The 130071-nt window shown below is 40.9% G+C and overlaps 4 protein-coding genes across 4 annotated transcripts; 1 reads left to right on the top strand and 3 right to left on the bottom strand.

Moving 5' to 3' along the window:
• The first annotated feature begins 9689 nt into the window (after positions 1-9689).
• Positions 9690-11848, top strand: LOC118892623 (60S acidic ribosomal protein P1-like). Its single transcript, XM_036847361.1, has 2 exons — positions 9690-9725; positions 11546-11848. The coding sequence occupies exons 1-2, from the start codon at positions 9690-9692 to the stop codon at positions 11846-11848; spliced, it is 339 nt and encodes a 112-aa protein (XP_036703256.1).
• Positions 11849-23646: 11798 nt separating this feature from the next.
• On the bottom strand, positions 23647-106050 carry LOC118893406 (zinc finger protein 709-like). The gene is made up of 6 exons (XM_036848926.1): positions 105922-106050; positions 69192-69316; positions 39729-39861; positions 26797-26923; positions 26537-26597; positions 23647-26155 (listed from the first exon to the last, which is right to left on the bottom strand). The coding sequence occupies exons 3-6, from the start codon at positions 39729-39731 to the stop codon at positions 24745-24747; spliced, it is 1602 nt and encodes a 533-aa protein (XP_036704821.1). The 5' UTR covers positions 39732-39861; positions 69192-69316; positions 105922-106050; the 3' UTR covers positions 23647-24744.
• LOC118892622 (zinc finger protein 627-like) lies at positions 66796-80131 on the bottom strand. Its single transcript, XM_036847360.1, is given in 8 exon segments — positions 66796-66938; positions 67298-67834; positions 67995-68140; positions 68142-68433; positions 68933-68986; positions 69192-69238; positions 69240-69316; positions 79958-80131. Coding segments are annotated over 8 exon segments (1470 nt in total).
• On the bottom strand, positions 95142-106101 carry LOC118893402 (zinc finger protein 709-like). Its single transcript, XM_036848919.1, has 4 exons — positions 105922-106101; positions 99293-99419; positions 99028-99088; positions 95142-98617 (listed from the first exon to the last, which is right to left on the bottom strand). The coding sequence occupies exons 1-4, from the start codon at positions 105922-105924 to the stop codon at positions 96631-96633; spliced, it is 2178 nt and encodes a 725-aa protein (XP_036704814.1). The 5' UTR covers positions 105925-106101; the 3' UTR covers positions 95142-96630.
• Between the last annotated feature and the right edge of the window lie 23970 nt (positions 106102-130071).

Here is a 130071-nt window from a genome sequence, read left to right as displayed (position 1 = left end):
GGTCTTTGATCCATTTTGGTAAATTACTGTATGTGGTGTGATGTAAACGTCCACTTCATTCTTTTGCATGTGGCTATCCACTCGTCCCAGTGCCAACTTTTAAGAATATTCTTTTCCCATTCTTGGCATTGTGTTTGAAAACCAGTTGACCACAGACAGATGGGTTTATTTATGAAATCTCATTCTATTCCAATGATTTATATGTCCATCCCTGTGTCATTACCACACTACCTTCATTACCATTGTTCAGCAGAAAGTTTTGGAATAAGGAAATGTGAGTCCTCCTACTTGATTTTTGCTTTCACTGTTTTATTCTGGATACCTTGCAATTCTATCTGAATTTTTGAAACAGTTTAACAATTTCTATAAAGAAGTCAGTTGGGATTCTGACAGAGATTGCACTGAATCTGTGGATCATTTGGAGGAGTATTGCCATCTCAAAATATTGTCTTCCAATGTACGTACATGGGAGGTTATACCATGTAATTAGATCTTTAATTTTGCTCAACAATGTTTTGTGGATTTCGGAGTTTTTGCTTGGTATCTCTTTTGTTAAATTTAGTCCTAACTATTTTATTCATTTTTATTGCGGTACAGTTGATTTACAATGTTGTGTTAGTTTCAGGTGTACAGCAAAGTGAATCAGTTATACATATACATATATCCACTCTTTTTTTAGATTATTTTCCCATATAGGCCATCACAGAGTATTGAGAAGAGTTTCCTGTGCTATACAGTAGACTCTTATTAGCCATCTATTTTATACATAGTAGCATTTAAATGTCATCCCAATCTCCCAATTTATCCCTCTCCCCTATTTTATTCATTTTTATGCTCTTGTGAATGGATTTTTAAAATTTCATTTTCAGATTTTTTGTTGCAAGTGATTAGAAATAGAACGTATTTTTATATATTGATCTTGTACCCTACAACCTTGCCAAACTCGATTATCATTTCTAATAGTTTTTTTAAAAAAGTGGATTCCTTAGAGTTTTCTATTTACAGGATACATCATCTACATGTAGAGACAGGATTACTTTCTCTTATCCAACTTGGATTCATTTTATTTCCTTTTCATTCATTTATTCATTGCACAATTGTCCTGGCTAAAACCCCCAGGGTATTGTCAAATAGAAATGATAAGAGCAGATATCATTGTTTCCTTCCTGATATTCAGGGGAAAGCATCCAGTTTTTCACCAATTAAATATAATATCAGCTGTGATTTTTTTCATCGATGCTCATTTTCATGTGAAGGAAATTTCTATCAATACCTGGTTTGCTGAGGGTTTTTATCACGAGAGGGTGCTGGAGGTTGTCAACTACAGCTGACCCTTGAACAATGCAGGGGTTAGAGGTGCTGTCCTCAGGCAGTCAAAAATCTACATATAACTATTGGCTCCCCCAAAACTTTATTAATAGACTACTGTTGACCAGATAACATAAACAGCTGATTAGCACATATTTTGTATGTAATATGTACTGTATACTGTATTATTACAAGAAAGTAAGCAAGAGAAAAGAAAATATTATTAAGAAAATCATAAGGAAAATACATTTACAGTACTGTACTGTATTTATCAATACCATAAGTTTATGTCTTCTGTTTACAAGATGAATTGTCTATCAGTACCTCCATCAATATTGTCTTATATGATACAAAACGCTGTGATGTTATATGTATTACTAACACGACATCAAAAATGAAAAGATAGGGCTTCCCTGGTGGCGCAGTGGTTGAGAATCTGCCTGCCAATGCAGGGGACACGGGTTCGAGCCCTAGTCTGGGAAGATCCCACATGCCGTAGAACAGCTAGGCCCGTGAGCCACGATTACTGAGCCTGTGCGTCTGGAGCCTGTGCTCCGCAATAAGAGAGGCCGCGATAGTGAGAGGCCTGTGCACCGCGATGAAGAGTGGCCCCCGCTTGCCACAACTAGAGAAAGCCCTTGCACAGAAACGAAGACCCAACACAGCCATAAATAAATAAATAAATAAATTTTAAAAAAATTAAAAAAAAATGAAAAGATAATGTGAAAAAGAAATTCATAATTGTAAGTATAATGATTCATACACTGATAATGAAGAAATGGCAATATGATTGCTTTATGGTAGCCTAGTGTAATGGATACAGTTGCTTCATGGTAGCCTAGCCTATAACTAATGAATGAATCATTATAAAATTTTTATCATGTATTATGGTCATATTCATAATACAGTATTGAAAACATTGTTCCATTTTTTTAAAAAACCACTTACCTGTGATCATAGGCTGATATGCAGTTTCTCCAATTGTGAGAGAGAAGCATACTGTATGGTAATGTAATTCTTTGAAAGCAAAGTTATAAAACAGTAATAAAATTTACACATCATTAATTTTATATTAAATATCACTCACTTTATACCTAGGTAAGGATAGGCTTTCCACTTCCATACAAGTCTTGCAGATGATAATGATTAAGAGATGATGACAATAATGACACAAAAACATCTCATACAGTTCTTGCCACACAGTTGTTAGATTTTCACATGAAGACATTCACACACATATACAATAAAGTTGATTAACTGTACAGTATGATGAATATTTACTATTCATTAAGTGGAAGTGAATCATCATAAAGGGTCTTCATCCTTGTCTTCACATTGAGTAGACTGAAGAGGAGGAAGAATAGGAGGGGGTGGTCTAGCTCTCTGAAGGATGGCAAAGGTGGAAGAGGTGGAGGAGGTGGAAGGGAAGGCAGGAGAGGTGTAATTTTATGGAAATACATTGTAATTTCTGTCTGACTCTTTTACTTATTCATTTCTCTAAAAATGTTTCATTCATTTCTAAAAAAATGTTTCTATAGTACCAATTCTTCTTCCACCATTTGTTTTAGTTTCAGTGCCTGTATCATAGAAGGGTCCATGTCAAAAAGAAGTCAAAAGCAGCCTTTTCTTTTTGTTTTTTGGCTGCGTTGGGTCTTTGTTGCTGCGCGTGGGCTTTTCTCTGGTTGTGGCGAGCAGGGCCTACTCTTCGTTGCCATGCGTGGGCTTCTCAATGCAGTGGCTTCTCTTGTTTCGGAGCATGGGCTCTAGGCACGCAGGCTTCAGTAGTTGTGGCGTGCAGGCTTAGCTGCTCCACAGCATGTGGGATCCTCCCAGACCAGGGATTGAATCTGTGCCCCCTGCATTGGCAGGAGGATTCTTAACCACTGCACCACCAGGGAAGTCCAAAAGTAGTCTTGAATAACTGACTCTTTGATTGTCTAATGTCAGTTTGTTTCTGGCACTGCTTCTACATCTTCATCGTCTGGCAATGATTTGGAAGCACTCATCTCCATCAAGTTATCTGTCAATTCCTCTGGTGTGGTGTCTACTAGATCTCGAATTTCTCCAAAATCCATATCTTGAAACCCTTCACCCCACCAACGAATTTTTTTTGCCATACCCACAATCTCTTTCATGATTTCCTTGATTTGCTCTGTCATAAATCTTGTGGGGTCATGCACAACATCTGGACACAGTTTTCTCCAGCAGCAATTTATTGTTTGGGCTTTCACGGCTTTTTCTATAACAATGATGGCATCTTTGATGGTGCAATACTTCCAGGCTTTCATGATGTTCTCTCTTTTGGGGTTCTCTTCCATAGCATTGACAATCCTTTCCATAGAGTGGTGTGTATAATGAGACTTAAAGGTCCTTATGGGGACTTCCCTGGTGGTCCAGTGGTTAAGACTCCATGCTCCCAATGCAGGGGGCCTGGGTTTGATCCCTGGTCAGGGAACTAGATCCCACATGCCACAGCTAAAGATCCTGCAGGCCATAACTAAAAGACCCTGCATGCCGCTACAAAGATCCTGTATGCTGGAACTAAGACCTGGTTCAGACAAATAAATAAATAAATAAATATATATTTTTTAAAAAAAGGTCCTTATGACTGCCTGATCTAGAGGCTGAATTAGAGACCTTGTGTTTGGGGGCTAATAGACCACTTTGATGCCTTCAGTGTTGAACTCATGGGGTTCTGGGTCATCAGGGGCATTGTCCAATATCAAAAGAACTTTAAAAGGCAGTCTCGGGACTTCCCTGGTGGCACAGTGGTTAAGAATCTGCCTGCCAATGTGGGGGACACGGGTTCGAGCCTTGGTCTGGGAAGATCTCACATGCTGCGGAGCAACTACGCTCGTGCACCACAACTACTGAGCCTGAGTGCCACAACTACTGAAGCCCACGTGCCTAGAGCCCGTGCTCCGCAACAAGAGAAGCTACTGCAGTGAGAAGCCCACACATGGCAACGAAGAGTAGCCCCTGCTCGCCACGACCAGAGAAAAGCCCACGCGCAGCAACAAAGACCCAACGCAGCCAAAAAATAAAATAAACTACAATAATAAAATAAATTAAAAAAAAGTATTTCAGAAAAAGTGCAAGATTTCCATACCTGCTGGCATAGCGGCAGCAATGGCTTAAGGAATACCCTTCTCTTTTTTTTTTTTACTATGGTCCTTATGCTGGACTCATTTATCTTGAAGTGGCAAGCAACTGCAGCTACAGACCTAAATTACAATATATATCAAGCAATTCAACTTTTTCTTGTAATGTCATGATATAATAGGGAAGAACAAATCTGACTCCATATTGGATCTGTTTCTTTTACTTTTATTTTGCTATTCTATTGTTTTTGCTACAAGTTAATCACTAAAGGGATGTTGCCTACAAGCTTAAAGTATACATAATGGCCCATCTCTGGGAACCCTGCCTCCCATGTAATGAGCATTAAGCTAAAATACCTTTGTTTAGCTCACAGAAAACATCCTGGTGAGGCTTACCTGTGAATGGATGCAGGAAGGACGAAATTAACACATTCCCTTCAGAGTCTGACTGGAACCAGGAAACGTCTGAATTTATCCCCTTCCCTTTTCGTGTAAAAGCAGCCCGAATTCTAACTCAGGGAAGATGGTTCTTTGGGACACTAGTCCACCATCTTCTTGGTCTGCTGGCTTCCCAAATAAAGTAGCTATTCCTTGCCCCAACAACTAATCTCTTGATTTGTTGGCCTGTCGTTTAGCAAGCAGTATGAGCTTGGACTTGGTAACAGTGACTTTTCTCTGCTTATTGGGAGCACTTCCAGCATCACTAGTGGCACTTTCCATGGGTCCCATGGTGTTATTCAAGGTTTACAGTATTGCACTGAACACGATGAAAAATACTCAAGAACCACAAAAGAACACTTTTTACTGCCATATGCAATTCACTGGAGAGACAAACTGCACATGTGGAGATGATTAGCATCATATGAGGTTTTTTTTATTTTTGGCTGCACCATGCGGCTTGTGAGATCTCAGTTCCCTGACCAGGGATTGAACCCAGACCACGTGTTCAATTCGTTGCAGTGAAAGCAACGAATCCTAACCACTAGACCACCAGGGAACTAGCATCACATGACATTTTATGGATACTCACACCACTTGAGCTCACCAAAATAGCATCAGGAAGTGGCTACAAAATTATTAAAATAGTAGAGTATATACTACAGTTAATTTTATGTAGTTTTGATTTAATATGGCATGTTTCTGTTTGTTAACATTTCTCTCAATTGCAAATGGTGCTATGTATGGTCTGTGTGTGCATAAGTTTTTTTTTTCTGTATTACTAGTCTTTTTAAAAAATTTTATTGGAGTATGGTTGATTTACAATGTTATGTTAGTTTCAGGCGTACTGCATAAGTTTTGATAAGTTTTAACTTTTTATAATAGATGTGTGTATATTTTGTGGTAGTAAATGATAAAATAGACTAGTACCTACATTTAATACATTCGTGACATACCTAGCTTTTCCTTAATTTTTTCAGTATTTCCAGGCTACATGGTTCATCTGCAAGTTTTTTCAAATTGTTGCAAATCTCCAAAGTTTTTTCCAATATATTTTTTGGAAAAAATCTGCATATAAGTGGACCTGTGCAGTTCAAACTTATGTTGTTCAAGGGTCAACTGTACTTTCTATGAGTCTCCTGAGGTGATCATATTTTTGCTTATTACTGTATTAATACATTATATTGCCTAAGTTGATTTTGAGATATTAACTCAACCTAGCATCCCTGAAGTAAATCTGACTTAGTCACGCTGTATATTTGTGGTTAGATGATGCTGGATTAGGTTTTCTAGTATGGTTGATTTTTTTGGCATCCATTTTCACAAGGAAAATTGGTTTCTTCATTTTTTAGTAATACCTTTGTCTGGTTTTAGAGTAACAGTAATACTGGTCTGATAGAATGAGTTTGAAGTGTTGTGTTGATTCTATTTGTGGGGAGGGTTTCTGAAGAATTGTATTAAACCTATGAATGATTTGGAGAATTCTATGGTGAAGCCATTTGAGCCTGGGCTTTCCTTTTGAGTAGTTTTTGCTTAGTAATTCAACCACATCACTTGTATAGTCAGAAACTCTATTTTTTTCTTGAGTTATTTTCTGCTGGATGTATATTTCTAGGGATTTGTCTATTTCATCTAAATTATCTAATTTGTTGCCATACTGTTCATTGAATTCCTTTATAATCCTTTTTATTGCTGTAAGGTTGGTGGAATAGTCTTCCTTCTGTCCGATTTTCAGAATTTGAGTCTTCTTTTTCTTTCAGTCAGTTTAGCTAAAGATTTGTCAATTTTATTGATTTTTTTCAAACACCCCACTTTTGATTTCATTGATTTCTATATGCTGTTTCTATTCTCTATTTTCTGCTCTTTTTTATTTCCTTCATCTCATTGGGGGGGGTGTTGGTGCTCATCCTTCCAAGTGTGATAAGGTGGAAGGTGAGATTATTGGTTTGAGACCTTTCCTCACGTCTGTATGGATTTCTTCTTTGACACATTGGTTATTTAGGAGTATTTTTTTTTTCATATTTGTGAATTTCTCCAGTTTTTCCTAAGTTATTGATTTCTAATTTCATTCCATTGTTGTCACAGACCATAAAAGTATTTATTCTTAGTATTTTAAATTTAGTGAAGTTTATGTCCTAGCATTTGTTCTACCCTGGAGGTTTCATATGCACTTCTGAAGAATATATATTCTGTTGTTGTTGGGTGCAGTGTTCTGTAGACACGTAAGGTGTACTTAATTTATAGTGTTTTACAAGTCTTTTATTTCTGTGTTGATATTTTGCCTAGTTGTGTATATAATAGTCAAAGTGAGATACTGGAGTCTCCATTTACTGTTGTTTTTCCCTTCATTTCTCTTTTGCTTCATTTATTTTGGCACTCTGTTATTAAATGCACATATAAATGTTATAGCTTCCTGATGAATCGAACTTTTTCATGATACAGCCTTCTATATCTCTAGTAATATTTTTTCTTTTAAAGTCTTTTTCCCTCCTGGTATTAGGAGAGTCTCTCCAGCTTTCTGGTGGGTGTATTTACATATATATCTTTTCCTGATCCTTTTACTTTCAATCTTTTGGCATCTTTGAATTTAAAAGCATTTCCTATGGAGAGCATATAGTTGCCTCTTTTTTTGTGTGTGTCTTAAACATACGGTGATAATTTCTGACTCTTGATTGGATTATCTTACCCATTATATGAGTATTATAGATATAATTCCAATTACACCTGCATTTTACCTTTTTTTTCCCCAACAGTTCTCATGACTTTTTCAGTCCCAACTTTGCTTCTTCATTGATTTCTTTTCCATTAGGTTTAATATGTTGAATGTAGTATTTTACTTTTTAAAATAAATTTTTCCTAAACAAACAATAGGACAGGCTTCACATAGCCCCTGAGGCTTAGGTCACTGAGTGGGGTTGCAAGGTCTGGAGAGAAGAGGTGAGGAGGTAGGTGAGCCAAGCCTGGGGACCAAGTCTAGAGACAGCCTTGGAGTCAAAGGCACTGCTTTGGAAAAGGTCCTTTATGAACACAGGAAAATGGACAGACTTAGTGCTGTAAACAAGGAGGAAAGAGACTTAGGGCTTTGTGGCATTTTAGGGTCCAATGGGGTCTGTGCGGTCCTGCGGCTTTTCCCCCATGCTTTATTATTGTGGTAAAATACACATAACATAAAATTTACCATCTTAACCATTTTCAAGTGTATAGTTTATTGGCATTTACATTTGTACTGTTGTACGACTATCACTACCGATCTCCAGAACTCTTTTCATCTTCCAAGATTGAAATTCTATGTCCAGTAAAAACTACCCCCTCCATTCTGCTAGCTCCCCTGCAAAACACCATTCTACTCTCAATCTATATGCATTTGACTTCTCTAGGTACCTCATATAAGTGGTAGTATTTGTCTTCATATGAATGGCTTACTTCACTTAAAATAATGTCCTCAAGCTTTATCCATGTTGTAGCATATGTTGGAATTTCCTTATTTTTTAAGGTTGAATAATATCCCATTGTATGTATATACTACCTTTGATCATCCATTCATCAGTCTATGTACATTTGGGTTGCTTCCACCATTTGCCTAGTGTGAATAAATGATGCTAAGAAGATAGGTTTACAAGTATATCTTAGAGATTCTGCTTTCAACTGTTTTGGGTATATACCCAGAAGTGAAATTGCTAGATTATATGATGATTCTGTTTTTAATTTTTTGAGGAACTATGTATCTTTTTCCATACTGATTGTACCATTTTTATATTCCTACCAACAGTGCACAAGGGTTCTAATTTCTCCACATTCTTTCCAACACTTCTTATTTTCTGTTTTAGTGTTTTCTTATATTACTCATCTTAATGTGTGTGGATATACCTTTATTTTAATAGGAATCATTACTGTTGCCCTCACAAATGCTGGATGGTGTCTGTATCACACCTACTATTTATATTCATACCTGAGCAATTCCTGAAACAGTGTTAATTTAATTTGTATTAGACGGTGGAAACATAAATAATTCCTGATGACATCCTTAATCATGGAGGCCTCTACCCTCCAGAGAGGAAATACACAACACACCTCTGGTTCCCCTGTTATCTTATATTCATTGTGAACTTTCCTTCAAAGCTCTTATTTCTGATTGACTGATTGATTGGATGCTGTTTTTTTCTTTCCTTTATTATGCTTCCATGAAAGGGAGAGCAATAGGTACAAATAAGGCCATGTCTATAAAGCTAAAGACAAATTGAACTGGCTCCAAAAATTCATTTTAATGACATTGCAACAGAGTCAGGTGTTCAATGGGGCCATAACAGTCCATCCACATGTTTTCATAAGGTTTTTGCCCAGGGCTTGAAATGGGAGAAAGAAAATATCACTGGTTTTAACAATAAATCTCTTCCAAATGCAACTTCTTATTTTTAAAAATTAATTAATTAATTAGTTAGGTTGCATCAGGTCTTAGTTGCAGCAGGTGGGCTCCCTAGTTTTGGCTTGCCAGTTCCTTAGTTGTGGTATGCAAACTCTTAGTTGTGGCATGCATGTGGGATCTAGTTCTCTGACCAGGGATCAAACCCCGACCCCCTGCATTGGGAGCACGGAGTCTTAACCACTGCGCCACCAGTGAAGTCCCACAAATGCAACCTCTAATTCCTTCTTTTAAGTAGCAAAAGCTATTATCTCCTTTTACTTTCTACTCCTAACCAAAAATATCTAAACAAGTTGTAATTACTGATAACCCCAACTGTATCATGCAGATAGACAATGCAATGACAAAATCCCAGCATCCACAGAAGCTTCTGAGCAAACCAGGTTCTTCCTCACCCTTAAATATACACAGACCCTCACAAGATGTTGCCAAATGTCAAACGTTATATGGGAGTCAGAGTATGTTACTTTCAAATAGGAAAAGAGATGAGGCAAAATATTAAAAATGAATATTGTATGTGGGGATGCTGAATCTTTTAATATCTTACTTCTGATTTATAAACCAAATTTTATTGTTTGTTAACAGTATTTCTTTCCCCACAAACCTAAAAGCACCAGAATTGTATGAACTTGTTTCATGCTACTATATCCAGACCATAGAGTGCCTTGATTAATTTTGTGCTTAATTACATAAGTTTTGACTCTAGAGTGGCGGGTAGAAGAGGGATCGTCAAAAGTTGACATTAAGACTAGGTCCCTCAGCACTGGACAGCTACATGTAAAACAATGAGATTAGAACATTTCCTCACACCATATACAAAAATAAACACAAAATCGATTAAAGACCTACATTTAAGATCTGAAACCATGAAACTCCTAGAAGAGAACATAGGCAGAACACTCTCTGACATAAATTGTAGATATATATTTTTTTGGATTTGTCTCCCAAGGCAAAATAAAAACAAAAATAAACAAATGGGACCTAATTAAACTTAAAAGCTTTTGCACAGGAAAGGAAACCACCAACAAAACGAAAAGGCAACCTACTGAATGGAAGAAAATATTTGCAAATGATATGACCAACAAGAGGTTAATATTCCAAATATATTAACAGCTCACACAACTCAGTATCAAAAAAACCCAAGCAACCCAATCAAAAAATGGGCAGAGGAACTAAATAGACATTTCTCCAAAGAAGACATACAGGTGGCCAAAGGCACATGAAAAGATGCTCAACATCAGTAATTATTAGAGAATGCAAATCAAAACTAGAATGAGGTACCACCTCACACCAGTCAGAATGGTCATCATTAAAAAGTCTACAATAACAAATGATGGAGAGGGTGTGGAGAAAAGGGAACCCGCCTACACTGTTGGTGGAAATGTAAGTTGGTGCAGCCACTATGGAAAATAGTATGGAGGTTCCTTAAAAAAGTAAAAAGAGAGCTACCATATGATTCAGCAATCCCACTCCTGGGCATATATAAAGAGAAAACTCTAATTTGAAATGACACACATACTCCAATGTTCATAGAAGCACTATTTACAATAGCCATGACATGGAAATAACCTACATAACATATCCATCGACAGATGAACGGATAAAGAAGATGTGGTACATATATACAATGGAATACTACTCAGCCATAAAAAATGAAATAATGCCATTTGCAGCAACATGGGTGGACCTAGAGATTATCATACTAAGTGAAGAAAGTCAGAAAGAGAAATACAAATACCATATGATATCACTCATATGTGGAATCTAAAATATGACACAAATGGACTTACCTATGAAATAGAAACAGATTCACAGACATAGAGAATAGACTTGGGGTTGCCAAGGGGGATGGGGGTGTGGAGGAGGGATAGATTGGGTGTTTGGGATTTGCAGATGCAAACTATTATATATAGAATGGATAAACAACAAGGTTCTACTGTATAGCACAGGGAACTATATTCAATATCCTATGATAAACCATAATGGAAAAGAATATCAAAAAGAATATATATATGTATAACTGAATCACTTTTGACCTTTGGTGATTTCAGCAGAAATTAACACAACATTGTAAATCAACTATACTTCAATTAAAAAAACCCCCCAAAAACAAAAAAGCAAAACCCCCAAAGAAACAGTCCGCTTTCCTCAGCTACCGCTAAGGTGTCTCAGCCCTTCATAGGAAGCTAAGGTCCGCATTGGGGACCAGCGACTAGCATCAGGCCAGGCAGCACCACACCTAGCACTCACTTACACTGTGCCCTCCACTGCCTTGTAGCCTACCTGCACCTACTCCTGCACCTACTCGGCCCTCATCCTGCATGACAATGAGGTGACGATCACGGAGGATAAGATCAATGCCCTCATTAAAGCAGCCGATGTAAATGTTGAACCTTTCTGGCCAGGCTTGTTTGCACAGACTCTGACCCATGTCAACATGGTGAGCCTCATCTGCAATGTAGGGGCTAGTGGACCTGCCCCCTCCACCACTGCCGCCCCAGCTGAGGAGAAGAAAGTGGAAGCAAAGAAAGAAGAACGTGAGGAGCCTGATGATGACATGGGCTTTGGTCTTTTTGACTAAACCTCTTTTGTAACATGTTCAATAAAAAGCTGAACTCTTAGAAAACAACAAAAACAGCACAATCAAAAAATGGGCAGAAGACCTGAACAGACATTTTCCCAAAGACATACAGATGGCTAACAGGCACATGAAAAGATGCTCAGTATCCCTAGTTATTAGATAAATGCAAATCAAAACCAAAATGAGATATCACATCATACCTGTCAGAATGGCTATTGTCAGAAAGTCTACAAATAACAAATAGGATGTAAAGAAAAGGGAACCCTTGTACACCGGTGGTGGGAATGTAAATTGGTGCAGCCATCATGGAAAACAGTATGGAGGTTCCTCAAAAAATTAAAAACAGAGTTGCCATATGATCCAACAATTCCACTCCTGGGTATATATCCAGAAAAGATGAAAACACTAATTTGAAAAGATACATGCACCCCAATGTTACAGTAGCACTATTTAAAGTATGGAAGCAACCCAAGCGTCCATCAACAGACGTATGGATAAAAAAGATGTGATATATATATATATATATATATATATAATGGAATATTACTCAGCCATAAAAAGGATGAAATTCTGCCATTTGCAGCAATATGGATGGACCTAGAGAATATTATGCTTAGTGAAATAAGTCAGATAAAGACATATACTGTATGATATCACTTATGTGTGGAATCTAAAAAATAATACAAATGAATGTATATAGCAAAACAGAAACAGACTCACAAATGTGGAAAACAAACTAGTGGTTACCAGAGGGGGAGGAGAGGGGGGAGGGGCAACTTAGGGGTATGGAATTGAGAGATACAAACTACTATGTATAAAATAGATAAGCAAAAAGGATGTATTACATAGCAGAGGGAATTATAGACATTATCTTGTAATAAGTTTTAATGGAATATAATCTATAAAAATACTAAATTACAATGCTGTACACCTGAAACTAATGTAATATTGTAAATCAATTATACCTTAAAAAAAAAACCACTAGGTCCCTCAGCAAGAAAGGCCTGATTTGAATAGTGGCCAGTCTTTGTCCCTTGCTAGCATGTATGTCTGACATTTAATCTAAACGTGTACACCTCAGTTGACTAAATGTGTTAAAATAATCAAAGAGAACAGCTTAGCTGATCTAAGCAAATTTATTTCATACATCATGAAGCAGGAGGTCTCTAGTCTCAAGAGTCCAGAGAACTGCAAACCAAGGAACAGGGCTGCAAGCTTTTGTAGAGGAAGGCATCCAGGGAATAAGGAAAGAGTATGCGTGTTCAGTTCATTGGCGGGGGTTGCATATCTGACCTTATATGGAACAAAGTAATCACTATAGATTCTTGGCAGTTAGAGATTGGCTGGCTGGCTGTACTGCATTTCCAGTCAAGTAGCGCATTTACAGGAACAGGAAAGTTATCTCAATTTTGGTTTATGTTTTGATGTGGCAGCTCCAAACTGGGCCTAGAAATTTACTTCCACAAAACATAATGAAAGTACTATGGAGTTTGCTAAGGAGTGATTTTGTATATTATGACTAAGCTACTGTTTGGAAACACTTAAAAAGCGTCAACTACACAGTAAGAAACGTTTAAATGTTTAGATAATATGTGAGAAAGGAAAAACAGCACTGGACTGGCCCACTCAACAGTAAACCAAGTCTTACTCTGTCGAAGGGAAAAATGTCACAAACCTCCACCATCAGACAATGCTGTTGCGTGACCATGCTTGATAATACAAGATCAAGGAAACTTTATAATCATTTCTCTAAAATGGTGAAAGAGAACATAGTATCTCCAACAAAGATGACCAAATTCTCAACGATTATGATCACCAATCACAGAATTACATTTACCTTCTCACAGCATCCAATAGAGAGCAACGTCTTGCTTCATCAAACATCAAATCACTAACACTAGTCCAAATGCTATAAGGGTGCTCAAAGCACCCTCTTACCTGTACACATAGTCATTTATCGCTTGTGGTCATGCCTATTACTGCAAGTCAACACATAACTCTCTGTGACTACAAGTGTGTCTTGGTTTTCTTTGGCAAGAGGGTACTGACAGAAACATGTCTGTGATATTATGAGTGAATTAGAAGTTAGGTTAATCACACAAATTTAAACTGTATAAGAACCAAAATAAATTTTCCTGAGAATAAATTTCCCGAACTTGTATTACATGCTAGTATTGACTCAGAATGTATAATGATTAAATGAAGAAAATTAGAGTGGATCTTAAAATCCATAATTGAAGGGGGATATTTCAACATATGCTCCCAGTAAGTGAAAAATAAAGATAACATTTGTTAGTATATAGTAATTTGTAAACACAGCTAATAGAATATTTATAAGAAACATCCACATAAGGTTTTGACCAAAAAAATTGCATGTTGTTATTGGTTTTTTTACAGTATGAGAGGTAAGTTGAATTATTCTTATGATTTTGAATTTTGTCCCAGGCTTTTTAAAGCTTTTTTCTTGCTTTTTTTTTTATTTTTTTATTTACTTTTTTTTTTTTTTTTTTTTTTTTTTGGCCACACTGTGTGGCATGCGGGATCTTAGTTCCCCAACCAGGGGTCGAACCCATGCCCCCTGCAGTGTAAGTGCAGGGTCCTAACCACTGGACAGCCAGGGAAGTCCCTCAGGCTTTTATTTTTGCAGCTTATCTGCTTATAACGTTTGAAGCATATATACATTTTCTCTTCAAATGTAGATGTACATATAAAATGTCTATCTTTAATGCTCAAATCCAGCACTTACCCATCTTCTGGTTGAAATTCCAAGGTTCAGATAATGTCTGATCAGGGAACTTGAAATTTGAATATTGTTTATGGAAAATAAGATGCATATGGTTTATGGAAAAATGAAACCAAAATGCATATGGTTTATGGAAAAATGAAACCAAAACAATTTTAACAAAGTGAAACCAAAATGTTTATGGTTTATGGAAAAATGAAACCAAAACAATTTTAACAAAGAAGTGAAACAAGGGAGCACATGTTATTTAATTTCCACATGTTTCTCAATTTTCACAAGATTTGAGGTAAATAGGGCTTCAGTGTGACATTTCTTAAATAGGAATTTTAATGTTTGCCCTAGCTGTAGGTTGGGGGCTTTAATATCCTCCAGTGTCCTTGTGTTTTTCTCCCCTGCTGTGTTTGGGTATCTCTAGAAACTCATTAGTAAGTAGAGTCTGGGTCTTGCATCTGTTTTTTTAATCCACTGTTTTTCTACTGGAGCCTTGTTGATATGGTGGGAAGGTATGCGGGTGGGAAAAGGTTCTTTTATGTTAGGATTAAATCTGTAATGTTTTGGTGGGACAGAATCCCTGGACTATGAACTTCAGAACAGGTTCTTAGCATGTATTCCTCCTTTTCGTCGGAGAAGAAACCTGAAGGGCCAGGGAGTTGTCTGACTGCTCTTTCTCCAATCAGATTAGGCATTGGCAAATCAGTTTCCTCTGAGGAACCACCTAAGTTACAGAGAATGGAACGCTTTGTGAGTGTATCAAAATGCTTCCCTCCAATTCCTGCATGAGACAATTTTTGCCAATCTTCTCAGGAGAACCTATTTGGACTCCTGCAAGAAAAATTCACAAACTTTGTGTGGGGGGGAGTGGTCCCTTAACTTCCTCCTCTTAGAGCTCAAGCTAGTTCATATTGTGTCCAGCAAGTTATCTGTTACAGTTTATATGTTCCCAGAGGATGCTGGCTCCAGTGGCTTCTCTTCTCAGTAATGTAATTCTCTATAACCACCAATCACTTGTTTTTGGAGCACTGGTTTGCCATATAACCTCAAATATCTCATGGATATATGAAGAGGTGTTGATTTTCAGTTTCTTCAGCATTTTTTCTTGTTCTAAAGATGAGAATGTTGACTCCAAGGTCTTTTCAGAACAGAAACCATTCATTCACTTGTGTTGCTCTGTATTTTTCTCTTGTGAGATGATACCATTTTCACATAGACTGTACTGCAAGTGACCACGTGGATGGTTTCTTTTGTGACCAATGCATTCAAAAACATTATCACACTGGGATCTCTGTATTTGGATGTCTTATCCTCATCTTCTCAAAATTCCCTCTCCTGTCACCTCTGCATCAATAAAGACATTTTCCATGGGTTACCTTCTGTTTTACCATTGCCCTTTTGGCGGGCAGGATTAATACCCTACTGAAAATGTCACCACATGCATCAAGGTAATAGAAATATGTTTATTACTCAAAGGTACTTACTAAGGAGAGTAGGGCAAGGGTAAGTGGGTTGAGGTGGTTTGTGCAAAGGTTAATGGCTTGGCCCTTTAAGGTGTATAGGGGTAGAGGCTACAGGTCTTCACAGTTTGACCCTCGTACCCACTTACACAAAAATAAAAGGGGCATGGGTCACCTTTCCTAATTTGTTTAGCCCTTGTGGGCCAAGCAGGGTGAGCAGGTATCTGGAGCCATAAGAGTCAAACAACAAAAATGAGGTCAGGGTCTTTATTAAAGTTCACTCTTAGCTTTGTTGACTGAATGATGCCACATCTCATTTAAATGATTTTGAATCTGAATATTAATTAAAAGTACATTAATATGTACTTGTGTAAAGCACAAGTACGTATTACAATTAAGGTGACAAAGCTTCAAAAGAACATTTGAATCCAGTTGTCCCAGTGTACTGGAGAGATCCAGTAAAGTGTTTAAGTATGATTCCAGAACTACATTCAAATATTTTCATAATGCTTTTTAATTTGTCTCATTTGTTGTGTTATTAGTGACACCTTGCCAGTGTAGCCAACATACACACTGCAAGCAGCACTTTTAGGGCAACAGAATCCTCTGGCTAATAAACAGTCCAAAGCCAAGTGTTCATCAGCTACCATGACTGCCAGAGAGCTGTCCTTCATGGGAAACATCTCAAACATTACCTGTATGCTACATATATTTTGAATAAGTTTTGGACATTTCACGATTGGCATTAACAATGTATTTGATATCATGTGTGCATAGATCAGTACCAGTGACTCCAATGACATTGAGCATGTGAGTACAAATGGTAGGAAAACAGCACATTTGTGTTGGATGGGCCAGAGGAGTTTTAAAGGAGGGTGCCCAAAATGAAATATTGACCTGCAGGGTACACGATACAGGTGATGTTGGGAGTGGGATATAAATGTGGTGGCCAGGGAGAACTATTACAATAAAACAAAGACAGAAATGTCTAGTATAGAAAGGCCTCTACTTCTCTACTTATAAGGTGCCAGTAGATTTAATGATCAGAATGAAGTAGTTGGCTCCAAAGACTGGGGATTGAATGTAACTAAAGCCTAGCACAGTAGAAAGACCTATTTAGAAGAAAGTAAGATTTGTCTAGGTAAACCATTAGGCCATCTTCTGAGGGTTGTAGCTGGGGATCTTAAGAGAGGTACAAGGTCCACTGAATACTTTTTTCAAGAGCCCAGTGCTTTGTATTTTGAAAAATGAGTTGATACTATCAGTATTTTCTAGAGTGTCTTGGTGAGTCCTTACGTTTTGGCTTCAGCAGGTTATTTATAATAGAATGAATAATTTGTCTATGTACAGTTTCTTAAATGGTCCCATCATAGCAAGTAGTCCAGCAGAGGGGGTAAGGGGCCCTACAAAGTCTATTTGCTGTCAGGTGTAGGGAACACTTCCTCAGCCTGGACAGTAGATGCATCAAAATTATATTAGCAGTGGTGCCTTTTCTTTTCTTTTATTGAAGTAGAGTTGATTTACAATGCTGTGCCAGTCTGCTGTACAGCAAAGTGTCAGCAGTGGTGCCTTTTCCTACATCAGGTGCATTAGTCAGTCACTAAGTTAGCCGTGGCAAAGATGGGAAGTCCCTTGATTTTTAAAAAAAATTTATTTAATTTATTTATTTTTGGCTACGCTGGGTCTTCACTGCTGCACAAAGGCTTTCTCTAGTTGTGGTGCGTGGGCTTCTCCTTGTGGTGGCTTCTCTTATTGCAGAGCATGGGCTCTAGGGACGCGGGCTTCCGTAGTCGTCGCTCGCAGGCTCTAGGCGCGCAGGCTCAATAGTTGTGGTGCACGGGTTTAGTTGCTCCACGGCATGTGGGATCTTCCCCGACCAGGGATCAAACCCGCGTCCCCTGCACTGGCCGGCAGACTCCTAACCGCTGCGCCACCAGGGAAGTCCCGTCCCTTGAATCTTGCTTAAACTTTATGCTAGAGACCTCTAAATGGTTACTGATTACAGGAGTTCACAGGGCCAAGATTAATACCGTAAGATCTCAAATGTAGGTATGTGTCTCAGAAATACGAGTCAATTTGTCATCCTGAACAATGAAATGAGCCTCTGCAGATTGAGGCAGTATGTGTAGAGTAAGCAGTGACCTTGATTTGTACTTGGGTATTTGAGGTAATATAGTCCCAGAGTTCTTTTGCTCAAAAGGGTGACCTTGGATAAGTTGTTGCTATTGGATGGATGAGACAGCTAGATCATTGTCAATAGCCAAAGAATCTGTAATAATGTGCAGATGAGTTTGATTCTTGGCCAGGGAATTCTCTAGTGCTAGTGCAATGGCCTGGAGCTTGACTAATCCATCTGATGCTTGGGTCCAGTTTTTGATCAGAGGTGCCTGTTTGATCTAAAGACAGAACACAGCATCTCTGTAGTAGACTCCATCAGATTTGGTGGCAGCACAATGTCCATAAAAATATGAACTCCATGGTAACTCATGTGCTTCTGACTGATTCTCAAAGACACCAATATGTCTAGAAAGGTGACATCTTCCAGAATGGATTACATCAATTAGAGGACAGGGGAACACACATCCTCTTCGGGTGGGATTATGTTGGAGGTGCCAATTTTGGCTCTGTTTTGTAAGTACCAATTTATGTCCAGTGAAGAGGCTTCTGGTTAGAAAGCGTGAGGGGTCCTGCATTTATGACCCAAGGACAAGTGAACAGCTGACTTTGGAGGATCAACTCCGTTTACAGAAAGATTTGTCAGTTGCTAGCAGTGGCTTCTGTACTTGTGTGCAGCACTGGCTGAGAATAGTTTCTGGTACCAGAATGCCTTTGGCAATTTAAATCCACCATGGGTGATTTAAAGACTCTTAGATGCATAACAGGAGGCTGCAAAAGCCTCTATGGTAAAGGAATGTGGGGAGGGAGACATGAATGAACTGTTAAGTTTGAAAAATACTAGAGCCATTTATTTCCCAACTGAAAGCGTTTGTGAATAAGTAAGCAAGCAGATCTGATAAACATGCGATGCCTGTGGTCTCTGTGGCTGATGGAATGTGCCCATGACATGGGTTCTGCCAATTACTCCGTCACCCTCGCAACTCACAGCCCCAGGTATTGCCTCAGATAAATTTTCCAGAGTGGAATACGCATGGATTTCTAAAGATGTTTCCAAGTAAGCAGGCACAAGTAGGCTTGAGTTGAGAAACAATGATCTGGAAACGGTCTATGGATGGCCAAGGAAGGAAATCATGCTGGTTTACACGAATGAGGATGTCCCCAGGCAGATCCCACTTGGGACATACCTTTATGTTTCAGAACCACAGTATTTCCAAAGATCTGTCTGAGGAATCTGACTTACTCAAAGATAGATGCGGGAGCCCTCTCTCTTCACTCTTAGTTATGTGATGAGGTGATGAGAGGAGGACGGGTGCAGCCCTAGTGGGTGTTAAGACAGGGTTGTAAGAAAGGCCTGTTGTGGTCCATGTCCTTCTTCCCCAGCCCTTCAATTCTTCCTGGAAGGATCCCAGAATGGTGGGAAAAAAGGCTGAACACATAATCAAAGTTCAGGAGAGTTTAACCATCTCCTAGCATATGAAGGCATTTGTGTTATTCATTTCCTCCCTCCCTCCCTCCCTCCCTCCCATCTATCAATCTATTTTACATATTTATAAAACTTTATAAAAACTCACAGCTTTTACTTTTTAAAAATTGAGGTATAGTTGATTTGCAACGCTGTGCCAATCTCTGCTGTACAGCAAAGTGACCCAGTTATACGCATATAGACATTCTTTTCCATCATGGTTTATCACAGGATATTGAATATAGTTTCTTGTGCTATACATTAGGACCTTGTTGTTTATCCATTCTAAATGTAATAGTTTGCCATCTACCAACCCCAAACTCCCGGTCCATCCTCACAGCTATTACTTTTGTCTCCTACTCTTACACAACACATGCTGGAAGTCTAAGTATATGGAAATGAAACCTCTGAATAGCAAAATGGGCCAATGGATCACTGATGCACAAGACTTCCAACCACTCCTGCAATAAAAAGACATTAGAAAATTTCTCATTTCTCCTTTTATACTAAATTAGGATATTACCCGAAATAATACCCTCTCTCTACAGCTCACTTCAATTATTCCTTGGATGACTGCCTCTAAACATCCACAGCTTTTTTTCATGTTTCCACTGGGAAACCACAGCAGACTTGCACAGTTATCACCCTACTCATAGGATAAACTCAGGATGGGCTAGAACAGTGCAGATGAATGTGTTTCCCTAAACGGGAGGAACTCCACGATTTAATGGGGTAAACACTGTGTTGCTTAGTGTGTAAAGGAGCAAAATGAAAATGCCAAATACTGTAACATTTTAGAAAATGTAAAGGTAAATGAAAATTCCCTCAAATGACGTGGCCCAAATCAATAGGAAGTCCCAAGATCCAGGTAACAATGTCCAAACTCATGAGCACATATTCTATATACAAAATGTTTAACAGTTGCAAAAACGAAGATGAACCATGTCTGTATCTTTATCTTTATGGGGAATCTTTACTGTGAATCACAGGAATGCAGGATTTCTATACTGGTGAAATCTACTTAATTACACAGCCAAGCAGTTCCTGAAAGAGTGTTTAAGATGTATTATATGGCAGAAATTCAGTGATCAATAATGACATCATCATTCACTGAGGCACCTACCCTCAGAGAAAAGATATATACACACCGCACGTTCCCTATTTTCTCACATTATTGTTTTACATTCCATCAAAGCCCTTATTTCCATCTATAAACCAAGGCTTTACCATTTACCATATCTCTTTTCCCACAAAAATATAAGCACCAGGACTGCAAGAACCTGTTTGTCTCATACTGCTGTATCCAAATCCTACAGTGCCTTGATTATTTGTGCTAAATGGGGTATGCTAACTCTAAAGTGCATGGCAATGAGGGATGTTGAAACATTAGCATTAAGAGTATAGTCGACCCAGCAATCCCACTACTGGGCATATACCCTGAGAAAACCATAATTCAAAAAGAGTCATGTACCACAATGTTCATTGCAGCTCTATTTACAATAGCCAGGACATGGAAGCAACCTAAGTGTCCATCGACAGATGAATGGATAAAGAAGATGTGGCACATATATACAATGGAATATTACTCAGCCATAAAAGGAAAGGAAATTGAGTTATTTGTAGTGAGGTGGATGGACCTAGAGTCTGTCATACAGAGTGAAGTAAGTCAGAAAGAGAAAAACAAATACCGTATACTAACACATATATATGGAATCTAAGAAAAAAAAAAAAGGTCATGAAGAACCTAGGGGCAAGACGGGAATAAAGACTCAGACCTATTAGAGAATGGACTTCAGGATATGGGGAGGGGGAAGGGTAAGCTGGGACTAAGTGAGAGAGTGGCATGGACATATATACACTACCGAATGTAAAATAGATGGCTAGTGGAAAGCAGCCACATAGCACAGGGAGATAAGCTCGGTGCTTTGTGACCACCTAGAGGGGTGGGATAGGGAGGGTGGGAGGAAGGGAGACGCAAGAGGGAAGAGATATGGGGATATATGTATGGGTATAACTGATTCACTTTGTTATAAAGCAGAAACTAACACACCATTGTAAAGCAATTATACTCCAATAAAGATGTTAAAAAAAAAAAAAGAGTATAGTCTCTGAGAAAAAAAGGCTTGATTGCAACAGTGGTCCTGTCTTTCTCTCTTGCTAGGTATGTGTTCTCTCACAAATTACCTAAACTTAGAAACATCAGTTGAGTCATAAATGAGATATTAAAAAAGACTTGAACTTTATAGTAAGGGGTGTCTAATACACTGTAGGAAATACATCAGTGTTTGGATAACAAGTAGGAAAGGCAAAAGCTGTTCCAGAGGACAGGGAACTGGCCTGCGTTCTTTGCAAGGCCAACTCTTTTCCTGGTGAAGAGAAAAATGTCACACACCACCTTCATCAAAGGTATTCATTGACTATGACGGACCAAGACAAAAATTAGGGTATTTTGTAACCATATCTCTAAAAATGATAAAAGATAAAGTTCCAAATAATAAAAATGACCAGTATACCCCTCTTCTTTCTAATGTAACTGGGGCTTCTTATGAATTAAGTTTAGCTCCACTACACTGTTTTTGCCTTCTATAAAACAAGGATTATGATAACCAATGAAAGAATAAAGTTACCCTCCTCGCGGCATCCAATACAGAAAAACGTCTTGCTTTCTTGGGTAGCAGTCAAATCCTCTAACACAAGCCAAACTCCTATAAGAAGAAGTCCTTCTGAGCATCCTGTACTATTATACCTCACATCACTTAATGGTTTGTGCTCATTCTTATTAGAATTCATTACACCCCTCTCTTTGACTACAAGCTCAATCCTGTAGGTCACTGACAAGAGGGTGCTTAAAAAAATAAAACATGATTTAAGTATTTGGTACTAAGAATAAATGAGAAATTAATTTCATAATAAATATCATAACTACAAAAGAATAAAAAATAAAATTTGCCTGAGGAAAACATACCTGAACTTGTATGTACATAAAATTGACTTAAAATATAAATGATTAAGTGAAAGAAAATTGCAAAGTTTATCTGAAAATACATAATTATAAGGGGATATTTTAATATATCCTTTCAGGAAATGAAATACACAATATTTGTTAGCATTGGACAGCTTAGAAAACAGTTAATAATATATTTCTATGAAAGAACTATAGAAGCATTCCTGTAACAAAAAATATACATAATTTAATCGCATACAATCAAACAAAATTGAAAACACTGAGGTATTACATTGAGCTCCAAGAAACAAGAAAACCTCAGTCTCCTGACAGGAGAAAGGTGCTTATTCTCACATGGAAAGACCAAGTGAAGGTAGCCAGTGAACACTGCAGTAGAGAAAAAACTCCCATGTCATTCTTTTTGATTACACCACTGCAGATGTCATGGTAAATCAGGAAAACATACTCACTAGGACTGTTAACAGCACAAGGTGTTTCCTACACAAATCAGATCTTCCTTATATGGATATAATCTAGAGAAGAAGGGAATCAAAGAATACTCCCAAGCACGACAATCTGATTAGTTTCCTGGTGGACACAAGAGACCCTGGAGAAGCTGGATTTTTGATGTGGACCTTGGGAAGACATCAGTTGAAACCAGAGGTCTCAGAAAAATGGATATCATACAGTTATTTGTGGTTTTGAGGATACTCTTGACTGGAAGGGCAAAAAATATGGAAAATGGGCAGGAAGATGGTATACCTGAAGCTCCTGTGCATCTGTCTCTCTCTCTATATGGTGGCTGTGAAATCTGACTACTGCCTTCCTCACTTCTGCCTTCCAAATCTCATGCAAGTCAGACTGTTGGTGGATTCTAACAAGGAACCACAAAGGGGATGAGTTCTGGAAAATCTAGTTCCTAACATTACCTATAGGGGGGATAACTCCAGCTCTAGATTTTGTTGCCCTATCAGGCCTCTCTTCTTAATTCAAAGTCTATTCACCAAGTTATAGTCAGAAGGAAGGACATAAAGCAAAGACCCAAATATGAAAATAATAATTCACATGGAAACTATTCTTTTATAAGTGAGGCATACATAAGTATTTATTCAACTGTTTATTAGTATGGAAAATGGAAAAAGCCTGTTATACTCTTCACCCCCAAAAAGGAGCTTTGTCGGTAAGAAAGATAAATATATATACTGGACTAGGATATCCAAGAACTGCCACAAGGCCATTAGGAAAATCCAAATACCAAACTGTCATTTTTCAGTGGCCCCTTAACACAGAACAAATAAAACATTATAAAACAATGTTAACCTAATTTCATTATTAGAAATACACTTCAATTCACCTATAATCCAACAGGTTTCAAACAGGAAAGAGAAAATATTATTAACTGATTTAAAGAAAAAGCACTACCTATTAATCTTATGTACTGCTGTGGAAACATATGACTTATAAAATCATCTCACCTTGTATTCATTTCTGAGAGTAATTACTAGAAATCCACTGTCCAATGGTGCACTCTAAGAAAAGAGGCTTGATAAAGACAACATATTTACAACTTTAATAACAAATCTTTCCTATTCTCTGGAACGTTACACATAGATTAATTTCCATCAAGCTTTCTCATATTACTTACATTTATATTCTTTTTTACATGTAAAGATGTAGGCTCACTGAAATCTTTCCCAGGCTGTTTAACTCAAGAGTTTTTGTCCAGTGAGTCCTTTCATCCTTTCAGAATTGGGATGACTCAAGGCTTTCCAACATTCTTTACATTTATATGGTGTCTTTCCAGTGTGTGTTCTCACACATCTTCAAACGGTTTGTGACAAATGAAGGGTTTACCACATTCCCTCCACTCTGATCTTTTTCACATCTTCAAAAAAAAACTCTTGATAACATCTGAAGGCTTTTCCACATTCCTTACAGTCACAGGGTTTCTCTTCAGTATGAGTTCTTTTGCGCGTTTCTAATGAAGTGTAATCTCTGCAGGATTTACCACATTGCTTACAAGGTTTCTCTTCTATGGGAGTCCTTTCATGTGTTTTCAAACTTTGAAAATATCTGAAGGCTTTCCTGCCTTGTTTACACTGACAGGCTTTCTCTCCAGTGTGGCTTCTTTCATGTTTCCAAAGTGAAGTTGATCAACTAAAGGCTTTTCCATATTCCTTATTCATAGAATTTCTTCTCAGTATGAACTCTTTTGTGCTTTTGGAAGGAAGTGTAATATCTGAAAGCTCTACCACATTGTTCACATTCATAGGGTTTCTCTCCAGTGTGCAGTCTCATGTGTACTCTTAAGGTCTGGTGATGGGAGAGGGCTTTCCCACATTCCTTGCATTCATAGGGTTTCTCTCCAGTATGAGTTCTTCCGTGTGACTGTAAGGAATTGTAATAACTGAAGGCTTTACCACATTGTTCACATTCGAAGGGTTTCCCTCCAGTATGAATTTGTTTGTGTTTGTGAAAGGAAGGGTAATATCTGAAGGCTTTACCACATTGTTTACATTCATAGGGTTTCTCTCCAGTGTGCAGTCTCATGTGTATTTTTAAGGTTTGGTGATGGGAGAGGGCTTTCCCACATTCCTTGCATTCATAGGGTTTCTCTCCAGTATGAGTTCTTCTGTGTGATTGTAAGGAATTATAGTAACTGAAGGCTTTACCACATTGTTTACATTCATAGGGTTTCTCTCCAGTGTGAATCCTTTGATGTATTCGAAAAGAACTAGGAGAAATGAAGGCTCTCTCACATTCCTTACATTTATAAGGTCCATCTCCAGTGTGAGTGATCATGTGTGCTCGAAGGCTTGAGAGACCTCTGAAGGCTCTCCCACATTCCTTACATTCATAAGGCTTTTCCCCAGTATGAATTCTTTCATGTTTTCGAAAAGAACTGGGACAACTGAAGGCTTTACCACACTGCTTACATTCATAGGGTTTCTCTCCTGTATGAGTCCTTTCATGTGTTCGAAAAGTATGATAATATCTAAGGAATTTTCCACATTGTTTACACTGATAGGGTTTCTCTTCACTGTGAGTTGTTTCATGTGTTCGCAATGAAGAGGAACAATTAAAAGCTTTCCCACATTCCTTACAAGTATATGGAGCATCTCCAGTGTGTGTTACCATGTGTCTTCGAAACGCTGTGCTCCACATGAAAGCTTCCCCACATTCCTTACATTCATAGGGTTTTTCTCCTGTGTGAATCCTTTCATGTGTTTGAAAGGATGCGCGGGAATGGAACGCTTTTCCACATTCCTTACATTTATATTTTTTCTCTCGATTGTGATTTTTTTCATGTGCCTCCAAAAATTGGAGATAGCTAAAGGCTTTACCACATTCCTTACATTTATATGGCTTCTCTCCATGTTTCTGATACTCATATGGTTTACGTTCAGTGTGACAGCTCATGTGTCTCTTAAGGGATGAATGACGCGTAAAGACTTTTCCACATGTACTGCATTCACGTGGTTTCACTCCAGTAGTTTTCTTGTTCAGATTGAGATTTGGAATAAGGCTGAAGTTTTCTCCACACTGACTACCCTCTTTACTTTCACAGAGTCTCTCTACCACATGACTTCTGTAAAAAACAAGGAGTATATTATCAATGAGGTCTTTATTAACAATTTTATACTTAATAGTAGGATATTTGAAGTACATTTTTATCACTTATAGCAATAGTGTAGGTTTTATGCCTTGTCTGAATCGTTTCAAGTTGAATATAAGAAATGCTCTTGCAATCATCAAAACAGTGACATTCATATAGAGTTTATTTATAGTGTTGAACGATTTTGCAAACACTGAACATCTATGTCACATAAGAAAGTAATTTTGGTGAAAATTTTCTAAGAATAACTAAATTTGGAGCATGCATTATTTCTTTTATTTCCTTCTTTTAAAATTGCATAACATAACAGGATACTCACATGAGGCACTATTTTATATTATGAGTGTGACTTACCTTAGTTTTCTCCCCTGGTTTTTGTACTGATCTTCAATGTCATGATCTTCCCATTTTTCTCCTAAATTGCAGACCAAGAAAAATGATCCCACAATATTAGAAGTTATAGAAAAACTATCTAAGTCCACTGTTGGCTGTGACCATGCCTAGTTTATTTAGCAATATCCTGCATTTCCACATTCAACATCTTGGAACAATGTTAACGAGCAAGAAACATATGTTCTCTAATTGACAAAGTAAAGGTAAGTTGTCATCCTCACCTACTGAGGCCAGGTTCCTCAACGTTTCCCACATCACATCTCTGTAGAGTTTCTTCTGTGAAGGATCCAGTAAAGCCCATTCCTCCAGGGTGAAGTTCACAGCCACATCCTCAAAGGTCACTGAGTCCTAAAACATCCCAAATATGTGTATAGTAGGGTGTGTGAGACTAACAGCACTGGACATCTGTACACCATTTATACGAAGGTTATGTATGATCCTGTCATCTCCAAACATCTATGACTTGGTCATCAGAAACTTACTCTCTGTCCACACTTCCTCATAAGTTTAACAGCATCGTGAAAACATGCAAATTATTTACATAGTTTTATTGTGATCTCGTCACATCTTATTTCTCTCTAATTGCAGGGTCCAGAGCATGTTGGGAAATGACAGAAACACTACACACATGAAACAAATATCATTTTAAGATCATGGATTCCTTGTGAGGAAAACTCTTCCCTCGCCCTTCTTATTACCCACCATTTACAGCACACCATGAGCCAAAGGGTCAAATTTGCATAAGATTTTACTAAATAAAAACATAGTGAGAACTAAAAGCTTAGTTCTATCCCTATCACCAAACATGAGAATCCAGAACACCTGTAGAAATCCAGCTTTTAATAAGGTCCAGCTGGCTATTTCGTCCCTAAGTACTCCAGGCCTTTAGAAGTAGTGTGGTATGATGTAGCTGGTGGAATGAAAATATCCTTGTCAGGAAATATTGCTTTTAACTTGTGTAATACTTACCACAGGCTCAGTTTTCCCTTTCTCTCTCTGGTTTGATGGACTAGAAAGTTATTTGGAACTTAGAGTTCAGATACTAGGAAGAAGATGTCACAACTTAGACCACAAAGTCCCTATACTTGTGCGCCTTGGGGCTGCTTAGAGGCACACAAAGTGCGATAACATGCCAGAAGAGCTCTTTATGGCAGAACCAGAACACTGGGCCCTGTGCCTTGCTGACCTTGAGGAGCAGCTGCAGACTGCAAGTGTGTTCACTGAAAATCACAATGGATTCATGGCTAATTTGCCCATAAAATATATGAAGGATTCAGCAGTGCTTTCCTCCAAATGACTCTAAAATCTCCATTTTCAAACAGCAGGAAGAAGTGTTTCCCAACCAGTCATTCTAGAGGCTGTTCTCCCAATTTCTCTAATTCCCAAGCTCCTATCTGGTCTACAGAAGTATGATGGCTTGACCACTGCACATACGAATTCCTTAGTTGATGACACCACATACTGCCAATAGTGAATGAAAGGGTTTACTTCCATAATTGAGGTCTCTGGGGAAAGTAAGGCATACTTCTCCAGCTGTCATGAAATGGCTTGAGAGAGAAAGGAAAGGTGCCTGGACTTTTTTTTTTTTTTAATTGAGGTTAGGGGGTGGGTTTGGGTGAGGGTTCACATACAAGAACAGGATCTTATGAGGACTGACTGTTTTGCTACTGCCAAAGGAAGGAGCACCAAGGCACTCTTATCACTTTGTATAGATGTGGGTCAAAGAGAAATGAGGGGGGATGAGACTTTAAGGTTGTCAGCAGCCAGTCATCAGAAACTGGAGTCAGAGAATTCTGGTTTCTGGTTTTGGATGCCATCATTCCCAACCTCATAAAAAAAAGTGAAAACACCTGAAATTGACAACTCTTCTTAGTTCCATCAGAGCTCTGAAGTCACAGGAAACCACTGTTTTCAAAGTTGGGAAACAGAAAATAAAGATACAAGGCCTATACTGAAAACAATCTATTTCACCAGAAGCTAGTTCAAAGACAAAAGAGAGCAAACAATGAAGAACACAATATCCATGAACTGCAGGACAACGACAGAATGTTTAAAATACATACAATGGAAATACCTGAAGGAAAAGAAAGACAGAAAGAAACAGAAGAAATAAGCAAAATAATAATTACTGAGATTTTTCAAAAATTAATCATTGATGGCAAACCACAGATCCAGGAAGCTCAGAGAACACAAAATGAAAACGCTAAAAAATGTACACCCACGACACAGTGGTTAAGAATCCACCTGCCAGTGCAGGGGACACGGGTTCAAGCCCTGGTCCAGGAAGATCCCACATGCCACGGAGCAACTAAGCCCGTGCACCACAACTACTGAAGCCCGCGCGCCTACAGTCCATGCTCCGCAACTAGAGAAGCCACTGCAATGAGAAGGCCGCGCACTGCAGTGAAGAGTAGCTCCCACTTGCCACAGCTAAAGAAAGCCCGCACACAGCAACAAAGACCCAATGCAGCCAAAAAATAAATAAAATTAATTAAAAAAAAAAGCACACCCGAGTATATCATATTCAAACTGAAGAAAAAGAGCATATATTGAAAAAAGCTAGCAGAAGAAACACCTTAGTTATAGAGAAAAAAAGATTAAAATTTTTTTTTATTTTATTGAAGTATAGTTGCTTTACAGTGTTGTGGATTTTAAAAAATATATATATATTTATTTATTATTTACTTTATTTACTTACTTATTTAGACTGCACTGGGTTTTAGCTGCAGCATGCATGCAGGATCTAGTTCCCTGACAAGGGATGGAACCCGAGACCCCGGCATTGGGAGCTCAGAGTCTTAACCACTGGACTACCAGGGAAGTCCCTACAATGTTAATTTCTGCTGTACAGCAAAGTGAATCAGTTATACATATATATTCTTTTTCATATTCCTTTCCATTATGGTTTATTACAGGATATTGACTATAGTTCCGTGCTATACAGTAGGACCTTGTTGTTTATCCATTCTATATATGATAGTTTGCATCTGCTAATCCCAAACTCCCAATCCATCCGTCCCCCACTCCCTCTTGGCAACCATCAGTCTGTTCTCTATATCTGTGAGTCTGTTTCTGTTTCATAGATAAGTTCATTTGTGTCATATTTTGGATTCCACATATAAGTGATATCATATGGTATTTGTCTTTCTTGTTCTGACTTACTTCACTTAGTATGATAATCTTTAGGTCCATCCATGTTGCTGCACATGGCATTATTTTATTCTTTTTTATGACTGAGTAGTATTCCTTTTTTTTTTTTTTGGTGTGTGTGTGTGTGTGTGTATTTATATATATATGTATATATATACACCAATCTTCTTCATTCATCTATTGATGGACATTTAGATTGTTTCCATGTCTTGGCTGTTGTGAATAGTGCTGCTATGAACATAGGGGTGCATGTATCTTTTCTAATTATAGTTTTGTCTATATGTCCAGGACTGGGATTGCTGGCTCATATGGTAACTCTATTTTTAGTTTTTTAAGGAACCTACATACCGTGTTCCATAGTGGCTGCACCAACTTACATTCCCACCAACAGTGTAGGAGGGTTCCCTTTTCTCTACACCCTTTCTAGCATTTATTATTTGTAGACTCTTTAATGATGGCCATTCTGACCAGTGTCAGGTGGTACCTAATTGTAGTTTTGATTTGCATAGAGAAAAAAAGACTTGAATTAAATCAGACTTGTTTACAGAAACAACATAAGGAAGAAGAGAGTGGAGTGAAATACTGTACAGGCAGGAATACTTCATTTCATTGTGCTTCACTGTATTGTACTTTGCAGATTTTGTGTATTTTACATATTAAAAGTTTGTGGCAACCCTACGTTGCCAGATGATAGTTAACACTTTTTAGCAATAAGTTCTAAAATTGAGCTATTTTAGATTGTAGATTTTTTTTTAGACATAATGCTATTGCATACTTAATAGGCTACAATATAATATAAACATAACTTTTATATGCACTGGGAAACCAAAAAATAAGTGTGACTCATTTTATTGTGGTGGTCCTGAACAGAACCCCCAATCTCTGAGGCATGCCTGTATTTAAAGTTTTGAAAGAAAAAAAAACCACTCTCCTGGGACTTCCCTGGTGGCGCAGTGGTTAAGAATCCGCCTGCCAATGCAGGGGACACGGGTTCGAGCCCTGGTCTGGGAGGATCCCATATGCCATGGAGCGACTAAGCCCGTGCACCACAACTACTGAGCTTGTGCTCTAGAGCCCACGAGCCACAATTACTGGGCCCGTGTGCCACAACTACTGAAGCCCACGTGCCTAGAGCCCGTGCTCCACAACAAGAGAGGCCACTGCAATGAGAAGCCCGTGCACTGCAACGAGGAGCAGCCCCCACTTGCCGCAACTAGAGAAGCCCGCACACAGCAACGAAGACCCAACACAGCCAACAATAAATAAACAAAATAAATTTTAAAAAAAGAAAGACTAAAGTATGGTTCTTTAAAAAAAAACCCAAAAACTCTTAGTTTTCAAATCCCAAAGCTAGTCCTTTGAAAATATTAATTTAATAAAAATGATAAACATCTAATCAAGACAACTGAGAAAAGAAGAAAAACAGAAATTACTAAATCATAAATAAAAGGAGGAGGAAATAACCATGAAAAAGGATTTGATACCATCCAACATCCATTTATGATAACAAACTAGAAATTGAGGGGAAGGCTCTCTTCTTAAAAAAGAACAACTATACAACACCTGTAGGTAAGATCATACTGAGTGGTGAGAAACTGGATGCTTTACTGTTAAGAGGGGAATAGGGCAAGGAAGTTTCCTTTCACTGCTCCTATTAAACAATGTACTGGAAGCCCTAGCCAATGCAGTAAGTTAAGAAAAAGAAATAAAAGGTATACAGAATGGGAAACAACAAATAAAACTGTCTTTGTTCCTTATGACATGATTGTTTATGCAAAACATCTGATAGCATCCACAACAACAGAGATAACCCCTGGAATTAGTAACAGTGTATAGCAAGGTTGAAGGATACACAAGTCAATTGCTTTCCTATAGACCCACGCAAATACAGTCAATTGATCTTTGACAAAGGAGTAAAGGCAATTCAATGGAAAAAGTAAAGCCTTTTCAACGATGCTGTAAATAATGGATATTCACATAGAAACACACATGAGCATACACAAAATGAAAGTCGACACACACCTTACACCTTTCACAAAAATTAACTTAAAACAAATCATATATCTAAATGTCAAATGAAAAAGCAAAAACCTGCTAGAAGATAACATATGAGAAACTATAGGTGACCTTGGGTTCGGTCATAAATTTTTCAATAAGACACACACAAAAAAATCCACGAAAGAGAAAAAATGCTAAGTTTCACTTCATTAAAATGAAGAACTCCCGCTCTGGAAGAAGTGTTTAGAGAATGAAAAGGCAAGTCACACACCAGGAGAAAATCCTTTGTAAAACACTTATCTGATAAATAACTGATACCCAAAACATCTAAAGAACTCTTAAAGCTCAACAATAAGATTACAAATACTCCAAATAAAAATGGGCAAAAGATGTGAACAGACAACTCACCAAAGAAAGACAGATGGAAAATAAGGAATTTGAAAACATGCTCAACATACATCACTGGGGAATTACAAATAAAACAATGAGCTATCACTACATACTTATTAAATGCCAAAAATTTTGAAACACTCAGAACACCAACCATTGGTGAAGATGTGATGCTATAGATAATCCTTATTCATCGTTGGTGGGAATGAGATTTGATATGCCTGTATTGGAAGACAGGAATTTTCTGTCAAAACTAAATACACTCTTACTTCTCATACTAAGATCCAACAATCACACTTGTTGGTATTGACCTAAATGAGTTGACCTCACGATCTCACATTTTCACAAAAACCTACATATGAATGTTTGTAGGCACTTTATTCATACTTGGCAAGGGTTAAGAGTTAAGCAAGATATCTTTCAAGAGTCAAATGGATAAATCAGTGGTATATCCTTACAATGAAATACTGTTCAGTGATAAAAGGAAATGAGGCATCAAGCCATGGAAACACATGGAGGAACCTTAAAAGTATACTTGCTAAGTGAAAGAAGCCAATCTCACAAGGCTACACACTGTATGATTCCAAGTGAATGACACCCTGGAAAAGACAAAACTATGGGCCAGTAAAAAGATCTCAGGCTGTGAAGGATTTGAGGGTTGGAGGGAGGGATGAATGAATAGGTGGGGCATAAAAGATGTTTAGGGAAGTGAAACTACTGTATGTGATACAGAAATGAAGGACACAGGTCATTAAACATTTGCCAAACCCACAGATCTTATAACGCAGAGTCAATGCTAATGTAAACCGTGCAATTTACTGTATCAGTATTTGCTGAGCAATCTGAACAAATGTACCAGTTAAACAAGAAGTAAAAAATAGTGCAAACTGTGGATGCAGAGGGGTTATGTGGGAATTCTCTATACTTTCTGATCTATTTTCCTGTAAACTTAAAACTACCCTAAAACAACTGAAGTGTATTAGAAAAAAAAAGATGAAGACAAACGAATTACAATTCACCCCTGATTTGTTTTGACTGACTGATGACTGAAACAGGACACCTTTCATTCAACTGATTTGAACTTATTCAATAAGGCAGTATGGTGCTCCATGAGCCTGAGACCAGTAAGAGAGGTAAAACTTCCACTGAATGCCATGTTGAAGAGAACTGCACTGCATATTCTGAGAAGTGCCATGGTTACTATCAATAGTGTCTAGAACTCCAACACGGATGAGGATTGTCCTGGCAAGACAGTGTGTTCTGGACCTAGGGCATGTTAGACAAGATTTACCTTGATTTATATTTTTGGTATCTCTTGAGTTCAGAGGTTCCTAAAGTTCTTTTACCACAAAGGGGCAACTCTTGGACAATCGTCCAAAAGTCTGTGAATACAAGTAGATGAGGCCAATTTTGGTCAGTAGTAAGATGACTGCCTGATGTTTGGTTAGTGTGACCCTGGGGTTTGGTCATTCATCAGGGATATCACAATTAAGGGATGAAGAGCAGCAACTCTCCATGGAGCTCATCATGTAGGAATGCATATTGTCATCCTTAAAGTCTATGCACACCCAAAAGCTGTGCATTCCGTCAATCCCAGGGAAGCCTCCATCTGGGGAAGTGGTGACCTTTTCCAACACCAAAGCAACTTTCAAGGGACTAAATAGGGAAGAGGCCACCCTCCTGCAGGAGGCATAGGCCAGGACAGGTTTGACTCCATCATGTCACATGGAGGTGTTGGTAGGCATGCCGACCCAATGGGGTGCTATTTCCAAGGTCAAAGGCATAATGGGCAGCTCAGCAGAGGATCGCATGCTCAGCACTTGTGAGAGCCTCTATTTTCAAGAGAGCCCGGTACATGGTGATAACTGAAGTTCTAAGGCAGTTCCTTGCACCAGAAGCCTATAGACAACTTAAGGCCATCATGGGTAATTCCAGGAGGCATTAGCCTCTATACTGAGGGAGACTCCAAGGGAACTAACAGGAGTGCCTGTTGTATGGCCATTTAAACACAGTCCAGAACCTTCTGTAGTAGGGATGCCCTCAAGGTAGGGGCCAATTTCCAAGTAATAGTAAAAATGGGCTCAGGTAAAATTCATAAATAGGGAATATGTTGTCTCCCCAGCACCAAAAGAACCTAGTAGATCTTGTGGGTGCTGAGAGGGACTACAGATATTTCTTCACATTGTCAGGGAGGGAGCAGCTGTCTAATTACCAAAAAACATTCAGAAACTTAACCAAGGGCCTCACACATGTGTGGGGTCAATGGCCCATACACTTTTTGCAAGCTCCTTTTTTCAATAATTGTATGTTCTGAATGAATGAGAAATGAATGTCCTCAGAGGAGGATGTCGTTAGTGTGATGTCATACCTGTGCTCCTGGAACAAAGTGCATGCAGTTCAGATCTTCCTGCAGAGACTGTGGGATGGCCAAGCTGCTGAGGTTCCCTGAGGGTAACCAGGTAAAGGTGTATCATGTCCCTTCAGAGGTGAAGGCAACTGCAGCTGAGAGGGTGTTGAAATAGGCACTGAACAGAACAGGCTTATCAAATCTGTGAGAGCAGGATATTTACCAGCCGCTGATTGGATGGAGTAAGTAATTTCCATAATGTTGGAGACTAGGAATAGGGGCTAATTTGATGCAACCACAGCTCGGGTTGCTGTAATCCACTAGGAGGTATCATTCATCCTTTCCAGGTTTAAGGGCAGACCAAATAAGGCTATTAAAAGAAGAAAATTGGCGGTAATCACTTCTCCCTAAATACATTTCTTATAATGGTTTTCCATAATTCAAGGCCTTGTTTAATTTAAATCAGGCCATAGTAACTAATTTAACTGATAGCTAAGGTCTCTCTCTGGAGTCTCATTTTGTCTAGTCAATTTGGAAGTAGAAGACTTAATTTAATTTTACTTAATGAACCATGGGTTCAGAGCTTCCCTGCTCACTATGGGATATTTTGGGACAATGGGCGATACGACTATGAGAAATTTAGGCAAGACGAGAGCTCTGCTGCTGAAGGCAAACTATATCTATTTGTCCTTTATATTATAGTCAGTAATTCTTCCTAAGGTGATGAGGTAAATTGTTTAAATTTAGTGGGATCCCCAGGTATACCTGTAATTTGAAACCTAGTTTGATTAATTACATGAAGTTTTGTGAATTAGTGCAGTACAGGAGATGTTAATATTAATTCAAACCCATATTATAGAGGACCAAAAGCCAAGCAGGCCCCTTCCATCTTTTTGCTATGCAAATTTTTTTAGCATATTTTGGATTTACAATTGAGTGAAATTGTGTTCCTTTGTTTCAGTACCTTTCTTCTCTTGTTCCCTCCCTCCAGTCCTTCCCTGTTTTGTATTTTAGGTCACTGGATATACTCTGGGGGAGAGGGTGTCCTCTCTTCTCTTGTATTGATAATTTCTTTCCTCCAGACAGCCTCACCCCAGTGCCATCAGGGTCAGAGGCCTCCTTCATGATAACTGGTTACTTTATAGAAATTAAGCACCCTAGGCTTAAATTGTTTTAAATTAATCCCTTGGCTGTGCCGCAGTGAGGCTATGGGTTTTGTCCACCGTAACTCAGAGGGTCAGGAGCTTTGTTGCAGTAGAGGCAGGGGAAGCAGCAGCAGAGGTACTTAAGGGTCCTGGTGAGCCCTCTGGTATTAGGAGTGGACTCAGCCTGGCACCTACTGGCTACCTTTACCCTCTCTTCTCTTTCTCTCTGGAATAATTGTTCTTTTCGGAGTGACCATCCAAGGGGCTCACCTCATTCACAGGGTATAATCATCCGAGTACACCCTGAGGATCCCCCCCACCCCCGCCCCAAGGTCTGGGTGAACCCAGCCTCAGTCACACCTTCACTCCAAACACAAATAGGTTCTATCCATGCCATGGACTCAGGACCACTATAAGGAGGGCCCCATTCCCATGCTCCTGCTCCCAAAAGATAAGGAATTACCAAAACTGCCTGTGTATATAGAACCCAGGCTTGGTGGATCAGCAATGCCACACAGGGCAGCACAGCGCACAGGAGGAGACCCCAGCAAACAGCAGCTCACAGAGCAGGAGCCTCTAGGCTTTCTTATCAGCCTGTCCTGATAAGAAGCACTATGGGAAAAGGAAGGGGTGAGGCTTATCTTTCAGTAGTCAAACATCAAATATGTGGATCCTGACTACTCATTATAAGAACAAACCCAGGTAAGAGAAACTGCATTCGCACTGGCTTGTTTTTATATAAAGAAACATTAACAGGATGATCAAGAAGTAATCAAAAACTGGTAATTTGAGAGTGGGTCGAGTTAAGAGTACAGGAGCGGAGGAGGATATGTAGGTAGGGAGTCATTAAGTTTCTTATTTCAGGAATATTTTTTAACCCTCATGTGCATGATTTATTTAAAATCAGGAGAGAAATTGATATACGTCATATTTTCCCATGCTTAATCAGTATTTTAAATTAATTTTTGCTTTTTAAAATTAATTTTAACTTTTCTACATAGGAAACCACTCCAAGATTTAATCCTTTAAATGCTAACAGATATAAAACTGCACACCGTCAAAGATTTACAAATCCCCTTCTAACTAAAAGGACAAGAACATTATAGTTTGTCCCTCCACTACATTTCACACTGGGGATATTTTCAGGAATGAGTGGCATAATATAAAATATTAGGGGTTTGCAATTAAACCCTGAAATAGACTAGGAATTTAAAAGATGTATATAAGCTTTGAGGTGTTTTCTTCAACAGAAATATAAATTCAATTGTTTTTTTCCTCACATCCATTAAAATAAGAATTCATTTGCTTTAGGAATAGCATGGCCTTTTAAATGTCAAAGTTCCCTAGGGACAGGAGGGCATTATGCTAAGTGCAATAAGTCAGAGAAAAATAAATACTTAATAACTGTAAATGGAGTATAACCTTTAAAAATTGTATAATAAATAAATAATTTTTTTTTAATGGAAAAAGCACCTGAGCACTTAAATACACCCATCTCATGTTGAAGTTCTTTTGCCTAAATGGAACAAAATTCTAATTGGTTCCACAATTTTCTTGCTTTACTCACATCGTATCTCTCAATCAACTTACACAGTAAAAGCCCCAAAGCTAATGGAAACTAGAGTCAAAGAACTGCAATCTTCAGTTGAGAAAGAAATCCAAAGAAAGAAACACATATTTGAAATGACTGTGTGATTTTGAGGATTCCAGTATTTATGTGAAAAATTTAACAATTTTTGCAAAGTACTTGGAAATTGATATTGGCTTATTAAACCTCCTTAAGGTAGAATTTTAAAGCTTTTCACACATTGGAACTCTACCTGGTTTTGGACCAACCCCAGAACAAAACAGAGCCACCTCTTACACATACACATACACACACGACTGCAATAAACCTGGAGAACTTGCATGAGGGAACTCACCTTAAAAGGAGAAACTGTATAGTTTTTAAAATTGTATAAAATAAAATTGTTTGCTCTGCTATAAACCACCATTACAAATCACAGTGTTTTAATTTGGTACTCAAATACCATTTTTGGATTAAAAATTGTCATGGAAGTAATAAATGATTTCAACAACAACAACAAAAGAAACACAAATACTGGAATCAACACAGATAAGCAGCCTTCTAGCTACAGTTCAGAAGAAAAACCCACTTTCAGAAAGATGATCAAATTCCCAGACTTGGGGTCTAAGATATAACCCCTAGAGTGGTTTAGTCGCTGGAGAAGGAGGGTAGGGACAGCCGAGGAGCCACATGAATGAATTCTGGGAGCTCCACATGCCCTCCCGCGTCCTGTAAGCATGGAAGTCCTGCCTCCATTAGGTTCTAGTTTCACAAGTGAGGAAACTGTTAGCCTGATCCAATTTAAGGTTCTGACCCAAATTCATAAACCCTTTGTCCACAAGACAGAGGATGTGATCGTAATAGACTCTCTCAATGTGCACAAATTACACTGAGTGCACCTACACTGTGGATGCACAACTCAAACATGATGTCTAGAAATGTCTAGGCCTATGGAACCACAACTACAACCTCAGAAAGGGAATCAATTCCACCTCCTTGCAGGTGCACCCCCAGCTTTCCAGGGCTCTGTAGCTTCTCTCAGCATAAGTCTCCTTGTGTGATGGGTGTAAGCAGGTAGGACACCTGCAGGGGAGGCTCCCCAGGAAGAACAACTGGGCCTGAAAGTCCTTCTCTTTACAGGCTCAAGGAAGCGTGGATCACTGACTACAGGCCTCTGCTCTACACTGGAGGTGCTTTGGAACACAGCTGATGTTTTAACTGACACAAACCTGGTGTTTGAACAATCCAGCAAAATAATTTAAACCCATCGTTTATGTGGAAAGGAGATAAGAAAATTGTAAGCCACTGTTACTAGTTCAACCAGAAAACACAAAATATCTACTCCTTGCAGAAGAAAAGATGTCAGTTAACGATTATTTCCAAAGCAAGAAACTGGTTTGAAAATAATTAATCGCACTTGAACACTTGGTCTGCAAGTCTCAGCAGACACCACACAATCTGAGAATTTCATTTGAAATCACCCAAAAGTAAAGAACAGTCCTCAGAAACTTACTACACACGCTTGGGGGAAGAAAAAAAGCAAAACAAGAATTTGTAAATGGAATGTAATCCTGGAATATTTTATTTTTTTCTGAAATTCACCACTTTTGCCTCTTTGGAAATATTTTATACTACTGTCTTTGAAGCTGTATTGATTAAATAACATTTTATCTGATTGAAAAACGATGTTTAAATACATGAATAAATCTTTTAAAGGTGACAATCCCAGGGAGGGCCAAAGCTGACAGCACGTTATCACCCAGGGAAGTTTTAAAGAGGAACCTCCACCCATAGGATGTCTGTGCCCAGGAATAAGTCTGGGAGGAGAGGCACAAGGATTTTGAACAACCTAATTCCAGGAGGTTATTCTTTGGTTTCTTCTCATGGAAAACACCCACAGACAAAAGTAAACTGAAAAAAATGGGCCATCCAGGGCTCTGGGGGAAAATGATAAACAGTTAAAATACTGGGTCTGTTTGAAATGTACCACGGAGGACAAATAGTTGATAACGATGCTGTGAATCAGAGAAGGAAATGGCTTTGGGAATGTGGGGTGCATTGTGAAAATTTAGGGATTTATTACCAGCCCTAGAAAGAGCTAGGCTGAGGGGACAGGGTCGTGGACTTGAGACTCTGCTACCCAAATAATTGGAAAACTCAAAGAGAAAACGGGTGCCCCCTGGGAGAAAGTAAGGACTGGGGACCCCCCCAGACCACAGCTCCTCTCACGCACGAACCACGGAGACCGAGTCACGATGGTCCCCTGATGACCCTCCCGGTGGTCACCACACAATCTGGGGCGGACGTGGGGCTGCGGGGCCGGGGCCGAAGCCGCGGCTTGCAGTGACGGGACAGGACACCGGGGTCCCGGCTGCCGGCCCCGCCCCCACGCTGCCGGACGGAGGGGACCGAGGTCCGAGCGGCGCCACTCGCGTCCTCAAGACCCCGGAGTTGACAGCGGGGAGGCCCGGTACCATCACAGCTGGTTCGGGTCACTTCCAGCCAACGCCTCCTTCCCTCCCGCTCCAACTCCGCACCCTGGTAACCCACACTCACCATTTTTAGGTTTCCTGGGTCTCTCTGAATCCTTCCTATGACTCCCACGACCACCGCAGGTCACAGCGCGACAGACTCCGAGGCACTGCCACCACCGTCATTGAAGGATAGGAAACCGGATCGCTAGCCCGGCCTGAGGGAGTGAAAACGCCTGAGCTAGAGCGGTGCGTCGCCCCACCCACCTGCCCAAGCGGCGCCCCTGATTGGACAGTTTGCAAGGCCGCATCCCCCAATGCTTGAGTGACAGCTGGGCGGGAGGACGAGTGACTCTTGGAAACTAGCTTCCGCCCCGCCCCTGCCCCGACCCGTGCTGAGGGCAGCGGGTGGGGCGGAAACCTGACCCAGCCTGATTCCTTTGCGTTGAAACAGAACTTTTTCGCCCAGCTCTGTATGAACACATGAGCGCAGGGAATTTCTGACTGAGTTTCCCAATGGAGCAACTAAGCACAGAGCATGAGGGTAGCCCAGGCAGGTGTATGATCAGGCCACCCAAGATGGCTGTTCTCTTGCTCTCTGTACATCCCCTGCTCTACCAGGCCCTGCTTCACCTACACCCTATTCACATGACTGATCCTCCCTCTTAATCTTGGAGCCTAATCAGTAAATGCTTAGGTGCTTGCCCCCGGCTACTGATTGTTCTAATCTTCAGATCAGACTATCTCCACTTTCATAGTTTATCAAAGGGGTGATGAGGTTTCCTGGTAACTGAGGAGCCAATCTGAGGTCAGTTTCCTCCATAACTGGAAAACCCAACGAAGAGTGCTCCTTGTCCTGCCTGACATCTGCTGTCTACCGTGGGGTGTAGCTCCAGGAGCCTTCTGCGTCGGACATGTAAGATCCCCTATCCGTTAAACCATTGATTTCTCTACGGCTGATTCCGGGTTCTTTCTTTGGTCTTGAGACTGGGCAGTTAATGGGTTTGCAAACCTGCAGGGTGCAACCCAACACCTGGCCACACTGGAAAAGAGGGTCTTGTGTTCTCTAGGGGCCAAGTGTGTCGACTAAAAAAATATTCACCACCTAAAAGTTGAGAGTTATGTTTTATTCGGCAGACATACTGAGGACTTCAAGCCTGGGAGGCAGCATCTTAAACAACCCTGAGAAGATTGCTCTGAGGAGGCGAGGGGGTAGCTAGGATATATAGGAGTTTTGCAACAAAGGGCAGGTAGTAGGAACAAAAGATTACTGTTAATAAAAGAAAACTAGATATCTCAAGTTAAGGAATTTAGCACTTTTCTATATATGGGAAGATGCAAGAGTCTGGACTCACTGAAATCATTCCTTTGAATGTGTACCTCAGCTACAGTGTCCTATGTTTTCACATCCTGAGTTTCTTCAGGGCTCACCACTGTTGGGAGTGGCTGCAGTCTGATGGCTGCTAGATGGCAGGTATTCTTTGTTTCCTTCCTGAGTTCCCTCAGGGCTCCCCGGCTCACTGCAGTTGCTGATAAATGTAACATCCTTTGTTTACTGACATGGCAGGCAGGCAGTATTTTATTTCCCAAGGGTTTGGTGTAAGGCTGGGAGGCCACTCATGGAACTGTGACCCTTTTTCAGAAACACAGAAACTGAAATGTGACCTCACCATCTGTAATAAAGAATCTGGCTTCATCGTAATCTTCAGTTTTAAGTTATTTTTTTTATTTTTTTAAAATTTGGCTGTGCTGTGTGGCTTGCGGGATCTTAGTTCCCTGACCAGGGATTGAACCTGCACCCTCGGCAGTGAAAGTACGGAGTCCTAACCACTGGACCGCCAGGGAATTCCATCCATTTTAATCTTTGATCCTTGACAGCGCTGAGCCTTCTTCCATCCATCCGTGGTCCAACCCCACTCATTTGGTACTTAAGAGAAGGAATCCCAAGCACTTGGCTCTGGTGGGAAGTTTGAACCCTACAGTCCTAGTTGGGCTCAAGGACTCTCTAGAGTCTAAGCACAGGGTGTGAGATGTATTCATTAAATTCTCAGGTAAGGAAATTTATTTTAGATTAGTTTTTGCCTTTGTCCCTAGAGAACTTGAAATGTAAGCGACTATAATATCCCTAAGACAACTGATTCCTATTTTCACTAATATAAGAAAACAATAAATCGTTATGTAAATTTGAGATGCACCTGGAACCTCTTCCCCCGCCCCCAGATTTGTTGAGGTATAATTGATTAATAAAATTGTCTATATTTAAAGATTACAATGTGGTGATTTTCTGATCTACATATACTATACTGTACATTTGTTAAGACGGTGGATTAAGAATTCTCACCACACATACACACAAACAATGTGAGGTGATGGATGTGTTAACCTGGAAACTCCAAGATGCTGAAGAGACTGGATTGCAAAACTCTTGCATTGCAAAGTGCTTAATGCATTTATTTACTTATTTCAACAGCTTTATTATGATATAATGTACATACTATACACTGCACCACTTTAAAGTGTATAATTCAGTGGGTTTTGGTATATTTACAGATAAATGTAATCATCACCACAATTTTTGAACATTTTGGTCACATCAAAAAGAAAACTGTCTCCCCTTTATCTGTCACCCCCCAATCGTCCCGTCTTCCTCCTCCAAACCCCAGCCTTAGGCAACGCCTAATTTATGTTCTGTCTCTATAAATTTCCCTTTTCAGGGTTTTCATATGAAAAGAATCCTAGTATCTATGGTTTTTGTGACTGACTTCATTGATGTAGCATAATTTTTAAAAAAGGGACAACTGTGTTGTAGCAGCTATCAATTGTTCATTCATTTTTATGGCTGAAATATATTCCATTGGATGGATAAAACATGTTTTGTTTATATATTCGTCTGTTCATGGATATTTGGTATGTTTTCACCTTCTGGCTACTATGAATAACATTGCTATAAATTTCATGTACAAGTTTTTGTTCCAACATGTATTTTTCTTGGGCATATACCTAGGAGAGGAACTAATGGATCATATGGTAACGCTAGGTTTAATTTTTGAGGAACTCCAAGACTGCTTTAGAGAGTGGCTACACCAGTTTATATTCGCACCACGTTTATGAGGGTCAAATTTCCCCCCATACCCCTGACATTTGTTATCTCACTTTTTGATTCCAGCCATCCTAGTGGTTTGGTTTTTTTTTAAAATAAATTTATTTATTTTTGGCTGTGTTGGGTCTTCGTTGCTGCGCGTGGGCTTTCTCTAGTTGCGGCGAGTGGGGGCTACTCTTCGTTGCGGTGCGCGGGCTTCTCACTGCAGTGGCGTCTCTTGTTGTGGAGCACGGGCTCTAGGCGTGCGGGCTGCAGTAGCTGTGGTACTTGGGCTCAGTAGTTGTGGTTCGTCGGCTCTAGAGCGCAGGGTCAGTAATTGTGGTGCACGGGCTTAGTTGCTCCGTGGCATGTGGGATCTTCCTGGACCAGGGCTCAAACCCGTGTCCCCTGCATTGGCAGGCGGATTCTTCACCACTGTGCCACCAGGGAAGCCCCAGTGCCAAGTTTTTTTGATCCATTCACTGTTTATGGACATTTGGGTTACTTCCACCTTTTGGCTATTGTGAATAATGCTAATAGACACACGAGTGGACATATATCTGTTTGAGTTCCTGCTTTTAATTCTTTTGAGTACTTACCCAGAAGTAGAGTTGCTAGATCAAACAGTAACTCAGTTCCAAATTTTTGATGAACTGCCATGTTGCTTTTCATCCTGGCGACACAATTTAATAGTCTCAGCAATAGCACACAAGGATTCCTAAGGGTGTTTTCACTTTCTGGATGGTGTCCTTTTTTTTTTTTTTTGGCCGAGTGTCATGCGGATCTTAGTTCCCCAACCAGGGATCAAACCTGTGCTCCCTGCAGTGGAAGATCGGAGTCCTAACCACTGGATGACCAGGGAATTCCTCGATGGTGTCCTTTGAAGCACAAAAGTCATTAATTTGATGAAGTCCAATTTACCTATTTTTCCTATTCCTACCTATTATTTCCTATTTCCTACCTATTACTGCTCTTGGTGTCATATCTAACAGTATTTTGCCAAATCCAAGGCCAGAAAGTTTTCCCTATGTTTTATCTAAGTATTTTATTTATCTATTTATTAACATCTTTATTGGTATTATATTGTTTATATGTTTTTTATTATTATATATGGTTAGGTCTTTGATCTTTTTTGGTAAATTATTGATTATGGTATGATGTAACGGTACAACCTCTTTCTTTGCATATGGCTATCTACTTGGCCCAGCACCGATTTATGAAAAGAATATTCTTTCCCCATTTTTGGTACCTTTGTCAAAGATCAGTTGACCACAGATATAGGGGCTTATTTCTCAGTTCTCAATCTGTTCCATAAATCTGTATGGTCTAGCCTTGTGTCAGTTTCACACTATCTTGATTACTTTTGCTTAGTATAATGCTTTTGTAACAGGGAAGAGCCAAATCTGACTACACCTTGGATCTATTTTTTTTACTTCAACCTTTGTTTTCCGCTGCTTTTGTTCACTAAAAGGATACTGTCTATACATAATGGCCTGCCTCGGGGAACCCTGCCCCTCTGCCTGAATGTTGAACCAAAGTGCCTTTGTTCAGGGAAACATCCGGAACCTGTCCACCTGTGGATGGCTACAAGGAAGAAGAAATTAACACATCCCCTCCAGGTGATATTTGCAAAACTTATGGCCTTTTTACTTTACTTCCTCATCTCCTCCCCCTCTCTGTGTTATAAAAGAAACTGGCATCCAAACCCCAATAAAATGGTTATATTGAGACTTCGGTCTGCCATCTTCTCCATTGGCCGGCTTTCCAAATAGAGTCGTGTTCCTTGTCTCAACACCTTGTCTCCGATTCATTGGCCTGTCGTGCCGCGAGAAGAGCGAGAGCTTGGGCTCGGTAACACTTTGATGTCAGGAAATGTTAATACTACTACTTTGTTTTTTTGGCCGCACTGAGCAGCTTGTGGGATCTTATTTCCCTGACGAGGGATTGAACCCAGGCCTTTGGCAATGGAATCTCGGAGTCCTAACCATCGGACCACCAGGGAATTTCCTGTTTATCTTTCTCAAGATTGGTCTGGCTATTCTAGTTCCCTTGAAATTCCACATAAATTTATGAAACAGCTTGCCAATATCTATAAAGATTACAGCTGGGATTATGATAGGTATTGTGTTGAATCTCTAGATCATTTTGTGGAGTAGCAGCAACTCAACAATGTGAAGTCTTCTGAACCATGAAATTGGGAGTTTTCCCATTTATTTATACATTTCTTAATTTCTTTCACCATGTTTTGTAGTTTTCAGAGGATTTGTTTTGTACTTTGAGTTTAGTTTGTTGTTCTTTTTCTAGTTCTCTGAGGTGTTAGGTTGTTAATTTGATGTCTTTCTTTCTTAATATAGATGTTTATCACTATAAACTTCCCTTTTACTATTACTTATACTGCATATGAGTGTCCTGTTTGGGTATCCCTAGAAAGCCTATCTTAAGTAGCCTGTGTCTAGCAACTCTCTGTTTCAATTCACTCTTTTTACACTGGAGCCCTGTTGATATGGTGGGAAGGTGTTTGGGTGGGAAAATGTTCTTTTATGTTATGATTAAACTTGTAATGTTTTGGTGGGACAAAATCCCTTGACTATAAACTTCAGAACAGTTTCTCGGCAAAAGATTTATTCCTCATCTTTTGTAGAGAGGAAATTTGAAGGGTGTGGGAGTTGTCCTCTTTCCCCAATAAGATAAGGTTTTAGCAAATAAGTTTTCTTTAAGGAATGGCCTGAGTTACAGAGAACAGAATGCTTTGTGTGTTTATCATTTTCTGCATGAAGAATGAGGTCATTTTTTCCAGTCTTCAAGGTGAGAACCTGCTTCGGATCCTGCAGGAAAAATTGATGAGTTTGTGGGGTTCCTTAAGACTCAACTCACTAAAGCTTTTAACTCTCAAGCGAGTCCAATCTGGGTCTCCAGTAAATTCATTGTTAACAGTTTCTGTGCTCCTAGAGTTTGTGGACTCCAGTTGTTTCTCCTCCAGGTAAGTGGTTATTCTCTGTATTCACCTGTCTCTCATTTTTGGGAGCATTGGTATGCCATGTAATCTCAAATCTCTCTTAAATCTAAGAACAGGTATTGCTTTTCAGGTTCATCAGGTACTTTCTTGTTGTGAAGACAAGAATGATCACTCTGAGTTTTTATGTATTGGAACAGAAATCATCCATTCACTTGTGTTGCTCACTTGTGAGACTACAGCATTTTTACTTATTCATTCTACTGCTAGAGCCCATGAAGGAAGTTTCAAAGGTTTTCTTTTGTGACCAATGCATCTAAAAACATTATCATACGCGGATATCTGTATTTGGATTTCTTTTCCTCGTCTTCTAAAAATCCCCTACCCTGAATGTGTGTTTATAACCCCAAAGACATGTTCCATTGTAACCACTTTCTGTTTTATCCCTGCCCTTTGGAGGCAGGATCAACCCCCTACCTAAAATGAATCAGATGTTAAGACTGCTGTCGCCACATGCATAAGCAAATTAAAAAAAAATTATTACACAAAGGTACTTTCTAAGGAATGTAGGGTAAGTGGTTTGAGGTGGCTTGAGCAAAGGAGAATGGGTTGGCCCTTTAATGTGTACAGGGGTAGAAGCTGTAGGTTTTCAAGTTTGGACCATGCTACCTGCTGACACAAAAAAGACAGGGGCATATGTCAACCTTCCTAACTTGTTTACCCATTGTGGGCCAGGCAGGGTGAGCAGTTGTCTCAAGCAGATTGAGTCAGATATGAAAAATGAAGTCAGTGTCTTTCCTAATGTTTACTGACTGAATGATGACACATCTCTGTAAAAAATTAACAAATAGAAACCACAATTAAAATAGAGTTGAGAGACCAGAAGGGAGAGTTCTCACATTCTAAGACATAGCCAAGCCCAACAGGAAAAAAAGAAGACTCCTCTTGGTTCCTGGCAAGGACTCATTCAATGAAAAGCCATGGACTCTTTGTTTCCTACAGGCCTCCCATCTTCCTTTCCCTCTCTCTGAAAGTGTTCTTTCCTTGCTGTGTGGGGACTTGCCTATGGCTTGCCATAGTTCCAGACCCTGAATTGTGGTTCTCTGCTGATCCCAAATAGACCCATCTTTGCTGGAGAAATATGTAGCACAAGCAACATAATTCAGATGACAATGCCTGAAGAAAATATTTGAATTCAGTTATCCCAGGGTGTTGGAGAGAGCCAGGTAAGTGTCAGTATACTTCCAGAATTCTGTTCAAATATTTTAGTAATGTAATTACTTATTTTATTTTTTGCCCTTTAAAAATTTTTTTTTATTTTACATTAGAGTACAGTTGGTTTACAATGCTGTGTTAGTTTCAGGTGTCAGCAAAGTGATTCATTTATACATATACATATATCCATTCTTTTTCAGATTATTTTCCCATATAAGCTATTACAGAATACTGAGTAGAGTTCCCTGTGCTATACAGTAGGTCCTTGTTGATTATTTTATATATAGTAGTGTGTATTTGTTAATCCCAAACCCCTAATTTATCCCTTCCCCCCACGTTTCCACTTTAGTAACCATAAATTTGTTTTCAAAGTCTGTGAGTCTGTTTCTGTTTTATAAATAAGTTCATTTGTATCACTTTTTTTAGATTTCACATATAAACAATATCACATGATGTTTGTTTTTGTCTGCTTTACTTCACTTAGTATGATAATCTCTAGGTCAATCCATGTTGCTGCAAATAGCATTATTTCATTCTTTTTTACAGCTGATTAATTTCCCATTGTATATATATATCACATCTTCTTCTTCCATTCCTCTGTTGATGGACATCTAGGTTGCTTCCATGTCTTGGCTATTGTAGATAGTGTTGCAATGAACACTGGGGTGCATGTATCGTTTTGAAGTATGGTTTTCTCCAGATATATGCCCAGGAGTGGGATTGCTGGATCATATGGTACTTCTATTTTCAGTTTTTTAAGGAACCTCCATACTGTTCTCCATAGTGGTTGTACTAATTTACATTCCCACCAACAGTGTAGGATGGTTCCCTTTTCTCCACACCCTCTCCAGCATTTATTGTTTGTAGACTTTTTGATGATGGCCATTCTGACTGGCATGAGGTGATACCTCACTGTAGTTTTGATTTGCATTTCTCTAATAATTAGTGATGGTAAGGATCTCTTCATGTGCTTCTTGGCCATCTGTATGTCTTCTTTGGATTTAGAGCTTCTGCCCATTTTTTGGTTGAGTTTTTTTTTTCTTTTTTTGATATAGAGCTGCATGAGCTGTTTGTGTATTTTGGAGATTAACCTCTTGTCGGTTGCTTCGTTTTGCAATTACTTATCTTAATTTGTTGTCTCATTTGTTGTGTTCCTGGGGCACCTTGCTAGTGGAGCCTACCCACATGCAGCCAGCAACGCTTTTAGGGGAACAGAACTCTCTCTGATGGCTAATAGTCAAAAGCCAAGTGGTCATCAGCTACCATGACTGCCAAGGAGTTTTCCTTCAAGGAAAACATCTGAAGTATTAGCTGTCTGCCACCTATAATTAGAGTGTTTTGGACATTTCACGATTGGCATTAATGGTGTGTTTGTTGAATGACATCATGTGTGACCAGGTCAGTGCCAGTGACTTTCACTACAGTGAGCACCTGAGTGCAAATGGTAGGAAAACAGCACATTCGTGTTGGATGAGCTGGAGGGATTTTGAAGGAGGGTGCCCAAAATGAAATACTGACATGCAGGGTACACAGATTACAGGTGATGTTAGGAGGAAGAGCAAGGAGTGGGATAAAACAGTGGTGGCCAGGGTGCACCATGATAATCAACATGAGTGACCAGTCCGACAGAAATGTCTGGTATAGAAAGGCCTCTACTTATAAGGTGCCAGTAAGCCTGATGATCAGACCAAGTTATTGGCCCCAAAGACTGGGGGAATGAATCTAAGTAATGCCTCAAGCAGCAGGAAGACCTAACTCTAAGAAAGCAAGGTTTAAGTGGGTATTAAGATAACATATGAGGGTTGTATACTAGGGTTGTAAGAGAGGTACAAGGTCTACCGAATGTCTTTTTCAAGAACCCAGGGTTTTGTTTTTCATAATTCAGTTGATAATATAAATAATATATAGAGTGTCTTGGTGAGTCATTTCATTTCGGTTTCAGTAGGTTCACGTATGATAGAATGAGTAATTACTCTATACAAGTATCTATCATAGTCAGAGCATAGCAAGTAGTCAGTAGAGGGGGTGAGGGGCCCTAGAAAGCCTGTTTGACTTTCTGACTTCCCTGGTGGCGCAGTGGTTAAGAATCCGCCTGCCAATGCAGGGGACATAGTTTCGAGCCTTGGTCCGGGAAGATCCCACAAGCTGCGGAGCAACTAAGCCCATGCACCACAACTACTGAGCCTGCCCTCTGGAGCCCGTGAGCCACAACTACTGAGCCCATGCGCCACAACTACTGAAGCCTTAATGCCTAGAGCCCGTGTTCCGCAACGAGAAGCCACCGCAATGAGAAGCCCATGCACCGCAACGAAGAGTAGCCCCCGCTCGTGGCAACTAGAGAAAGCCCATGTGCAGCAATGAAGACCCAACACAGCCAAAAGTAAATAAATAAAATAAATTTATAAAAACAAAACAAAACAAAACAAAAAAACAATGGATTTCCATTTCCTTAAAAAAAAAGAAAGTCTGTTTGCCATCAGCTGTAGGGACCCTTTCCTTGGTCAGGAAAGTATGTTCCTTGATTATATTATCAGTGTTGTGTTTGTTCACATCAGGTGCATCATTGGTTGGTCACTAAGTTAGCCATGGCAGAAGAGGGAAGTCCTTTGAATTTTGCTTAACTTTAGAAGTCTCTACATGGTTATGGATTACAGGGGCTCACAGGGCCAAGGTTAATACCATCAGATCTCAGGTGAAATGATATGAGCCTCTGCAGACTGAGGTTTAATACGTGCAGTATAAGCAGTGGCATTGATTTGTACTTGGGTATTGTGAGGCAAATTATTCTCAGAGTTCTTAATGCCAAAGGGGGCGACCTTGTTTTTATTGGTGAGACCAGACAGGTAGATCATGGGCAATGGCCAAATGATCTCTAACACTGTGCAGGTGAGTTAGATCGATTCTTGGGCAGCAACTTATCTATTGCTAGCATGGTTGCCTGGATTTTGACCAGTCTAATGCCTGGGTCCAGTCTTAATCATGGATGGCCCGTTTGATCTAGGGACAGAATGCAGCATCTCCGCAATGGAACCCATCAGAATTGGTTATGGCACATTGTCCATAAAAAATACCAACTTCCTGGTCATTCATCTGCTCCCAAGTGACTCCCAAAGTGGATAATGTGCCTAGAAAGTTGGCCTCTTCCAGAATGGATTGCATCAGACAATACAGGAACACATTTTCTTGTCTAGGTGGGATATGCCAGAGGTGCCATTTTTGACTATTCTGTAAGCACCAATGTATATTTAATGAGGAGACCTTTGGTTGGAAAGTCAGAAGGGTCCTGCATTCATGACCAGCCCCAAGACCACTGCAGCCCCGCAGCCTTCTGTGGCAGGACCCAGCCCACTCACTAGCAGGCTGGCACCAGCCCCAGGACTCCCTGGGCCCTGGCCTGCCCACCAGAAGGCCAACACCAGCTTTGAGCCACTTGGGGCCCCTCAGCCAGCTGCCACGGGATCCAGTTCCACCCACCGGCAGGCTGACACAAGCTTTGGAACACCCTGAGCCCTGCAGCCAGCTGTGTGAGGAACGAGCACTGCCCATCAGCAGGCTAACACCAGCTCCAGGACCCTCAGAGCTCTGCAGCCAGAATTCCCAGGATAGGGCTCTACCCACCAGTGAGCCAGCACTAGCCCCAGAAACCCTTGGGCCTTGGCCCTACCCACCAATAGGCTGACACCAGCTCTGGGACCCCTGGACCCTTCAGCCAGAGACTCCAGGATGAGCTCTGCCTGCCAGTGGTCCAGCACCAGCCCTAGGACCTGATTTCACCCCCCCAGTGGATGGGCACCAGCCCCAGGATCTCCTGGGCACTAACCCTGCCCACCAGTGGGTAGACACTAGCACAGAACTACCATAGCCCTACAACATGCTGTAGCAGGGCCCAGCCCACCCACCAGCAGGCCAGCACCAGCTCTGAGACACCTCAGGTCCCTCAGCCACCCGCCCAGGGATTTGGTCCCACCACAAGCTGGCTGACACAAGCTTTGGGAAACCCCAGACACTGCAGCCAGCTGTGCCACCAACTGGTCCTGCCTACCAGTGGGCCAACACCAGCTCTACGATCCCCAGGGCCCTGCAACCAGAGATCCTGGGACCCGGCTCTACCCACCAGTGAGCCAGCACTAGCCACAGGACACCCATAACTATATCTACTTGCTTTAGACTGTCATATAAAGTCAAACATATTCTAAAAGATCTATTAATACATGTTTTTACTGCCCTCCTCCACATTTTGTGATTTTGATGTCCTATTTTACATCTTCATGTTTACCCTTTTGCTGTTAATTGTAGTTATAATTGCTTTTACAAAAATTTTTGGATTGTTTTTTAATCTATGTACGGGCTTATTAAATGATCTTCAATCCCTTTGTATATTTGCCTTTCCTATTGTGATTTTCCCTTTCGTATAGATTCATGCTACTTTTCTATTTAGAAAAGACCTTTCAATATTTCTTTTAGGTTAGGTCTAGTGTTCCTGTATTCTTTTAGTTTTTGCTTGTCTAAGAAATTCTTTATTTCTCCTTCTATTCTAAATGGTAATCTTGCTGGGTAGAGTATCCTACGTTACAGGTTTTTCCTTTACAGGATTTTGAATATATCATGCCACTCCTTCCTGGACTGCAAAGTGTCTGCAGAGAAATCAACTGATAGCCTTATGCAGGGTCCCTTGTAACTGACTCTTTGTTTTTCTCTTGCTGCCTTTAGAATCCTCTATCTTTAACTTTTGCCATTTTAATTATGATATGTCTTGGTATGGGTCTGTTTGGGTTCATCTTGTTTAGGACCCTCTGCGCTTCCTATACCTGGACATCTATTTCCTTCTTTAGGTTTGGGAAGTTTGCAGCCATAATTTCTTCAAATACATTTTTCAATCCCCTTCTCTTTCTTCTGGAACCCCTATTATGCACAGGTTGGCATGCTTTATATTATCCCATAGATCTCATATGTTGCTTTCATTTTTTAAAATTTGTCTTTCTGTCTGCTGTTATGATTGGGTGATTTCCATTATTCTATCTTCCAGATCACTTATTCGTTCTACTGTGTTATTTAGTCTGCTATTCATTGCTTCTAGATTGGTTTTTATCTCAGCAATTGAGTTGTCTAATTTTGACTGTTTCCTCTTTACAGTTTCTAGTTCCTTGCTACAGTTATCTGCCTTTCTATAAATAATCTTTCTTAATTCCTTTAGCATTTTTATTACCTCCTTTCTGAACTTGGGGTCTAGTAGACTAGTTAGATCTGTTTCATTATTTGTTCTTTTAGGGGATTTCTCTTGTTCTTTTTTTTTATAAATTTATTTTATTTATTTATTTTTGGCTGTGTTGGGTCTTTGTTGCTGTGTGTGGGCTTTCTCTAGTTGTGGCGAGCGGGGGCTACTCTTCGTTGCAGTGCGTGGGCTTCTCACTGCGGTGGCTTCTCTTGTTGCGGAGCACGGGCTCTAGTCACGCGGGCTTCAGTAGTTATGGCACGCAGGCTCTAGAGCGCAGGCTCAGTAGTTGTGGCACACGGGCTTATTTGCTCCGCGGCATGTGGGATCTTCCCGGACAAGGGCTCGAACCCGTGTCCCCTGCATTGGCAGGCAGATTCTCAAACACTGCGCCAGCAGGGAAGCCCTCTCTTGTTCTTTTAATTGGGAGTAGTTCCTCTGCTTTTTCATTTTACTTACCTTTCTCTGCTTCTATGAATTTAGGAGAAACAGTTACCTACTGTGGTCTCAAAGGACTGTTTTTTTTTTTTTAATTAATTAATTTTATTTATTTATTTTTGGCTGCATTGGGTCTTCGTTGCTGTGCAAGGGCTTTCTCTAGTTGTGGCGAGCGGGGGTTACTCTTGGCTGTGGTGCGCGGGCTGCTCATTGCGGTGGCTTCTCTTATTGCGGAGCACGGGCTCTAGGGCGCGCGGGCTCAGTAGTTGTGGTGCACGGGCCCAGCTGCTCCGCGGCATGTGGGATTCTCCCAGACCAGGGCTCGAACCCGTGTCCCCTGCATTGGCAGGCAGATTCCTAACCACTGTGCCACCAGGGAAGCCCTCAAACGACTGTTTTTATGTGGGAGAGTCCCTGTGTAGATTGTGTGAGTCCAATATTTTTGGTTTGAGGGCTGTTTTTGGTACAGATGCCAGCCACATCTTTCCTCAGAGTGTGCTGGCCGTTATCCCCTTGTTAGGGGGTGTGACAGGTGTTGTGGCGACCAGCACCTGCACTGGATGTTGGGTTGGGCCTCCTCTTTGCTAACTGCTGTCAAAGCCCTGTTGGGGGCAGGGTCTGCTTAGCAGTTGCTGGAGTAGAAGCCCTAAGGGTTGGGTTCAGTAAGGCTCTGTTGCCCTTAAATGTGTGCTCCGTTCCCGAGGAGATGAGCACTAAAGCAAGTGAGGCCCGTGTGGTCACAGTGAACCTGTGCATCACCCATGAACGCCTCTGCAGTTCTGCCCAGAAGCAGCCCAAGGTCACATCCCTTTCTCCATTGTCTGTCCCAGACCTAGTGCTAGGCTGGTGCTGGGGACCAGGGTGTTGTGGCTTCAGGAAGTGGTTGTGCTGCCACCTGGGACCTGGGCTGCTTCTGTGGTAGGGCTCTCCCAGGACCTGTCTGCCCCAGATGCAGCTCCAAGCTGTGGTGTAAGGTGGGTGGAACCAGAGCGCTCCCTCCTGGAGACATGTGATTCTGTGACACTGCCACCCACCGCCTGGTGTGCGGCCAACAAAGTCCTCTACTGCTGGACTCACCCCTGCCTTTTTCTTTTTCTTTTTTTTGGCTGTCCCTCTCGGCTTGTGGGATCTTAGTTCCCCGACCAGGGATCACACCCAGGGGCCCCAGTCTTACCCACTGGACCGCCAACAAATTCCCAGACCTGCCACGTGCATGCCTTGGGCAGCTGATAATGGGCTCCTATGCCAGCCCCACCCCTGCCACGTGCATGCTGACAACGGGCTCCAGACCACACCCCTGGCCCTCCAGGCTGTTCCCCGAGCAGCAGCTAGGCGGAGTCCTCTCCCAGGGCCCATCCCCCAGCCATCGTTTTGGGCTGGGAAGTGCAGCCCTCAGCGCCAACCTCTCCAGTCTGATTGCTGGCAAGCCAGCATGCACACACCTTGTGAGCAGAGTCCAGGGTCATCCAGCCCCTCTCTCTGTGCCAGTGCACCTCCCAGCAGGCAATGGGGTTTCACACGGTGAGGCCCTGCCTGTGCGGACCCTCCCTCCTTCACAGATTCCCTCCTAGGGGAGCCAGTCCTATCCTGATGCCTGTTTTTTTTTTTTTGTACATGCCACGTGACATGCCGGATCTTAGTTCCCCAATGAGGGATAGAACCTGTGCCCCCTGCAATGGAAGCCAGGAGTCTTAACCACTGGAATGCCAGGAAAGTCCCTATGTGGGGATCTTTTTACAGGTTTAGTTGTATGAGATCTTCTGGGGAATTCCCTGGCAGTCCAGTGGTTAGGACTCGGCGCTTTCACTGCAGGAGCCGGGTTCAATCCCTGGTCAGGGAACTAAGATCCTGCAAGCCACACGGTGTGGCCAAAAAAAAAAAAAAAAAAAGAGCTCTTCTGCCAATTTCCATTTGGTGTTTTGTGAGAACTGTTCCTTACGTAGATGTATTTTTAATGTGTTTGTGGGGGGAGGTGAGCTCCACATCCCGCTACTCCATCATCTTGATCCACCTTCCAACCTATGTTTATTGTTTTTGCAGTTTATCTGTTTACAGTGTTTGAAGCATAAAGAAACCTATTCTCTCTTCAATTACTCAGCCATAAAAAGGAACAAAATTGGGTCATTTGTAGAGATGTGGATGGACGTAGAGTCTGTCATACAGAGTGAAGTAAGCCAGAAAGAGAAAAACAAATATCTCATATTAACGCATATATGTGGAATCTAGAAAAATGGTACAGATGAACCTATTTGAGGGCAGGAACAGAGACGTAGACGTAGAGAACAGACATGTGGACACGGTGGGGAAGGGGAGGGTGGGATGAATTGGGAGATTAGGATGGACATATATACACTACCATGAATAAAATAGATAGCTAGTGGGAACAAGCTATAAAGCACAGGAAGCTCAGCTCCATGCCCCGTGATGACCTAAATGGGTGGGATGGGGGTGGGGAGGGAGGTCCAAGAAGGAGGGGATATGGGTATCCATATAGCTGATTCACTTCATTGTACAGCAGAAGTTAACACAACATTGTAAAACAATTATACTCCAATTAAAAAAAAAACACCTGGGGGCTTCCCTGGTGGCGCAGTGGTTGAGAATCTGCCTGCCAATGCAGGGGACACGGGTTCGTGCCCTGGTCTGGGAAGATCCCACATGCCACGGAGCAACTGGGCCCGTGAGCCGCAACTACTGAGCCTGCGCGTCTGGAGCCTGTGCTCCGCAACGGGAGAGGCCGCGATAGTGAGAGGCCCGCGCACTGCGATGAAGAGTGGCTCCCGCTTGCCACAACTAGAGAAAGCCCTCGCACAGAAACGAAGACCTAACACAGCCATAAATAAATAAAAATAAAAATTAAAAAAAAATTATTAAAAAAACCCCCCAAAAAACCACACCTATTTTATGTTCTCTTCAAATGTGCATGTACATGGAAAGATATCTATCTCTCCTGCTTTCAAATCCAACATTTACCTGTTTTCTGCTTGGAATTCCCGTTGGCTAATACCTGACCAGGGACCATGAGACTATGGAAAATATTCAAAATGCTTGCTTATGGAAAAATTAAACCAAAACAATTTTAGCCAAGAAGTGAAACCAGGAAGCACATATGTTATATAAATTCCAGGGCTTCCCTGGTCGTGCAGTGGTTAAGAATCCTCCTGCCAATGCAGGGGACACGGGTTCGAGCCCTGGTCTGGGAAGATCCCACATGCCGCAGAGAAACTAAGCCCGTGCGCCACAGCTACTGAGCCTGTGCTCTAGGGCCTGCAAGCCACAACTACTGAGCCCACGCGCCACAACTACTGAAGCCTGCGTGCCTAGAGCCCATGCTCCACAACAAGAGAAGCCACCACAATAAGAAGCCCGCGCACCGCAATGAAGAGTAGTCCCCGCTCACCGCAACTAGAGAAAGCCTGCGTGCAGCAAAGAAGACCTAACGCAGCCAAAAATAAATAAATAAATAAATAAATAAATTCCAAATATTATGAGTTTTCACAATAAGAGCTGAGGTAAATAGGCCTTTAGTGTGATGTTTCATGTTTCCTTGACTACGAATTAGACTGTTTTGTGTTTTTGCTTGTGTGTTTGTTTGCAGGATGTTCCCCAACAAGGGATTGAACCCAGGCCACGGCAGTGAGAGCACCGAATCCTAACCACTAGGCCACCAGGGAACTCCAGAATTAGACTATGTTTAATATTTGCTGCAGTGGTAAGTGTCAGGGGCTTCAATATCCTCTAGTATCCTTGTATTTTTCTCTGCTACTGTGTTTGGGTATCCCTAGAAATTCACTTACAGGCAGAGCCTGTGTCTGGTATTTGTTTTAATCCACTCTTTTTATACTGGAACCCTGTTGATATGGTGGTCAGGTGTGTGATGGGAAAATGTTCTCATGTTATGATTAAACCTGTTATGTTTTGGGGGGAGAGAATCCCTGGACTCTGTATATCAGAGAGGTTCTTGGCTTTTGTTCCTCACCTTTTGTTAGATCAAAAACCTGAAGGGTCAGGAAGTTGTCTGGCAGCTCTTTCCCCAGTCAGATAAGACTTAGGCAAATTAGTTTTCCTTGAGGGATGACCTCAGTTACAGAGAACACAATGCTTTGTGTTTGTATCAAAATGTTTTCCCCCCATTTCCTGCATGGATCATGAGTCAATTTTCCCCAATCTTCCCACTGAGAACTTGCTGGGGCTCCTGTAGGAAAAACTAATGAATTTTTGGGGGCTCCAGAAGACTGGCTCCTCTTAGAGCTTTTAACTCTCAAGCTAGTCTATACTGTGTATCCAGCAATTCTATTATACTTTATGAGTGCCTAGCAGTTGCTGGCTCCAGTGGCTTCTGCTTTCAGTAATTCTCTATACTCAACCAACTCTCGTTTGGGGGGCACTGGTTTACCGTATAACCTCAAGTATCTTATGGAGGGAATTCCCTGGCGGTCCAGTGGTTAGGACTCCACGCTTCCACTGCTGGGGGCATGGGTTCGATCCCTGTCGGGGAACTAAGACCCCACATGCCGTGCGGCATGGCCAAAAAAATCTTATGGATCTAAGAAGGGGTGTGGATTTCTGGTTTGTTCAGTATTTTTTTGTTCTAAAAATGAGAAGGATGAACAGAATCCATCTACTCACCTCTGTTGCTCTATATTTTTCCCTTTTGAGACTAAATCATTTTCACTTATTGATTCTACTGCTAGTGCCCACGCGGGTGGTTTCAAAGTTTTTCTTTTGTGACCAATGATAAAACATTATCATTGGGATCTTTCTATTTGGGTTTCTCTCCTCATCTTATAAAAATTCCCTACACTGAACACCTGTTTGTCACCCAAAAGACATTATCCATTGGTTACTGTCTGTGTTACCACTGCAGTATTTGGGGGCAGGATTAACACCCTACCTAAACTGGGATCTGTTGTCCATAGTAATGTTGTCACATTCATCAGAAAACAGAAAAACGTTTATTACTCGAGTACTTTCAAAGGAGAGTAGGGCAAGGGTAAGTGGGTTCAGATGGCTTGTGCAAAGGAGAATGTGCTGGCCCTTTAATGCATGTAGGGGTAGAAGCTGCAGGTTTTCAATGTTTGGCCCTCCTACATGCTGCCACAAAAATAAAAGGCTCACGTGTCAACCTTTGTAAATATTTAACTCACTGTGAGCCAGGCAGGGTGAGCAGGTATCTGAAGCAATTAAGACTCCAATATCAAGTTGAGGCCAATGTCTTTTATTAAAGTTCACTCCTGAGGTTTATTGACTGAATGATGAAACATCTCACTTAAATAAATTAGAATATTAATTGAAAAGCCATGTGTAAGGCACAAGTACATATTACAATTAAGATGACAAAGCCTCGGGAATTCCCTGGCGGTCCAGTGGTTAGGTCTCTGTGCTCTCACTGCTGAGAGCCTGGGTTTGATTCCTGGTTGGGGAACTAAGATCCCACAAGCCGTGTGGTGCGGCTAGAAAAAAAAAAAAAGATGACGAAGCCTCAAAAAAAAAAAAATTGAATCTAGTCATCGCAGGGTGTAGTAGAGATACAGGGATGTGTCAGTATGACCCCAGAATTATGTTCATATATTTTCAAAATGTTATTTTTTAATTTGTTGTCTCATTTGTCGTGTAATAGGTGGCACCTTGACAGTGTAGCCTACCCACGTGCAGCAAACAGCTCTTTTACAGGAACAGAACTCTCCCTGGCTGGCTAATAAATAGTCCAAAGCCAAGTGAACATCAGCTACCATGGCTGCCAGGGAGTTGTTCTTCATGGAAAACATCTAAGACATTAGCTGTCTGCTACCTGTATTTTGAGTGTCTTGGACATATCATGATTGGCATTAATGATGTGTTTGTTGGGCTTCCCTGGTGGCGCAGTGGTTGAGAATCTGCCTGCCAATGCAGGGGATGCGGGTTCGAGCCCTGGTCTGGGAAGATCCCACATGCCGCGGAGCAACTAGGCCCGTGAGCCACAATTACTGAGCCTGCGCGTCTGGAGCCTGTGCTCCGCAACAAGAGAGGCCGCGATAGTGAGAGGCCCACGCACCGCGATGAAGAGTGGCCCCCACTTGCCGCAACTGGAGAGGGCCCTCGCACAGAAATGAAGACCCAACACAGCCATAAATAAATAAATAAATAAATAATTTTTAAAAAATGATGTGTTTGTTGAATGACATCATGTGTGCACAGGTCGGTGTCTGTGTCTCCTATGATAATGAGCATGTGAGTGCAAATGGTAGAAAAACAGCACATTTGTGTTGGGTGGGCCAGAAGGGTGTTGAAGGAGCATGCCCAAAATGAAATATTGACACACAGGTTGCACAGACTACGGGTGATGGTAGGAGGGGGACCAGGGAGTTGGATATAACAGTGGTGTCCAGAGTGCACTATGATAATAAACCAAAGACCTGTAGAGGTGACCATTCTGACAGAAATGTCTAGTATAGAAGGGCTTCTACTTATAAGGTGCCCGTAAGCCTGATGACCAGAACAAAGTAATAGGCTCCAAAGACTGGTAATTGAATCTAATTAATGGCTCCAACAGGAGGAAGACCTATCTGTAAGAAAGCAAGGTGGGGACTTCCCTGGTGGCACAGTGGTTAAGGATCCGCCTGCCAGTGCAGGGGACACGGGTTCGAGCCCTGGTCTGGGAAGATCCCACATGCCGCGGAGCAACTAAGCCTGTGCGCCACAACTACTGAGCCTGCACTCTACAGCCCACGAGCCACAACTACTGAGCCCGTGTGCCACAATTACTGAGCCCGCACGCCACAATTACTGAGCCCACACGCCTAGAGCCTGTGCTCTGCAACAAGGGAGCCACTGCAATGAGAAGCCCGCGCACCGCAACGAAGAGTAGCCCCCGCTCGCCGCAACTAGAGAAAGCCCACGTGCAGCAAAGAAGACCCAATGCAGCCAAAAATAAAAAAAAAAAAAAAGAAAGGTGGGACTTTATGGTGGTCCAGTGTTTAGGACTCCATGCTTCCACTGCAGGGGGCACGGGTTCTATCTCTGGTCAGGGAACTAAGATCCCACATGCTGCACAGTGTGGCAAAAAAAAAAGAAAAAGAAGAAAGCAAGGTATAAGTAAGTCATTAGGCCACTATGAGTGTTATAACCTGAGGTCATTATGGGAGGTCCTCTGAATGCCTTTTTCAAGAGCCCAGTGTTGTGTATTCCCAGAATTCAGTTGATAATATCAATAATTTCTAGTGTGTCTTGGTGGCTCCTTGTATCTTGGGTCATGGTGAGAGCATAACAAGTAACCAACAGAGAGCATGAGGGGCCCTATAAAGTCTGTTTGTCAAAAGCTGTAGGGACCCCTTCCTTGGTCTGTAAAGTAAGTCCATCAGTTATATTACCAGTGGTATGTTTTTTCACCTCAGGTGCATTGGTCAGTCACTAAGTTAGCCGTGGTAGAGGAGGGAAGTCCCTTGAATTTTGCCTAACCTTTGGATTAGAGGCCACTTGGGACTTCCCTGGCGATCCAGTGGTTAAGACTCTGCACTTCCACTGCAGGGGGCACGGGTTCGATCCCTGGTTGGGGAACTAAGATCTCGCATGCTGTGCAATGCAGCCGAAAAAAAAAAGAAAGATTAGAGGCCACTAAATGGTTATAGATTACCATTTACTCACAGGTCAAATTTAATACCATTAGAGCTCAGGCACAAGTATGTGGTCAGAAAGTTGAGTAAATTTATTGCTCTGAACAGTGAAATGAGCCTCTGCAGATTAGGGTTTAATATGTGAAGAGTAAGGATGGCGCTGATTTGTACATGGATTTTGTGAGGCAAGTTAATCTCAGAGTTCTTTATGCCAAAGGGGGAAACCTTGGATAAGGAGTTGTTATTGGTGTAATCAAACAGGTGGATCATGGGCAATGGCCAAAGGATCTGTAACAATGTGCAGATGAGTTTGAGTCTTGGCAAGGGAATTCTCTACTGCTAGCATGATTGCCTGGAGTTTGACTAATCCATCTGATGCTTGGGTCCTATCTTCCATCTCGGATGGCCTGCTTGACCTAGAGACAAAATGCAGCATCTCTGCAGTGGACCCCGTCAGGTGTGGTGACGGCACACTCTATATAAAGTATGTGAACTACCTGGTCACTCATGTGACCCCAAGTGACTCCCCAAATGGCCAATGTGTCTAGAAAAGAAGTGACCTACTTCAAAACAGATGGCATCCATCAGAGAACAGGGCAACACACTTCCTCCTCTGGATGGGATATGCCAGCAGCACCATGTTTGGTTCTATTCTGTAAATACCAATACATGTTCAAAGAGAAGGCCTCTGGTTAGAAAGCCTGAGGGGCCCTGCATTTATGACCCAATGCCAAATGGGAAGCTGACTTTAAGGGATCATCAGCTTAGGCCCTGGGAGGTCTTCCATTACACAAAGACTCTCAGCTGCCAGCAGTGGGGTCTGTATTTGCGTGCAGTAACAACTAAGAATAGTTTCTGGCATAAGAATGCCTTACGTAACTTATGTCCACCATGGATGGTTTAAAGACTCTTGGATGCATAATAGTAGGCTGCTAAAGCCTCTATAATAAAGCAATGTGGGGAGATAATATTGAGTGTTATTTTGAAAAGATACTACAGCTACTTGTTTCCCGCTTCGAGGCCAGTTACTTTTTAGTGTTGTACGAATAAGTAAGCAAGCAGATCTGATAAACATGTGATGCCTGCGGTCTCTGTGGCTGATGGAATGTGCCCGTGACATGGGTTCTGCCAATTGCTTCTGTCACCCTCGCAACTCACAGCTCCCTGGTGTTGCCTCAGAAGAATTTTCCAGAGTGAGACATGTGTGAATTTCTAAAGATGTTTCCATGTAAGTAGGCACAGAGTAGGCTTGAGAGGGGGAAATGGTCTATGGATGGCCATGAAGGAAATGATGCTGATGCACACAGATGAGGATGTCGCCAGGAAGAGCCCACTTGGGATACATCTTTATGTTTCAGAACCACAGTATTTCAACAGATCTGTCCGAGGAACCCAACTTAAACTCAAAAGAGATCTGGGAACCCTCCCACTTCACTCCTAGTTATATGCATGAGGCGAGGGCAGGTGTAGCCCTAGAGGGTGTTTTTTCAATTAAGACAGGGTTGTAAGAAAGGTCTCTTGTGGCCCATGTCCTTCAGTTCTTCCTAAGAAAGATCCCACAGTGGTGGAAAAAAAGAGTTGAACACATAATCAAAGTTCAGGAGAGTTTAACATTCTCCTAGCATATGAAAACGCTTGTTATATAATTTTAAGTATACTTGTTGAGTTTTCACAAATGTATAGTAATACTGTCATCAAAAGATGGAAAATATCCATCACCCCAAAAAGAACACTCTTGTGGTACCCATTTTAATGAAACCCCTTCAATACATAAGGTAACATTTTTTTAAAAAGAGGAAAAGATTGAATTTCCTTCACTGTTTTAAACTTCGAAGCTGTTACTGTTGTTTCCCACCTGTGAATAGTAAAACAGCCTATGGATTGTGGATCACTGAAACAAAAGAACCCGAGCCACCCGTGCAATGGGAAGGCATTGAAAATTTCCCATTTCTCCTTTTAGACTCATTTAGGGTATTACTTAAAATGATATGCTCTCTCTCTCTGCAGGTCATCTCAATTATACCTTGAATGATTTCCTCTAAAGAAGCACAGCTCTTTTTGGTGTTTCCACTGAGAAGTACAGTGGAAACCTACTCATAGAATAAACTCAGGATGGGCTACAATGGTGCAGATAAATACAACTCTTTCTCCAATTGAGAAGAACTCCACAGCTTAATGGGGTATACACTGTGTTAGTCTGTACAGCAGTAAAACGAAAATGCCAAATAGTACAATATTTTGAATATTTATATAAAAATGAAAATCCTCTCAAATGATATTAAACACAACCCTAACCCTAACCCTAACCCTAACCTAGACTGAATGGTGGAAATATCTGTGCTCAAATCAACAGGAAGTCTCCAGTCCCAGATTACAATGTCCACACTCATGACCACATATTATACAAACAAAATTTGTAATGACTGCAAAAATGAAAATGAACCACATCCATATCTTAATCTTTATGGGGAATCTTTATGTTAGTCAAGGAAAGCAGGATGTTCTATGTTGCCCCCTCTACTTCCACACTCAAGCAGTTCCTGAAGAGTGTTTAATATGTATTACACGGCAGAAACATAAGTGATTAGTAATGACATCTTCATTCACTGAGCCTCCTACCAGGATAGAAGAGATATGTATACACCTCAGCCTTTTATATCACATGTCATTTTTCACTTTCCTTCAAAGCCCTTATTTCCATCTTATAAACCAAAGCTTTACCATTTGTTAACCATCTCTCTTTTCCCACAAAAATATAAGCAACAGGACTGCAAGAAGTTGTTTGTCTCACACAGCTATAACCAAATCATACAGTGCCTTGATTATCTGTGCTAAATGAGGTACCTTGACTCTAAACTGCACGGCAATGAGGGATGTTGAAACATTAGCATCAAAAGTATAGTCTCTGAAAGAAAAATACCATATGATATCACTTATATGTAGAATCTAAAATATGACAAATGCACTTATCTACGAAACAGAAACAGACTCACAGATACAGAGAACAGACTTGTGGTTGCCAAGGGGGAGGGGGTTGGTGAGAAGGGAAGGATTGGAGTTTGGGATTAGCAGATGCAAACTATTATATATAGAATAGATAAACAACAAGGACCTACTGTATAGCACAGGGAACTATATTCAATAACCTGTGATAAACTATAATGGAAAAGAATATGAAAAAGAATGTCTGTGTGTGTATACATATATATGTATATATGTGACTAACTTTCCTGTACAGCAGAAATTAACACATTGTAAATTAACTATACTTCAATAAAATAAATTTAAAAAGTAAAATTTCCTTAGTATATGAAAATAAAAAAAGAGTACAGTCTCTGAGAAAGAAAGATGTGATTGGAACAGAGGTTCTGTCTTTCTCACCTGCTAGGTTTATGTTCTCTCACAACTTACCTAAACTTATAGGTCTTAGTTGAGTCATAAAGGAGATATTAAAAATATTATGTGGTATACTAAGAAGTGAATTCATGTGTTTTAACTGAGGTGCTTTATAGTAAATGGTGTGTAATACACTGTGGGAAACACATCAATATTTAGATAACAAGTAGGAAAGGCAGAAGCTGTTCCATAGGACCAGGAGTTGGCCTGCATTCACTGCAAGGTCCAGTCTTATCCTGTTGAAGAGATAAGGTACACAGTGACCATGACAAATCAAGACAAGAATAAGGGTGTTTCGTAATCATGTCTCTAAAAATGATAAAAGTGACAATTCCAAATTATAGAAATGACCAATACATCCCTCTTCTTACTAATATGACTGATTAGGGCTTCTCATGAATTAAGTTTAGTTCCACTACATTGTTTTTGTCTTCTAGAAAGGTTTACGATTACCAATGACAAAATAAGTTTACCTCCTCATAGCACTCAATACACAAAAACATCTTGGTACCTTGAATAGCAATCGAATCATCCAATATGAGCCAAAATCCTTCAAAAGTCCTAGCAACCTTTTATGTTACACCCCGCAGTCATGTGTACTTGTGGTCATTCTGCTTATTAGAATTCATTACACCCGCCTCTTTGACTTTAAGTATGATCCTGAGGATCAATGGAAGGATGACACCAAAAAAAACCATGATCTATGTTTTTGGTATTAAGAATGAATGAGAAATTAGTTTCATGATAAAATTAACTATAAAAGAATAAAAAATAAAATTTGCCTGAGAGAAAAAATACCTGAACTTATATGTAAACAATAAAATTGACTCAATGTATAATGATTAAATGAAGAAAACTGCAAAGATCATTTGAAAACCTATAATTAAAATGAGATATATTAATATATCCTCTCAGGAAATGAAAATTTGTTAGCATACTACGGCTTAGAAAAGTTTATGAAACAACTACAGAAGCATTTGTTCGACAAAAAAATGTACATACTCTTAATCACATACAATCAAACACAACTGAAAACATATTGAGGGATTATATTTAGCTATAAGTAACAGAAAACACCCAGTCTTCTCCATATGAGGAAGATGCTTATTCTCACACTGAAGGACTGAGTCAAGGCAGCCACTGCACAATGCAGCAGAGAAACAAACTCCCATGTCGCTCTTTTTGGTTGCACCACTGTGAATGTCATGGTGAATCAGGAAAACATACTCACTAGCACTGTTAACAACATAAGGTGTTTCCTATACAAGTTAGACTTTACACAGATATAGTCTAGAGGACAGGGTAAATACTCCCAACCATGAAAGCCTGAATTAGTTTCCTGGTGGATACATGAGGTCTTACAAAAAAAATCCAAACTCTCATGAATCTTTGAGGTGGAACTAGTGAAGACATCAGTGGAAAGCTACACCACTAAGAAAATGGAAATGAAATAGCTGATCATCGTTTTGAGTACACTCTTCACTGGAAGGAAAAATAATCTGGAAAATGGGCTAGAAGATTGCTTTCTCAAAGCTCCTATGTATCTGTCTCTCCCTCTGCTGGCTACAAAGTCTGAGTAATGCCTTCTTTGCTTCTGCCTTCCAAATCTCATGCAAGTAAGGCTATTGGTAAATTCTGACAAGGAACCATAAAGAGGATAGATTCTGGAAAATCTAGTTCCTTAAATTACTCTGGATATCTCCAACTCCAGATTCTTTGTCCCATCACAGGCCCTCTTCTTTTTTTTTCTTTGCCATGCTGCATGGCTTGTGGGATCTTACTTCCCCAACCAGGGATTGAACCCAGGACCATGCCTGGGTTCACTCGGTGAAAGCGCAGAGTCCTAACCACTGGAGTACCAGGGAATTCCCACAGGCCACTCTCCTTAATTCAAAGTCTATTCACCAAATTATAGTCAGAAGGAAAGATATAAAGCAAAGGCCCAAATATGAAAATAATAATTCACAGGAAACTATATTCTTTCATAAATGAGGCATACATAAATATTTATTCAACTGTTTACTAGTATGGAAAATGGAAAAAGACTCTTAAACCTGTCACCCTAAAAAAGGAGCTTTTCAGTAAGAAAGGTAGACTATACCTAATAAACTAGAGCTATCAAGGAACTTTCACAAGGCCAGCAGGAAAATCCCAACAAATACCACATTGTCATTTTTCAATGGCACTTAACACAGAACAAATAAAATGTTATTAAAAAATTAAACCTAACTGCATATTAGAAATACACTTCAATTTACCCATCAGTTCAAGAGGCTTCAAAATACAAAGAGAAAATATCATTAACTCATTTAACAAAAAAGAACTACCTATTAATCTTACGTATTACTATTGAAAGGCAACTCACAGAATTACCTCACCTCAATCACCGTTTCTAAAAGTAATTGGTAGGCAGGTATAAAATAAGCTACAAGGATATATGGTACAAACAAGGAATATAGTCAATATTTTATAATAACTACAAATGGAGTATAACCTTTAAGAATTGTGAATAACTATATTGTATGCCTGTAACATATAATATTGTACAGCAACTATACTTCAATAAAAATAAAAATAAAATAATAAAAACAATAATTAGTAAAAATCCACAGTCCAATGATGTCCTTTAAGAGAGAGGCTGGGCTTCCCTGGTGGCGCAGTGGTTGAGAATCTGCCTGCTAATGCAGGGGACATGGGTTCGAGCCCTGGTCTGGGAAGATCCCACATGCCGCGGAGCAACTAAGCCCGTGAGCCACAACTACTGAGCCTGCGCGTCTGGAGCCTGTGCTCCGCAACAAGAGGGGCCACGATAGTGAGAGGCCCGCGCACCGCCATGAAGAGTGGCCCCCACTTGCCACAAGTAGAGAAAGCCCTCGCACAGAAACAAAGACCCAACACAGCCAAAAATAAATAAATAAATAAATTAAAAAACAAAAACAAAAACAAAAACACAAAACTCTCAGCAAACTGAGAATTGAAGGAAAACTTCCTCAACCTGATAAAAGACAGCTATGAAAAACCTTCAGTTAACATTAAAAAAAAAAAAAAAAGAGGCTTAGCAAACATATTTAAATTTTTATAATTCTTTTATGTTGAAATTTTTCTTACGCTTTATACATAGATTAATTTCCAGCAAGTTTTCTAATGTTACCCACATTTTTTTTTTCTTCTCCATGAGAGTTTTAACATGTAGGGATGGGGTCAAATGAAGTCTTTTCCACGTTGTTTACATTCAAGAGTATTTATCCAGTGACTCCTTTCATGCCTTCAGGATGAACTGGGATGACTAAAGTCTTTCCCACATTCTTCACATCTGTATGGTTTCTCTCCAGTGTGCAGTCTCATATGTCTTTGAAAGTTTATGTGATAAATGAAAGCTTTCCCACATTTATCACATTCAAAGGGTTTCTTTCAGGACTTCCCTGGTGGCACAGTGGTTAAGAATCCACCTGCCAATGCAGGGGACACGGGTTCGAGCCCTGGTCCGGGAAGATCCCACTTGCTGCGGAGCAACTAAGCCCGTGTGACACAACTACTGAACCTGCGCTCTAGAGCCTGCAAGCCACAACTACTGAAGCCTGCGCACCTAGAGCCCATGCTCTGCAACAAGAGAAGCCACTGAAATGAGAAACCTGTGCACCGCAACGAAGAGTAGCCCCTGCTTGCCACAACTAGAGAAAGCCCACGCGCAGCAACAAAGACCCAACGCAGCCAAAAATAAAAGAATAAAAATGTTTAAAAAAATAAATAAATAAAATAAAGGGTTCCTCTCTAGTATGAATTCTTTCATATACTTGCACATAACTGGAACAACTGAAGCCTTTACCACATATTTTACATTCATAGGGTTTCTCTCCAGTGTGTCTCCTTTCATGTACTTGAAATGAACTGGGAGAAAAGAATGTTTTCTCACATTCCTTACATTTATAAGGTCCATCTCCAGTGTGAATGATCATGTGTGCTCAGAAGCTAGAAAGAGGAAGAAAGGCTTTTCCACACTGCTTACATTCATAGTGTTTCTCTCCTTTGTGAGTCCTCTCGTGTGTATGTAAGGAACTATGGTATCTGTAGGCTTTCCCACATGCCTTACATTGATAGGGTTTCTCTCCAGTATGAATTCTTCCATGTCTTTGAAGAGAACTGGGGCAACTGAATGCTTTGGTACATTTTTTACATTCGTATGGTTTCTCGCCACTGTGATTTCTTTCATGGATTTTGAAACCTAGATGAGAATTGAAAGCTTTACCACATTCATTACATTCGTAGGGTTTCTCTCCAGTGTGATTTCTTTCATGTATTTTTAAACCTCAAAGGGAAATATAAGCCTTACCACATTGCTTACATTCATAGAACTGCTCTACTGTGCCAGTTCTGTCATGTGTTTGATATCTATAGGCTCTTCCAGAGTGTTTACACTGATAGGGTTTCTCTTCAGTGTGAGTTCTTTCATGCACTCAAAGTGTAACTGGAACAACTGAGGGCTTTCCCACGTTCCTTACATTTATAAGGAGCACCTCCAGTATGCGTTATCACGTGTCTTCGAAGGGTTTTGAGACACATAATAAAAGCTTTCCCACAGTCTTTACATTTATACATTTTCTCTCCATTGTGATTTTTCATGTTTTTTAAAACACTGCAGATAACTAAAGGCTTTCCCACATGCCTTACATTTATACGTCTTCTCTCCATATTTCTGATACTCATATGGTTTGTGTTCAGTGTGACATCTCATATGTCTATTAAGGGATGAATGACACGTAAAAATTTTTTCACATGCACCGTATTCATGTGGTTTTACTCCAGTAGTTTTCTTGTTCAGACTGAGATTTGGAATAAGGCTGAAGTTTTCTCCACATGGACCACCCTCTTTATTTTCACAGAGTGCCTCAACCATATGACTTTTGTAAATAATGAGAAGCACACTGTTAATTATTTCTTTATTAATGATTTTATACTTATATTTATTATGATTTATAGGGATAGTGTAGAGTTTCTTCCTCGCCTGAATTGTTTGAAATTGAATATACTGAATGCTCTGCAAGAGGACTTCACCCTTGAAACTATTTAAACAGTAACATTCATACATAGGGTTTACTAATACTGTTTCCAAGAGAACTATTTTGCAAACACTGAACAACGATTTCACATTTCAGACAGTATTTTTGGGGAAATTTTTCTTTCGTTTTTTTTTTTTTTTGAAAATTTTCTAATAAATACATTTAAAGCAGGGATTATTTGTTGTTTGCTTCTATTTATTTATTTATTTATTTAACATCTTTATTGGAGTATAATTGCTTACAATGGTGTGTTAGTTTCTGTGTTTACTTCTTGTTAAATTTTCATAACATACTAGGATGCTCACATGAGACACTGCTTCTCATTGTGAGTGCAACTCAGCTTAGTTTTCTCTCCTGGTTTTTGTACTGATCTTCAATGACATGATCTTCCCATGTTTTTCCTAAAATGTAGACCCAGAATAATTCCAAAGTATTAGAAGTTACAGAAAAACTATTAGAGTCTAGGTCCATGCCTAGAGCTGTGACCATGTCTAGTTTACTTACCAACATTCTTCCTTTTCCACGTTCCACATCTTGGAAAAATGTCGGTGGGCAAGAAAAACTCATTCTCAAACTGACAAAGTGAAGGAATGTTGTCATCCTTACCTACTGAGGCCAGGTTCCAGAAGATTTCCCGCATCACATCTCTGTAGTTTCTTCTGTGAAGGATCCAGTAAAGCCCACTCTTCCAGGGTGAAGTTCACAGCCACATCCTCAAAAGCTACTGAGTCCTAAAAATATCCCAAATAAGTGTACAGTCAGATGCGTGACACTGACAGGACTAGACATCTATACTTCATTTATAGGAGGGTTATGTATGAGTCTGTCTTCTCCAAACATTTATCTATGACTTTTATCTAACTATGATCATCAAAAGCTTACTCTCTGTCCACACTTACTCCTTTGTAAGTTTTTTGGGTTTTTTTTCCCGCCATGCTGTGTGGCACACAGGATCTTAGTTCCTCGACCAGGGATCAAACCCGGGCCCCCTACAGTGGAAGCACAGAGTCCTAACCTCTGGACCAACAGGGAAGTCCTACTCCTTTGTTAAGTTTAATGGCATCATGAACACACGCAAGTTATTTACACATTTTTACTGTGATCACATTACATCTCATTTCTCTCTAATGGCATGGTGTGCAGCATGTTGGGAAATGGTTGGGAAATGCTATAGGAATGAAACAAATATTATCATTTTAAGACCACTAATTCCTTGTGAGAAAGATTCTTTCATCTTCTTCCTTATCACCCCACCATTCACAGCACTCCATGAGGCAAAGGGTCAAATCTGCATGAGATTTCAATAAATAAAAACACAGTGAAGAACTGGAAGCTTTTTCTAGTCCCATTACCCAACATGAGAGTCCAGGAGGCCTGTAGAAATCAAACTTGTAACAAAGCCCAGCTGGTCACACTGTCCTAAAGTCCTCCAGGCCATTAGAAGTAATCAGAGGCAGCTGCCTGAATGTAAATATTCCTGTGGGGAAGTGTTGCTTTTAACTTGTGTAATATTTGTCACAGACACAATTCTTCACTTTTTCCCCTGATTTGATAGGTTAAAACATTATTTGAAACTTAGAGCTCAGACATGAGGAAGAGGCATGACAACTTAGAATGAAAGAATCCCTGAACTCATGTGCCTTGGGGCTGCTTCCAGGCATTTTTTAGAACAGCTAATGAGACGATGTACAAAAAGGTCTCTTTCCAGTCAATACTGAACGGTGCATCCTGGTCCTTGTTGCACTTGAGGAACAGGTTAAGAGCTGCAGATTGCAAGTTCACTGAAGTCCACATGGCTTGATGGTAAATTAGCCCATGATTATAAAATATGTAAAAATGTCAGCAGTGCTTTCCTCCAAAAGAATATAAAATCTCCATTCTCCAATTTCAGGAAAGCTATTCCCAACCAGCCAATGTAGATGGTGTCCTGCTAACTTCCAGTCTGGAATTTAGGGAACTTAGAATATGTCATTCTCGGTCTCACAAGAAGAAAATGAAAAATCTTGAAATGATCAACTCTTCTTAGATCCATGAGTGAACTGAGGTCAAAGGGCAAGCCAGTGTCTCCAAAATTGGGAAAGAGAAAAGGAAGATGGAATTTTGAAACGTGCCCCAAATATTCTGTTCCTAATAAAGCCTATACTGACAAAAAAGTCTATTTATTTATTAGACCAGAATCTAATACAAAGACAAAAAAGAACAAAAAATACAGAATACAACATCCATGAACCCCAGGACAATGTTCTTGAACAGAATGTTTAAAATACACATAATGCTAATACATGAAAGGAAAAAACAGAAAGAAACAGAAAAAATAAGTGAATTAATAAACACCAAAATTTTGGACTTCCCTGTTGGTGCAGCGGTTAAGAAACTGCCTGCCAGTGCAGGGGACACGGGTTTGAGCCCTGGTCCGGGAAGATCCCACATGCAACGGAGCAACTAAGGCCGTGTGTCACAACTACTGAGCCTGCGCTCTAGAGCCTGCAAACCACAACTACTGAAGCCCGGGGGCCTAGAGTCCGTGCTCCACAAGAGAAGCCACCGCAATGAGAAGCCCGTGCACTGCAATGAAGAGTAGCCCCCACTCCCCGCAACTAGAGAAAGCTCGCACTCAGCAACAAAGACCCAACACAGCCAATAAATAAATAAATAAATAAATAAATAAATAGATAGATAAATAGATAAATAAATAAATAAAACCCAGGAAAAAAAAATCACCAACATTTCTTAAAATTAATGACAGACTGCAAACTGTAGATACAGGAACACTAAATATGAAAACATCAGAAGTGCACACCCAAGTACAATTGACCCTTGAACAACATGGGTGTGAACTGTATGGGTCCACCTATATGTGTATTTTTTCAATAAATATACAGTCAACCCTCCATACTTATGGATGTGGATCCCACGAATACGGAAGGCCAACTATGGGACTTGAGCATCCATGGATTTCAGTATCCGTGGCAGATTCTGGAACCAATCCCTCAAGGGCACCAAGGGACGACTATATATCATATTCAAACTAGTGAAAAATCAAAGACAAAAAGAATATATTGAAAGAAGCCAGAGGGAAAACACTTCTTAGGTACAGAGAAACAAAAATTTGAATTAATCGGACTTCTTTTCAGACATTGTGCAAACAAGAACAGAATGGCACAAAATATTTAAAGTTTTGAAATTAAAAAAAACACTCCTAGAATTTTAAAAAATTAATTAATTAATTAATTTATTTTTGGCTGTGTTGGGTCTTCATTGCTATGCGTGGGCTTTCTCTAGTTCTGGCGAGTGGGGGCTACTCTTCGTTGCGGTGCGCGGGCTTCTCATTGTGGTGGCTTCTCTTGTTGCGGAGCACAGGCTCTAGGTGCATGGGCTTCAGTAGTTGTGGCAAGCAGGCTCAGTAGTTGTGGCTCGCAGGCTCTAGAGTGCAGGCTCAGTAGCTGTGGCACACTGGCTTAGTTGCTCCGTGGCATGTGGGATCTTCCCAGACCAGGGCTCGAACCCGTGTCCTCTGCATTGGCAGGCAGATTCTTAACCACTGCGCCACCAGGGAAGCCCACTCTCCTAGAATTGTGTTAAGCAAAATCATTCTTCAAAAATAAAGAAGAAACAAGGGGGACTTCTCTGGTGGTCCAGTGGCTAAGACTCCATGCTCCCAATGCAGGGGGTCTGGGTTCGATCCCTGGTCAGGGAACTAGATCCCACATGCTGCAACTAAGAGTTTGTATGCCGCAACTAAAGATCCTGCATGCTGCAACTAAAGATCCTGTATGCTGCAATGAAGATCCCATGTGCCGCAACTAAGAACCGACACAGCCAAGTAAATAAATATTTTTTAAAAAAGAAGAAATAAGGACCTTCTGAGACAAAAATTGAGGGAATTTGTCATTAGCACACCTACTTTGAATGAATGTTCAAAAATTCATCAGAAAAAATGTAAATGACAACAGTGGAGGATTATAAAAGGAATAAAGGATGGTAAAATATCTTTGATATTTACTGTCATTAATGTAACAGATGGTACTTTGTTCAAAATAATATTAGCAACAATGTATTTGGTAATAATAAGCTTATAGATAAGTGAAATAAATGACAGCAATATGACAAGGGATAGGGAAGGGGGAATTGGGAATACTGTGGTATGAGGTACTTGTACAACCAGTGAAGTGGTATAATAGTACAGACACACCTTGAAGTTATTTTGGGCTTGGTTCCAGACCACCGCGGTAAAGTGAATATTGCAATGAAGCCACTCACATGAATTTTTTGGTTTCCCAGTGCATATAAAAGTTATATAAACACTATACTGTAGGGAATTCCCTGGTGGTCCAGTAGTTAGGACTTGGTGCTTTCTCTGCCAAGGGCCCAGGTTTAATCCCTGGTCGGGTAACTAAGATCCCACAAGCTGCGTGGTGCAGCCAAACAACAAACAAACGAAAAACTATACTTTAATCTGTTAAGTTGCAATAACATTATGCCTAGAAAAAATGAACACACCTTAATTAAAAGATAATGCTGTTAGAAAAATGGTGCCAATAGCTTGCCTGCCATAGGGTTGCTACAAATGCAATATCTGCAAAGTGCAATAAAGCAAAGCACAGTAAAATGAGGTATGCCTATACTTGACAGAGGATGTGGCTTAGTTGTAAATGTACACTGCAAACTCAAAGGCAACCACAAAAAATATTTTTTTAAAATGTGTTATTGATATACTAAGAGCAGATAAAAAAAATGAATCATGTAAATTGCTCAATTAAAGCCAGAGAAGGCAGGAAAAAGGTGGAAGACAGAAACAAAAAACAAGGACAAGGGACTTCCCTGGTGGCACAGTGGTTAAGAATCCACCTGCCAATGCAGGGGACATGGGTTCGAGCCCTGGTCTGGGAAGATCCCACACGCCATGGAGCAACTAAGCCTGTGCTCTAGAGCCCGCGGGCCACAACTACTGAGCCTGTGTGCCACAACTACTGAAGCCCGCATGCCTAGAGCCAGTGCTCCACAACAAGAGAAGCCACCACAATGAGAAGCCAGCACACCGCAATGAAGAGTAGCCCCCACTCGCCACAACTAGAGAAAGCCCACGTGCAGAAGACCCAACACAGCCAAAAATAAATAAATAAATAAAAATTAAACAAACAAACAAACAAAAACAAGGGCAAGAAAGAGAAAACAGTAACAGGTGTGGTAAATATTCATCTGGCCTGATCAACAACTTTAATCATCAATGTTCTCAATACAGTTGAAAGACAGATACAGTAATATCAGATTTAAAAAACCACAGTTATATGTTGCCTATAAGAAACCCACTTTAGGGATTTCCCTTGTGGTCCAGTGGCTAAGACTCCATGCTCACAATGCAGGGGGCCCGGGTTTGATCCTTGGTCAGGGAGCTAGATCCCACATGCTGCAACTAAGAGTTTGCGGGCCACAACTAAAGATTCCACATGCTGCAACTAAAAGATTTCACATGCCGCAACTAAAAAAATCTCACATGCTGCAACTAAAGACCCCACATCCCACAACTAAAGATCACGCATGCTGCAACGAAGATCCCACGTGCTGTAACTAAGACCAGGCGCAGCCAAATAAATATTTAAAAAAAAGAAACCCACTTTATTTTTTTAATTTATTTATTTTTAAAATATTTTATTTTTCATTTATTTTTTATTTTTGGCTGCATTGGGTCTTCGTTGCTGTGCGTGGGCTTTCTCTAGCTGTGGCGAGCAGGGGCTGCTCTTCCTTGCGGTGTGTGGGCTCTAGGCACGCGGGCTTCAGTAATTGTGGCACGTGGGCTTAGTAGTTGTGGCTTGCAGGCTCTAGAGTGCAGGCTCAGTAGTTGCGGCGCACGGTCTTAGTTGCTCCGCGGCATGTGGGATCTTCCTGGACCAGGGCTCGAACCCGTGTCCCCTGCATTGGCAGGCGGATTCTTAACCATTGCGCCACCAGGGAAGCCCAAGCAACCCACTTCAAATATATACAGACTCAGATGAAAGGTAAAGGAATGGAGAAAAATGTCCCACGCCAACACTAATGAAGGAAAGTTGGTGTAGGTGTATGAATTTCAGACAATGCAGATTTCTGACCAAGGAAAACTCACAGATGAAGAGGGCATTACATAAAGACAAAGGGGCCCATTCTCCATGAAGGCATAGCAATCCTTCATGTGTACATGCATAACAACAGAGGGGCATTAGAATGCATGGAGAAAGGAGCTGATAGAATGCAAGGAGAAACAGATGAATCCACTACTATAGCGGAAGACTTCAGTGCCCCCTTACCATGAATTATAAATTCCAGCAGGAGAAAATCAGGACAGTTAAACTGATCAGCACAATAAAACAACTGGATTTAACTGTGATCTATGGAATACTTAATGCAATAACAGCAGAATATACATTCTTCATAAGTTCACATGGAACATTCACCAAGACAGACTACATTTTGTAACACAGAACACACCTTAACAAACTGAAAGGAAAGAAACCATATGAAATATGCTCTCAGTCCACATTGACATATTCTAGAGATAAATGACAGGAAGATAGCTGGAAACCCCTAACATACATGGCAATTCAATAACAGAATTCTAGTAATATGTGGGATCACAGAAGAAGTCTTAAGAGAGACTATTTTGTGACTAAAGGAAATGAAAATACACCTTATTAAAGGTTGTGGGATGCAGCATAACTAACGTAAAGAGGGAATTTTACGCTATCAAATAAATACACTAGAAAAACCCATATTGCTATATTGCTATATTGTTATTGCTATATTCAATAACGTAAGCATCTAACTGAGGAAGCAATAAAAATAACAGCAAATTAAAATGGGAGTAAGCAGAAGAAAAGAAACATTAAAAGTTAAAAGAGGAATCAATGTAATTATGGGAAAGCAATAGAGAAAATTAACAAAACCAAAAGCTGGTTCTTTGAAAGATTAATTTAATAAAATTGATAAACATCTAGTCAAGATTACCAGGCAAAGAGGGAAGAAATTATTAATATCAAAAATGAAAGGAGAGGGAAATAAAAAATGAAAAAAGATTTGACACAATCGAACATCCACTATGATAATAAACTAATAATAGAAGGGAACTCTCTGTTTTTTTAAAAAAAATCTACACAACACTTGTAGTTAATATCGTACTTAATGGTAAGAAACTGGATGCTTCACAGGGAATATAAGAACAGAGCAAGGAAGCATCTATCCAATATTGTACTGGAAGCTCTGGCCAATGCAGTAAGACATGAAAAGAAAATAAAAGGTACATAGACTGGTAAGCAAGAAATAAGACTGTCTTTGTTCTATATGACATGATTTTCTATGTAAAACATCTGATAGCATCCACAACAAACAGACATAACTCTGGGAATTAATAAAAGTGTACAGCAAGGTTGAAGAATATAAATATCAATTGCTTTCCTATAAACACACAAAAAATGTATTCAACTGATCTTTGACAAAGAAGTAAAGGCAATTCAATGGACAAAAGAAAACCTTAAAAAAAATAGTGATGGAAATAATGGATAGCCACGTACAAAGCACACACACACTCACATATGTACACACAAAAGGAAGGTAAACACAAGCCTTTCACAAAAATTAACTCAAAATAGATCAGAGATCTAAATGTGAAATGCAAAAGTAAAAACTCCTAGATATAACATAAGAGAAAATCTAGGTGACCTTGGCTGTAGTGATGACTTTTCAGATACAACACCAAAAAACCAAAAAATCCACAAAGGAAAAAAAAATGTTTTACTTCTTTAATATGAAAAACTTGTGTCCTGGGAAAGTGTTAAGACAAGTCACAGACAAGGTGAAAATCTTTGTAAATATCTGATAAATGACTGGTATCCAAAATATACAAAGAACTCTTAAACTCAACAGTAAAAACACCAACAACCCAGTTAAAAATGGGCTAAAGATCAGAACGGACACCTCACTAAAGAAAATATGCAAATGGGAAATAAGCAGTATGAAAACATGCTCAACATATGTTCTTGGAGAACTACCAAGAAAGAGAGAGAAAGAGATGTCCCTACACACTTATACATGGCTAAAATGAAAAGACTCAGAACACCAGATACAGCCAAGATGTGAAGCTGCAGGTAATCCTCATTCACTGCTGGTGGGAACAGAATTTGGTATGCCTACGTTGGAAGATAGGAATTTTATGTCAAAACTAATTATACTAATTATACTCCTATATAGTAAGATCCAGCAATCACACCTTGGTATTGACCTAAGTGAGCTGAAACCTTATATTTGCAAAAAACCTGCATATGAATGTTTGTATGCACTTTATTCATAATTGCAAGAGTTAGAGGTAAGCAAGATATCCTTCAAGAGTCGAATGGATAAACAATCAGTGGCATATCCATACGATAAAATATTGTTCAGTAAAAAAAAAGAGAAAGAAATGAGGTATCAAGCCATGAAAACACATGGAGGAAACAAAAAAGCATATTGCTAAGTGAAAGAAGCCAACTGACAAGGCTATATACTGTATGATTTCAAATGTAAGACATTCTGAAAAAGACAAAATTACAAGCTAGTAAAAAGATCTTTGGTTGATAAGGATTTGGGGGTTGGAGGGAGAAACGGATGAACCAACAGGTGGAGCTTAAGGGATTTGACGGAAATGAAACTACTCTGTATACTACAGAAATGATGGATATATGCCATTAAACGTTTGCAACCCCACAGAGCATATAACACAAATAGTCAAGAATAATGTAAACGGTGGACTTTAACACATGAATATGGGTTCAGTAATTGTAACAAATGTACTGTAGTAATACAAGATGTCAAAAGTAGTGCAAACTGTGTGGATGCAGAGGGGTTATTTTTCTACTAAGGAAAAGAAGAATTACAGGACCACAATATTCAATAGATAAAGGAATCCAAAGGAAAGAAAAGCAAATATTTGAATCAGCTGAGATAAGCACACCGCTTCCCTACAGTTCAAAACGAAAACCCACATTCAGAAAGTTAAACATGTTCTTAAAATTGTGGTCCAGACACTCCTGACTGAGATAGAACCCCTAGAAGTGAGTCTGTCCCTGGTGAAGAAGGGTAGGGACCCAAAAATAAAACTCTGGCAGCTGTACATACTCTTCTCTTGCCTGGCGGTATGCAAGCCCTTCCTCCCCCAGGCTTCCATTCTCACAAGTGAGGAATTTCTCAGCAGGTTCCGACCCAAATGAACTCCCAAATTCCTAAACACTTTGACAAGGAGACAGAACACCAACCTCCACAGACTACCCTGTGCACAAATTACACTGAATGCACCGACATTATGGATACAACACTCAAAAAAGTAATGTCTAAAAATGTCGAGGTCTAAAGGAACCACAACTACAACCCCCTCGCTCCCATGTGCACTTGCTTTCCCAGCTTTCCAGGGCTCTGTAGTTTCACTCCTTCCATGGTGGGTGTGACCAGGTAGGAGGTAGGCTCCCCAAGAAGAACCGACTGGACCTTCAAGTACTTCCCTTTGCAGCCTTAAGGAGGCATTAACTTGGGTCGCTGACCACAGTCCTCTACACCCCACTGGAGTTGTTTGGGACCTACTTTTATATTTTAAATGACACAAGCCCAGTGTTTGAACAATCCAGCAAAATCATTCAAACCCAGTATTTTTGCAGAAAGGAAGGAAGAAAATCATAAGGCACTTTTACTAGTTCAACCAGAAAACCCCAAATATCTATTTATTTATAAAGGAAGGCATCAGTTAATTATCATTTTCACGGTAAGACATTGTTTTGTAAATAATTAACCACACTTGAACACTTCTGATTTTCAAGTCTAGGCCCTGGAATTCCTATTGAAATCATCCAAAAAGAAAGTACGCACCTCAGAAACTTACCACACATTCTCAGGGGAAGAAAAAAGTGAAACCACAATCCTTTCTTTTTTTGAGAAAAGAAAGCATAAAGTGCTTTTATTGCAATAATAAAACTTGAAACTCATATGTAGTGTAGGGGGTGGGGATAGGGGTGGAGGAGTAGGCAGCAGTTTCTCTCACCAAATCACTACACCGGACAGCAAAAGGGTGAGAGGGGGGAAGGCGAAGCCAGGAAACTCTGAGATCAGCAGGGGGAGATGAGCATCAAAAAACAAGAGGTGCTGAAACTGTGATGCCCAGCATCATTTTCTTAAGACAACACTCAAGGATTTGTCATGATGGCTGGGGTTTCATGGGTGTTAAGTGTCTACAAACAGCAACTTCAATTTAACTTTCAATTAAAGTTCTTAAAATTTACAAGTGGAGCTTGGATAGCTATGAGATTACAAAAATCCTGAATATCCATTAGAAAAACCACAGGATGGGAAAAAAAAAAAAAAAAAAAGCCAGGTCATGAAGAAGGCTTCAGAGGTCCCTGCTGGCCCAGGGACAGACACCTGGTAGTGTCCAACATCTCAGTGAAAACGATCTGATTTCAAAAGGCAGAGGGTTTAAGGGGAGGGTGAAGGTGGGGCAGTGGAGGCAAAGATTCTCCCCCTTCCCACTTTAGTGAAACCACAATTCTTAACAAATGGAATGTAACCCTGGAATATTTTCTTTTGGCTTAAATTCACCTCTTTCTTGTCTCTTCGGAAATCTCTTATATTGTCTTTCAAGCTCTATAAATTAGATACATTTCACCTCTATTGAAAAAGAGAGACTTAAATAAGTGAATAAATCTTTTCAAGGTGACACACCCAGAGGGGGTAGTTCTTACAGGACAGTTCGCCCAGGGAAGTTCCAAAGAAGAACCTCATCAAAGGATTTCCCATAGGATGTCTGCCCCTAGAAAATAAACTTGGAGGAGAAAAGATTTCATACAACGAATTCCAGGTGGTTATTCTCTGCTTTCCTCTCACGTAAAATACCCCCCCCCCACACACACACACAAAAGCCAACCATGGCTCAGTGTCAAAGGATATACAGTTAAAATACTGGACCTCTTTGAAATGAACCCCGAAAATGGATAGTTGGTAATGCTCTTGTGAATCAGTGTGGGGAAGAGTGTTTTGGGAATGCGGGGAGCGATCTGGAAATTTAGGCATTTGTTACCAGCTACTCTGGGGGGATAGCATCGTGGATTTGAAATCTTGCTTCCCAAACAGTTGGAAAACTCAGGAGGAAAGTGGTCCCCCTGTGTCAAAAAGGAGAGGCTGGGAACCCACAGACCACTGATCCTTCCACGCACGAACCCCTGGAGACCTAGTCAGTACTGTCCCCTGATGACCCTCCCCGTGGTCACCGCACAATCTGAGGGATACGCGGGGCTGCGGGCACAGAGCTGCCCAGAGAGGCCCCGGGGTCAGGGCCCCAGTCGCCGCGCGCAGTGACAGGACTGGACGCGCGGAGGCCCCGCTACCGGCCCCGCCCCCACGCTGCGAGCCGGAGGGAATGAGGTCTGAGCGGCGCCCGGGGGTGGACTCGGTCCGCAGACTCGGGAGTTGACCGCTGGGAGGCCCGGGTCCCGCCACGGCCGGTTCCAACCAGCCTCTCCTCTCCGTCTCCGCACGCCAGGGGGCAGCACACTCACCATTTCTAGGTTTCCTGGGTCCCTCCTAACGACCAGTGCAGATCACAGCGCGACAGAGACTGTGGCAAAGGAAATAGCAACGGTGAAGGGCACGGAAGAGTCGACCCTGGGGTGGGCCAACGAGAGTGGATACCACCAAGTCGGGAAGCTGTGTAGCACCACCCACCTGCCCCACCGGCGCCCCTGATTGGACAGACGTATGCCGCGCCCCTTGGAGAAAGCTTTGCTGCGCAGAATCCTCTGTGGCCTGTGGGGAGAGCCTGTCTCCACCTGGCACATTTGATTTTTTTTTTTTTTTTAATTTATTTATTTGGCTGCCTGGGGTCTTAGTGCCGCATGCGGGATCTTCCGTTGTGGCATGTGGGATCTTTCATTGCAGCTGCGTGGGTTCTGTGTTGCGGCGTGCGGGCTTCTCTCTAGTTGTGGTGCGGGGGCTCCAGAGCGTCTGGGCTCTGTAGTTGAAGCACGGGCTCTCTAGCTGTGGCAAGCAGGCTCAGTTGCCGCGCGGCATGTGGGATCTTAGTTCCCGGACCAGGGATGGATCCCACGTCCCCCTGCATTGGAAGGTGGATTCTTAACCACTGGACCACCAGGGAAGTGCGGGCACATTTGATTTTAAACCGAACTTTTATCTGGTCTGGGCTACTTTTGATTGTGGTAATATACATGCAATAAAAATTTACATTTTCATTATTTTTAAAGTATATGGGTAAATATTGTGAAATACATTAACATTGTGAAACCAATCTCCGGAACTATTTTCATCTTGCAAAACCACAACTCCATACCCATTAGACAACAACTCCTCATTCTCCCCGTCACCCAGCCCCTGGCCAAAAACCATTCTACTTTTTGTCTTTATGAATTTGACTATGCCAGGTAACTCATACAAGTGGAATCATACTGTGTTTCAACGTTGTTGACAGGCTGATTACACTTAGCATAATGTCCTCAAGGTTCATCCATGTTGTAGCAGGTGTCAGATCTGCTTTCTTTTAAAAGCCTAACAACGCTCTGATATGTGTATGTGCCTCATTTCTTTGATCCATTCAACTGTTGATGGATGCTTGAGTTACCTCCACCTTTTGGTTATTGGGAATAATGCTTAATTGATATACTGTATTCTTGTGTTAATCCAATAAACTCTTTAAATTTTTGCTTAACTTAGTGTGGAGTGCTTATTTGCCAGTGAATCCTATGGACCTGAAATGAAAGTAAAACTTTCAGTGAAACATGGTGCTTAACCCCTTTAGATTTTTCTTCTCTACAAAACTTTTGATCTTTCCATGAAATTTAAATGAAAGCCTTACCAGGTAGAGTATTCTTGGTTGTAGATTTTTCTCTTCAGCACCTTAAATATATTGTGGCACTCCCTTCTGTCCTGCAGAGATTCTGCTGAAAAGTCAGCTGATAGCCTTATGGGAGTTGCCTTGTATGCAATTTAGAGCTTTGCCCTTACTGCTTTTAATATTCTCTTTATCTTTAATTTTCCCCATTTTAATTACAATATGTCTTGTGATCCTTTTTAGGTTAATCCTGTTTGGGACTCTCTGTGCTTCTTGAACCTGTAGGTCTGTTTCCTGCCCCAGTTTATGGATGTTTTCAGGTACTATGTCTTTAAATACATTTCTGCCCCCTTTTCACTCTCTTTTCCTTCTGGGACCCCTATAATGTGAACATTAGTATGCTGTAATGTTGTATCTTATACTGTCCTTATTTTAAAAGATTTTTTTTTGTTTGTTTTTCTGTTCAGCTTGAGTAATCTCCACTGCTCTCTCTTCCAGTTTGCTGATCTGTTCCTCTGTATCAACTAAACTACTGTGCCTTCCTTCCAGTGTATTTTTTATTCCAGTTATTGTATTTTCAGCTCTTTTTGATTCTTTATATTTTTTTGCCTTTGTTAGAACATTCTAACTTCTCACTGTGTTCACCCATTCTTCTCTGGAGTTCTTTGAGCATCATTATGATTATTACCTTGAACTTTTTATCAGGTAGATTGCTTATATGAACTTCACTTAGTTCTACTTCTGGGGTTTTATTTTGCTCTTTCATTTGGAACATTTTCCTCCATTGCCGCATTTTGCTTAATTCATTGTTTTTATATCAATGAATTTGGTAGGTTGCTTATGTTTCCCAATCTTGGAGAAGTGGCCTTATGTAGAAGACATCCTGTGTTGCCCAGCAGCACACTCCCCTCTGGTCACTAGAGCTATAGGCTCTAGGTGTGCTATCCATGTGGGCTGCGTGGGTCTTTCTGTTTTAGTTGGATGACTACTATGGGAGCGTTGGTAGGTATGGCTGGCCCATGGTCTAGTTGGTTGCCAGGAAAGCTTGTGCAGAGAGGTTGACAGCTGCTGACGGTTGAGGTCAGGTCATGGCACATCCAGGGGAGCCTTGGTTCTGGCCCATTGGTGGGCAGGGCCAGGTCATGACAAGGCTGGCTTGGAGCTCATGGGTTCCGGGGGCTAGTGCTGGCCCACTGGTTTGTGGACCCATGTCCTGGGTTGCCTGGCTGCAGGGTCAGTGTTCTTGGAGCTAGTGTCGGCCTGAAGGTGGATGGGGCTATGGCACAGAGGAGGGGTCCTGGGGCTGGTGTCAGCCTGCTAGTGGTTGGTGCTGGTTCCTGAAACAGCTGGCTGCGTGGTCCAGGGAGTCCCAGAGCAGGTCTTGGCCTTCCAGTGAGTGGGGCCATGGCCCAGGGAAACCCAGAGTGGTACTAGCCTGCTGATTGTAGGCCAGGTCTTCACACAGCTGGCTGCAGTGGTCCTGGGGTTTGTGTCTGCCAATTGGTGGGTGTGGCCAGGGCTCAGGGTTTCCCAGTGCTGGTGCCCACCCTCTAGTGTGTGAAGTCAGGTCCTGGGGCTAGTGTCAGCCCACTGGTGGGTGGAGCCAGGTCCAGAAATCTCTGGCTGTGAGCCTGTAGGAATCCTGGTACTATTTCCAGTTTACGGGTGCATGAGACTGGGTCTTGGACCCTCTGGTGGGCAGGGTCAGGTCTCAGGGCAGCTGGAGGCTCAGGGAGTCTTAGAGCACCTGGCCTGCTGGTTGGTGGGGCTGTGTCCCTGCTTGGCTAGCTGCTTGGCCTGGGGTGTGCCAGGACTGGTGCCAACCAGCTGGTATGTGGGGCCAGGTCCTGGCACTAATAAGCTAGAGGGAGGATTCCAAAATGGTGTTCGCCAACACCAGTGTTCTCATGCTAATATGAGCCCACCAAAATGGCTGCTGCCAGCGCCTTGTCCCCAGCATGAGTCCCAATTGCCTCCTGCCTCTCTGGGAGACTCTCCTATGTCAGTAAGTGGGTCTGACCCAGGCTCCTTTCAAATTACTGTGTCTGCCCTGGGTCTTGGAGCATGTAAGATTTTGTGTAAGCCCTTTAAGAGTGGAGTCTCTCTTTCCCACAACCCTCTAGCTCTCCCCAAAGTAAGCCCCAATGACTTTCAAAGACAAATGTTCTGGGGGCTCTTCTTCCTGGTGCAGGTCCCCCGGGCTGGGGAGGCCAATGTGAGGATTGGACCCTTGCTCCTTGGGAAGAACCTCTGCAATTGTAATTATCTTCATGTTTGTGAGTCATCTATCTATGGGCATGGGTCTTGACTATACTGCATCTCTGCTCTTCCTACCCATTGCGTTGTGGTTTCTTCTTTATATCTTTAGTTTTTAGAAGATCTTTTTTTGCTAGTCTTCAGGTTGTTCTCATCACTAGTTTCTCTGTAAATGCTTGTAATTTTGGTGTGCCCATGGGAGGAGGTGAATTCAGGGTCTTCCTACTCTGCCATCTTCACCACACCCCAAAAGTCATTGATTTGATGAAGTCCAAACTACCTATTTTTTCCCCCCATTTTTGCTCCAGCACTGCTCCCCTCTGGGGCAAAAGTGCCAATACTGAGAGGGGGGAGAGCACACACTTAGAGGGAATGGAACCAACTTGAACTGGACCCTGAGGGTTTCTGCTCCAGCAACTTTGGACCTGATCCCACCCTGATAGGGCAGTGTTGGCTACTCAGCATAGGAGAAGCCCTTGCTCACACCCAGCTCTGGCTTCAGCCCCTCCATCTCTAGCCCCATTGCCCACCAAGGTGATAGCTGTCAGCACACTGTGAGGATGACATGATGAGATAAAACTAGTGGTCACTTCAGGTCCAGCTCTCAAACCAAAGCCACTGGGCACACAAGAATGTATAGGGACCTTCCCACACAAGACACACATTTAACCTTGGGATAAGTAACTGTTTCACCTAATTTCATAGAGACAGAGAAAGTTAAGCAAAATGAAAAGACAGAGGAATTTGTTTCAAACAAAAGGAAGGATAAAAATCACGTGATCATCTCAATGGAAGCATGAAAAGCATTTAATAAAATTCAACATCCATTCATGATAAAAACTTTCACCAGAGTTGGTATAGAAAGAAATATCTCAACATAATAAAGGCCATTTATGACAAACTCACAGTTAATATCAAACTCAGTGGTGAAAAGCTGAAACCTTTTCCTCTAAGATCAGGAACAAGACAAGGATGCTCACTCTCACTATTTTTATTCAACATAGTACTGGAAGTCCTTGCCACAAAAGTCAGAAAAGAAAAAGAAATAAAAGGCATCCACACTGAAAGGGAAGAAGTAAAACTGCTACTCTTTGCTGATGATATGATACTTTACCTAGAATACCCTAAAGTCTCCACCAAAAAACTATTAAAACTAAGAAATAAATTTGTAAAGTTGCAGGATTCAAGATTAATATACAGAAATTTGTTGCATTTCCATACACTAATAATGAAATATCAGAAAGAGAATTTAAGAAAACAATACCATTTACAATTGCATCAAAAAGAACAAAATACTTGAGAATAAATTTAACCAAGGAAGGTAAAGACCTAGAGTCTGAAAATGATAAGACACTGATGAAGGAAATTGAAGACAATACAAATAAATGGAAAGATACCATAGGTTCAAGGATTGGAAGAATTAATATAGTTAAAATGTTCATACTATGGCAAGCAATCTACTAATTTAACGCAATCCCTATCAAAATACCCATGACATTTTCCATAGAACTAGAACAAATAATCCTAAAATTCACTAAAATTAATAAACTATTAATAGAATAAACGTCAAAATCTAAATGATCATCTCATTAGATGCAAAAAGCTATTAACAAAGTTCAGTATCCTTTGACAAGGAAAATGCAATAAACTATGACTAGAGGAGAATTTCCTCAACCTGAAATAAGGCATCATTAAAAAGCTCAGAGGTAACAACATACTTCACAGTGAGCCTGAACACCTTCTCTGTAAGATCAGAAACAAGACAAAGATGTCTGCTCTAACCAGTTCTATTTAACATTGTAAGGGAAGTGCTACCAGGGAAATTAGGCAAGAATATGAAATAAAAGCATTCCAGATTTCATAGGATATATACACGTAACTCCTCAGGCAGACACACAAAATCATACAGATGTTGTCATGGCACATACAGGAGGACACACGCAGACACAGACACAAAATCCTCAGAGTCAATGGCTCAGACACACAGATGCCCCCATAGACACATGGATCCCAAGCCCTCTGCACTCCTCCCCAGTTTTCTTTCTCTGTTTAGGACTAATCACAATCAGATATGTTATAATTTTACTTAGATATCTTCTTTCTTCTCTACTAGAATGTCAGCTTTTAAGCACACAGGGATATTTCTTTGGCTTTGTTCACCACACCACCTACTAGTAGGGCACTCACGCTTCTATAATCACTTCCAGAAAAGCACCGGTCACAATGTGACCATTCCTCACTTTGCTTTCCCATTGGAAGCTCAGTGAGGGCGACAAAGGTTTCTGTGTCCTCACTCGGCCTCCATGTCCTCTGGGAGGTCTCCTCCGTACGGTGTCCATCACCCCCCAGGTCCCACCTGCGGACTGAGGTCGCTCCGGTCAGCCTCACAGGCCGTCCCCACCGAGCCCTTGATCGCTGTCCCCTACTTGAACTTCCACTGATGGGGAGAAAGGCGGCCTCCAGACCTCGGACCCCAGGTTTCCCAGCCACAGAGAGAGCACTTTCTGGGACCCTGGAAAGCACTGAAAGCTGTTGCAAGAGCAGGTGGGGACATGGCTCGGCCCATTGCTGCCTCTCGAGAAACCTGGAGCTTGTCCTCCGATTAAGGAGGAGGCACCACCTCCTGAGCCTGCGCACTTCAGGGATCCCGGGCGTTTCGCGCGTCTTATTTGGAGACAGTGTCGCGTTGCATTCTAGAGTTTTGGGAAGCAAAGGGGCCCCAGCGGCGGAGGGTCTGGCTGAGATCACCATTTCCCACAGGACACGGGTCAGGAGTTCTGCAGAGATTTTCCTGCACCAGGAAAGGGTAGACACCAGCCTCAGCAGCAGAGCGCCAACTCTCGGTGGAGGCAGATACTGAGGTGAGGAAGCCGTGCGTGGTCGGTGCATACGCTGCCAAAAGCACGGGGTAGTATGTGCCAGAGAACAAAGGGAGGGTGGTTTGCTGACAGTGGGCTCTGCCTGAGTGATTACTAGAGTTAGGGCAAGGCAGGGTGTCCCTTTTTGACATTATTGTTTTGAGACTATTGTGGAACTGTGCTTGTTGGTGCAACGCTGCTGTTTATGTGACAACGGGGAATATTGAGTTCGAGGGCGCTGAGCCTCATGACATGGGTTCTGGGTTTTGTCCCTGCTTCACCTCACAGTCACCTGGAGTTACAACAAAGAAAACTGCCAGAGTGAGACAGTGTTGCATTTAAACGTGTTTACTGGTAAGCAGGCACAGGGTATGCTAGAGATGGGAAATATAAGCTGAAAATGGTCTCAATACCGGCTCTGGGAACACATGATGTTGATGCCCAAGGATTAGATTAGGACACACCCAGCCATATTCCACTTGGGGAGGTCTGTTACATGCACCTTTGTGTCAGGCCACAGCATTGCCAAGATATGACCCGAGAAACCTGGAGTCAACTCAGAGGTGGACTCCGAGAGCTCAATTACTTTCTCACCAGTTATGCGAATGACAGCGAGAGCAGATGTAGCCCTGGAGCGTGTTTCCTAAATCAGACTTGGTACCAAGAAAAGTCCTGTTGTGGCCCATGTCCTTTCCTAGTCCTTCCATTCTTCTGAAGAAGGATCCCAGAGGGTAGAAGAAATTGTGGAACATGTAAAAATCAAGGTTTCGGAGAGTTTAACATTCTCCTAGCATGTGAAAGCGTTTTTGTTGCTTTCTATTAGTTATTAAGTAGTATATACTGTTGGGGCCAAAATGTGCCTCAATTTTATATTGATTAATTTGGATTTTTTTTTTTTTTTTTTCCACACCATGCGGCACGCGGATCTTCCCCAGCCAGGGATCGAACCTGTGCCCCTGCATTGGGAGCAGGGAGTCTTAACCACTGGACCACCAGGGAAGTCCTAATGTGAATTAAAGTTACTTAAGAAATGGATAGGGGCTTCCCGGGTGGCACAGTGGTTAAGAATCCACCTGCCAATGCCGGGGACACGGGTTCGAGCCCTGGTCTGGGAAGATCCCGCATGCCGCGGAGCAACTAAGCCCGTGTGCCACAACTACTGAGCCTGCGCTCTAGAGCCCACAAGCCACAACTACTGAGCCCACGTGCCACAACTACTGACGCCTGCGGGCCTAGAGCCCGTGATCCGCAACGAGAAGCCACCACAATGAGAAGCCTGCGCACCACGATGAAGAGTAGCCCCCACTCGCGCACAACCGGCCCCCACACACAGCAACAAAGACCCAACGCACCCAAAAATAAAAAATTAATTAATTAATTTTAAAAAAAGAAAAAAGAAAGAAGAAATGGATAACGTAAGAGGGATACTCTGACTCTTCCTGAAAGCAGGAAAGAAATCTCTTACGTGAAGGGTCTACTGCTTGCATCTGGAGGTAGCAGGATACCCTTATGGCCCAAGATAGAGAATTCTGGTGAAGAAGCCTATAGAAATGAACCCTGTTACTTCTTTATTCACTACCCCAAGCCCAAACTCTGTTTAGATTCTTCACTAATTGGGCACCCAAAACCTAAGTTTCTTTGTCTTGTCAATTCCACACAAGTTTATTATCTCTGTCTAAAAAGTATAAAAGCTGCCTGCTTTGGCTGCTTCTTAGGTACCATTTCTATGGGACTTCCATGTGCATGAATTAAAATGTTTTTTCTCATATTAATCTGTCTGCTATCAATTTTATTATTAGTTTAGCCACAAGAACTCAACACAGGTAGAGGGAGAAATTTCCCCCTCCTAACAATATATATACTATGTTAAGTGTAGTTGTTAGTTTTCACAAATGTATAGTTATACCACCATCAAGATGGAGGACACTGTCACTCCAAAAGAACACTCTCCTGTTTGTACTGAACCCTTCCCACCCTTAACCACTGATCTGTTTTAGCTTCCTATACCTTTGCCTTTTCCAGAATGTCATACAAATTGACCAGCATATTGCCTTGAGTCCTCATGGAAAATTTGACTCTGTATCTGTAAAACTGCATATTTATACAAACTTTGTGTTCTTCTGAGTTTGCGATTTTTGACATTGCCCAGAAGAGTGGCACACATTATGCTTTGAAAACTGAGAGATTTCATTGTTATCAGCTATATGAATTAAGGTAAGACCCCATGCTTAACTTTCTTCATTTGTATGTGGGAGGAATGATGGGGACAGATCAAATGAGATACTAATAATTGTAAAGTCACATGTCAACACTGCTAAGAAAGCATAAATTAGTACTGAAAAATAAGGGGAGCAAGTCTGAACTTCCACTGCTGTCTAATGAAACCAAACTGTCACCTTTTTACCCTACCTTCCATAACATGCGCTGAAAGTGTAAACACGGATATGATCCCTGATAACAGAAAAAAAATGAGCTTTGAGGGCTTTGTGCATAAACCTCCCAGCTACTCCTCTTATAAGAAGGCATAGAAAATATCCTAGTTTGAGGATGTCAAATATACCTCTTTTCCCACTCCATTCAGATATTACTCAAAATGATACCTCTGATTGCAGCTTACCTCAGTTACTCCTTGGATAATTGCCCTCTAAACAGCCATAGCTATTTTTGGTGTTTCAACCAGGAAATCATATTGGACTTGCACAGATATCACTCTACTCATAGGAAAATGCATGATGAGCTACAGTTGTGCAGATGACCTTTACTCAAACCCAAAGGAACTCGAAAGTTTCATGGGGTACAAATTGTGTCCTTCAGTCTGAATAGCAGCAAAATGATAATGCCAAATCAAAAGGCAATTTCAATTCCCTTCAAGTGCTAATCAGAAACATAAATACTATGAAAACTGATAGCCAAAAGCAATGGGGAAACTCACATCCCAGATACCCATGTCCAAACTCATGATCAAACAGCACATGCACTAAAACTTTTAGCTATGGCTAAAATGAAGATGAACCATGTCTATACCAACCATTGCTGCTAATCCCAAGAATGCAGGACTGAAGTATTGTTTACATCCACATCCAAGCAGTTCCTCAGTATTTTAAGATGTTAGATGGTGGAAAAATGATCAGTGGTGACATCCTCACTCACTGAGGCCACTACCCTCCATAAAAAAGATATACAACATACCCTGCCTTCCCTATCATCTCACCTGTCATCCTTTCCTTTCCTTTCACACACTTACATTCTTTTATAAAAGCAAAGGTTTCTTATTTAACCATCTCTCTTTTCCCACAAAAATATAAGCACCCAGAAGTTCAAGAACTTCTTTTATACTTCCATATCCAGAGCCTAGAGTGCCTGGAAAATTTTTGCTAAACTAGAAATGTTTTTAGTCTACACTGCCTGGCATATGAGGGATGTTGAAAAATTAGCATCAAGAGATTAGTCTCTGAGCAAGAAGGTTTCACTGGACCAGGTATCCTGACTTTTTCCCTTGCTTGGTTTGTGTTCTCTGAAAATTTGTAAGCTTCATTTGACTCATAAAGGAAATAACAAAAGAGAATCTAATTTGCTAAGGAGTTTGTCATTACAAATACATATATTAAGTGTGTACTTCTTTTAAAATCATCCAGTACACTGCAGGAAATATTTCAGTATTTAGACAAGAAAGGCAAAACCTGTTCCAGATGACTGGGAGCTGGCCTCACGCTCCCCAAGAGGCCTAGATATATCCTGTTGAAGAGAAAAATGTGACACACATCCAACATCAGACAAAGCTACTCTGTGACCATGATGGATCAAAACGAAAACAAAGACATTCTAAAACCGTATCTCTATAAATAATAAAAGAGAACAGATTCTAAAGTTTTTGTTTTGTTTTGTTTTTTGTTTTTTCTGGCCACACCAGAAAAACAGGATCTTAGTTGCAGCTTGCAGGATCTTAGTTCCCCAACCAGGGACTGAACCGGGGCCCTCGGCAGTGAAAGTGCGGCGTCATAACCACTGGACTGCCAGGGAATTCCCTAAAGATTCTAAATGACCAAAATTCCCCTCTTCTCACTAATGATCGGTACTTCTTAAAAATTAACTTCAGCATCATGCCATTCTTTCTGCCTTGTTAGATAATAACTATTATGATTACCCATGACAGAATTTAGCTCACTTCCTCACAGCATCCAATGTAGAATAACGTCTTGCTTCCTTGAATAGCAATCAAATCATCTAACACAAGTCAAAATCCAATAGGAAGTCCTCAAGTGCACTGCTACTGTTACACCCCACATTTTGTGGTCATTCCTATTATGAGAACTCATTACACCCCTCCTTCTCCTTGACAACAGACGTGATCATGTTGGTCTTGGCAAAAGGGGACAGAAAACACCATGATTTAAGTGCTTGGTGTTATGAATGAATAAGAAATTTCATGACAGAAATTATAATAAAAGAATAAAAAATAAAGAGTGCCTGAGGTAAAAATACCTGCCCTTGTATGCACAATAATATTGACTCAATGTATAATGATTAGGTGGAGAAAATTACAAGTTGATCTGAAATTCCATAATTACAATGGGATATTTAATATACCCTCTCAGGAAATGTATTTCCTAGCAGATGAGTGCTTGTTAAACAGCTAATAAAATATTTCTAAGAAAAAGCTACAAAAGCACTCATTAGAGAAAATAATGCACATACTTTGAATCTTATACAATCAAAGAGAACTGAAAACATATTCAGGGATTACACTCAGATGTGAGTAAAAGGAAACACTGAGAATCTGCCCGATATGAGGAAGGTGCTGATTCTACATGGAAGGACTGGGTCTGAGCAGTCACTGCACAGTGAAGAACAGGAACAAACTCCCAGGTAGTTCTTTTGGACTGCAACACAAAGGGGAATCAGGAGCACAAAGTCAACAGCAGTATTAACAGACCAAGGTGTTATTACAAATTAGAGCTTATATGAATACAGTCTAGAGAACAGTGTTCAGAGAATATTCTCAACCACGACAGTCTAAATTTCTTGCCAGATGGACACAGTGGGCTTGCAGGAAAATCCAAACTGTGCTGAATCTTCCATGTTGAACTTTGGAAAACACTGTGGAAGCCTACAGCTCTGATCAAATGGAAGTCAAACAGTCTGTGGTGGTTTTGAGAATATTCTCTTTTTTTCCAGTTTTATTGAGATATAACTGACATACAGAGGTGTATAAATTTAAAGTGTACAGTATGATTTAACTTATATACATCATGAAAGGATTATCACAATAAGGTTAGTGAACATCCTTCATTTCATATAGATACAAAATTTTAAAGAAATAGAAAAAATTTTTTTCCTTTTGATGAGAACTCTTAGGATTTACTCTCTTTAACAACTTTCTCATGTTGTACATTACATCCCTAGTACTAATTATTTTATAACAGAAAGTTTGTACCTTTTGACTGCCTTCCTTCAATTCCCCCCTCCCCCTCACACCTTGCTTCTGGTAATCACAAATCTGATCTCTTTATGAGTTTGTTTTCGAAATATAAATGACCTATAACACTATGTTAGTTCCTGTTACACAGCATGGTGTTTCAATATTCCTATATATTTCAATATGATCACTAATATAAGATTACTTACAATCTCTCACCATACAAAGATATAATTATTGACTACATTTCCCACACCGTACATTTCATACCTGTGACTCATTTTGCAACTCTAAGTTCCACCTCTTAGTCTCCCTCACCTATTTCTTTCCTCCCTTACCTCTTCCCCCTCTGCCAACTACCTGTTTGACACAGTATCTGTAACTCTGTTTCTATTTTGCTATGTTTGTTCATTTGTTTTGTTTTTTAGATTCCAAAAGTAAGTGAGATTATACAGTATTTGTCTTTCTCTGTCAGACTTATTTCACTTAGGATAATACCTTCTAGGCCCATCCACAATGTTGCAAATGGCAAAATTTCATTCTTTTTTATGGTTGAGTAATATTCCATTATATATATTATAATATTATAAATATATATAATAATATATATATATATGGATTAGATTGGTCCTTTTGGGACTGTAATTCCTGAACCTGGATGTCTGTTTCCTTACCAGGTTAGGGAAGTTCTTGGCTATTATGTCTTCAAATATGTTTTCTGCCCATTTTCTCTCCTTTCTTTCTGGGACTCCTATAATGAGAATGTTAGTATGCTTGTTGTTGTCTCAGAAGTCTCTTAAACTGTCATTTAAAAAAAATTCTTTTTCCTTATTTTCTGTTCAGATTGAGTGATTTCCACTACCCTGTCTTCCAGTTTGCTGATTCATTCCTCTGTATCATCTAATCTACTACTGATTCTTTCTAGTGTATTTAAAAATATCACTTACTGTATTCTTCAACTATTTGGTTCTTTGTATTTTTAAAATTTTTGTTAAAAATGACTAATTTGGGCTTCCCTGGTGGCGCAGTGGTTGAGAGTCTGCCTGCTAGTGCAGGGGACACGGGTTCGAGCCCTGGTCTGGGAGGATCCCACGTGCCGCGGAGCAGCTGGGCCCGTGAGCCACAATTACTGAGCCTGCGCATCTGGAGCCTGTGCTCCACAACAAGAGAGGCCGCGATAGTGAGAGGCCCGCGCACCGCGATGAAGAGTGGCCTCCGCTTGCCACAACTAGAGAAAGCCCTCGCACAGAAACGAAGACCCAACACAGCCATAAATAAATTAATTAATTTAAAAAAAAAAGTGGGACTCCTGATATTCATAAAAAAAAATAATGACTAATTTCTCTCTCTGTTCACCCATTCTTCTCCCAAGTTCTTTGAGCATCTTTATGATCATTACCTTGAACAAGCAGATTGCTTATTTCTGCTTCCTTAGTTCTACTTCTGGGGTTTTCTCTTGTTCCTTGTTTGGAACATATTCCTGTCACCTCACTTTGCCTAATTTGCTTTTTAAATTTCTATGTATTTGGCACATTGCTTGTTTCCAGACCTTGGAGAAGTGGCCTTTTGTAGGAGACGTCCTATGTGTGCAGTGCTCTCTCCTCTGGACACCAGAGCTATATGCTCTAGGTATGCCCCCTATGTGGGTCCTTCTTGTGTAGCGGGCTGACTAGGCGTGGCTGGCCCTTGGTCCAGTTGGTTGCCAGGTCCTGCCTTGTGCAGAGGTTGCTGACTGTTGGTAGGCAGGGTCAGGACATGAGGTGGCTGGCTATAGAGCCCCAGGGGGTCCGAGGGCCAGTGCTGGCCCACTGGTGGGTGGAGCTAGTTTCCAGGGTGGGAGGTCATGGGCCTGGGACCCCCGAATCTAGTGTCAGCCTGGTGGTGACGGGGGCCAAATCCCACAGTGGCTGGCTGAAGGGTCCAAGGTGTCTTAGAGCTGGGGGGTGGGGCTGAGGCTCAGGGGATCCTGGGGTTAATGCCAGCTCACTGATGGGTGGAGCCAGATCCTGAGGTCTTTGGCTGCAGTAAGCTGGGGGTCTCAGAGTTGGTGTCAGACCACTGGTGAGCAGGGCTTATTTCTGTCACAGATGGCTACAAGGTCTGGAGTGTCTCAAGGCTGGTACTGGCCCGCTGGTGAATGGGGCTGTATCCTGGTGTAGGCCCACTCGTATATGGGGTTGGGTCCCAACAGCTGGCTGTGGGGCCTCAGGGGTCCCAGGGCCAGTGCCAGGGCAACTGGGGGCTCAACGTGTCTTAAGGCAGCTGGCCATATGGTGGGTGGGGCTGTGTCCCCACCTGGCTAGCTGCTTGGCCTGAGGTATCCCAATACCGGTGCCAACAGGCTGGTGGATAGTGCAGGTCGCTTGTGCTAATAAGCTAGAAGGACGATTCCAAAACCACACTTGTCAGCACCAGTATCCTTGTGGTAGAATGAGCTCCCGCAAAGGGCTGTCACAGTGTCTATGACCCGAGAGTAAGCATCAGTTGCCTCCTGCTTCTCCAGGAGTCTCTCCAAGATCAGCAGGTGGGTCAAACCTAGGCTCCTTTCAAATTACTGCTTTTGCCCTGGATTTTGGAGCACATGAGATGTTAAGTGCGTCCCTGAAGGGTGGAGTCTCTATTTCCTACAGCCCTCTGACTCTCCTGAAAGTAAGCCCCGCTGGTCTGCAATGCCAAATGTTCTGGGGGCTTGTCTTTCCAGTGCAGGGCCCCTAGGCTGGGGAGCAAGATGTGGGGTTTGGACCCCCTTGCTCCTTGGGACAACTTCTGCAATTGTAATCATCCTCCTGTTTGTGGGTAATGGGTCTTAACTGTAACGTTTCTCCACACTTCCTACTGGTCTTGTTGTGGGTCCTTCTTCCTATCTTTACTTGTAGAAGATCTTTTCTGCTACTGTTCAGGTCTTTCTCATCAATAGTTGCTTGGTAAACAGTTGTAATTTTGGTGTGCCCATGGGAGGAGGTGAGCTCAGGGTCTTCTTACTCCACTGTCTTGAACTCTCTTCAGTTTTGAGGATATTCCTGACTGGCAGAGCAAAAAATGAGGAAAATGAGCTGGAAGCAAGTGTCTGCAAAGGCCCTATGCTTCTTGTGTGTCTCTTTCCGTACAGGTGGCTCCAAAATCTACCTAATCCTATTTCACATCTGCATTTCAAATTACCTGTAAATTAGGCTTTGGTGAATTCTAACATGGGACCATAAAAGCAACAGAGTCTAGAAAATGTAGTTCACAACATTACTCACATTGAGAAAACAGAGTCAAAAAGGGTCATCACCAACTCTAAATTTTATTGTCCTCTCACAGGTCTCTCTTAATGCAAATTCCATAGCCCAAATCCCAGCCAGAAGGAATGGCAAATAACAAATGACAAAAGATGAAAACAATAATTCACATGAGAGTATATGATGAACTTTGCATACTTACAAATATATGCCAACTCATTGTTAGCAAAGAAATGGAATAAAGCTCTTCAGGCCAATGAAAAGTTAGTTTTCTCTTAAGAAATAAAGGTGGAATATGTACATAATGTATAAGGGATGTTGAGTACTTGCCGCAGGAGGCCAGTACAATAAACAAACAAGTACCAAAGTGTCATTTTTCAGTGTTCCCTTATTTGCAGAAAAGTATTATATAAAAATTAAACCCACTTACATATTAGAAATATACTTCAATTCACCCATGGATCAAAGAGTCTTCAAAATAAAAACAAAAATTTTACTGAGTAAAGGATAAAATTACCTATTAAACTTAGGAATGACTGCCTAAAGGGTACCTACAGAATTATCTTACCTCAATATTTACTTGCAAAAGTAAGTACTACTCCATACAACAGAAAATAACTTTAAGAATGTGCCACTGATAAGGACAATATATGTTTAAAGTTTATAACACTTCTTCCATATTGTAACCTTGAGTATTCTACATGAACTAATTTGTACCAGGCTTACCCATATTACTTATATTAACATGAATTTTTTCCAGTGCAGTTTTCACATGACTACAAAAATATTTGTTTCAACTGAATAGTTTGTTTTACTTTTCAGTTACATGGTATCTATCCAGTGTACATTCTCACATGGTTTTGTAAGGATGTAGGGCAAATGAAGGTTTTCATATATTGTTTACATTTAACAGAATTCTCTCTAGAGTGAGTTCTTTCCCAAGAAAACGGGACTGAAGACTTCCCCAATTCCTCACACTTACATGGTGTGCACCGTCTTGTGTCCTTAAAATGTTGTGTGATAAAGGCTTTCCAATATTCCTTATGTTCAGTTTCTGGTAAGAGTTCTTTCATGTATTTGAACATAATAGGAATTGCTGAGGGCTTTACCATATAGTTTGCATTCACAGGGTTTCTCTCCAGTGTGAATTCTATTTTTTGTATTCAGAATGAACTGGGAAAATTGAAGGTTCTCCTACATTCCTGACATTCATAGGCCTACTTTCCATTATGAGTGTTTTCATGGTTTTGAACAGAACTGGGACAATCAAAGGCTTACCTATAATTTTCACATTCGTGTGGTTTCTCTCCAGTGTGAGTTCTTTCATGATTTCATAATGAACTGAAGAAATCGAAGGCCTTCCCACATTCCTTACATTATTAGGTCCATCTCCAGTGTGCTTCACCACGTCTTGAAAATTTAGTGATAGAACTGAAGGCTTTCCCACTTTCTTACATTCGTAGCACTACTCTCCAACATGAGTTCTTTCATGGTTTCGTAAAGAACGGAGATGACTGAAGGCTTTGCTACAATTCTTACATTCATACTGTTTCTCTCCAGTGTGAGTTCTTTCATGGTTTCGTAATGAACTGGGACAATCGAAGGCTTTCCCACATTTCTTACATGTATAAGGTCCAACTCCAGTGTGCTTTATCATGTGTAAACGAAATTTTGAGAGAAAAATGAATGCTTTCCCACATTCCTTACATTCATAGGGTTTCTCTCCACTATGAGTTCTTTCATGACTTCGAAGGGAACTGAGATAACTGACGGCTTTACCACATTGTTTACATTGGTAGGGTTTCTCCCCAGTATGACTTCTTTCATGTTTTTGAAGGAAACTGGGATAACTGAAGGCTTTACCACATTCCTTACATGCATGAGGTTTCTCTCCAGTATGAGTTCTTTCATGTCTTCGAAGGGACCTAGGAGTACTGAAGGCTTTACAACATTCCTTACATTCATAGGGTTTTTCTACACTGTGAATCCTTTCATGACTTCGAAAGGAATTGGGACAATCAAAGACTTTCCCACACTCCTTACATTTATAAGGTCCATCTCCAGTGTGCTTCATCACGTGTCTTTGAAATTTGGTGAGAGAACTGAAGGTTTTCCCACATTCTTTACATTCATAAGGTTTCTCTCCACCATGACTTCTTTCATGTTTTCGACAGGAATTTGGACAACTGAAGGCTTTACCACATTTTTTACATTCATAGGGCTTTTCTCCACTGTGTCTCCTTTCATGGCTTTGAAAGGATCTGGGACAACTGAAGGTTTTACCACATTGCCTACACTCATAGGGTTTCTCTCCACTGTGACTTTTTTCATGTCTGCGAATGGAAGTGGGCCAACTGAAAGTTTTCCCACATTGTTTACATTTATAAGGCTTCTCTCCTGTGTGAGTCCTTACATGTATTTGAAATGAACTGGGAGTAATGAATGCTTTCTCACATTCCTTACATTTATAAGGTCCATCTCCAGAGTGACTTATCATGTGTGCTCGAAGGCTTGAGAGAAAAATAAAACCTTTTCCACATTCCTTACATTCATAGGGTTTCTCTCCAGTATGAGTTCTTTCATGTTTTCGAAGAGAACTGGAATAACTGAATGCTTTACTACATTTTTTACATTCATAGAATTTCTTTCCATCGTGATTTCTTTCATGGTTTTGTATTCCTATATGGGAAATAAAAGCTTTACCACATTGCTTACATTCATAGGGTTTCTCTCCTGTGTGAGTCCTTTCATGTGTTTGAAAAGTTCGACTATATCTAAAGGTTTTTCCACATTGTTTACATTGATAGGGTTTCTCTCCCATGTGGGTTTTTTCATGTATTTGTAGTGCACTTAAAAAAATAAAGACTTTCCCACATTCCTTACATTTATAAGGAGCATCTCCGGTGTGTGTTATCATGTGTCTCCGAAAGGTTGTGAGCCACTTAAAGGGTTTCCCACATTCCTTACATTTATAAGGAGTATCTCCAGTGTGCGTTATCATGTGTCTTTGAAAGGTTGTGAGCCACATAAAGGATTTCCCACATTCTTTACATTCATAGGGCTTTTCTCCTGTATGAATCCTTTTATGTGTTTGAAAGGATGTGCGAAAACGAAAAGCTTTCCCACATTCCTTACATTTATAGTTCTCCTGTCCACTGTGTTTTCTTTCATGTTTTTCAAAACACTGAAGATAACTGAAGGCTTTACCACATTCCTTACATTTATATGGCTTCTCTTCATATTTCTGATACTCATACAGTTTGTGTCCACTATGATGGTTGATATGCCTATTAAGGGATGAATGATGCATAAAGACTTTTCCACATGCACTGCATTCATGTAGTTTCACTCTAGTAGTTTTCTTGTTCAGACTGAGTTTTGGAATAAGGCTGAAGTTTCCTGCACATTGACTACCCTCTTTATTTTCACAGAGTCTCTCTACAACATGACTTCTGTAAAAAATGAGAATCACGTTAGTAATGATTTCTTTACCAACAATTTAATATTTATTAGTAGGATATTTGAACTACATTTTTATGATCTATAGCAAAAGTGTAGGTTATCTCCCTTGTCTGAATTGTTTTTGATTGAATATAAGAAATGACCTGCAAGAAGACTTCACTCTTGGAATTATCAAAACATTGATATTCACATATAGGGCTTGTTAATACTGTTTCCAAGAGAACTATTTTCCAAACACTAAACATCTATGTCACATATTAGAAAGTATTTGGGGGAAAATTTTTCTGAGAATAAATAAATGTGAAGCAGGCATTATGTGTTTAGGTCCCTTATTTTAAAATTTCATCACATACCAGGACCCTCATATAAGGCACTACTTTCTGTTGTGAGTGTGACTTACCTTAGTTTTCTCCCCTGGTTTTTGTACTGATCTTCAATGTCATGATCCTCCCATTTTTTCCCTAAATTGCAGATGAAGAAAAACGATTCCAAAATATTAGAAATTATAGAACAATTATTAGATTCTATATTCATTGTTGGCTGTGACCAGGCCTAGTTTATATACCAACATCCTCCCTTCCACATAGGACATCTTGGAAGACCATCAATGAACAAGAAACATTTGTTCCCTAATTGACAAAGTAAAGGAAAGCTGTCACCCTTACCTACTGAGGCCAGGTTTCTGAAGGTTTCCCGCATCACATCTCTGTAGAGTTTCTTCTGTGAAGTATTCAGTAAAGCCCACTCCTCCAGGGTGAAATTCACAGCCACATCTTCAAAGGCTACCGAGTCCTAAAATACCCCAAATATGTGTATAGCAGGATGCATGACACTGACAGGACTAGACATCTATACACCATTTTTGTTTTGTTTTGTTTTGTGTTTATTTTTGGCTGTGTTGGGTCTTCGTTGCTGCGCGTGGGCTTTCTCTAGTTGCAGCAAGCAGGGGCTACTCTTCATTGCAGTGTGCAAGCTTCCCATTGTGGTGGCTTCTCTTGTTGCAGAGCACAGGCTCTAGGCGCACAGGCTTCAGTAGTTGTGTCACGCGGGCTCTAGAGCGCAGGCTCAGTAGTTGTGGCGCACAGGCTTAGTTGCTCTGTGGCACGTGGGATCTTCCTGGGCCAGGGATCAAACCCGTGTCCCCTGCATTGGCAGGCAGTTTCTTAACCGTTGTGCCACCAGGGAAGCCCTATACACTATTTATATGAAGGTTATGTATGATTCTGTCATATCCAAACATTTATTCTATGACTTGATTATCAGCAACTTACTCTGTCTATACTTCCTCACAAATTTAGCAGCATAATGAACATGGAAATATTTACTCTGATCACATTACATCTCATTTCTCACTAACAGCAGGGTCCAGAACATGTTGGGAAATGATAGACATGATATACAAATGAAACAAATGTTCCCATTTTAAGACCATCAATACCTTGTGAGGAAAAACTCTTTCATCTCCTTCCTTTTACGTACCATTTATAGCATTTATGAGGCAGAGGGTCAAATCTGCACAAACTTTTATGAATAAGAACACAGTGCTGAACTAGAAGCTTTTTTTTCTACTCCCATCACCAAACAAAAGAGTCCAAGAAAACTGTAAAACTTTTAATAGGACCCAGCTGGCCAATTTGGCCGTAAAGTAATCCAGGCCTTTATAAGTAGTCAGATGTAGATGACAGAAAGAAAATACTCTTGTGGGGAAATAGTGCTGTTAACTTGTGTAACATTTACCACAGACTCAGTTTTTCCTTTCTCTTTGTTTGATCTGATGCACTAGAAAGTTAATTGGCACTTACAGTTAAATGGCGCAGACAGTAGGAAGATAGCATGAAAACACAGACCACAAAATTCCTATACTCATGTGCCTCAGGGCTGCTTAGAGGCATACATAGGCACACAGAGTGAGACAATATGCCAGAGAGCTCTTTATGGCAGATCTAGAACACAGTGTCCTGTGTCTTTCTAACCTTGAGGAACAGATTAAGAGTTGTAGATTGCAAGTGCATTCACTGAAAATCACAAGGGTTTGATGGTGAATCTGCCCATAAGTATGAAATACACAAAGGATTCAACAGTGCTTTCCCCCTAAAGAACATAAAATCTCCATTTTCAAATTGCAGGAGGAAGTTATTTCCTGACCAGCCACTCTAGAGGCTGCCCTGCCAACTTCTCTAATTTCCAAGCTCCCACAAGGTTTACAGGAACATGACAGCTTGACCCCTGGGGATAGGAATCCCTTTGCTGATGACAGCACACATTGCCAATAGTGTATGAAAGGTTTTATTACCTAAATAATTGAGGTATCTGAGGAAAGTAAGGCAGGCCTCTCCAGAGCTTTCAAGAAATGGCTTCACAAGCAAGGAAAGGTAATTGGACTTTTTAAAAACTGAAGTTAGGGGCTGGGTTAGGATGAGGGTTCACACACAAGAGCAGGATCTTAAGAGGATTGAATCTCTTGCCAGTGCCAATGGAAGAAGGACTAAGGCTTTCTGATCACTTTGTATAGATGTGGGTAAAAGGGTAAAGAGAATGAATGAGGTTTTAAAGCAGTCAGCAATCAATCATCAAAAATTGAAGACAGAGACTTACAGGTTCTAATCTGGCATTTAAGGAACTTAGAAGTCATCATTCCTGGCCTCAAAGAAAAAAAATGAAAAAAACTTGAACAAGTCTTCTTAGACCCATCAGAGCATTGAGGTCACAGGCAAAACACTCTCTCTAAAACTGGGAAAGAAGAAATAAAGATGGCATGTAAAAATAAGCACCAGGGGCTTCCCTGGTGGTCCAGTGGTTAAGACTTCACCTTCCAATGCAGGGGGTGTGGGTTTGATCCCTGGTTGGGGAGCTAAGATCCCATATGCCTCGCAGCCAAAAAATCAAAACATAAAAACAGAAATAATATCGTAACAAAATTTAATAAAGACTTTACAAAATGTCCACATCAAAAAAAGTAATAATAATAATAAAAAATACCAAATACTCTGTTCTTAACAAGGCCTGTACTGAAAACAATATATTTCACCAGAGGCTAACACAAAGCCAAAAAAAACAAAAACAAAACAAACAAGACAGAACACAATATCCATGAACTGTAGAGCAATGACAGAAGGTTTAAAATACACAAAATGGGAATATCTAAAAAAACAAAAAAAGATACACAGAAAGGAACAGAAAAAAATGAGTGAAGTAATAATCATTGAGATTTTCCTAAAATTAATCATAAATGGCATGCTGTAGATCCAAAAAGCTTAAAGAACACTACATGTCAAAAATGCATACCAAGTATATCATATTCTAACTAGAGAAAAATCAAAGAGAAAGAGAATATAGTGAAAAAAAGCCAGAGGGGGAACCCACCTTACTTATAGAGAAAAAAGATTAGAATTAAATCAGACTTCTTTTCAGAAACCATGCAAGCAGGAAGAGAGTAGAGTGAAATATTTAAATTTTTGAAAGAAAAAACCACTCTTCTACTTTTCAAAACCAAAAGCTGGTCCGCAGAAAATATTAATTATAATAAAATTGATTGACATTTAGTCAAGATAACGGAGAAGAGAAGGCAAAACAGAAATAATATCAGAAATGAAAGGAGGGGGGAAATGAACATAAAAAGATTTGATACAATTCAACATCCATTTATGGTTAACAAACTAATAATAGAAGGGAACTCTCTGTTCTTGAGAAAAACATCTACAGGACACCTGCAGCTAACATCATACTTAGATACAACACCAAAAACAAACAAACAAACAAACAAACAAAGAAGGGAAAAAATGATAAGTCTCACTTTATTAAAAGGAAAATTCCTGTGCTGGGAAAGTGTTAAGAGAATGAAAAGACAAGTCACAGACTAGGAGAATGTCTTTGTAACACACATATCTGATAAATGACTGGTATCCAGAATATACATAGAATTCTTGGGGACTTCCCTGGTGGTGCAGTGGATAAGACTCTGTGCTCCCAATGCAGAGGGCCCGAGTTCAATCCCTGGTCAGGGCACTAGATCCCAAATGCATGCCACAACTAAGAGTTCACATGCCACAACTAAGGAGCCCGTGTACCACAACTAAGGAGCTCTGGAGCCACAACTAAGAAGCCCATGTGCCACAACTAAGGAGCCCGTGAGCTGCAACTAAGACCCAGTGCAACCAAATAAATAATTCTTAAAAAACCCCAAAACAAAATATATATATAATTCTTAAAACTCAACAGTAAGAAGACAAACAACTCAATTAAAAATGGGAAAAAGAAAAAAAAATGGGAAAAAGATCTGAACAGACAACACACTAAACAAGATATACAGATGGGAAATAAGCAATATGAAAACATGCTCAACAAATGTCTTTGGGAAATTACAAAAAAACCAACAATGATATGTCACTACACACTTATTAAATGGCTAAATTCAAAACACTCAGAACACCAGCTATTAGTGAAGATGTGAAGCTGCTGGTAATCATTCCTTGGTGGTGGGAATGAAATTTGGTATGCCTACATTGGAAGATAAGAATTTTCCATGAATACTTAATATACTCTTATACATATAGTAAGATCCAGCAATCACATTCTTTGGTAGAGACCTAAATTAGTGGAAACCTTAAGTACACACAAAAGCCTAAACATGAATGTTTCTAGGTGTTTTATTCATAATGGGCAAGAGTTAGAGTTAAGCATGATGTCCTTCAAGAGTCGAATGGATAAACAATCAGTGTCATTCCCACTGTAATAAGATGAAATATTGTTCAGTGAAAAAATGAAATGAGGTATCAAGCCATGAAAACACATGAAGGAACCTTAAAAGTACATTGCTAAGTGAAAGAAGCCAATCTGACAAGGCAACACAAGATTCCAAGTATATGACATTCTGGAAAAGACATTATTATGAGCCAGAAAAAGATCTTTGGTTCTGAAGGATTTGGGGGTTGAAGGGAGAGATGAATGAATAGATGAAGCATAAAGGACTTTGAGGGAAGTGAAACTACTCTATAGGATATAGAAATGATGGATACGTGTCAATAAACATTTACCAAAACCCATAGATCCTATAACACAAAGAGTCATTGATAATAAAAACTGTGGACTCTAATGCATCACTATTGGTTCAGTAATTGTTATAAATGTACTGTGGTAATACAAGATGTATAAAACAGTGCAAACTGTGTGGATGCAGAGGGGTTATGTGGGAACTACTAAGGAAAAGAATTACAGGGCCACAATATTCAAGAGATAAAGGAATCCAAAGGAAAGAAAAGCAAATATTTGAATCAGTTGAGATAAGCACACTGCTTCCCTACCGTTCAAAACGAAAATCCACATTCAGAAAGTTAAATACATTCTTAAAGTTGTGGTCCAGACACTCCCAACTGAGATAGAACCCCTAGAAGTGAGTCAGTCCCTGGTGAAGAAGGGTAGGGACCCAAAATTAACTCGGGCAGCTGCACATACTCTTCTCTTGCCTGGCCACGTGCGAGCCCTTCCTCCCCCAGGCTTCCATTCTCACAAGTGAGGAATTTCTCAGCAGGTTCCGACCCAAATGAACTCCCAAATTCATAAACCCTTCGTCAAGGAGACAGAACACCAACCTCCATAGACTTTCCTGTGCGCAAATTACACTGAATGCGCCAACATTATGGATGCAACACTTAGCCATACATCTGCACCTGAAGAAACCACTATTACAACTGCAGAAAGAAATCACCGAATCTCCTCCACCTCCCCAGGAGCACCTGAACCCCCACCTTTCCAGGGCTCTGTACCTTCTCTCAGCATAAAGACTCCTTCTGTAGTGGGTGTGAGCAGGTGGGAAACCTACAAGGAGAGGTTCCCCAGGAAGAACCAATTGGCCTTCACTTCTACCTCTCTGCGCATGCTCAGAGAGGGCCTTGGTTTGGCTCACCCACCACAGGCCATACTCAACACTGGAGTTACTTGGCACCACTATTACATTTTAATGACACAAACACACTGACCAATCCAGCAAATTCACTCAGACTCAGTGTTTATGTGGAAAGGAGGAAAGAAAACTGGAACGCACTTTACTAGTTCAACCAGAAAATCCCAAATATATATTCCTTTCAGCAAAGATGTCAGTTAATTATTATTTCATGGCAAGACTTGTTTTGTAATTAATTAATCATACTTGAACACTTCTGGTCTGCAAGTCTAAACCCTGGAATTTCATTTGAAATCATCCAAAAGTAATGAACAGCCCTCTGAAACAACTACAGTCAGGGTAAGAGGGACTGAAACCAGTATCTTAAGTGAAATGCAATACTGGAACCTTTCTTTTCACCCCTGAAATTCACCTCTTTTTTCGCCTCTTTGGAAATGTTTTATGCTATCTTTCAAGCCTATTGATTAAATTAAAATGTATTTACCCCTACTGAAAACGGACACTTAAATAAAGCAATAAATCTTTTCAGGTCAACAAAAGCAGGGAGGCGCAAGGCTGACAGAACAGATCACCCAGGAAAGTTTCAAAACGGAACCTCCAACCAAAGGATTTTCCGTAGGATGTCTGGGCCCAGGAAAGATCCTGGGACGAGAGGCACAAGGATTTCATACAACATAGTACCAGGCGGTCATTCTCGGCTTTCCTCTCATGTAAAATACACACAAAATAATAAAGCTTTCAAAAACAGCCTATCCGTGGCTCTACTTAAGAAGGATAAACAATTAAAATATTGAGGCTATTTGAAATGCACCACGGCGGACGAACAGTAGAATATGCTGTGAATCAGAGAGAGGAAGCTGGCGTTTGGGAATGCGAAAGGGATTTGGAAATTTAGGGATTTATCGCCAACCCTAGGAAGAGCTACGCTGGTAAAACGGTTGTGGATTTGAGACCCCGCTCCCCCCAAATATGAAAAACTCAAGAGAAAACATGTCGCGCTGGGGAGAAAGGAGGGAAGGGGGACCTCACACACCACAGCTCCTCCCATGCATAAAGCCCAGACCCCGAGTCTAACGACCCTCCCGCGGTCACCGCACAACCTGGGGGAGACGCGGGGCTGCGGGCGCAGAGCTGCGCAGAGAGGCTCCGGGGTCAGGGCCGACGTCGCCGCGCACCAAGGGACGGGACAGGACGGCCGGGGTCCCGGCTGCCGGCCCCGCCTCGCCCCCACGCTGCGAGCCGGAGCGGACTGAGGTCCGAGCGGCGCCCCGGGTGGACTCGGGCCAGCGGACTCCGAAGTTGACCGCGGGAAGGCCCGGGTCCCGCCATGGCCGCTTCCGGCCGGTTCCCACCAGCCCCTCCTCACCGTCTCCACACCCAGGGAAGCACACTCACCATTTCTAGGTTTCCGGGGTCTCCCTGAATCCTTCCTACAACTCCCACGACCCGTGTAGATCACAGCACAACAGAGCCTGCGGCAGAGAAAAAAGACCACTACGGGATGACGAGCACCCACGAGCAAAGCCAGAGCGATTAGCTACGGCCCTTCCGTTGAGGGGCGTCACCCCACCCACCGGCCCCAGCGACCTCCGTGATTGGACAGTTCCCAAGGCCGCGCCCCCTCGTGGCTGAGTGACAGCGAGGCGGGAGGGCGCTTGGCTCAGGCGAAGCGGCTTCAGCCGTTGGTGGTAACCTGTCTCCGCGGGAATATTTGAATTTAAACAGAGCTTATTCCTGTCCTAAGGCTGACTCTGTAGTCTTCCCGCAGCTTGGTCGGAACACGAGGTCACAGGTGTGCACAGGGAATTCCTCATTCAGTTTGAAGATGAAGCAAGTATAGACAAGAGGGCGCCCAGACCAGGACAAACTGCAGCAAGAGGGCTTGGTGTAACTGGAACTGTGACCCTTGTTTAGAAACGTAGCCACTTCAGTGTGACATCACTATCTGTAATAAAGAGTCAGGCTCCATTTTAATCTTTGTAATTTGACAGCCTTAAGCCTTCTACCCATCTCTTCCCCACCCCCACTCATTTGAGAAGAATCCCAGAGCGCTTGGCTCTCTCTGGTGGGGAGTTTGAACCCCGCAGTCCTAGCTGGGGGAAGGGACTCTTCTCTAAGCAGAGGGTGTGAGATGTGTCATTAAACTATCAGGTTTCATTAAATTCACATTTTACACTGGAAGGAAATTTATTTTAGATCAATGTTAGCTTGTGTCCCTAGAGAATTTTGAAATGTAAAAAGCTATAAGATCCTTAAGGCAACTGAATTCCTATTTTCACTAAAATAACAAAAACAACAATAACAAACCGTAATGTAAATGTGAGATGCACCTGGAAACTCTTTTACCCCTCCAAGCTCTACTTTGAGGTATAATTGACTAATACAGTGGTCTAATTTGAGGATGTCAATACGATGATTTGAGATACTTATACTGTATTGTATAAATGAAATTTGCTAAGAGAGTGGATCTTAAGAGTTCTCAACACACACACACACACACACACACACACACACACACACACATACACGATAACAATTTGAGGTGATGGATGTGTTAAATAACCTGGAAACTCTTAGATGTCTAAGAGCCTGAATTGCTTGCATTGCAAAACTCTTAATGCATTTATCCACTTATTTGAACGTTTTATTGAGATACAACACACATACTATACAATGGACCCTTTAATGTCTATAACTCACTGGTTTTCAGTGAAACCAAATTCCCCTAAAACAAAGTTCCCTTACTGGGTTTATGATTAATCTCTTTATCCAAAACTTTATTCCCTTTCTCGTCCCCTCTGACCTAATCAACTAGCGTCAAATTGCTGTTGTAGATAACATCGTTAATGTACTAAAATTGCTATTACAGATATCATCATTAACGTACAAACAGAGGTTGTTTCTCCAGGGCAATATAAGCTAACAGACCTCCAAGCCATGGACCACCTGGGCTGGGAATCATAAACGAGAGACATCCTGACTCCTGAAACTATCATTAAGAAATGTCACAGAAGTGTCACAAGATGATGATTAATTCCAGCCTCTTTGTTCTTCCCCTTAAAAAAACCCTTAACTCAAAGACCAAGCTGGAGTGGATCTGAGACTTGTCTCCCACTCCCTTGCTTGGCACCCTGCAAATAAACCCTTACTTTGCTGCAAACCCCCACTGTCAGAGCTTTCTGTGCTGTGGGCACATAAGCCCTTGTTCATAGCATCAGTATATTCACAGGTAGATGCAATAATCACCACTACAGCCAATTTCTGAACATTTTCCTCACCTTAAAAAGGAACTCCTCTGCTCTCTTCTATTCCCTAGTGGGAACAAATTAAGCAGCTATCTATCCAGTGATTTATATACAGGAAGGGTCTCTGGGGAAAAAAGAATGCAGGTGACCAAGTGTAATCTCCTTGTAAATATACTGAAAACTGAGCTCTTGGTAAATAGACTAATAAACTTTGATAGAGAAGAGTCCTCACCAAAAGAATACTTTTATTAGGACATTTCTGATTTAGTATTTTTATGGTAAATAAATCATAATCACAGATTTATAGAAGAGCATGACTACTTAGAAAATGCCACATAAACTACTCAACTGAGTGTAAAATGGAAATTTATAGTAACCTGAGTTAAATCAATCACATTTTCACTCTGGAAACTGGGCTCAAGGAACACACAAAAAAAGTTGACAATGAGATATAATTTCCCTGATCACGTGACTTAAAATTGCAACTCACTGCCAAATCCATTTCTGATTCACCCTAGTCTTCTCTAGTATTTTTCATAATGCTCACGATTTCCTTATGTAGTATGTAATTTATTCTTCATTGTTTATTGTTTATTGCCTGTCTCTCTTCATTGGAATATAAGATGCATGAATAAAGGAATCTATTCTTGCTTCATTGATTTATACTAAACCCTTCAATAGTGACAAGTGTGCAAAAAAGTGTTAACTGAATGCAGACTGGCGCTACTATGGATCATGTGCAAAATGAAGCTATGGGAATTCAGATTGGGGTTAAGAGATTGCGTTTGTATGAATTATAGAAGTTAAGAAGGAGAGAGAGGGCTTCCCTGGTGGCGCAGTGGTTAAGAATCCATCTGCCAATGCAGGGGACACGGGTTCGAGCCCTGGTCCAGGAAGATCCCACATGCTGCGGAGCAACTAAGCCCGTGCGCCACAACTACTGAGCCTGTGCTCTAGAGCCTGCGAGTCACAACTACTGAAGCCCGCATGCCTACAGCCTGTGCTTCCCAACAAGAGAAGCCACCACAATGAGAAGCCTGCGCACCGCAACGAAGAGTAGCCCCCACTCACCACAACTAGAGAAAGCCCGTGCACAGCAATGAAGACCCAACACAGCCAAAAATAAATAAATAAAATAAATAAATAAAAAAAAAACCCCCAAACCACTATGAAGAAGGAGGCGGGAGGAAGACAAGAAAAGAGATAAGAGAATATGAAAGAAAAGGAAAAAGGAATTGATGGGAATGAGGAAAAGGAGAGGAAAGAGTAAAGAAGAGTATAGGATTAACTCATCTCTAGAGATCTTTTAGTTCTTGTCCTTATAATCATTGGTTGTTTATCTTCTTGGATCTCTAAGGAATTCTCTAAGAGACCCCTATACGTAACTACACTAAACCACATATTTCCCAAACATTTAAAAAGTGGATTTCCAGTTCCTGACACACAAAAAACTCTCATGAGAAAGAATGAGTTCCCTGAAACCTACTACAAAATATTTTAATCTAATTCAATAGTAACATGAACAATAATCACAGTAAAATCATTTTGATGACAAACAAAAGTATTCTTATTTTTCTTTAAAATGAATGAAACCTTTTCTTTAAAATGAATGAATCTTTCTTTAAAGGTTGCATTCAAATTTTTATAAATCTGATACTTTTGGAGATATGTGTATTTTTAAAATTTCCAATAAAACTATGAAAATATAATTGAGAACACTGGTTCCTTGGTAACACATTACTTCTAGTCCACAATAGCTATAATTAGAGTTGACTGTTCTCCTTTTGACCTTGCAGAAACAATAAATGTTAATGAGGCACTCATTTTTTTTGTGGAGTTGTTCAGCAAACAAACAAACAAACAAAACAAAAAAAAAACCATTAAAAATTCACCTGCTAACATCTGTGGTACCCACAGACTTTACACAGAGAGCTGAATGCTTTACTCTCAATGATGCACAAAATATTCTTATGTTGACAAAATATAATCTTGTAGCTCCAACACCTTGTTATTAAAAACAAGATAATAAAAAGATTAAAAAAAAAAACTCCTCTGCTCTTTAGCTATCACTCCCAATGTTGCCAATTTCTTCCTCCAGTTCCCATGCCTAGACAATCACTAATCTTTGTATCTATATAGATTTCCCTACTCAAGGCTTTCAAATGAATGGAATTATATAATGTATGGTCTTTGTGATTGACTTCACTCACTTAGCATGATTTTTTCAAGGTACTCCCATGTCGTAGCATGTATCAACACTTCATTTGTGTTTACGGCCAAATAATATTCCACTGGATGAATAAAACCCCTTGCATTTATCTATTCATCCATTAATGTACATTTGGAATTTTTCTATCTTTGGCTACTATGAATAATGCTGCTATACAATTCATGTACAGGGACTTCCCTGGTGGTGCAGTGGTTAAGAATCCGCCTGCCAATGCAGGGGACACGGGTTCCAGCCCTGGTCCAGGAAGATCCCACATGCCACAGAGCAACTAAGCCCGTGCGCCACAACTACTGAGCCTGCACTCTAGAGCCCACGAGCCACAACTACTGAAGCCCGTGTGCCTACAGCCCATGCTATGCAACAAGAGAAGCCACTGCAATGAGAAGCCTGTGCACCGCAAAGAAGAGTAGCCTCCCGCTCGGCACAACTAGAGAAAGCCCGTGCACAACAATGAAGACCCAACACAGCCAAAAATAAATAAATAAATAAATTTATTAAAAAAATAAAAATAAATAAAATTCATGGGAGACGCAAGAGGGAGGGGATATGGGGATATATGTATACGTATAGCTGATTCACTTTGTTATACAGCAGAAAGTAACACAACATTGTAAAGCAATTATACTCCAATAAAGATGTTAAAAAAAATTTCATGTACAAGTTTTTGTTTGAACATGTGTTGTTATTTCACTTGGGCATATAGGTAGAGAGAAATTGATGGATTATATGGTAATTCTAGGTTTAATATTTGAGAAACTGCCAGACTGTTTTCCAAAGTGACTGCACCATTTTTTATTTGCACCACCCAGTTATGAGGGTTCCAGTTTCTCCATATATCCTCAACAACATTTGTTATGATTCCAGCTTTTTGATTCTAGCCATCCTAGTGGCTATGAAGTGATATTTCATTAGTGTCTTTTTTATTTTTCCTTTTTTTTTTGGCCATACCACGCAGCATGAGGGATCTTAGTTCCCCATCCAGGGATTAAACATGCTCCCTATAGTGGAAGTGCAGAGTCTTAACTGCTGGACCGCCAGGGAAGTCCCTCATTAGTGTTTTGATTTGCAATTCCTTGATGACTAATGATATGCAGCATTTTTTCACAGCTCCTGATCATTTGTATATCTTTTTTGGACAAATATGTATGCAGATCCTTTGCCATTTTTAAACTGAGTTATTTGAATTTTATTATTAAGTAATAATAGTTCTTTATATTTTTCTATATAAGTCCCCTATCAGATATATGATATGCAAAGTTTTCTTCCATACTGTGGGTTGTGCTTTCACTCTCTTGCCTTAAAAACTTTACATTTAATTGTGGTAATATACACATATTATAAAATTCACTTTTTTTTTTTTTTTACCATTTTAAAGTGTACAGTTCAGTAGTGTGAAGTACATTGACATTGTGTAGCCAATTTCCAGAACTATTTTCATCTTGCAAAACTGAAACTCTAACCCATTAGACAAAAACCTCCTCTTTCTCCCACTACCCCAGTCCCTGGCCACAACCATTCCACTTTTCATCTTTATGCATTTGACTACTCTAGATACCTCACACAAGTGGAATCATACATTGTTTGACCTTTTTTGACAGGCTGATTTCACTTCAAATATGTCCTTAAGGTTCATTCATGTTGTAGCATGTGTCAAATTTGCTTTCTTCTATAGCTGAATAATACTCTGTTGTATGTACGTACCTACTTTTTTCATCCGTTCATCTATTGACGGACACTTGGGGTTACTTCCGCCTTCTGGCTATTGTGAATAATGCTAATAATGAACACAAGTGTACATATACCTATTTGAGTCCCTGCTTTCAATTCTTTTAGGTATTTACCCAGAGATGGCAACTAAGTTTGTAATTTTTTGAGGAACTATCATATTGTTTTTCATTCCATCAGCACAATTTTATATTCCCAGCAATACTGTGCAAGGGTTCCAAAGGGTGTTTTCACTTCCTTGGTGGTACCCTTTGAAGCACGAAAGTAATTAATCTGTGGAAGTCCAAATTACCTCTTTCCCCTCTTTGTTCTTGGTGTCATATCTAACAATTTGTTGTCAAATCTAAGATCAAGAACTTTTTCCTATGTTTAACTAACTGTGATGGATTCACCCCTATGTTTAGGTCTTTATCTTTTTTGGTAAATTGTTGTATGTGGCATGATAGAAGGATAAAGCCTCTTTCTTTTGCATAAGGCTATCCAGTTGGCTCAGCACCATTTTATGAAAAGATTATTCTATCCTTATTCTTGGATCCTTTTTCAAAAATCAGTTGACCACAGATGTAGGGGTCTGTGGTCAACAGACCACAGATGTAGGGGTTTATTTCTAAAATGCCATCTATTCCATAGATCTGTATGTTTATCCTGGTGTCAGTACCACAGTATCTTGATTACCATTGCATATTACAAAGTTTTGAAATTGAGAAATGTTTGTCCTACCACTTTGTTTTTCTTTTTCAAGATTGCATTGGCTATTCTGGCTTCCTTGCAATTCCATACAATTTTATGAAACAGCTTGCCAGTTTGTATAAAGGAATAAGCTGAGATAGTGATAGGTATTGTGCTGAGTCTTTGGATCATTTGGGGAATAGTGCCATTTTAACAATGTTAAGCCTTTTGATCCATGAATTGGGATGTTTTCCCATTTACTTGTACATTATTTTATTCCGACCATATTTTGTAGTTTTCTGAGTATTAATTTTGTAAATCTTTTACTAAATTCATTCTTAAGTATTATTTAAGTATTCATTCTAAAGTATTTTATTTTATTCCTTTGATTATTAATTTTTCTTCTTGCATTTCTTAATTTCCTTATCATATTGTTAATTGCAAGTATATAGAAATACAATTGATTTTTCTATTTTGATCTTCTATCTTACCACTTTGCTGAGCTCAACTGTAAGTTTATACAGTTTTTTTTAGTGGATTCCTTAGAGTTTTCTAAAAACAAGATACCTCATCTGAAAGTAGAGATAGTTTTACATTTTCCTAACCAGTCTTCAAGCATTTTATTTCCTTTTCTTGCATAATAGTTCTAGCTAAAATCTCCAGTACATTGTTGAATAGAAGGGGCAAGAGCAGACATCCTTGTCTTGTTCCTTATCTTCAGGGGAAAGCATCCAGTCTTTCATCATTAAAGATAATATTAGCTATGGGTTTCCATAGATGCTCATTATGAGGTTAGGAAGAGATTAGAAATTTCCTTCTAATCCTGGTAATCTGAGTGCTTTTATCATGAAAGCATATTGGATTTTGTTAGTTATTTCCCTGAGGCTATTGAGATGATCTTGCTACTTATACTTTTTACTCTATTGATATCCTTTATTACATTAATGGGTTTTGAGATTAACCCAACATTTCATCCCTGAGATAAATCTCACTGGTCATGGTATATAATTCTTTTATAAACTGCAGTATTTAAATACTAAAATAGAATAGTATTTGTTGTATGGGCCTCATAAAATAAGTGTGAAGTGCCCTATTTTAAGAAAAGTTTGTCAATAATTGATATTAGATTTTCTTTGAATGTTCTGGAGAATTCTGTGTTGAAGCCATCTGGGCTCAGGCTTTTTTTGGCCGCACCACACGGTTTGCAGGATCTTACTTCTCCCACCAGGGATCGAACCCTGGTCCTGGCAGTGAAAGCGAGTCCTAACTGCTGGACCACAAGGGAATTACTCTGGGCTCAAGCTTACATTGTGGGTAGTTTTTTGTTTACTAATTCAACCCCTTCACTTGCTATAGTTCTTTAACATTTTCCACTTATTCTTGATTTAGTTTCAGTAGTTTGTGTCTTTTGCGGAATTTGTCCATTTCATCCGAGTTATCTACTTTGTTCAATTGAATTGAATTGTTCATTGAATGCTTTTATAATACTTTTTACTTCTGTAATGTCAGTAGTAATATCCCTCTTTCTTCCTGACTCTATGAATGTGAATCTCCTTTTTCTCTAAATCAATCTATGTAAAGATTTGTCAATTTTGTTAATTTTTCCATAGAACCCACTTCTGGTTTCATTGATTTTCTTCATGTTTTTTCTATTCCTTGTTTCATTAATTTCTGCTCTAATTTTTATTATTTCGTTTTCTCCTTGCTTTGGGTTTGATACCTCATTTTTCAAGTGTGTTAACATGAAAGGTTAGGTTATTGATTTCTTTCTTCTTTGTTAGTATAGGCATTGATGGCTATAAATTTATTTCTTTGTATTGTTTTAGATTCAAGCCATAAGCTTTGACCCTTTTATCATGATATAATGTCCCCCAAGATTTATAGCAATTTTTTTTTTTGTTTTAAAGTCTACTTGCCAGGGGCTTCCCTGGTGGTGCAGTGGTTAAGAATCTGCCTGCCAATGCAGGGGACATGGCTTCGAGCCCTGGTCTGGGAAGATCCCACATGCCGCAGAGCAACTAAGCCCGTGAGCCACAACTACTGAGCCTGCGCGTCTGGAGCCTGTGCTCCCCAACGGACGCCGCGATAGTGAGAGGCCTGCGCACCGCGATGAAGAGTGGCCCCCACTCGCCGCAACTGGAGAAAGCCCTCGCACAGAAACAAAGACCCAACACAGCCAAAATAAATAAATAAATAAATAAATTTATATTAAAAAAAAAAGTCTACTTGCCAGATATTTATATAATCTCTCCAGCTTTTACACGTGTCCTATTTACAGATGCACCTGCTCTTCCTAAAACAAAGCCCTCAGACTAGACGGGGAGAGAGAACCTTGTATTCTGGTTCTGGGTGCCATACTATAAAATGGAGTAGTGTTCACTCACTGAGCTGAGATAGGGTAGCAAGGGAGGGGTCATGGTTCAAATATTCTCACAGAATTTCCAGTGATTTAATTGAATGGATGTCTTCCTTTGCTGTTTGCCTTTAGGACAATTTCCAGAGGCTTTAAATGATTGGTTTAAAAATAATTTTCACCAGTTTCACTGGGGTGTGGGTCAGTGGAGCTCCTCATATTATCATACTACCATATGCATTTAATATGCTGCCCATATTAGAAAATGATCTCCAGATTGATATACAATGGAACTACAGGCTGTGATGGCACTTGTCATTTTACAGAAAAACAAATTTGAGAACATTTTGTATGGTTTGTAAAATTGTATTGCACACTTGAAAATAATATTGTTTAGAGGATTAACACATAGAGATGCAGCTTCTCATTAAAAATAAATTAGTCAGGACTTCCCTGGTGGGCCAATGGGTAAGACTCCGCGCTCCCAGTGCAGGGGGCTGGGGTTTGATCCCTGGTCGGGGAACTATATCCTGCATGCATGCCGCAACTAAGTCCGCATGCCGCAACTAAGTCCGCATGCCGCAACTAAGTCTGCATGCCACAACTAAGTCTGCATGCCGCAACTAAGTCCACATGTCACAACTAAGTCCGCATGCTGCAACAGAGTCCTTGTGCTGCAACTAAGACCCCGCACAGACAAAATAAATAAATTAAAAATATACATATATATTTTAATCTGCAAAATAAATAAATAAAGTTAAAAAATTAAGAAAATAAATTAGTCATTTGTCATAGAAAACAAACCTATGGTTACCAAAGGGGAAGGGGGGAAGGGATAAATTAGGAGTTTGGGATTAGCAGATATAAACTACTATATGTAAAACTGATAAACAAGAAGGTCCCACTGTATAGCACAGGGAACTATGTTCAATATCTTGTAATAAGCCAGAATGGAAAAGAATCTGAAAAAGTAAAATAAAAGCATGGGGTAAATCTATAAGCACTGATCTATATGTGCTGCAGAATGATGTAGCTAAGTTAAAAATTTCCAATTTGCTGGGAATTCCTGGTGGTCCAGTGTTTAGGACTCCACGCTTTCACTGCCAAGGTCCTGCATTCCATCACTGGTCAGGGAAAAGAAAATTTCCATTTTGCAGTTTTATATATATATATATATATATATATATATATATATATATGTTTCCATCATGGTTACCTCTACTGAGTAGGACTGAGCGTGCTAAAGAATGGTTAAATTTCTCCACACTTTGAAATGTTTATTATGTATGACTTTTTACACGTAATTTTTATTATTTATTTAATTTTAATTTTTTAATTTATTTATCTTTTGGCTGCATTTGGTCTTTGTTGCTGCACACGGGCTTTCTCTCTAGTTGCGGCGAGCAGGGGCTACTCTTCGTTGTGGTGCTTGGGTTTCTCACTGTGGTGGCTTCTCTTGTTGCGGAGCATGGGCTCTAGGTGCACGGGCTTCAGTAGTCATGGCGCGCGGGCTTCAGTAGTTGCGGCGCGTGGGCTTAGTTGCTCCGAGGCATGTGGGGTCTTCCCGGACCAGGGATCAAATCTGTGTCCCCTGCATTGGCAGGCGGATTCTTAACCACTGTGCCACCAGGGAAGTCCCTACACTTAGTTTTGAAATGTTTAATTAAGCAGGTAATTCATGACTACCAAAAATAAAAATAAAATAATAAATTAGTCATTTGATTATAAACTATCAAAAATAAAATATGGGTACTTTTTTTCGTTTAGCATGAGTTGTTTATTTTGTATATCAACTTTCAAAACCTCAGCCTGAGACATAGAGGTGTGCCTGAAGACTCACTCCTGGCATGTCTTCAGCCATTGGCGACTAAATTCCCCATGCTCCTGTAGATAATGATGTGATTTGTTGCTTATAAGTCTTTTCAGCACTTATGTAAAAAGAAGCTTAAATTGCTTCTTTTAAATTATTTAAATTATATATATTTTTGTTTCTTCCTCTTGAAATGCAAAGGTAATGTGGTTTACATTTTGAAATATGCTTTGCTTTCTTGTTCATTTAAAATAAATCCTGGGAATTCCCTGGTGGTCCAGTGGTTAGGACTCTGTGCTTTCACTGTCAAGGGGCCGGGTTCAATCCCTGGTCAGGGAACTAAGATCCCTCAAGCCAAGCAGCTTGGCAAGCAAGCAAGCAAGAAATAAATAAATAAATGGATAGATAGATAGATAGATAAATAAAATCCTAAATAAATAGATAAATAAAATAAATCCTGTACCTGTTTTCCTATCAATGGTGGTGTGCTACCAGCACACGTGAGCAAGAACACTGGAGAGCTGCTGCTACTATCCCTAACCAGGCCACTCCTAGTCTGCAACGGCACCCAATGGGCAGCAGGATTAGTTAATCTCCAGGCAATCATGCTAGAGGATGCCCTGGGCAACAGTTGACCTCATCTGCACATTTTTACAGACTTTTAGGCCATTATCACGGTGTAGGTACTTGGTACCAAGAACAATGTTAACCAAAATTTTGAAGTGGAGATCTGATTGAAATTAAAAACTGTTTTTTTTTGGGTTTGTTAGGACTGCAGCCCGGGAGACACGGATTCAAGAAGTGCTTGAATTGTGTTCTGCTAGACTACAGAATAGGGGCGGTTTATAAAGGCAAAAAGCTGCAAGGCCATGGTCAGTTACATAAATTGTTTGTCAAGAATTATAATTGGAGCTGACAGAAAGTGAGGGTGCTTGTTATGCAAGGATTGGTTTGGGATGTGAAATGGTTGCACAGTTACCAGGGGAGACCTTGAGACAATAAGGTTGTAGCTGGCAGGTGTTGTTCTGAATATGGCTGGTGGTCCCTGGGTCTGGTTCAGTTCAAAGAAAGTTCAAGTTCTCAGTGGTAAAGAGACGTCTGAGATTAAATCCTCAATGGCCGTCTGACTCTGTTTTTGTATGCCTGAATTGTGATTACTCCATTATAATTTCAATTTGTCATCAACAACAACTCCTTATCCAAGGGCATCTCTTCGGGATAAAGCACTCTGGGATGATCTTGCCTCATAATCACACAAACACAAAGGTCACGTATCTCTGCACTTACTAAAAATCAAATTCAGTGCTTCATTGCAATCCTCAGGCTGGTAAATTAGTTCAAATTTCTGAAACACATACTGACACCTCAGTTGCACTCAGGAACCCAGAGAACAACCTGGGTGAGGGAGGCAGACTGCAGTGTCAAGAGGGTGAGGTGCCCTGTGTTCCCACGGGAGGATGTGAGTGACTTATTTGATTGATTTTGTGAACAGACATGGAAATGATACTATACTACAGACTGATAAGACTGTAATACAGTCATCCCTAGGTAACCAGGGGGGATTGGTTCCAGGAGACACTGACTATACCACAATCCACCGTTGCTCAAGTCCCATAGTAGGCCCTCTATATCCCTAGGTTCTGCATCCACAGATTCATCCAATGTCCAATGGAAATTTCAGTCTGAGTTTGGCTGAATGCTCCAATGCTAAACACGGGAGACTAGAGAGGACCGACTGTTTATATGTTGAAAAAATCCGCATGTAAGTGGACCCTCGCAGTTCAAACTCATGTTTTGTGAGGGTCAACTGTACTATTCTGTAAAAGTACAATACTATACACTATAAAGTAATTATATATATGCTAATTATATATAATATAATCTACTTACATATAGTATAAGCTAATTACATATAATGCTATACTACATACTACCTATGCTATGTACAGGTAATATACTACATACGCTTTACTTTTTTTAGCTTTTTAAAAAATTTTTTAATTTTTATTTATTTAATTTTGGCTGTGTTGGGTCTTCATTGCTGAGCGCGGGCTTTCTCTAGTTGCGGAGAGCAGGCGTTACTCTTTGTTGCGGTGCGTGGGTTTCTCATTGCAGTGGCTTCTCTTGCTGCAGAGCACGAGCTCTAGGCACGCGGGCTTCAGTAGTTGTGGCTCGCGGGCTCTAGAGCGCAGGCTCAGTAGTTGTGGTGCACAGGCTTAGTTGCTCTGCGGCATGTGGGATCTTCCCAGACCAGGGCTTGAACCCGTGTCCCCTGCATTGGCAGGTGGATTCTTAACCACTGCGCCACCAGGGAAGCTCCAACATACACTTTATATATATAGTATATTCTCTCTCTCTATATATATGCAGACACACACTCTATGCAATATTAGTCAATTTGATACTATATACTATGTAATAGAGTACATGAAAACCTATTTTTATATACAAGCAAAAAAGCCTCAACAAAACACCAGCAAACTGAATTCAGCAATACACAAAATGACCTATATACACCATGACCAAGTGGGATTTAACTCAGGACAACATGTTGGTTTTACATCTGAAAATGATTGAGCATAATGAACCATTAGTAGAATAAACATCAAAGTCTAAAAGATCATCTCAATAGATACAAAAAAACTACTGACAAAGTGCAACACCCCTTGACAAGGAAAACTCTCAATAAACAGCAACTAGAAGGGAATTTCCTCAACCTGAAATAAGGCATCAGTAAAAAGCCCAGAGCTAACAATATACTTGATGGAGTCTGAAGGCTTTCTCTCTAAGATCAGAAACAAGACAAAGATATCTGCTCTAACCAGTTCTATTTAACATTGTAAAGGAGGTGCTACCAGGGAAATTAGGCAGACACGTGAAATAAAAGCATTCCAGGATATATACATACAACTCCTCAGGCAGACACACAAAATCACACAGATGTTGTCATGGCACATATAGAAGGACACACGCAGATACAGACACATAAACCTCAGAGTTAATGGCTCAGACACACATATGCCCCCATAGACACATGGATCCCAAGCCCTCTGCACTCCTCCCCAGTTTTCTTTCTCTGTTTAGGACTAATCACAATCAGATATGTTATAATTTTACTTAGATATCTTCTTTCTTCTCTACTAGAATGTCAGCTTTTAAGCACACAGGGATATTTCTTTGGCTTTGTTCACCACAGCACCTACTAGAAAGCCTGTCACACCAAAGGAGCTTGATACTAATTGAATATCAGGGCTCACAGAGAGACAAACAGACACACACACTCACACAGAGGTTTTACAGAAATTTCATCATAGGCCCAGATCTTCACAGAGTGAATTGTTCTTACTCCTATCCCATGTGGTAGAGGGGTGTCTCCTGGCTCCCAACCTAATCCCCGAAGAAGGTGTTAGAGCTCCTAATGGGGAAGGGATTTCACCCTTCCTGACACCTTATAGTACAAAAAGCACACCTCTACAAAAATAACACAAAATGGGAGACTATGGATGGCAGAGTCACTGCCAGAAATGACACACACACACATAAACACAAACACCACGGCTTTACACAAACCTCATCACAGGCCCACATCCACTTGATATTAACAGAGTGAACTGTTTTGAGTCCTACCCCGTGTGACAGATGAGAGTCACAAGGCCCCAAAGCCAATTCTCCAAGGAGGGTCCATCTGGCCCTCCTAATGGCGAAGGGACATCACATGTCCTGGGCCGGACCAATATATTAAGCCATTTTAAAAAAAATTAATTAATTAGTTTTTGGCTGTGCTGGGTCTTTGCTGCTGCGCGCAGGCTTTCTCTAGTTGTGGCGAGCGGGGGCTACTCTTCGTTGTAGTGCGCGGGCTTCTCACTGCAGTGGCTTCTCTTGTTGCGGATCACGGGCTCTAGGCGCATGGGATCAGTAGTTGTGGCGCAGGGGCTTACTTGCTCTGTGGCATGTCCCAGACCAGGGCTTGAACCCGTGTCCCCTGCGTTGGCAGGTGGATTCTTAACCACTGCGCCACCAGGGAAGTCCTACGCCATTTTATATAAGAAAAACTTCTCAGGAGCCTGAAGAGGTGAGGGTCAGGGTCTGCAATGCCAGGAGTTACCCTGTTCCAACCACTCACGCTGCTATAATCACTTTCAGAAAAGCACCCCTCACGATGTGACCCTTCCTCACTTTATTTTCCCATTGGAAGCTCAGTGAGGGCGACAAAGGTTTTTGTGTCCTCACTCGGCCTCCATGTCCTCTGGGAGGTCTCCTTCGTACGGTATCCATCACCCCCCAGGTCTCACCTGCGCACTGAGGTCGCTCCGATCCGTCTCACAGGCCGTCCCCACCGAGCCCTTGATCGCTGTCCCCTATTTGAACTTCCACTGATGGGGAGAAAGGCGGCCTCCAGACCTCGGACCCCAGGTTTCCCAGCCACAGAGAGAGCACTTTCTGGGACCCTGGAAAGCACTGAAAGCTGTTGCAAGAGCAGGTGGGGACATGGCTCGGCCCATTGCTGCCTCTCGAGAAACCTGGAGCTTGTCCTCCGATTAAGGAGGAGGCACCACCTCCTGAGCCTGCGCACTTCAGGGATCCCGGGCGTTTCGCGCGTCTTATTTGGAGACAGTGTCGCGTTGCATTCTAGAGTTTTGGGAAGCAAAGGGGCCCCAGCGGCGGAGGGTCTGGCTGAGATCACCATTTCCCACAGGCCACAGGGCAGGAGATCTGCAGAGATTTTCCTGCACCAGGAAAGAGTTATCACCAGCCTCGGTAGGGGAGCCAAACTCTGGAAGCGGATGCCGAGGTGAGCGCCCCCCCCCCCCCCCGGTAGTCGGCACATGTGCCACCGAAATCATAGCGTGCAGGGTTTTAGAACAAAGGGAGGATGATTTGGTAACAGTGGGGTCTGTCAGAGGGACTCTATAGCTAGGACAAGGCAGGGTGTCTTTTTTCGACATTATTGGTGGTTTTGAAAGTATTGTGAAACTGTGCTTGTTGGTACACAGCTGATCTTTATGAGACAGTGGGTAATACTGTGTCTGAGGGGCCTGAGCCTCGCACTCATGACATGGGTTCTGGGTTCCATCACTGCTTCACCTCACAGTCACCTGAGGTCACAACAGAAAATTTCCAGAGTGGGATAGTGTTTGATTTAAACATGTTTCCTAACAAGCGGTCACAGAGTACACTAGAGATGGGAAATTTATAAGCTGGAAATGGTCTCAAGACCTTCTCTGGGAACACGTGATGTTGATGCACAAGGATTAGATTAGGACACACGCAGCTGTATCCCATTGGGGAGGTCTGTGACATGCACCTTTGTGTCAGATCACAGCATTGCCAAGATATGACCCAAAAAACTGTAGTCAACACAAAAGTGGACTCCAAGAGCCCTATCACTTTCTCACCAGTTATGTGAATGGCAACGAGAGCAGGTGTAGCCCTAGAAGGTGTTTCCTTCCTAAGTCAGACTTGGTACCAAGAAAGTCCTGTTGTGACCCATGACCTTCCTCCATTCTAGTCCTTCCATTTCTTCTTATGAAGGATCACAGAAGGTGGAAAGAAGTGTTACACGTGTAAAAATCAAGGTTTGGGAAAGTTTAACATTCTCCTAGCATGTGAAAGCATCTTTGTTGCTTTGTATTACTTTTTAGTATATACACATACTATTTGGAGTGTAGTTGTGAAATATTACAAATGTATAGTTATACTACCATTAAGATAGAGGACACTTCATCACCTCAAAGGAACACTGTAGTGGTGCCTGGTTGTAGTGAACCCTCCCTACCCTTAATCACTGATCTGTTTTAGTTTCTTATACCTTTGCCTCTTCCACAATGTCATATACATGGAACACCATGTTGTCTTATGATCCCTGCTGGAAACCCTGATTCTGCATTTGTAAAAGTGTGTAATTATACAAACCTTATAGTGTTCCTCTGAGTTTGCAATTTTTGACATTGCCCAGAAGAGTGGCACACATTATGCCTTCAAAACTGAGATATTCCACTGTTATCAGCTATGGGAATTGAGGTAAGACCCAATGCTTAACTTTCTTCATTTGTATGTGGGAGGAATCATGGGGACAGGAGATCAAATGAGATACTAATAATTGTAAAGTCACATGTCAACACTGCTAAGAAAGCATAAATTAGTACTGAAAAAAAAGGGGGGAGCAAGTTTGGACTTATTTTGCTGTTTAATGAAACCAAAACTGTCACCTTTTACCCCATCTTCCCTAACATCTGCTGAAAGTGTAAACGTGGAAATGATCCCTGAAAACAGAAAAAATGAGCTTTGAGGGCTTTGTGCATAAACGTCCCAGCTGCTCCTCTTGTAAGAAGCCATAGGGACTTCCCTGATGGCGCAGTGGTTAAGAATCCGCCTGCCAATGCAGGGGACATGGGTTCGAGCTCTGGTCCAGGAAGATCCTACATGCCGCGGAGCAACTAAGCCCGTGTGCCACAACTACCGAGCCTGCGCTCTAGAGCCCACGAGCCACAGCTACTGAAGCCCTCGTGCCTAGAGCCTGTGCTCCGCAACAACAGACGCCACTGCACTGAGAAGCCCGCGCACCATAACAAAGAGTAGCCCCCGCTCGCCACAACTAGAGAAAGCCTGCGCACAGCAACAAAGACCCAACACAGCCATAAATAAATAAATAAATAAATAAATAAATAAATAAATGTATAGAATAAAGTTAAAAAAAAAAAAGAAGGCATAGAATATTTTCTGCTCTGAGGAAATATACCTCCTTTGCCACCACATTCAGATATTACTCAAAATGATACCCTCTGTCTGCAGCTCACCTCAATTATTCCTTGGATAATTGCCCTCTAAACATCCATAGTTATTTTTGGTGTTTCAACCAGGAAATCATATTGGACTTGCACAGATATCACTCTACTCATAGGAAAATGCATGATGAACTACAGTTGTGCAGATGACCTTTACTCAAATCCAAAGGAATACCTTTAAAAGATTTATTCATTTGATGTTAGTCTGTGTTCAATTAATACATTTTGTTTAATCAATAAAACTTGAAACACAGTATGAAATTATATCTAAGAGACAATAAAGAGATAAATATCAGAAAGAAATAAAAATATTCCAATATAATACAGCATGTATTAAAAATTGTTTCCCTTTTTTCATTTCCAGATCGTGTGCAGTAATAGTCATGAGGTGTGTTCTTTTACTTTAGGTGAGTTCAAATCGATTTCCAGAGCTTAGACTTGCACTCCTGAAGTGTTCAAGTATGATTATCTTCAAAACAATTCTTTTGCCATGGAAATAATAATTAACAACTTTTTTCTTTTTATGGAATGTAATATTCAACAGATACTTGTGGGTTTTCTTGTTGAGCCAACAAAATTCCTATAATTTTCTTTTCTCTTTTACACATAGACACTGGGTTTGAGTGAATTTGCTGGATTGTTCACTTGGTTTGTGTATTTAAAATATCAGTGGTGGTCCTAGCAACTGCAGTGGGAGTAGAGGGCCTGAGGTCAGTGACTCTAAGCTAAGGCCCCCTTGAGCCTGCGAAGGGAACTGCTTGAAGGCCTAGTTGGTTCTTCCCAGGGAGCCTCTCCCTGCAGGTGTCCTACCTGCTCACACCCACCCTGGAAGGAGCCTTTAGGCTGAGAGAAGCTACAGAGCCCTGGAAACTGGGGATGCACATGCACTTGTGGGGATGGGGGCTAGGGGGCGAGAGAGGAGTGGATAGGGAGGTGATGCCCTTTCTGAGGTTTTAGCTGTAGTTCCCTTGGGCCTTCTTGTAGAAAAAGGATGGAGTTTTGCATCCAGTGTAGCTGCACTCAGAGTGTAACTTGTATACGTTAAGAAAGTCACGGGGGCTTCCCTGGTGGCGCAGTGGTTGAGAGTCCACCTGCCAATGCAGGGGACACGGGTTCAAGCCCTGGTCCGGGAAGATCCCACATGCCGCGGAGCAACTAAGCCTGTGCGCCACAACTACTGAGCCTGTGCTCTAGAGCCCGCATGCCACAACTACTGAAGCCCGTGTGCCACAACTACTGAAGCCCATGCACCTAGAGCCCGTGCTCCGCAACAAGAAAAGCCACCGCAATAAGAAGCCTGCACACCACAACAGAGAGTAGCCCCCCTCGCCGCAACTAGAGAAGGCCTGTGCGCAGCCACAAAGACCCAACGCAGCCAAATTAAAAACAAAACAAACAAAAACCTTAAAAAAAAGATTAGTAAATAGTAAAATATAGTCTATATAAATTTCTCTGTTCTACACAGAGAGTTTAAATAAATCTGTAAGATAGGAAGGTCTAACTTAAGAAGACTCACTACCCACATATCCTGGTCCCCTCCAGTGCTGTTCCTCCTGCCACCCCGAAATACAGTTTTGAAAATTTCTTGAGCATTCTGTGTTTCTTTTAAACCAAGCTATTGTGAATGCATATTTATCTTACCCAGGTTTGTCCTTGCAGTTGAGCAGTCAGACTCCACATTTTTAGATGTTTGATTGCTCACCCCTTAAGCCTCACCCCACCCTCTTCCCCTTGTGCCCCTACTTGGACAAGCTAAAGAGGAAGCCTGGGTGGTCTCTCCTCTAGAGCGGGCAAGAGATTCCAACCATAAGCCCTGCCAGTGCGCAGGGACTCTTGCCCGGGCCCCATACCCAACCACAATGAACACCCAGGCCAGGCTCCTCGCCTTGCTTTCTGAAGCCATTTCAGAGCTGCTTGAGAGGCCAGCCCTCCCTCCTCCCCCAAGACCTGAGTCATAAGCTTTTTCCTACCTTCTTGGTGTGTGTGTGTTGGGGGGGCACTTTGGCATCAGCCTCAACAAGGAAACCACACCTCTGCAGGTGACAATAATAACTGTCACCATGAGCAGCATATCCATACATGACCGCCACCTGTGGGTCTGTCTTCTCTTTCTCACCTGCTCTGCTGCCTGATGGTTGCCAGCGCTGTGGGCTGCTGGGCGCTGGAGAGCTTGTGCTGTGAGCTCTGCTGCCCTTGCACTGTTGACCCCACCAGGCCTCAGTTCTATGGTTGGCTGACCAGAATTGAAAGTTTCAAGAATTTCTAAGCCTTTCAGAGCAGGGGTGTGGGATTGGGGCTCTGCTTAAAGTAGTCCTGGGTTGATGTCTGTGCCAGGAATTATCAGTGTGTTACAGAGAAACTGTGACAGAGGCTGGGTTGACCCCAAAATGCCATGGGGATGGGGTTGGGAGAAAGGGACTACACCCTGTGAAAGAGGTAGCCTCATTGAGTGAGGGGGTAGTCCTGAAAAAGCAGTCATTTAAGAAGAAAAGGAGGGCTTCCCTGGTGGCGCAGTGGTTAAGAATCCGCCTGACAACGCAGGGGACATGGGTTCGAGCCTTGGTCCAGGAAGATCCCACGTGCGACGGAGCAACTAAGCCCGTGTGACAGAACTATTGAGCCTACTTCCTAGAGCCTGCGAGCCACAACTGCTGAGCCTGTGTGCCACAAGTACTGAAGCCCACGCACCTAGAGCCCGTGCTCTGCAACAAGAGAAGCCACTGCAATGAGAAGCCTGTGCACTGCAAGGAAGAGTAGCCCCCCCTCTCACCACAACTGGAGAAAGCCCACGCACAGCAATGAAGACCCAATGCAGCCACAAAAAAAAAAAAAAAAAAAAGAAGAAGAAAAGAAAAGAGGAGAGGGGGAAAGGCAGCCACTAGATTGCAGGCTGAGCCCACATTCCTAATACCAGAAGGCTCACCGGACCCTTAAAGACTTCTGCTGCTGCACACCCATGGCATCCTTGTGGCACAGCCAAGGGATTGGTTCAAACCTGACTTAAGCCTGGGTTCCTTAAACCCTATAATGCAACCAATTGTCATGGGGAAGACTCCTAACCTTGATGGCACTGTTTTGAGGCTCTCGAGAGGAAAAAAAATTATAAATACCAGGGTAGAGAGACACCCCTTCCCCGAAGTATATCCAGTGAAGAAGAAAACAAAACAGAGTAGATCAGGAGGAAGGAAATAATAGATACAATACTAAAACAAAGGTCCACAATTTGACCCAATTGGAAATCCAAAATATACTAAAATAATTTACACAACAAAACAGATGAAAGTACACTGCTTGGCTTTTGGGCCTCTACAACATAGGTTCAGAATTAATTTTGCTATCTGATATAAAGTACTAATTCAGATACCTTCAAGCAGTTAATAAATACTAGGTCTCAAAGTACAGATCTACCTGAGATCCCACTAAATTTAAGCAAGATACCTCTGATAATCTTAGGAGCATTAATGAATATAGAGGACAAATAGGACAATGTTTCTTCTTAACCATCAGAACCATGGTTGTGCCTAAATTCTCCATGGTCACAACACCCATTGTCCTAAAATATCCCATAACGAGCTGGGAAGCTCTGAACCAATGATTCATAGATTAAAGTTTTTGCCACTTAAAAATTGCCTTGGGGGGCTTCCCTGGTGGCGCAGTGGTTGGGAGTCTGCCTGCCAATGCGGGGGGCACGGGTTCGGGCCCTGGTCTGGGAGGATCCCGCGTGCCCCGGAGCAGCTGGGCCCGTGAGCCACAATTGCTGAGCCTGCGTGTCTGGAGCCTGTGCTCCGCAGCGGGAGGGGCCGCGATGGCGTGAGGCCCGCGCACCGTGATGAGGAGTGGCCCCCGCTTGCCGCAACTGGGGAGGGCCCTCGCACAGAAACGAAGACCCAACACAGCCTTAAAAATCAATCAATCAATCAATAAAATTAAAAAAAAAATTGCCTTGGATTTCCGTGGTGCTCCAGTGGTTAAGACTCTGCGCTTCCAGTGCATGCGTTGGATCCCTGGGTGGGGAAGTTCTGCATGCCGCGTGGCACGGCCAAAAAAAAAAAAAAAAAAAAGAAAAACTGGACCTCACAGACCTTACTCCCCAAATAAGTTAGTTAATATGGCCCAACATAAATTACACAGGGCCTTGATGGACTGAAAACTGTATACAAAACCTAGTTAGTGAAGGGTTAATTATTCTCCGTCCTCCTTCTAACAGCCCAGTTTATCCTATTAAACCAGGAAAGAATGACACCTTACAGTGAATTAAGGCAACCTCAAGGCTGTGGTCGTACCAAACAGAACCCTATTCCTAGTCCCCAACATTATAGAAATTACCGACTCCATCTAATAAGCAATTGATAAATATTCTGATATCACAGATTTGGCTAAGTCTGTTGTGTTCAGTGCCTAGTTCAACAGCCTCTCAGCTGCACTTGGCCTTCACCGCTGAAGGGATGTGATACACCTTTACTGGGTTATCCTCCCGGATCGTTAACAGCTTTGCCTTCCCACACAGTCATTGCAGGCGAGATCTGAACAGCATGCTGGTTTCTCCAAGAACACAGGCAGAACATTATATTAATGACATCTCCTCTAAGGACATTAAGGACAAACAAATATTGAAAAGAGAAGCTCACAAAAAGTAGATGGGACAAGGCCATGCATATAATGTGAGTCCCTGATAACTCTGTTAAATTTCTGGAAATTATTTGATAAGCTGAGGCCAGCTCCCTCCCTGACACCATGAAGAAACGGCTATTGTTTCCCATAGCACCTACAACATCTACATGGTTCTTCTGTTGTTCTGGAGGCAACATATTCCGTGTTTACAAATTTTACTTGAGCCCATTTTTGTTGTTATTTGCAAATTTGCCACCTTGTATGGGTACCCTACCACAAAAGGCTAAAGACTCTCTTCAATTACAAGTGGCACTCCAGTTAGTGCCCTTAGAGAATCCTTCACTAGAGGCAGTATGTGGATGATTTGCCTCTTTGCTCTCCTTCTCAAGCCTCCTCACAGGAAGATAGCAGCCACCTCCTAAAGCTTTTAGCCTTAAAGGAACATAAGGTCGCCAAAGGAAAATTGCAGTTTGCCCGAACCCAGGTTCAATATTTAGGGCATCTGATATCAGAACATGGGTGACACATAGATCCAGATAGACTTCATAGTTTCCTAAGTTTCATGGTATCCAAAGTAAGCACCAATGGTGAGGTTTTCTCAGGCTAGTGGGTCACTGCCAAAAATGGATTCCAAATTTCTCTCTTATGGCTAAATCTCTGTATGTTTTACTCAAGAGTAACAACCCTGACCCAATTTTATGGAAAGAACCGGACAACAAAGCCTTCAAGGCCTTAAAGAAGGGTTTGATGGGGACTTCCCTGGCGGTCCAGTGGTTAAAACTCTGCGCTTCCAATGCAGGGGGCAGAGGTTCAATCCCTGGTTGGGAAACTAAGATCCCACATGCCACGCGGTGCAGCTAAAAAGAACAAAAAAGAAAGGAATTGCAAAGAAAAGAAGTGTTTAATGAACCCACCTACCCTTGGCATTCCAATTATCAGATTCCCTTCATCCTTTTGGTATATGAAAAGGAATGGAATGCCCTTGGGGAACTCACCCAAAAAAATGTACCACTATCCACCCATAGCATAGGGTTTTATAGCCAGCCAACTGGACCCTGTGGTATGGGGACATGCCCCTGCCTCAGCTTAGAGCCATCATGGCTACTGCCCTTTTGGTTATGGCCATGGATAAAATCATTGTGGGATCCCCTTTAGCCATTTTTGTACCTCATGCATTAGAAGCTCTCCTGAATTTTCATCACACTCAACATTTCTCAGGCAGCCGCCTCACCTCCTATGAAGTCCCTTGTTAACTGCCCCTCACCTAACTCTTTTACACTGTAATAAGTTTAACTCTGCTACTCTTCTCCCTTCTATCACTGATGAAGTACTCACAACTGTTTTAATGCTGACGGACCACCTCCTGACTTGTAATGATGTGCAGGAAATTCCATTGGGTAATGTTGACTTCTCATGGTTCATTGATGGTTCTTATTTAAAAGGTGACAATGACAAATATTGTGCTGGGTATGCTATTACAACTCCTTTTGATGTTGTTGAGGCAGCATCTTTACCTATGGCTTTGACCCAACAGGCTGAATTACATGCTCTTACACAGGCCTGTACATTAGCCAAGAACAAAACTGCCAGTGTTTGTACTGATAATAGATAACGCTTTCACAGTAGCTCGTGATTTTGCAATGTTGTGGAAGCAACGTGGCTTCCTTACTTCTGATGGAAATAAAGTTAAAAATGGCCTCTATGTTCAGGAATTACTGAATGCAATAATCCCCCTTCCGCATTAGCTATTAAGATTCTGAGGCTTCTTTTTTTTTTTTTTGGCTGCGCTACACGGCTTGTGGGATCTTAGTTCCCCGACCAGGGATCGAACCCATGCCCCCCAGCAGTGGAAGCGTCGAGTCCTAACCACCGCCAGGGAATTCCCCAAAGGCATTTTAAATTTGACTCTCTGAAGCTAGGGAAAATCACCTTGCTGATATTTCTGCAAGGAATGCTGCCCTTAAAGGGAGCTAGAGCAGCCACATGTCTGTCATAGACCACAGGGATATTTGCCCAAATAATTTAGAAAAACTGGCTAGAGAGGCCCAACAATTGGCCTCAGAAAAGGGAAAAAAAAGATTGGAAATTCAACAATTTTTCGTTTGATAAAAAGAGAA

This window comes from Balaenoptera musculus, chromosome 3, assembly GCF_009873245.2.
Source record: "Balaenoptera musculus isolate JJ_BM4_2016_0621 chromosome 3, mBalMus1.pri.v3, whole genome shotgun sequence".
NCBI classification, from domain to species: domain Eukaryota; kingdom Metazoa; phylum Chordata; class Mammalia; order Artiodactyla; family Balaenopteridae; genus Balaenoptera; species Balaenoptera musculus.
This window is presented reverse-complemented; position numbering and strand designations above follow the sequence as displayed.

Coding starts and splice junctions, on each gene's coding strand:
- LOC118892623 (XM_036847361.1), top strand. CDS start 9,690: ATGTTGCCAAATGTCAAACGTTATATGGGAGTCAGA. Junction 9,726..11,545: donor AACGTTATATGGGAGTCAGA/GTATGTTACTTT, acceptor ACTGCCTTGTAG/CCTACCTGCACCTACTCCTG.
- LOC118893406 (XM_036848926.1), bottom strand. Junction 26,598..26,796: donor GAGGAACCTGGCCTCAGTAG/GTGAGGATGACA, acceptor TCTGCAATTTAG/GAGAAAAATGGGAAGATCAT. Junction 26,156..26,536: donor AACCAGGGGAGAAAACTAAG/GTAAGTCACACT, acceptor TGTTTTTTACAG/AAGTCATGTGGTAGAGAGAC.
- LOC118893402 (XM_036848919.1), bottom strand. Junction 99,089..99,292: donor CAGAAACCTGGCCTCAGTAG/GTAAGGGTGACA, acceptor TCTGCAATTTAG/GGAAAAAATGGGAGGATCAT. Junction 98,618..99,027: donor AACCAGGGGAGAAAACTAAG/GTAAGTCACACT, acceptor CATTTTTTACAG/AAGTCATGTTGTAGAGAGAC.